The sequence below is a fragment of the Amborella trichopoda genome, chromosome 4 (genome assembly GCF_054954075.1).
Source record: "Amborella trichopoda isolate Santa Cruz 75 chromosome 4, AtrichopodaSantaCruz75HAP2 v2.0, whole genome shotgun sequence".
NCBI lineage: Eukaryota > Viridiplantae > Streptophyta > Magnoliopsida > Amborellales > Amborellaceae > Amborella > Amborella trichopoda.
This window is the reverse complement of record NC_142339.1, coordinates 47123683-47256574: the sequence shown is the minus strand read 5'-3', so window position 1 is coordinate 47256574 and position 132892 is coordinate 47123683. Positions and strand designations below refer to the sequence as shown.

The 132892-nt window shown below is 35.6% G+C and overlaps 1 protein-coding gene across 32 annotated transcripts; it reads left to right on the top strand.

Annotated features, from left to right (window-relative positions):
• Positions 1–19290: 19290 nt before the first annotated feature.
• On the top strand, positions 19291–123538 carry DBE1 (debranching enzyme 1). 32 transcript variants are annotated; one of them, XR_016054578.1, is made up of 27 exons: positions 19291–19367; positions 20747–21061; positions 21203–21301; positions 22120–22205; positions 22420–22569; positions 34956–35124; positions 35397–35498; positions 54089–54185; positions 54291–54372; positions 58591–58740; positions 63214–63350; positions 63469–63538; positions 77442–77544; positions 79335–79441; positions 79791–79851; positions 87292–87492; positions 87609–87730; positions 93290–93385; positions 93614–93640; positions 94855–94918; positions 95068–95137; positions 113461–113566; positions 114411–114490; positions 121121–121261; positions 121365–121552; positions 122739–122819; positions 123214–123538. XR_016054578.1 is itself a non-coding variant. In XM_088865373.1 (27 exons), the coding sequence occupies exons 11-27, from the start codon at positions 58864–58866 to the stop codon at positions 123275–123277; spliced, it is 1599 nt and encodes a 532-aa protein (XP_088721499.1). In that variant the 5' UTR covers positions 19291–19367; positions 20747–21061; positions 21203–21301; positions 22120–22205; positions 22420–22569; positions 34956–35124; positions 35397–35498; positions 54089–54185; positions 54291–54372; positions 58591–58740; positions 58831–58863; the 3' UTR covers positions 123278–123538. The 32 variants fall into 32 exon arrangements, 13 of the variants coding, with proteins under 13 accessions (XP_088721499.1, XP_088721498.1, XP_020524296.1 ...); XR_016054565.1 differs by having other exon boundaries at positions 95031–95137; XM_088865373.1 differs by lacking the exon at positions 121365–121552 and adding an exon at positions 58831–58895 and having other exon boundaries at positions 95031–95137.
• Positions 123539–132892: the final 9354 nt, after the last annotated feature.

The window sequence follows — 132892 nt, the reverse complement described above, 5'->3', positions numbered from 1 at the left end:
CATTTCCCCCGAGGCAGTGTTTGCAAAATTGAATCGAAACGATTAACTAGACATGAGCTAAGAAGCGGTTTGACCGGTCTAACTAGTAAATTGGCCGATTCAACCGTTCTAACTAGGCAAGTCTCTGGCACTCAAAAAAGTGCTTTCAAAAAAAATAAAAAATAAAAAATAAAGAAAAAAAAAAAGATCTACTAAAATATGAAAAATATATAAAGAATGATTAAAACATGACACATTCAAATGGAGTTAAAAATTAATGAAAAAAACAGATTTTAACCCATTAAGTATTTTTCAATGGCTATTTTTTTTTTTTTTTAAAAAGATAGAAAAATATAAAAGTGAGTATTAATGCCCAAAACAATTTTTAATCTTTACCATAATGTAAAGAATATTTTAAAATGCATTACAAATCAAATTTCTTATTTTTGAGAATTTATATATATTTTTTTGAATTTTTTTTTTAAAATACCGGTTGATTACCCTAACCGTCCAATACCGGAACCGGCCACTGACCAGGTTCGATCTAATCGAGCGGTTAGATCGGGTGATTTTGCAAACAATGCTCTAAAGCATTCAATAATTATTTTATTTAAGAAAAGACCCTCATGAATAATGGTCCATTCAAACTGGGCCTTAATTCAAACTACAACAGATGGATTTGATTTTCCAAACTGACGACGGTAGGAAAGTCTGAGTTATTCAACAGGTATCGTTGGAATTTATTTTCTCGTGGGGAGGATTCAACTATAGAGTTAACACCGTGGTATTTTTCTCTAAAGTAATTGGGCCATCCATATCGATGTTCACAAATGGGTCTATTCATAAATAAGGTTAAAACAGGTCTTTCTTGTTTCCGTTCCGTCTTGAAAGGGCACTGGAAAGGGATTCTCCAGTTTTCAAATGAAGGGGGTGGAGGCATAAAGGTGAAGAGACACGAGTTCAATGGAGGAATTGTTGGCTGGCACCAAGAAATGCTTTCTTTGTTGATGAATGACAAAACGTATAGACGGATTTACTTATGAATAACTAGCATGTATAAAACGGGCTTAAGTAATAAGATTTTAGGGTGACAGATTCCACAACATGATGTTTTGAATTTTATATCGTGTTGATATCGGCTCATATTTGGGGCTCGGCCCCTGTGCCAGCCCAGTAACTTAGGTGAGTCTAGATAGACATGGGAGGCATCCCCTAGATGGAACCTCAGTGAGGTCGCCTGTGATATTCTATTAGGTTAAGGTGTGAATAAGAGGCCCGACAGATTTTGGAAATAAAAATATAAGAGAGAGAGGGACCACCTAGAATTGGTTAGAAGAGACACTCCTCAAAGAGAGGCCTTTTACCTTCCATTTATATCTGTTGCCACTCACACAAAGAGAGAGAGAGGGGGGGAGAGAGATGTTTTGGGGAAGGGAGAGAAGTTCAGAGAGGAGCTTTTAATTTTCTTCATTTCACTATTTTTTAGAATTTAAGTATGTATTTTTTTGGGTTTCTAGTTTTTTTAGGGGTATTTGTGTCCTTTCTATTTATAGAAAATTTTGCAGTAAAATTAAAAGTTTAATTTTTTAAAAATAAAAGCTTAAAATTTAATATTAATTAAAGTTTCTTTCCTACAAAGTTTTCCTCAATCTTATATAACTATATTTCTAGCACTACTCTACAACTATCTTTACTCTTTCTCTGGTGCGTTTGAAATCTTCAAACGCAAATCTCTCTCTCTCTCTCTCTCTCTCTCTTATAAGACAATTCTCTAATGTAAAAAAGAGCCAAAGAAAATGATTTTTAGTTGTTTTTATATAAATTTGAATTTGAAATTGGGTTTTGGAAAGATTTTAGAAAGAAAAAAATAGCCTTCTCAAAATACATGAACTATTTATAATCTATAACCATTTTTTAACACATAATGGCATTTTGTGGTCAAATATTTTGGTGTAGTAAATTCTACTATATTAATGGTGAGCTTTGAAATTTTTGACAACAAATTGCTTGATAAATATAAAAATTACATTAATAATAGCTTCTTTGAATATTTTGAGAAGGGCATACTTGTAATTTTAAATTTCTTTTAAGATGCACTTATCATTAAAAAAGTCAAAGAAATCTTTTAAAATTTTAAATTGAGTTTTGGAAGGATTTTAAAAAGACAAAAATACCCTACCTAAAATACATGTACTTCTTATAATTAAAAGTCACTTTTGAACACATAAATACATTTTTATGGTAAAATATTTATAGAAAAAATTAAAATTCAAATAGTGATATGTATTTTGAACCACTTGATGAAAATCTGATGGTTGAGAATACACCTATATTCATTATAGCTGCCAAATGTTTGTTAGCTTTATATATATATATATATATATATATATATATATATGGGAAAGGTTTTTATGCTTTCCCTATAGCATAGAAGTTTTATCCTCCTTCTACTATCCAGCTATCCAATTTTGATCAAGAGAGCCACTCACCATTTGATCTTAGATCTAACGTCTCAAAGTATTTTATTTTTAGTTTTTTTTATACAAATTGTATGAATATTAATTTGATACGTGCCATCTTCTCATCCGGAGGCACCTATAAAAAATATTAAAAATATTTTTCGATAAAATATAATGACCAAAATACCTCTTGAAAATTTTAAGGGTATTTTGGTCATTTTGTTTAATTGAAATATTTTTTTTTTATATTTTTCTCTAGTGCAAGTTTAATAGAGGAATGAACGTCCAAAATTTGGTGTCAAAATAGTTTATAGAAAAAAAATTAAAAATAAAATAGTGTAAAGACTTGACATTGTGATTGGGGCAATCTTAGCGCTCCATTCAGAATGGACGGTTGGATAACGGGGAGAATAGAACTTCTATGTCGCAGGAGAAGCATAGAAGCTTGCCCTACAATTAAATTTGAGCCTACCTCAAAAATTTAACTAGAAGAGGTTGTTTTGATGCTCAAATATCTTCAAATTGATCTTCTCGACATCAAGATGCATAGACATGAGAAACAAATGGATTTCAAGTTTTGTAAATAGTGCATTTTGTAATGCATGTTTGGACTGTCAATTTCAAGTTTTCATAGATTTGTCGATCTAAACTATTTTTGAAGCTTTAAACTTTATAAATAAATATGAAAATATATTTTAAGGCTATCACAAAGATTTTTAATATTGAAACCACATTTCTCGACACTATGTGAAAGTAGGCTCTAATTTGATTGTTTAGAGCCTAGGCTCTATACAAACCGTATATATATATATATATATATATATATATATATATATATATATATATATATATATATATATATATATATAGAAGGGGTTGTGATGGGTGTATTTATCAAAAAGATGATTAATTTTTGTTTAAAAAATTATTTTAATAGATAACTTAACCATGAATCTACATAGTATAGAATATGAAATATCCTCAACAACAATATAATAAATTGAAGGGAAGATATGACTCAAAGAAGAATTATTAGAAATAAGAAATAAAAATAAGAAATTCGGATTAGATCACATTGTATCCAATATGGAATATGAAACTCTTAAATATAAAGAAATTGAAGATTGATTAAACAAGGGTAAATTTGAAATTTTCACAAAAGTACAATGGCATTTTGGAAGCAAGTGTTCTGAAATTTTATTTGTAGATTGCCCTTATCGTTTTGTAAAAATTTCAACTTTACCCTTTATGAAGATGACAAAAGCACCCTTTCTCTTGTAGTAATATTTACAAAATTGCCCTTATTAATGATGAAGATATGACAAAAAAATAACTTTTTTTAAAATATAGACTATAAAATTAGTAAATCCACATTTCACAACTCTCTCTATCTTTAACCTTTGAGGGGTTGTGAAGTTTAAATTATCCTTATATATTTAGGAAAAGTCTTCCCAACGCATATAGGCGAAAATGAGCAGTGATTTCGCCTACCTTCATCACCGTCCAAAGTTCACCGTACGGTCATAACTATTCAATAGTGTTTCATTTTTTTTTTTTTTTACAAATCAGAATGACTTGGCACACCTAATAAAAATATAAAAAACATCATTTGAGAAAAAAAGACCAAAATACCCCAAAAACTTTTTGGAGGTATTTTGGTCAATTGTTTTCATGTAAATTTTTTTTTTTGATATTTTTCATATAATTACCTATTTTTGATGAATCCATGCTCCAAATTTCAAGTTATTCCAATTTGTAGCAAAAAAAAATAAAATAAAACATTACTAGACAATCGTGACTGTGCAATGAACTTTGGATGGTGATGATGTAGGCGAAATCACCGTTCATTTTCGCCTATAGGAATCTTGTAGTATATATATATATAAATGGAAAAAGCTGGGATTAGCCTATTAGCTCATATGAACATATGAGCCCAACTGGCCATATTGAATCTGGGCCGATCTGATGATTACAGATGTCCAGTAGTGTTTGAATTTTAATTGTTATTTACAAATCCAAATCGCTTGAAATTTTAGGAGCGTGTTCATAAAAAATAGTTGATTTTTTGAAAAATATCAAAAAAATATTTTACATGAAAAAAATTTACCAAAATACCCCCAAAACGTTTCAGGGGTTGATCATTTATTTTTCACGAATAAATTTTTTTATATTTTTATTAGGTGCGTCTTGATGAGAAGAACACATACCGAAAATTTCAAGTGATTTGAATTTGTAAAAAAAAAAATTAAAATACGAAACGTGGTCGTGACCGTCAAATCGGCCTAGATTGAATCTGAACAGTTGGGCTCATATGTTCATATGACCTAGTAGGCTAATCCCAGCTTTTTCTTATATGAAAAAAGCTTGGGTGAGCCCACTAGCTCATGAAATAATATAAGCCCAACAGTTCAGATTGAATATGGGCATATAAATATAAATATATATATATATATATATATATATATATATATATATATATATATATATATATATATATATATATATATATATATATATATATATATATATATATATATATGGGAAATTATAGAATGAGACTATTTACCGTTGATACAAGGTGGTCTTATTAATGTTGACCATTGGATGTGACATTGGGTGGCTGCAATTATTCCATTGACCAAGCCCAAACTTCAAAAGCATTTTTCTCAAACTTTGTGATGTATCCAAACAATTTCATATCAAATGGTTGTAAGGAATTGTGACCATCTTGTGTCAAAGGTAAATGACCTCATTGTATACAATATACCCCTTTTTTTAATTGAATAGTATTTCACCCCTCCACGTACATGCTATGTTCGTGGCGATTTTGCTTTGAAAACTGATACGGATATACGAGAGCCATGGTGGTTGCCTGTGTGTTTTTGCATGAAAAAATACTGCCATAGACAAATTATGTCCATTGTCCATCGCAGTCATTTAATCCAAGTTGTTCGAAAAAGTCGAATGGCGGTAAGCCTAAGAGCGAAAATAATAGTCTCTTTCATATATATATATATATATATATATATATATATATATATATATATATATATATATATATATATATATATATATATATATATATATATATATATATATATATCGGAAGATACTGCAAAATGCCTATCGGCGAAAATGAACAGTGATTTCGCCTACCCTCATCAGCATCCAACGTTCATCGCATGATCACGATTGTTTGATAGCATTTTATTTTTAATTTTATTTCTACAAATCAGAATGATCTGAAATTTGGAGTGTGTGTTCATAAAAAATATGCGAATCTACAAAAAATATCAAAAAAATATTTTATATGAAATAAATTGATTAAAATACCCTCGAAAAGTTTCAGGTATTTTAGTTAATTTTGTTTTTGTGAATTAAGTTTTTTGTATTTTTACTAGGTGCGTCTCACTAAGATGTATACACACTCCAAATTTTAGATCTTTCTGATTTGTAAAATAAAAATAAAAATAAACACTACCAGACAATCGTGACTATGCGATGAACTTTGGACGGTAATGAAGGTAAGCGAAATCACTGTTCATTTTCACCTATAGGCATTGGGAAGATTTTTCTATATATATATATATATATATATATATATATATATATATATATAAACTGCTCTTGAGTATCTAGACACGAGAGATAAACTTGAAGTTTCTGGAGAAACAAAAAAAGGGTAAATTAATCATTGAGTCCATCCTTTCATATATTTTATTTATTGCTTGAGTCTTTTCATTCACACAATGGCATAAATAATACTTTCTATAGTCTTTTAAGTCTTTTATTCAGTTAAAGTTTTTTATAATAAAAGAGCCATGATTAGATTAGATGGATGGCCATAATTAATTCTTGTTTAGGGTTTTCCTATATAAAGGATGTAGTCAAGCATAATGGATGATTATGTTATAAAGTATATTCAAAACCTTAGAGTAGCAAGTATGCCTTCATCATCTTAGGTTTTGCATCTTTATCTAATTTTGGATCTTCTCTATCTTTTTATTTGCTAAATCCTAGCTCCAAACTACTAGGTTTACACCGAACACCCACATACATATATATATGGGAGAATTTGAGGTCAGCCCGTTAGTTGACAACTATAGTACAATTCTAATGGTTCATATTGAATCTAGACGGATCTAATAGTCGCGATTGCATTTCATATTTGAATATTAAATTATTGTCTATAAATTAAAATCAATTTAAATTTGAAGTGTCTTTCTTTAAAAATAGAAAAATCTAATAAAAATATCAAAAAAATAATTCACAAATATTAAATAGACAAAAATACCCCTAAAACTTTCAATGGTATTTTGATCAACTTACTTTATGTGAATAATGTTTTTAATATTTTTATTAGGTGCACTTTAGTTAGAAGAGTGGAAAATATCAAATTCCATATAATTTGAATTTGTATAAAAGAAACTTAAAATTTAAATACGAAATGTAGTTGTGACGGTCCGATCGGCCCTTATTCAATCTGGGCCCTTGGATTTACGTAATTCCACCAGCCCATGGGCTAACATGATTTTTTACATATATATATATATATATATATGGATAAGCTTATAAATAATTAAATTTGAGTCTACCCCAAAAATTTCACTAGAAGAGGTTGTTTTGATACCCAAATATCTTCAAATCGACCATCTCAATATCAAGATGCATGGACATGAGAAAAAAATGGATTTCAAGTTTTGGAAATAATGTATTTTGTAACACATTTTTGGATCGTTAATTTTTAAGATTTTCAAGTTTTTGTAGATCAGTCGATCTACACTATTTTTTAAGCTTTAAAATTTATAAATAAATATAAAAATATATTTTAAGGCTATCACAAATATTTCCATTATTAAGACCAAATTTCTCGACACTATGATTTTAATTTTCCAACGCCTATAGGCGAAAATGAACAGTGATTTCGTATATGCTCATAAGTGTCCAAAGTTCATCGCATGGTCACGGTTGTCTGGTAGTATATAAATTTTCATTTTTTTTTCTACAAATCAGAATGATATGAAATTTGGAGAGTTTTTTACATCTTAGTAAGGCTCACCTAATAAAAATATGAAAAAAAATTCGTAAAATGTAAATTGAAAAAAATACTCTCATAAATTTTTGGGGGTATTTTGGTCAATTTTTATGTCATAATTTTTTTTTATATATATTTTTATTAGATTTACCTATTTTTAATAAATATATTCTCCAAATATCATATCATTCTGATTAGTAGAAAAAAAATGAAAATTAAAACACTGGTCTCATCACGGTCTAAACTTCATCGCACGGTCTCAATTGTTCGATTGTATTTCATTTTTTATTTTTTTAAAAAATATAAATGGCCTAAAATTTGGAATGTGTATTCATAAAAAATAGCTGAATCTATGAAAAATATCAAAAAAATATTTTACATGAAATAAATTTACAAAAATACCCCCAAAAGGTTTAAGGGGTATTGTGGTTAATTGTGTTTTAAAAATTATTATTAATTTATTTTATTAGGTGCGTCTCACTAAGATGTACTTATACTCCAAATTTCAGATAATTTTGATTTGTAGAAAGAAAATGAAAAATAAAATACTACCGGACAATCGTGGCCATGCGATGAACTTTAGACGGTGATGAGGGCAGGCGAAATCACTGTTTCCTATACGAAAAAGTCTGCCCAATGCCTATTGACGAAAATGAACAGTGATTTCATCTACCCTCATCACCGTTCAAAGTTCATCGCGCGGTAACAATTATCCGGTAGTGTTTCATTTTTTATTTTTTATTCTACAAATAAGAAAGATATGAAATTTGGAGCGTGTATACATATTAGTGAGGCGCACTTAGTAAAAGTATAAAAAAAATAATTAGCAAAAAAAATAATCCAAAATACCTCCAAACTTTTTGGAGGTACTTTGGTCAATTTATTTTATGTGAAATATTTTTTTGATATTTTTTGTAGATTCGTCGATTTTTTATGAACACACACTCCAAATTTTAGGTCATTCTTGTAAAAAAAAAATGAAAAAATAAAACACTACCAAACAATCGTGACCATGCAATGAACTTTGGACGGTGACGAGGGTAGGTGAAATCACTATTCATTTTCGCTTATAGATGTTGCGTATAAGCGAAATTAAACAGTGATTTCGCCTACCCTCGTCACCGTCTACAGTTCACTGCATGGTCACGATTTTTTTGATAGTATTTTATTTTTCATTTTTTTTATACAAATCAAAATAACCTGAAATTTGGAGTGTGTGTACATCTTAGTGAGGTACACCTAATAAAAATATATAAAAAAATAACTCTCCAAACAAATTACCAAAATATTCCCAAATAGTTTTGGGGGTATTTTCGTCAATTATTTTCATGTAAAATATTGTTTTGATATTTTTAGTAGATTCACCTATTTTTGATGAACACACGCTCCAAATTTCAGGTCATTCTGATTTGTTGAAAAATAAATTATTACTATACAATTGTGACCGTGCGATGAACTTTGGACGGTGATGATGATAAGAAAAATCGCTGTTTATTTTCACCTATACGCGTTTTGTGAAATATATATATATATATATAGGTAAAAAATCATGTCAGCCCATGGGCCGATGGAATAATATAAACCCAAGGGCCCAGATTGGAATAATATATAAGAAAAATCTTCCCAACGGCTATATGCGAAAATGAACAGTGATTTCACTTATACTCATCACCATCCAAAGTTCATCGCACGGTCACATTTGTTTGGTAGTATTTCAATTTTCATTTGGTTTCTACAAATCAAGAATAATATGAAATTTTGAGCGTGTGTACATCTTAGTGAGGCACACCTAAAAAAAAAATTAAAATAATAATTAGAAAAATATAAATTGATCAAAATACCCTTATAAATATTTTGAGGTATTTTGGTTAATTTATATTTTACAAATTTTTTTTTATATATATATTTTTATTAGATTAGCCTATTTTTTATTAATACACGCTCCAAATTTCAGATCATTCAAATTTATAAAAAAAAAAAAATTGAAACATTACCGGACAACTGTGACCGTGTGATGAAGTTTGGATGGTGATGCGGGTAGGACAAATCACTGTTCATTTTTGCCTATAGACGTTTTATAGTATATATATATATATAGTAATGATCTTATAGGACCCTCCCCCAGCCATATGTGTAGGACCCCAAATGATTACCATTAAAGTTGACACGGATCTCTGGAAAAGTTCTCACATGAGTGTGGAACTTGACTTTTCTGTAGATCCATGCCAAATTCATAGTGATTCTTTGGGGTCCTTTACACATGGGTGGGGGAAGGTCCTAAAGGATCATTTCTTATATATATATCTATATATGGAAAAAACTGGAGTTAGTCTACTAGCTGATATGAACATATGAGCTCAATGGCCCAGATTGAATTTGGGCCGATCTGATGATCACAGATGTCCGGTAGTGTTTGAATTTTTTTTCTACAAATTCAAATCACTTAAAATTTTAGACGTGTGTTCATCAAAAATATTTAAATCTTCGAAAAAATATCAAAAATTTTTTTATATGAAATAAATTGACCAAAATACCCCCAAAAAGTTTCGGGAGGTATTTTTTATCATTTTGTTTTGCGCAAATAAAGTTTTTTTTTTATATTTTTTTTAGGTGCGCCTTAATGAGAAGAACACACACCTAAAATTTCAAATGATTTGGATCTGTAGAAAAACAAATAAAATTCAAGCACTACCAGACATCCGTGATCTTCAGATCGGCTCAGATTCAATCTGGGCTGTTGGGCTTGTATGAGCTAGTAGGCTAACCCCAGCTTTTTCTTATATATATATATACCATTACTATTGTGCGCAGTAATAAATAAAAACTTTAATAGTATTATTAACAATAAATAAAAACTTTACTAGTATTATAACAATCCAGTCTATATTAATGACATGCCAAATTCTTATACAGATAATAAACTTAAACTGCATAAGAAAAAGAATAGAAAAGAAACACTTACATACAACACTTGCAAAAACTAGAAAAAAGCTTCCACTCTTCTGGACAATAGCTGGGTACCCTAGTGACAGTCACACATATAGTTCACACAATACTCAAACACTCATAAAACACTATACTATCTGACTCTAGATTCCTCTCCCTCTTTCTTCCAATGCCTCCGCTGAGGAACCCGCTCCTCCTTTTAAGCATATGGTAGACTTCAAATTGTTATTTCAGGTCCGTAAAGCGAAATGCAGTCGTGTTGAGTGACTAAAGATGTCGGTGGCAAATGCTCCATGTGAAGATGTCGGTGAAAAATGTATAAACAGTACCTTGAGCTGACCGAAATGTATGAATAGTAAAAGGCATGAATAGTAAAAGGCATGAATAGTAAAAGGAGGTTACTGTTTTGTCGGTAGACTATTATGAGGACTCGTGTGCTATGTAGACTGCAGTCGATCCGTCCTCTATAATGTGTTGTCCTATTGTGAGATTCCATAGTCCATGTCCTTATTTTCCTGTTCATAAGTTTATTCATTTTGAGTTGATGTTGACATGGCTTTTTCATCCTCATCGAATATTTACAGCAACTTTTTCTTGAGTTCTTCTTTGGTTGCTCTTGGATATTGCTGACGAATTTTATTTAGGTAATCAGCCATATTCATATCTGTATTGGGAGGTGGAGATGATACTTTCTTCATTTTTATCCTATTAGGATTTAAAGAGTCATTCTCATAGACATCCCACTATTTTATATATATTTGCTTTCCTAATTTCGGGAGGTATTCCCAATTATTTGTATAATCATCAGATAAATGATATGACCATTTCATGATTCAAGGGATCTGGTATATGGCCATGAAGTACATATGGAGATCTATTTTTGGGCTGTTATCATTATAGTCCATGAATTTTCTTTGAGAAACTTGTATATTGGGGGGTAGTATATCCGTTTCGGAGCCCCATAATTAAAACCAAAATTTGAACCAGTTTGGGAATTCCCCTGTTACTGGTATTTTAATTTGTAGAAACCATGTATGAGAATTCATATCATTTTGAAAGACAAACACCTCATGCCATGCTTTGATGTATTCAAAATATTGGTAGTATTTATTATTGAAACCTTCAATTTGTAATTTCCTGGGTTTCAAGGGGTCAGAACTCCACTCTTTATATGAAATTATTTTTCATATTTGGAATTTAGAATACGCAATCGTATTAGTATTCTTTTTATAGAAATGGACCAGAGTTATTGATCATGTTTACATAAGAATGACTTCATACCATTCTCTATTCTTTTCTCCATTATTAGGATGTAGATGATTTCTCAAATATATTGCAGCTATTTCACCAGGATCTTTATCCTTGTGGTCATCTTCTATTATGATAATAGTTATAAAGGAAGTTTCTATAAATTTGCTCTTTTCACCAGGTGTATTTACGGCTAACGGTATTGGTTCAGGAGAAAACGTTATTTCCTAAGCTTGTTTTTTGGTTAATTGTTTTGGGGTTATTGGTGATGATGATGATGCCAAGGTTTTACTTGGAATAGGGAATATCTCCATAATTCCCTTTTTTTATAGACTCCTTCTGCCCTCCCTGTAAAAATTCTCCGGTCAAAAAGTCAGGAAGATAATTAGTAGTACCTTTGATATGTTCAATGTCAAATTCAAAAGAGGAGAGAATACCTTGCCATCGAGCAAATATCTATTTTGAAACGAGATTTTTTACATTTTTGTGGAGTATATCTTTTGCAGTTTTACAGTTGGTACAAATTAAGAATTTTTTATTGAGTAGATCACTTTGAAATTTTGTCACACAATGGACATTGGCTAGGATTCCATTTTAATAGTAGAATTATTTTGTTGGGTCGGATTCCAAGCTTTAGAAGTAGAATGAACCAACTGTTCTTTATTTGAATTTTGTTGTTTTAAAATCCCTCCCAATCCTTTTTCTGAAGCATCACATTCAATGATTTTAAAAGCAGTAGGATAGGAGAGTGTAATAAAGAGTAATTCTTTTGCTTTCATTTTTATTTTTCAAATGGCTGAAGTGTGCATATCTTTCCATTCAGGAGGATTCTTTTTTAACCTTTGGAATAATGGCTTAGCATCAATGGCGAAGTCTTTATAGAAATCAGCAATATAGCTGAGACAACCAAAAAATCTTTGAAGTTCAGTTTTATCCTTGATTATATCAGGGAATATATTAGCAAAATCAATGGCTCTATCAATAGGGATTATTCTTCCTTGAAAAATGTTATGTCCCAGAAATCTGATTTTTGTTTGGCAAAGGCTAATCTTTTTTGCAGAAACTACTAAGCCAGCCATTTTAATTGCTTTAATAAAAACATTTAGGTATTTAAAATGTTGTTCTAGATTTTCAGAGAAAACTAGGACATCATCAATATATATAATCATGAATTTAGTATAGGGGTTAAAAATATCATTCATAATATTTTGAAACTTTGAAGGGGCATTTTTTAGGCCAAAGGGTATAACATTCCACTCATATTGCCCAAAGGGAACATTAAAACAGTTTTATAACGATCATTTTCAGCGATCTGGACCTGCCAATATCCAGACTTTAGATCGAATTTTGAGAAAATACAAGCATTAACAAGTCTAACCAAAAGATCTCTTATTAGGAATGTGATAATTTATCTATCTTAGAGCTTTATTGAGGGGCTTATAATTTATAACCAATTTAGGTGCACCCCGTTCTATTTCAAAGGTTTTTTCAACATAAAATGCTGAACAGCTCCAAGAAAAAAAACTTTTCCTAATAAGTCTCTTCTGAAGTAACTCAGCAATCTTTTTTTTACAAATTTTTAAAAGTCTAGGATTCATTTGAATAAGCTTAGCTTTCGTAGGAATTTTATCCTCATGAAAATCAGTCTCATAGGGTAGATCAACAATATGTTTTTGTTTGTTCCAAAAAGCATTTGGGAGTTCAACGCATATCCCCTTTTCAATATTATTTCTAAGACTTTCTATTGTTTTTTTTATTTTCAGGAAGCAAGAGCTTTGTTTCTATTGTTTTATATTTTATTTCTTCCTTGAGGTAATATAAGAATTTTTCTTTATTAGAGATTATCTCTTTTATATTATAAATTTCTCGAATTTTGGGTTTTTTAATAAAATTGAATTTTACATCATGTCCTTCAATATTAGCTTCAATTCCAGTATTATCAATTTATATTGGATAAAGCATATTTAAAAATGAAGTTCCTAGGATTACAGATTGGCTTAATTCTTTAACCATAATAAAAGGGAATTCAAAGCAGTTACCATTATTACAGACTGCGGCATCAGAAAGTTTATAGTTTATAATCATTTTGTTGCCATCTGCCGTATTTAGGACTTGTGTTGTCTTAGTAAAATATTTAGTAGGGACAAGTTTTTCATTTATACAATTTAAATCTGCTCCTGAATCTATTAGAGCAGTAGTTTGAAAACTATATTATTTTTGAACCACTATTTTTATTGTGGCAAACCATTTTTGAGTGATTACTCTATCAAGAAGGCTAACATAATTACAATCTTGTATTGCATTCATATCAGAATTCTACTATCATTGAATTCTATTTCATCATCAGTAGGTTCACTAATAGGGTTATCTTCTAAAGGGTTAAAAACTAATTCTATAATTTGAACTCTATTTTTTAAACTTATTAGTTCATTACAAACCTCATTTATCTCATGCCTTAGTTCAGAGAGAGAAGGATCTTTGTTATCGTCCTTTTTGTTTTCTACTCTTCCAAGGATATCAGCAAAACTATAGTCTTCCCTAGTACGTACGAGGGGAGTAGAAGGTTTTTTATTTGTCTTATTTATATTTATATATTGGACTAAAGCTTCTCGTTTAGTTTCAAGATCAGTTATTTTATCAATTAAGTCTATAATTAGATTCTCTTCCTTAGTGAGGGTATTACAAAAGCATGTAGTATCGGGATTATCATTATTATCATCAGAGTCGGAACTGCTAAAGATTAAATCTTCATCTCTAATTTCTCCTGTTAGCATTTCCATATCAGAATCAGAAGAACTTTCAATAGACTCCTCATCAATTTGTAATATACTAAACAGTTGTTCTTTAATATTATTATCTAGTTGTAGGGAATTTATCTTTTTCTTGACTCTACATTTATTTTTATAATGTCTTACTGTGTCACAGTTATAACAAATTGGAATCCTCATTTTTCTCTTATTTCTAAAAGAGGCATTTTTAGGGGAAATTTTTTTAGAAATTTTTTCTTTGATGGAGGTTTTATTAGGTCTTGTCCTATTGATATATTATTTATTTTTATACCTTTTCTTGCCTGGATCTTTGGAAGAAGGTAGGGTATTATACCCAAATTGTTCACAAAAATCTCCTAATTCTTTTCTTCTAGTCATCCTTTGCTTTTCTAACTGTCTTTTTAATTTCAGGTCTGTACAGAGGGCAAGGCCTTTTGCACATATTTTTGCATATAATTCTCCTAGAGTGTATAAGGAGTATGGAATAATTTCAATATGTTTATTTTTTAGCCGTGTCTTGACTTTTTCTGCAAAATGATGAGGTAGACCGACAATAAATTTTTCTTTCCAATGGTCTGATTTACTATCTTCTCTAGAAAGGAGTTTAGAGAAAAACACATCTTTATACCACTTGTAATGAGATAAAGTTGGGTCTCTCAAATTAGAGAGTAGGTTTTCAGACCTAGCATCAAGCAAAGCAGTACTTCCAACAAAGTGGAGAGTAATCGTATATATAAGAGTATTAACAACGTCACCTTCATTATTTATTATATCTTGACCAAATTCATTTTTGACTGCCCGTTGCGTAGTGGCACCTAATATTTCATTTTTTGTATTTTCATCCATGTAGAAATCTCACCATCCTCTTAACCATCCAGTAAATTCACAGATGATGGCTTTAGCTATTTCTTGATATTGGTTTCTGCTTATTTTGCAGGCAGTTGCATACATGATCATATGTTTCATAAGATCAAGAATTTGATTTTCTGACATTCCATCAATATTCCAATTTACTATAGATCTTCTAGAATAGGATACAGAACTTGTAATTAGATCTTTCTCAAACTGGAGATCTACATGAATAGGCTTGGGATAATACATTCTGGTTTGAGCAACAGGCCTAAATTTTCTCCCATAATCTATTGTATTTATTTCAAGACTTTCTGTTTTGAAAGCTTGTTCCATTTTATGTAGATCATTATAATAAACAGGTTCTTCTTGAAGGACCATAGCTCCTTCGTCAGATTTATTCTTAGAGGCTGCCCCCTTCTCTTTAATATTTAGCTTGGCTAATCTTTTAACTAGTTCATCAACTAACTCTTTAGTGTTATCTTTCTTCTTTATACCTTGGAGATTAAATTGTTCTTTACTAATGGTTGGAGGGGGTTTGAACAACAAAGCTTGTTTCCCTTTATGATCCACGACTCTTTCTTGGGACTTATTAATCATATTTTCAATTCTAGTTGTTTGTTTTCCAATTGTCTGTAGACAAAGATTGGTGTAATTATTTTGTTCAATTATGTGTGGGATATCATCTATTTTATGTGTATGGTGATCAGTTTCTGTTGGGGTAATTTTATAAGGTGAGACCTTAGTTTCTGTTTTTTCTTCAGATTTTCCTTTTATCTGAATATTTGTTTCAGGGGGATGAATGGATTCTAGTTTTTCTCCTTGTGTAGTATGAAAAGTTTGATATGGGCTTTTGGCTATATTAAGACTGAATTATGGGATATTGATATTTTTCTCTGTTAAGATGCATTTAACCATTCAAAGAATGGTACATTTTTTTTATGTTTTAATATGAATTTATTAAATTTGATATGCAGAGCATCAAGTAATTCTTGGGGAAATTCTGTTAGATACCAATCTCGGATTCTCTTATTTTCATTAGACAGAAAGTCCAGTTGTATCAACTTTTTGTTTATTTAAACTTTTCTTCAGCTCGGAGAGTAAAAATATTAAAATCTAAGTCTGAAGGTGTTGGTTATTTATCTGGAGAGCTAGGTTCATAGATTTTATAAACTGGTTGTTGTACTTGACTATTTGTTCTAGTCAGACCCTCAACTATGAGTCTCTTATAATTCCGCTCGTGTTCAGACTGAGGAGCAGCGGAAGTAGAACATCTAGAAGGACAATTAGAAATATTTATTCTGGTTCACCTAGATGAGTTAAATTGTATTTCAACATCCCCATCAGGATATTATATTATTTGTTTTAGTTCTCTGTTTATAAGAGTTCTAGACTGTTGATTTTCACAGTGCAAAGACCATTTTTCAGGGAGCCTGATCTGAGACCAAGATACAGACCTAAGTATAAAAATATTAGATTTCTCTATATTAGTTTGAAATAACACTACTTGTCCCTTAGTATCCATTTGCAGTACATTGGGGCATAAAGTATTCATGACTTTATAACATATTCTATAGACTAAGGCAATATTCTGGGATCCTGAATCCATGTCAAATCCTTGGGTTTTTAAGTTTAAGGTAGGGACTTTTAAGAGATTGGGATCAGTCAAGGCTACTGAAAAATTTGGAAAACAATTAAAGTATATTGGACCATTGCAAAGACTTGATTCTACTATTCCTAAAAGAGAATAAAAAAACTTCTTATGTCGTTCATCTCTTAAACAGAGTAGAATAGAATTATCTAAACCTATTCTAGTAAGTGGTTTTATAGCGACTTGAACAAGTTCTATATGCAAATATTTGTAATATTTATTCTTATGTTCTTGTATCATGCGATTAGAAAGAGGTTGGAAACTATTCTGCGCATCTGTGATAGAAATGTTTTGTTCTACAGTCTTAATAGAAAAACTAGTTTTGAACTCAAATGTCCATTTTCTATAAACATTAGAAGCTGGGACTTTGGGGATGTTCAAGTTTTGGATTTGTTTCTCTATATTGTTTATAATTACTTCTTGTCTATTTCTTACACGCAGTGTACTAGAAGAAGATGCTGTCCTACTGGATAGTGTTCTAAAGAAATTTTCCATTTTGAATAATACTTTGATCACTGAGTCAGTCGGAAACAGTCCATGTACCTTTCACGACACTTCCTGGCGTACTAGTAGTTTGGGTTACGACTTATATATATATATATATATATATATATATATATATATATATATATACACACACACACACACACACACACATACATGGTTATGTTAGGATGCTCACATTAAAGAGCATTTCATAATTGCACTTAACAAATTTTGGACACTTCTATACACTTGTTTTGTAATGGAGCATTTTTATAATAAGGGTGTTTTTGGTCATTAGAAGGGGGTGACATCATCCACATGGGGTATGATATCACTCACATGGAGCATACTTAAAATTCAAATACAAAATCCAATCGTGACCATTAGATCGGCCTTGATTTAATATTTCCTTTTTGTGCAGTTCCAAGTATGAAGTAAGTTTCCGAATCTCATCAGTGAAATAGAATACTTGAAATTCAACATACCCCTTTTTTTCTTTGACTCATATTCCCCAAGAAGTGGATCCTGCTCTAATAGCTCTGAATAAATCAAATACATATATTAAGATACGGTGGCTTCTTATTCCATGACAACGAAAGCACTTTTTCATTCTTTCATATACACTTAGAAAAGAAGATGTTCCATACTAACGGATTCGGGTCCATAACCATGGGTTCCATTACACAAGATCTTGTAGCACTTACCAATGAGGCCATATCAATGAACATTGCCCATAAAAAATCAATTATAGATACCAGATTCAATCTGGGCTGTTGGACTTACACTATTCTATCATGATATTTTCCAGAAAAAATTTATGCAAGATTGACGTCTTAAATTATAGAATTAAGGTGCACCCTAAAAATATATCAAAAAAGGTTGTTTTGACATTGGAAAACATTTAATTGATAATCATCTTGACATTGAGATGTAGTGCATGAAAAAAAAAAAATTTAAGCCCCAAAAGTAGTACATCTTGCAATATGTTATATGGACCGTTCAGTTTCAAGATTTTCATCTATTTATATATTTGCTTGATTTGAACTATTTTAGGATTTTAAAATTTTATAATTAAAGATAAAAATAGATCATCAGGCTATCTTAGAAATTTTGACACCAAAATTGCATTGTATGACAGTTTAGAAGTGCCTTTGATTTTTGGGAAAGATAATGGATACCCTCCAAAATGTAACTTTGTAGACATTCTAACCTCAAATACTTTTAATATCACGCTCTAAACCCACTAGTTTTTTTTGCTTTTACTTTCCAATAAAAAAATAAATCATTTAAAGATTAAACTATCCTTTCCCTCTCTCTCTCTCTTTCTCTCTCTATTTCTACTCTCTCTCTAGACTTAGAGAGGGCGAGTAGAAAAGGAGAGAGAACAAGTAGAGATAGAGAAAAAAAGAGAGAGGGAAAAGGTAATTTAGTTTTTAAATGATTTACTTTTTGACTAGGGTAAAAACAAGAAAAAACAACAGTATGATACTAAAAATATTAGGAGTAGAATGTTTACAAAGTTCATTTTGAGGGATATCCATAATTTTCTTTTGATTTTTAAAGTTGCAACCTCGTGCAAACCACCCCCTTTATTTGAACATTGAACTTAGAACAATGAAAATGATGTGAAAATTTGATTCAAACAAATTCCCAAAATTCTTTTAATGTTGGAGCAATTGTACAATTTGTTACAGCGGTAACACAATATCTTTTCATAATAGAAATGATCTCACTTTGGTAGGCAATTTTAGATGGAGGAGGTTTGGATCCTGAACCGCATCTCGAACAAAGGGTGCACATAGAAAAACGAACAAAGATACAGTGCCACGTGTTTCATTTCCATCTCTCTCTATAAATGTTGAGCAAATGGCAGGATCAGAGGGAGGCAAAAGCTCCTTTCATCCGTTGAAGTGCAAACGGTTCCTGCTCGACCGTCCATGGCCACGGTTAGTAACCCATCCTCAATGTCTGACTCGTAAATTCCCTTCTACATCAGTGCTCTTCCTTTCTCTCTCTGCACCAGTTGAAAGGATTTAGTTTTGATTGATTGAGTAAAACTTTTAAGTAAAGAATTTACTTGCTTCTTTGCTTGTTTTTGCTCTGTGTTCTTATACTTAGGGCTGGATTGCATCGTCAAGTTCTTATAACCAGGAGTCAGTGAATTAAGAGCCTTTGTGCATTCAATGCGTTTTTGAAGGTTAAGAAATCACCACTGGGAATACATTTAGTGAAATGAACTCTTCAAACACATTTGGTGGCATATTTTTAAAGCTTAAAAACAGATCTTATTTTGTTAGTTTCAAAACTGTCATTGTATTCCTTCAAATTTGAAGACCAGAGATCTCTATTGATCAAACCTACACAAAAACCAACATATTTTTTATGGTCTTCTTGAATTGGTGCAAAAAATGAACTTATGCAAGTATAAGGGGGAAGGCAGTAGGAAACCACTCATTGATTTGGGTACCCATGTAAAAGTAGAGCCAAAAATGTAAGGGCTCACTTAATCCTTGGATACAACATAGTTGCTGGTATGAGATCAACTGAAAGGAGTTATGGGACTCTACTTATCTGTATCAAAGAAAAAAAGGCTTGCATGACTGGCACAATTAACTAAAGAGACGACATTTTGAGGCACCCAGTGAGCTTCTCTGGGCACAAAACACTACCTTTCAAATTCATGTGAAGCATTTGGAAAGCTTCAATATGAGCACCTTGACTATAAATCTGGAACCCCACTTTTCAAATTTGGAGTAATACCTCGGTCACTTCTGCTGAGACACACTAATGAAGTTCTGTAATTCATTTGAAGGCCAACGATAGGGATAAGTAAATTATTCATCTTTTCCCTGAAGGAGATTTGGGTAGTGATATATAATTCTAGTTCCTCCAAAAGTTGTTCAAAGAATACTCATATGCTCTAAGGTTCTCCTTTTTGCTAGATAACTAGTGCTATTTAGCCCCAAAAGTATTGGATTTGCGTGCTTTCGTTCTTCATTTTCCAAAATTTTCATTTTTGATTCTTATTAGAGAACTCCACTTTGGATTAGGAACTTTATCTTACTTAACCGGTGTTATTTGGTTGGTAGTTGTTTCAAGATCTTGGGATAGTTTGGCCAGGCTGAATTATAATTCTTATACTTTTTCTATCTACTATTTTTTCAATACCATAGACCTTTTCAATTTTCTCTATGTATGCAAAGTGTAAGCAAAGGTCGAAACAATATTTTCAATTTTTCCATTTTTCTATGTGATAATTTTCGTTACATATGTTGCATTCACTTGAGTAATTCTGCGGCAAAGCTGACATCGACTGCTTATGCAGCTTTCATCAAGGTTTCTTTCTCAATCAATTGGAGTAAAAAGTGAATTCCCCAAGTTTACAGTGGTGACTGATGAAAGGAGCCTTGACTGTAAAAGCAAATGCTCGTGTCACTTCACGAGAAAACAGAAGTTGAATAGAAATGGCCTTAATAGAAAGAAAGCTGGCCAAATGATCAACTATTTCGAGAAGATTAATGATGGAAAGCTTTTTGCAATATCGCCAAATTCCATTGAGATAGCTTTGGATAAAAGAATTCAAACCAATGTGATTGAAGATCGAACCACTTTTATGTTCAGGACAGAAATAGGTGGTCAGGTGTGCTACATAAACTCATCTAAGTAATATTACATTGTACATCTACTTGTATAGGACCTATACTACCTCTTTGTACTCAGTTTTCAAACATGTAGAACTCTCCTTTTGATGCTGATTTTCTTTTTATTTCTTTTTTAACAGGTCAAGGTAGTAGTTTCCCAGAAGAGCATGAATTACGTTATTTCTGTTGAACTCATATCCTTAACAGATGTCTGTTATCAGAATTTGGAATTACATTGGGTAATCTGCCTCATTGTCATTTTTCTTAATCTACCCTTTTTACTCTCCCATTCATTTTGACAGATATGCATGTGGTGGAGTTCTACTTGTATCTTCGACATGGAATCATCAAATGCATAATTTACTTGCTATTATGAGTGAGTGAACATGTCGACTGAAACACAAAAATATTAAGATGGGTATCCTTTTAATTTCATGAAATCAACCCATCATAGGCAATTTGGCACTGACTCAAAGCAGATTCCTTGGCCATGTGTTTGTACTTGTTAAATCACTACTTAAAAGGCTCCCATCTTTTCTGAAGGGAGCTGGAGGAGGAAAATTTACCATTATTTTCTTTTCTAACGTGACAGAATGATATCGTAGTTTCAAGATCTATATCATTCAGCTTGGTTGCACTTAATTCTTTCCTTTTTTTTTTGTAGTAAAACTCTTACTAGGGAGCAATTCGAGTTGAAAACCATGATATTATACTTTCAAGATCTATATCATTCAGCTTGCTGCACTTAATTCTTTCCTTTTTTTTTGTAGTAGGACTCTTACTAGTGAGCAATTTGAGTTGAAAACTGTGATAATATTGTATCAAATATTGTCTCCATTTTGCTTGTTTGTCTTTTATTTAGTTGACAAATATTGTTAATTTTGTGTCTGCAAACCTAGAGACTTCTAGTTGATACTTTTCCATTACATTTGACTTCTAGTTGATACTCTTCATTACATTTGATTAAGTTCAAGGATTACAGATTTTGATTGTATGTGGTTGCATGTTTTTATTAATTGATATACCAAATGCTTATACTGATAGTTGTTATTGGCAGGGTATCTTTCGATCGGATTCTTCATGTTGGGTTCTCTTAGACTCTGAAAACTCACCTTCAGGCACAGATCTTGTTAAATCTGAAAGGTATGCCTGAGAATGGAAATTAGCGTCTTTGATACTTCATTATACTCTTTGATACTTCTCTCATCACTACATAATTGAAACAGAATTTTTATCTATCATTCCATTAAAATGGTTTTTTCATACATCTGCACCTTGAATGGATGCTATGGGTGATATTAAAATATGGAATCTTTGAAGTCTGCGAGTCCTTTGAAAATTGTCTTTTTGATTTTAGCGGAGAGGATTGCATGAAGACACTGTTCAAGAAAACTTGCTCGGGTGAACATTCATTGGAGTTGATGTTTGATTCATGTCAAGCGCCTTTCTATATTTCATTTATCGTCTATTCTCCTTTTGATTCTGCTTGGGGGAATTCGCAGATACGGTAGTGCCTATCTCATATATGTGGTTATCCAACTAAATATTCCTTTGCTCTGAATTATGGTAATACTATTAAGCCTTGCCCACCATCAGGTCCTGCACTTTCCATGAAAGTGCATGGCATTCATCTTATTTGATTGTCAATCCATTTTGTGGATGACCGTTTTGTCCTCTGGTTTGACTGAATTTTATCCCTAATTTTTTTCTGTGAAGTGAATTTCCTCAATTTAATGGAAAAGATGCTTACTGTTGGTCGTTTCAATTAACAGTTGCATTTGGTAGCTATCGTTTTTCTGTTATGAAATTTTCTTGCGGGTAAAATAAAAACAAGGTACAAATGGTGTTATTTTCAAAGTTAACTCCCTCAAGGAGACATAGAATGCCATCAACCTGAATCATCACATTGACAACATCCTGAACCCTCCTTACCCACTCCAACATTTTCTGGCCTGTTTGTCTACTAGCTTCTACGATCTAACAATTAGTAGTTGTCAGAGAAGGGGGAGAGAGAAATGAAAGAAAAGAGGGAGAGGAAGGGAGAGTAATGTGAGAGTCCCAATTGGATCTCACACACCTAAAATAGGACATACAGGTCATTAACTTAAAATAGAAGGATTAGAAAAGGGACTTTTAACAACCTCTCAAACTGGAGTATAGATGTTGCCCATGCCCAGCTTGGAACAAATTGTTTGAAACAGATTACAACCAAGAGCTTTGGTGAAGATGTCTGCCAACTGATCCTTAGATTTCACATACAATGCAGCCACCTGCTTACTAGGCCTTCTCTTGAATAAAATGACAGTTTAATTTGTTATGTTAGTTCCCCCATGAAACACTGGATTCTTGCTAGATAAGTTGCGGCTTTATTATGACAATAAATCTTTAATGGCTCAGCAATAGTAAACCCTGTGTCCTGCATTAGTGTCTTCAGCCGCATTATTTCACATGTAGTATGTGCCATTGCTCTACATTTGGCCTCTGCAGTTGATCCAACAACAATATTTTGTTTCTTACTTCTCCATGTAACTATATTTCCACCAATAAATGTACAATAGCCTGTGGTAGGCCACCTGTAAGATGGAGAACCTGCATAATCTAAGTAACCCTCATTGGTCAAATCATTATTTGACTTTTAAATCTGACCTCTACTTGAGCTACCTTCAGATGCCTCCAAGTTATATGAAAGACATCCTATTGAGGAATCCTTGGAGAGTGCACAAACCAACTCACTATACTTAACAAAAGCAATATTAGGCGTAGTAATGGTCTGATAAATCAGCCTGCCTATCAGTCTTCTGTACCTTCTTGGAACCCCAAACAACTGGCTCTCATCAGCCAATGATTTTGTTACTTGAATCTATAGTAGTATCAACTAGTTTAGTCCCTAACGTGGCAGCCACTGCCAACAAGTCAGTCGCATACTTTCTTTGTGACAAACCAATGCCATGCTTTGATTTGGCTATAGTTCAATTCCTAGAAAATACTGGCCCAAATCCTTTGTTTGAATGTATCTTAATTAGCTGCCTCTTCAAATGACTGATTCCTTCTTGATCATTGCATGTAATGACAATATTATCAACGTAGACAATTGAGACAATTATCCTGGAAGCCTGTTTCCAGATATACATGAAATGATTTGCATAGCTATGTTGAAACGATATGCAAAACCAAGTTCACTAAATTTCTCAAACCATGCACGTGGGACTGTTTTAGACTGTAAATGGCTTTCTACAACTTACATATCTTAGCTGAGTCCCCTGAGCAACAAACCCAGGTGGGTGCTTCATATACACCTCCTCTTGTAAATCACCATAAAGGAAGGCATTCTTCACATTAACCTGCCATAGTGGCTAGCCGTTGTTTGCTGTTACAAATATAAGTGCTCAAACTAAATTAAGTCCATGTACAAAAGTTTCAGACTAATCAATCGTAAAAGGTTTGGGTGGATCCTTTTGGTAACCAACCTGGTGTTTAATCTCGCGATGGTACTGTAGGCTGATATTTTACTGCATAAACCCAATGCGGCCCAACAGTTCTTTTTCCAGCTGGTAACTCTGTGAGCTCCCATGTATCATTCAAGTTGAGTGCATTCATTTCCTCTTCCAATGCTTTCTTCCACCTAGTATGAGAAAGTGCTTTTTGATAAGACTTAGGGATAAAAATAGGTGAAAGAGCTAAAGAAAAACTTTGATAAGATGGGGTCAAATTTGCAAAGGTAACAAAATAAGCAATGAAATGAGTATAAGACCTTTTACTTTTATGGATGCAATAGGTCCATTATCATCACTAGACACAGAATGTGAGTTCGAAGCAAAAAGTAGAACTATAGATGGAGATGAAGGGTTAATTGGTTGGTTGAGTTGGTGGAGGGGGTCCATCCTGCAATTTCCTTCTTGTGTAAACCTTTGTGGGCTGCTCTTGAGGGACATTCTGATGTGTAGATGCAACAGGTTTAGTTGTTCTAGGTAACTGAGGTGAAGAAGAAGTATCAACAGGAGTAGGAAGAGGAACTATTGAAGATGAGGACTGTGAGGCTTCGTCTAGAGTAGGATAAAACAAATTTGCATCAAGCATGTGACTATCTTTTGAAAAATAAGGATTATTTCAAAAAAAGATAACATCTGAAGGAAGTGGCAATGTGGAACTCCAGGGAGTAAAATAAAATGATTTCTTTTTTTTTTGGTTAATATTAGTTGACTTTCACTTACAAGTGCCACAAAACAATGCTGTAAATAAGAAAAAAACGCTCAAAAGACAACCTTAGATCTTCCCTCTTTTACCGCCAAATAAATATGGCTCAATCCGAGATTGAATACAAGCTTTAACTATAAATTCTAATACAAGTAATGTTCCTGGAAATTGCAATAAATTGAACATTTATGACTGAAAGTAAACCAAAACAGCTGGGAAGAATTACATGACTTTGCCTAGGGTTACCTCCTTATGACTTGGTATACCCCACATCCAATACCTAACGATTGCGCATTTTGATCCTGTTGGCCCTGCTGAATTCTCTGAGTTGGGAAGCTCCTTTAGGCAATACCTTTTTTGGATCTAGGGTTTGAGAGTATAAAACAATACTGGGGTTTCTCTAGACCCCTTTTGAACCTTTCTAAGCATGCTGCAAGTGGCACCTCCCTTGGGTCTATAAGGGTGGGGTGCCCCTCTATTTTATTAGTGGTTGGCATGCCAACCCCAATTTCCCTAGGGTGGTGCGTGCCGCCCGTTGGGATGAGAGAGAGAGAGAGAGAAGGGGAAAGAGAGAGACTAGGAATTTTAGATTGTGAGAATGAGGAGGTCTACCATCTATTTATAGCCTCCAAGTGGGTTTAGGTATGCCTATCTTATTTATAATTCATCTTGGCCATGGGAATCTTAGGTAATCTGTGAGGTGCAAGAGAAAAAAACTGAGCCATCCATCCCACGAATTAGCCTTCATGATTTAGGGAGGAATCTAGGAATTTTATCCTTTGAATCTTTGACCTCCACTTCTAGTCAACCTAGGATAAGACCAAACAAAATACGTTTTCTATTTTGACTAGAACTTCCTTTTCTCTCACAAAAGATTGTTTCAAAGTAAAAAATATTGGGTCAATTTGAAAGGTTGAAAGAATATTTTCTTAACATAAAATGTTCTCACATGTTCCTTTTAGCCCCTCCACAATTCCTGATATTCTAGAAACACCATTTTAAGAGTTTTTCAATGCTCAAAAAGATTTTTAAAATTTTGAAAATCTTTAAAAGCAACATAAACATTTCTATGATTGAAAATGAAAATTTTAGAAGTGAATTGGTACCAATGGGTCAAGAAAAGTGATTGTTAGGGCACTCCAATTGATCCAGTAACCATAATCTTTAACTATCTTCTCAAACCAATCCAATGAGATCCATGACCCACAGTCTAATGCAAAGGGTCATGATAGACTTGTCAAAGCTGACCAATAAATTGTGAAACCACGGTCTTGAAATGTGGATTACAGGTTCCCCCCGTTACGAGCAAGTCACATGCACATATAACTATAGTGCAAGGGGGACACTCTCTGCGCACATGTACGCATATCCCTTTACAAGTTTGCTTTCCGGTATATATGTCTGTCATGTGTACATGCTGTGCAGAAGTTTGTTGAGGATTCAGCCTTTGCTTTTATAGGCCTATATTCACACACAAGAGATCACAAAGCTCTCTTGGCCTACAATCCATCCTTGGACATCTCTCCGACCTCAACAAGGGGTGACCCTCTAAAAACCCTCTATGTTAGTGCCATACGCTGATGTGCTCAGGGAAAAGGATTTTAGACATGACCAGGGCCATAAACCACCTAACCCTAGGTCTGTCAACTAACACACACACACACTCCTATTGAAGTGTATAATATGCTACAACTCATAATTTTACATGCTCTCACGGGCTTTAAAGGCCACAAAACCCCAACAACATCAGCACAAATAAAATTTTTTATAAACCAAGATGATAGCATCGATAACCTTTTTGAAATCATGAACACCCAAGAAAAGCACACTTGACAGCTTGAGGATCTAATTTGTCATTGCCAGCACCCAACACATGAACAAAGAAAACACACCCAAACACTCATGGAGGAAGAACAAATAAGAGTATCAGGGAAGATAATAGACCACTGTGTTTTTCCATTCAAAACTAAAGATGGCAACAAGATTAAATAAACTTTTGGAACATGCATATTAATTAGCAAAGTGTGGGTTACTTCAAGTAAATGTTGATTTTTTCTTGCAGCGACACCGTTCTATTGTGGAGTATGTGTAAATTGCATTTTGAACAAAATAATTTTTGAAATTTTCTCGAAAGATACTCTTGAACGTTATCTTAACGTAAAAGAAACACTCATTCTTATTGCATTGAGTTTAGATGTCCTTGTGAAACAATTTAAATCTGGTTAAAATCTCAGATATTTCTTTTATTAAATATAATCATGTCATTCGTGAATAATGATCCACGAAAATTACAAAATATTTTTGGCTTGACAAACTTTGTACTGTAGCAGGATCTCAGATATCATAATGAACAACTGTAAATGGAAACAGGTCTCCATTTATAAGTTTGAGGATGTAATGACACCCTAGGATGCTTGTTTAACTGACAAGCCTCACACTCTAAAGTAGACCCGGACCCTACGGAAGAGGCTAACAATTACACGTTATTGAGAGAAGGAAGACCCAAGGAGAAGCAGTAGAGTGAAAAGCAACATCAATCAGATTATCATCCTAATAGTATAAGCCACATGACTCATACCTGCTAGCAGTCGTCCTCCTCGTGCTTAGATCTTGAAAGACGTAAGAAGAGGGTAAAAAGTTATGGAGCAGTAAAGAGACTTAGTTAATTTGCTCACAGACAACAAACTGAAGGGACATAGAGGATAGAGAAAGGGAAGAAGTAGGCATACCTATATCCTGTCTAGACACACTAGACCGTAATTCATCAGCCAAAGTAAAAGAGGAATTAGAAATACACTTACTTAGAGATAAAAAAAACAACAGACTCACTAGTCATGTGGTCAAAAGCTCCAAAGTCAATAACCCAAGGAGTAGGTTTTTTATAGTACATAAGTACCTGAGTTTGCAAGGGTGGCAATGGAAGTAGAAGAATGGGCATTAGGTTTCTCTACTTGTTTAACAAGTTTATGCTATTCATCTCTTGTAAGCACAATAATTATGGTAGGAGATGATCACTAGGCCCATTCAGATAAACATCATCGTCCTCAAATGTGTACGTAACCTAATTTTCCCAAACATGCTTACCAATCTTATCCCAATACTTACCAATTGTATAAATTTTATGCTCACAATAAGTACACTTTCGAGTTCCACAACCTTCCTCCATCATGTTTACCACAGCCCTTCCTAACTCACGACCACTTCCCCTATCTCTGGCTCCATCACCTCTCCCCACAAATGTATTCAATGCTGATTCATCACTAACACTTGAGTCAGAAGGTGTAGGATATGTAGATATGTTAACACATTCAATGTGCGCATACACATTATTAAGGGATGCTAGCCAAAATTGTGCACGAACAAGATGGTACTTAGGATTAAGACCTGATAAAAATTTGGCAATTATGATTTCTTCACGCTACTTCCTCTATAATTCTACATCATTAGATATAAGCTAATCCAGATTCAACTCTTCTTACATACCTCTAAGAGCACTATAATATTCACTCACACTCTTATTACCTCGTTGCAATCGAAACATTTCTCAAACAGTTCGTATACCTAAGATATGATCTTATCTAAGGATATGTTTTTTCAGAGTATCCCAAAGTTCTTTCGCAATGTCAAGAAATATCACATTTGCACTTATTTGAGGCTCCATACTGCTCCATGACCAAGTCGTAAGTATGTAATTCTCTCACATTCTCTGTTCATATCTACTATCAGACTTTCTGGGCTTGTCCTCGAGTATTTCGATTTCTCCCTAGTACCAAGTGATACGTTAACAGATTGAGCTCATACAACGTAACTGGACTCATTTAATCTTACTGAAGTAATTTGTATCTCCACATGTTCAAGAAGATTGAAGGTTCTTGGATTAATTTCATTCGCCATGAGTGCAGGAAATAAAAGATAAAGTGGCCAACTAGGGTCAACCGAACAATTACTCACACTAAGCGTAGAATTCTAGAAACAACTTTTTCTTTTTTTGAGGATAGAAAAATATCTATCATTCATATCTGAGCATAGCCACTTTCTCACACTTGTACACACTAGGGCAACATTACATTATTGAAATCTGAGCATCACCACACTGCCACTCTTTAAGTAGACTAGGGCAGCACCTATCCAAGAAAAACTTAAGGTTTTTGGGAGAAAGCTTGGGCGGCTCATGCACGGATGCCCACAGACATCCAAATTAGGTAACTTTCCTCTATTGATCTCGATCTTTAAAAAGGAATCACACGAACAGCTCTATCACGACATTACGAAGATCCTCATGGGTACCTGTGCACAAAGAAACGAAAAGAAAAAGAAATCTTGGAAACAACCCTAGGGTTTTGATCGAACAACCCTAGGAAGTAACCCCCTGTTTTTGTTTGTTAGGGTAGAGAAGAAAATGAAGAGGGTGAAATATATATATATATATATATATATATAGAGAGAGAGAGAGAGAGAGAGAGAGAGGGAGGGAGGGAGGGAGGGAGGGAGGGAGGGAGAGAGAGAGAGAGAGATTAAAATGGAAGGAATGTATTTTTTTGTTAGGGAAGAGAAGAAAAATCAAGGGGGAAGAAAATTAAAAGGGAGGAAATATTTAGGATAAAAAAGAAAAGCGAGACGGAAGAAAAGGATCATTAATGTTGAGGGAAGAAAATGATCATTGCTCTGGTACCACGTCAAAGAAGGGGGAGAGAGAGATGAAAGGAAAGAGGGAGAGGAAGGGAGACTAATGTGGGTCCCAATTGGGTCTCATGCACCTCTCATATCCAGTTTATATTACTAAAAATAGTGAAAGGGTAAAACTGCCCATACAGACTAAAATAGGACATATAATAACTTAAAATAAATTAGAAATAAGGATTAGAAAAAAGGACTTTAACCCCCAACTTTATCTCAGGTACCCAATCCTTGATTTCCTTAAATTGATGATTCTTGACTCTCCTTCAGAGAATCTTCTCTGAAATATCTTGAAACTATATATGCTTCCTAAGACAACGTCTTCCTGTAAAATATAAACTGCTTAGGCACTTCGTATGACATGGCAGCTGGAGATCGGGAAACATGGGGTTACAAAGAGGCAAATATGACCTTGATCGTTTGCAAATTGTCTTCTTTCCGCCGAACAATTTACTTCAAAGTTCATGTAATTGGGAATCATCATGAAAACTGCATCGAAAGAAACTTTTGAGGCCTAACTAGATTGTTTTGTGATGAAAAAATCCATGAGTTGTGATGTTTTCCATTGAGTCTGGGAATGTTAATATGAAAGTTTGACATGGATGAAAACTTTTGAAGTATAGATTGTTGGGCATAAAAAGGGATCTTAAACATATAAAAATGAAGGGACTACAAGAACTCTTTCCTGATTATATCTTTGGGAACACTCTAGCAAGATTAAAATTCTATAATGATGAACTCAGCGATACCGTGCAATATGTTCTTGAAAATACTGATGAATGCTGGAAAATTAGAGGATATATGGTTTAAATTTGGTCTCTGCATTTTTCTGTAATCGAAGTGTGTTCGCTAGGGGTTTAGCTGTTTCTTTATTCAGGTTGTAAATGGAGGATGAAAAATGGGTGGGCAAATGCTAAGAGCAAAGTTGGATTAACACATGTCACTTGTGCTCATATCACGTTTGCATAGTAGAACCCCTATAATATAGGAAGAGGACCGGGAAGGAATTTTCTTTGGATCCTTTGAAGTCCTCCAAATACTACAGTGAGGGTTTCATGAATTCGGCAAAACCTTGCCCTGTGGTTCAATTTTCTGTACTGCCTTGTAATCTCCTAAGTCATGTCAAAATTATGGCATTGAAGTTTTAATAATTGAAACAAATTCCTTCGTCTCACTGAGAGACGGTATTACAGGGATGGTTGTATCTTGGGCCCTGAATTGTCTGGAGTTTGCAAGTTTTAGGGCAGTGTATTTGTTGAGTGGCTGGTATCATGTGGCCAGTTCCATGTTGTCTATGCAGAGAAAGGTCATATCATGTCAGAGATCAGTTGAGGGGTACTTCAAACTGAAGTTTGATGGAAGTGCTCAAGGAACCGGGGTTAGCAGTTATTGGTGGTATTCTTAGATATTCACATGAGGACACTATGTTCAAGGCCCCGTTGGGTGTTAGCAATGGGACCGTGGCAGAGGTGTGAGCATCACTCGCCTGGATCCAAATTTTAACTGCTGGCCCTAAATTTCCTTTGGAAATTGAGGTTGATAGCATAACAATATTAGATGGGTCTGAAGGAAGCACTAGCCTGGGAGTGTTGCTCCTTTGAGAGAGAGAGCGATATGGAAATTCTGTATATTCAAGATCATTTCTTTCAGCCATATCCTTCATGAGGCAAATGAGGTTGATGTGCTTGCAAAGAAGGAGCTTAACCTAGAGGATTTAGCTATCTCTTTTGATCATGATGTTTCTATTTTATGATGACACCCCATTTTCTCTTTTCTTGTTTTGTCCTTAAGCATTTAATAATTTATAAAACTGTCACCTCTTTCTAGAAAATAATTGGACTTATGGATTGAACATGAGATTATAAAATAGTAATTTCTCCTCAAATACAAATGCGTGAAGCAAGATATAATCTGATGCACGAAGAAGGGGAAAGAGAATAAATAAATAAGGAAATAAAAGATAAAAATAAAAGATGAGGGATTATACCCTCTCTCAGAGTTTGAAAGGGAGTCCACCCCGAAAAGATCTTTTCACAACATCCAAAATAAACTTTTCTTCTTGTCCCTCTCTTATTTTTTGTTCAGTTACATATTTATATATAAAAAAAAAAACTCTAAACCTTAACTTGCTCCTTAAATTAATATTAAATCTTCCAATTTTGCCCCTCAAATCTTTGCAACAAAAAAAAGACCCAAATACCTTTAAAGAATTTATAAATCCAAAATAACCTCAAACACTATTTTTTATCTCTTAAAAAATAACAAAATAAAAAAAATAAAACCATATTTGTATCATTTTTTCGGGGTTGAGAGAAGCTCGACCTCGAGCTTGTTGAGTCCATCATGTCCTTTTGAGGCCTTTTCAATAATTGGTGATGGATTCGAGTCCCACCATTTACCTTGATACCTAGTCTTCTTATATGAAACAATTGATCAAACACTTTATTGGCAACTTGTAGTTGAACTTTAGGATCCTGGATATTATTTTAATTTCTCTTTCGTTGTTATGAAACTCTAAAAGACCGACCTTGATATCTTGATCACCTGGATGTTCCTAGGTTGTGGTTCTTGTATCAAAATTTGCTCATTACATATGGATTAACATTCGAAATCGATTGTGGAGGTAGATTTATTTCTCATGTGAAAGTTGGCGCCGTATCTATGTGATTGCGAATATCCTCTTCTCCATGAATGGTGCTTTCCACAGTTGCAACTATTGATTCACTACACCGGTCTCTACTCAAATACCCTCCATGTATTGATTTAGGCTCTTTATGCTCTTTGCAAATTGTTGTTTCACAACTTCTATAATTTGTGGCAATAAATGATCTATCATAGGTGAAGGTTTTGGTGGTATTGTGACGGATGGATCTTGTAAAGCTCTGATACCACTTGTTGTAGAGTGAAGCTTTGATACTAATTGATATAGGGAGAAGGGAAAGAGAATAAATAAATGAGAAAATAAATGATAAAAATAAGAAATTAGAGATTATAACCCCTCCCAAGATCTGCAAAGGAGTCCACCCCCAAGAAGATCTCTTCACAAGATCCAAAATAAACTTTTCTTCTCTTCCCTCTCTTCTCCTTTTTGTCTAGTTAATTATTTATAGAAAAAACAACTCTGAACCCTAAATTGCTCCCTAAGAAAGCCTAATTAATATTTAATCTTTCAGTTCTGCATCCAAGCTCTACAATTAAAATAGACACAAATACCCCTAAAGAAAACTAGAAACCCAAAATAACATTAAATCCTTTTTTTATCTCATAATTTTTTTTAAAAAAAATAAAAACCTTGTTTGCATCACAATCACTAACCACAAATGAAATGCAAAAAAAATAAAAACTCTGTTTGCATTGCAATCGCTAACCACAAATGAAGTTATGCAAAACTGGTGATCTTTGGAGGCCTAAAATTCTTACTATTACTAATCCTTAATTTTAAATGGTCATGAACTTGTTCAATTAGTCACAAGCAGCTAAAACTTGGTCATTTACATGACTTATGTTTGATGTGCTAGTTTAAGTGAGGGTGGAACACAAAGCACTGAAGCCTCTTTAGCTATCAAGGAGAGAACTTATAAATCAACTAGGAATACTTGATGTTAATGTGGATTTAGGCTAGTTATGTAGGTGACTGGTTGGTCTAAGAAGGGTGAGGACCTTAAGCTCTACCTTAACTCGTCCCAAGCTTGAGAAAAGGTGGTGAGTTGTTTTAGGTAGGCAGCCAATGTAAAACTATACTAAACCTTCTCATGAATTCTTAAGGCACGATATCTAAAAGATGTCGTGCATAGAATTAGAGCTGAGGGGGCAAAGTGGAGATGTGTAACTGGAGTTTTATGTGATCGCTGCATATCAATGAAGTTGAAGGGTATGTTTTATAGGACAACTAGGAGACCAGCTTTGCTTTATGGGACAGAATGTCAGGCAGCCAAAAAACACCATATCCAAATGATGATTGTAGTTGAGATGAGGATGTTGAGATGGATGGGTGGCAAGACAAGAAGGGATAGAAGTCAAAATGAATACATTTGAGAGAACTTAGGTGTGACACCGATAGGTTATAAGATGAGAGAAAATAGACTTAGGTGGGCTGGCCATGTGCAGTGTACACCCAGTACAACACATGTTAGGAGGTGCGAGTTAGTTCAAGTGGAAGACGCAAAAAGGGGAAGGGGTATGCCCAAAAGGACATGGTGGGAAGTATTAAAAAGGATATGGTGACTTATGGCCTTACTGAGGGTATAACCCTCAATAGAGCAGAATGATGGACCTAGGTTTGTGTAGCCAAAAAGTTGGGAAAAGGATTTTGATGATGATGATGATGATGTGGGGGACTGGTTGTGGGTGATAGAGTCTTCATACACGGGAACTAATGGACTCATATTGTTTGCCATAAAAATAGTCTGATAACTATTGAACATACATTGTAGGTACTATGTGTTGGCTGCAAGCAATAGATAGATCAGCTACTCCTAGAGAGGATTATAAATATGTTACTTAAGAAGAAATGAGTCAGTGTTATTTGTTGCCTTTTTTATCTATATCAACAACATAATGCTTGACTAGCGAGCTCTAGGACAAGGGACATGGGAGTGACCATTGGAGAGAAGATAAGATATTTGGTGTTAGTGAATGGAGATAGATAAGAACTCATGTGTATGCCTGGAGAAGATTATGTTTTTTTATGCCCTTTTAAGTTTCTTCCAGGTTGGGCCCCCTTTATGTTTTCTTTTAACTACATTGATGCCTTGGTTCTTTCTTATTTATACATTTCTTAAGGAAAACCGGGTTAGAGAGGAAGGAGAAGGGATTTTCATGAGAAGAGGAATGCAACTGAAAGGGTAACAGGGAAGAGGTAGATTGGTAACAAATATACACTGTAACTGTTAACACTTGAGCGTACTCCTGCTTGCCATCATCATTTCTCAGTAGTAATTATAATTTTTCTATTTGTAAAGTTATAGGATAAAAGGAGCTTATTCTGTCACCAAATAATTCTCACCTTTTTGCACTGTACAGGACTCACAGGAAAACAAATTTTGTTGTTCCTGTTGGTATTGGAAGGGGCAATCCTCTCCCCTTGGGCGTTTCCTTGAATGATGATGGCTCAACAAACTTTTCTCTCTTTTCACGCAATGCCGAAAATGTGGTCTTGTGTTTATATGATGAGAATACTGCTAAACCTGCTGTAAGATCTTTAAGTTTCTTTATTTTTCTTGTTTTCTAATTTGAGCAGGCATGATGGGCTTGCACACAATTGTAATTCTGAGCTAGATAGTACCACTTGTGTTTACCAAGCCTCACTAGTTCTTTCTTTCATATGCGGTAGTTCTTGTATACACGTGCAGATGTACCTGTGTGCTCTATCCTCTAGTAGTGGTGAATTCCTTACTTTGCTCATGAATTTGTTTAATATGCTTATAGTTGATTCTTGACCTGTGCATTCTTCTTTGAATGCAGTTAGAGATTGAATTGGACCCATATATTAATCGAAGTGGTGATATGTGGCATGTATCTTTATCAAGTGTCCGACAATACTTGAGTTATGGATTTCGGTGCAAGGTATGGAAAACGTGTGATGTAATTCTTTTTCCCTATAAGTCTTTTTATGTTTAAAATCTGCTCTTGGAATTGATCATATTATTTTCGTTGATAGCCTCAATATGATGTTTATTGTCATTTACTTGGCAGTTGATTAGCTAACTTAGCGGAAAGAACCATTTGGGCGCTTATAAAAGTCAAGGCTTCACAAATAGCTATAGAAACGTTTCTTGAAATATAATCTCAATTGGATGATCTAGAAGCAGCGGATAATATTATGTATATTAGTCATGTTTGTGCGACCGTTGCATCCAAAGGCACGTCTGTGTTAGGGAATCCGCCTTGTAATTAGTTTGTTTGAGCGTAAGAAATTACACTTTGTCGCTTCTTCTGAAAGTCTTCTTCACGATATTAACTATTCTCCGGGGATAATCCATCTCACTTTACGGTCTATATTGCTAAGAAAGATAAAATACCTTCCGTATTCAAGGGAACTAAGAAAAGTGAAATATTGAAGTCCTCCCAGAGGGACTCTTGCTATTGTCTCAATAGGATTCTGCACACCAACAGGCCTGCAAAGGTCTTGAAAAAAGGCAGGCCATTTCTAACTAAACCACCCACATAGAAGTTAAAATACAACAGTCTAGTGTATAAGAGATGAAGAAGAGTGAGGAAGATTAAGGCCTAGGAAAAGAAAGAGTTTTAAAGATGAGAGAGAGACCCACGTTGGGGAGAGAATTAGGGAGAGGGGTCATGTTGATTTCATAATAACCCCAACACCTCACTTAAATCTCCTTCTATAATAATAAAACATTTTCAATCCCACATCACAGTGAAACTGACAAGGGACTGATGGCTTTCTTCTTACCTGACTGAAAAAGTAAAACCTATTAAAGTACGATACTGCCCTTGAGTAAGGTAAAAGACAAAGAAATCCCTATGGACTTGAATACAAGAAAAATAAATCTGGACTTTGGTATTCACATCACTTCCATATCGGTCATGCCCAGCTTGCTTAAGATCACTTGTAGTCAAGATTTCCCAATAACCATGGTAAGAATGTCTGCTGGTGAATACAGTGGCTATGTAAGATTCCTGGGATGTAAATGAAAGTATATGGAACCGAGCCTAAGGTACACCACTTGATACTTTCCCTTAAACTTTGTTTTTTTGGGGGGAAGGTCAGTGGGGATGACGAGCTCATGCCCACTTTTGAAATAGTCAATTTTTGAAGCCGTTAGTGAGAATGGAGGTCAAAACCTTTAACTGGGGCTCAGGTGGTAATGCCACCACAATCCCACCCCATTACTGACTTTCACTTAGACTTGACAATACAACTTCAAATTTACAATGAATTGCAAGACACAGCATTTTTCCCTCAATTACAGCCACATAAAACCAAGTTGCAGTCATTTAAAATCCATCCATGCACTCTTAAAACCAAGGATTACAACGCAAATTGGGTCCCTCATCAAAAATCCAACTAAACTATGTTTGGAGATTGAGTATACAACACGAAACTAGTGCTTACAAACTTTCAGCACCATACAAAATTATAAGGCAAACTTATACATGAATTTCAGTTACAAGAATCAATGTTCGCGTAATAAAAAAAACATCATGGGAAGCGTTTTGGAGCTCTTATAACCCGGATTACCACCAAGGTCTTATCAATATACGATATTGACATTATGGCAATTCACAACTTATGGCCAATTTCACTTCATCATCATAAAGGGAAGCATAAAATGTCTTAGATCCACACTCGAGTCGCTCTTTAATGAAGAGGACCTCAAAAAAATGGGATCTAATTGTCGGAAAAATCGTGGGGGAAATGGAGGCTTAATGGGTAGAAAATTAAGAGGCATTGGGTGGGAAAGATTTGACATAGTTTCCCCTTGTAAGGTCTCCAATTTAAGCCATCAATAAGGTTGTTTAATAGACTGTTTTTTATCCTAAAATTCTCTAAACAAGCAGTCAATTAAATCCTAGAAATCTCAATGAAAAAATCCACCAAAATCAACTCAATCAACTATAGATCGTAAGCTTAAACTCATAGATGAAACTTAGCTCAATTTCTCATCAATCAAGGAGCTACGAGATGATAATACCTTGCTGTAATTTGTGATTTACAGCCATGATTGCTTCAAACTTGAATTAATTTGAAGAAGATCTCGCACAATTTGAACATTGTGAAGCTTTATATCACCCTCAAGCTTGGAGTGGAGCTTTAATGGAGCTATTAACTTAATTCTCTCACTAAGATCATCTCACTTTATCTCACTAAATAATACATTTTAAAGCACAAGAGAGAGAAAAGAAACCCTAGGCTAGGGCATGCCACTCTAGTGAGAGAAAAGGGTTGAGCGAAATGGGCAAATGAGGGGGTATTTCTGAGCATGAATGTAGGGATGCTTCTAGTTGAGTTAATCTGAGCCATCCATGTCAATCATCTATCATATAAGAGTGAGGCTTGATCCTAGCCACTTATCACTCATCGTGCCATTTTGATGAGTGGATGAGATTTAACACCCTTATGATAATCATCATCATCATCATTTTAGCCTTTTCCCTATTAATTGGGGTCGGCTACCCTTATCCTCCCATAACAACCTTAATTCACTCCAAATTTCCCTTCATTAAATACAAATTCAAGTTAACATTAAATTCAACTTGCTTCAACAATTGCCCATGTTTAATCAATTTTAATCAAATGAAAAATCATAGATAGGGGCTTGCCCTTATGGTATTTTAGCACAAATTCTAGAAGCAATTTGAATTTGATTTTCCCTTCAATTTTGGCTTACATGTAAATTTAATCACACGATGCCATAGAGGTAGGTTGTTATGGCACAATTACATAAGGCCTTAGGATTTCAATCATAATTGCAAACCCTATGCCCAGCTTTGCTCATGTGTACTCAACCAACAATCCTACACATTAAACAAGTGTTCTAATTTTTTATACCTTAATGAGCACATTATGCACAAATAATTAAATGGCAAATAGGTCCCCTACAGGGTTGATATCACCCCTAAGTCATCCGGATCACACATGGGCCCATATGGCACCCATTGGCCACTTGGGTATTACATGTGGGACCCTTGTTGCTTGTCCTTTGTCATTTCACTAAAACAATGCCAAAAAATGCAATTTTTGGCTCATAAAAATTTAAAAAAATCTCCAAAAATTTCCAAAAATTCACCAAAGCTTACTCCATTAGAATAATACATTTTGGCATCAAGAATATTAATAAAGGAAACTAGGATCCTATAGAGTTGGATTAGTTATTGGAGCACTCCACTAGGCTAGACCCAAAATCCGAAGTCACCTTTTCATAATGATCCAACATGACCCCTAGTGCTAAGTAGGAGCTTGTGCTTTGGCTTACTAAAGTCAAACCAATGTGTGGCTTGGGATTCCCAGGTTGTAGTAGATTACATGCGCACCCTCGAGGACATGCATCCAAACAGATGCGGGTCCTCTCTTGGCACTTGTGCATATCTCGTTACACTGGATCAGCTGGAAGAGTGACTTCGCACATGGTATGAGAAGATCACTAGATCTGGGATTTACGATTATGTTCTCTCAAAGCCTCAACGTCCTCATATAGGGCTAAAATGCACACACATAAGAAAAAGTATACAAAAAAAAACACTTCGAGCTCATATCACAATCAATCATACACACATAATGTCCTAGCGATTTCACAGTCATGGGGAATAAATCATAACTAGACCTTGACTGATCATTACCAACCTTGACTAGAGGTAATCCTCAACCCTCTCGGTGCTTCTCACATATATACCGGCCACATAACTCTCGGGATGCATGATTCTTGGTCCTAGTGTGCCAAGATCCTAGAGTCATCTCGCTCTTTTCCTCTCACTGAAGTCAAAAGCTATGAAATGTCAGGGTTTTAAGATCTTGAAGGCAATAACTCCAACAGCAAATGCAAAACTATGTACTATGTCATATTATACTGCGGAAGCAGTCGGAAAATAACACCTAAATACAACTTATGGATCTTAACTCTTACTGCCTTAAAAGAAAAAAAAAAACTTTATTCATAAATTGAGTTCAAGTACAAGTGGAATTTTAAGTCAAGTAGGAATCCTAATCTAAATAGAAATCCTAATACAAATAGGAATTAAGAACAACGTACTAAGAATTAAAACTGAAAAGAAACATGAAAAGCTAGGAAGACTCATTTGAACTTTGCCTAGGGTCACCACCGTAGGATGTAACACCAATCCATAGCCGATTATTAGACTGATAGCAAACTAATCCTTGGCCCTGCTTGAGTCCTTCAAATCTAGGAAGCACTTAGAGTAATACCCCTCTCACAGAATTGGGGCTGAGTGCATGAGCAAAGTAGGGTTTCTTTTCAACCCTAAAAGCCTGGAACCACCATAGTAAACTGGGCTGGACGTGCCTCCTTCTAGGCTAGTGAGGGTGGCATGCCACCCTCTTATGGCCTTGCCTTACTTTGTGGGCCATCACTTATCCTAAGAGAGAAGAGGCTAGAGAGAGAGAGAGAGAGAGAGAGAGAGAGAGAGAGAGAGAGCAGCAGCAGCATAGAGGAGAGAGAGGCTTTCTGCATGATCATATGGAAGATATGAAGGGGGTTCCCCCCTATCTATAGGGCCTTATGGTCTAGGGTGTGCCAATTTCTAATGGGACTCAAATTTGACCAAAGAGTTTTATGTAATTTGTGAGTTGAAGAGAGAATTAAATCTAAGCCATCCATTCCTTAAATCAACAATGAGATCATTGAGGAATCCTATAACCATTATCCCTCCTATACTGAACCCATATGCACTTCTACTTAGACTAGAACTAGATCTTCCATAATCCCATGAAATATGGACTCTCTCACATAGAAGTAATTTCTAATTACTTTAGAAATCAAGAGTAAACATGGAGATCCAATTCAAAACTAAGTAGGAAAAAAGTAGCCAACAAAATCTTTAAAAAGATCATCTTTATTAATTTTCTCCATAACAAAACATAAAAAGATATGGGCCATCCCTTCAACTAAGCTTGGATGTGTGGTCCTTGTAGGGCTTACATCCTTGCTTGTGTGGTGCTCCCAATGTGTGGAGCTGGGCACTTGGCTCCCTAGGTGAGTCTCGCATTGCCCCTCTCAGTATTGAAAATCTTAGAAATACCCTTTTAAGTTTGTACATAAAATAAATTTATAATTTTTTTTAAAATGATTAAAAAACATAAAATCATAAATAAATTTGGCAAATAATACTTTTGATATTTCAAAAATTTGTGAAACACATATAACACAAAACTAGAAGTGGATTGCTACCGATGAGTTGGGAATAAGTGACATCTCTGAGGCACTCCACTTATGCTAGACTACGTGATCCACGATCATCTTTTGAAACTAATCCAATGGTACCCATGAGCTCATGATTGGTCTATCAAAGCTAGTCAATAAATAGTGGATCCATGAACTTAGTGTTTGGATTACAGGTTCCCCCTTGGAGCAAGTGATATCAACAAGGATGTGTACACACACATATCACTATAGTGCAAGGGGGTCACTTATTTATACACATGTACGGTCACTTATTTATACACATGTACACCATTCTCACGTTATAGGGTTGCTTCTCAGAATGCGGCTATGATGCATACAATGCCGTGTGTTGGTTGTCAAGGATTCGGTCCTAGCTTGGAATCCAGGCGGAGGTACGATGTATACTTCTTCCTATAATTCCCGTGAAGTAATGCAATTTTGACATTAAATTCGTGCAACGTCACTCCAAGTTAGTTGTTAGAGACAAAAGGACCCCGATGGAGTTTAGGGGAAAAGGTTTCTTAGTATCTCTTCCATCAGTTTGAGTGAACCCCTTGGCAAGTAATCATGCCTTGTATCTGTTAACTATACCATCGGCCTTGTGCTTTACGGTATAGATTCAATTGCAAACAACCAACCTCTTTTCTCTAAGAGGGTCTACCAGTGTCGAAGTAGCATTCTTAATTAGTGCTCTCATCTCCTTGCACATAGCTTCTTTCCACTTGGGGTGACCGAAAACTTTTCTAATTTTGGAAGGAATAGAAAGAGAAAACAAAGAGGACACAAGCACAATAGGAGTGGGACACGAACTTCATAAGAAATAAAATTGCTAATTGGGTGAATAATGAAACTATGTCTACCTTTTCGTACAAGAATGGGCAAATCCAAATCATCACATTGAGAATTGATGGGATTACTTGGATTAGAGGCATGTCATTGGCTTGGAGGCATGTCAGTTATGGTGGTCTCCCCTTTTTTTGTTTCTATCTAGTATAGATTTTTAATTCTTTCTTTTCGACATCATAAGATGGACCACCATCCTTTTGCGCTCCTATTTAGAAAAAATAGGGGTAGGAAGAGGAACATGGATTAGATAAGGAAGATGAGACGTCTCTTCTACAATGTGCTCCTTTGAAGAAAGGTAGGAGAAAAAGGTGTAGGCTCAAAGAAGGTTACATCCATTGAAACAAATTTCTTTCCGGACATTGGATCATAGCGTTTATAACCTTTTTGAGAGGACAAATAGTCTAGAAAAATGACATTTAACTGATTCGAGGGTCCAACTTTGTATGATGTGTCTCAAGAACATGAGCGAAGCAAACACAAACAATGACTTTAGAAGGAACTATAAATAGTGGATGATTAGGACAAAGAATTTTATGGGCAGATTTGTAGTCTAAATGATGGAGGGAAAAATTATTCTTATTTTTTATTTTTATTCTACTTTAAAGAATGCATATTATAGTTTAGTTTTAGGGTTTATTTTTAGGGTTTTTTTTAGTTTTTTAGGGATTCTAGGGTTTTTATTTTTTTATTTACTTCACAAGTAGTATTCACGAGTACTATTCACAGGTTTAAAACTGTCATCATGAAATTTAAGTTTAACTTGGGGTAGACAGGCCATTTTAATCATAGTATGGACATGTAATGTCTTTAAATATTGAATTGTAATTTATAAGAGGTGTGTGGGGTCTTGAGAGGGTCAATTCCACATGATTTTTAGAAGTTAAGAAGAGAGAAATGCTTAGGCTTTTGGAGCCCTAGCTTGGAGTATGGAGAAGAAACCCTAGGTTTCTTTAAATTATACTTGTGTTTGGCATTGCTCCTTGTTGTTTTTACTGTTTCCTCAATTTTCCCGGCATCACTAAGTCACTAGAAGGCATCCGATTAATAATATAGGATGCAATAAGCATAGCTTCTGACCTATACGTGTTGTGTATATTTATACAAGAGGAGAGCTTGACTAACTTCCAAGAGCTATGTATTCTTTCTTTCAGCCATCCTATTTTGTTATGGGGTGTATGAGCAAGAATATTTTTGAAACTGTTAACATGTGTATGAGCAAGAATTTTGATGTTCTATTCCATGTTCTTCCAAATAAAATAACAAATAACCATTGCAGTACTCCCCACCTCGATCAGATCTAGGGACCTTAATTTTGGTATCAATCTGAGTATGGATAATCTTTCGGAGACCTATTCGATTTTCATAAGATTAATCCATGTATACCAAGAGTAATCATCTACGAAAGAAAAAAATGCCAAAAGCCAAGGATAGAAGCAATAAGAGATGTACTACACACATCATAATGAATAATAGCAAAAGGAACAATACTTTTATTCTTACTGGGTAAAAAAGAGTTTCTACAATGTTTCAAAAGTTTGTGGGCTTCACATTAAAGCTTTGACCCACTAGTCGAACTAAACAACTTAGGAAATGAAATTTTTGGTGACTGGAAAGGCAAATGACCAAGGCTGGGATGCCATTGCTTAATCCAAACTTTATTAACACTAATGCTTGTGGAATAGTAGTCTAGAATTTGGAGACACCAGATTCATGACCACTGCCAATCCTCTTTCTCGTATCCAGGTCCTAAAAAATGCAGTTGGAAGGAAAGAAAGTTACACTACAATTCAGACTCTTGGTAATGTAATTGGCAAACATTAAGTTTGTAGCAAAGCTAGAAATAGTAAGAATTAATGCCAAAAATAATTGATGGGAAATATTCATAGTTCCTTTTGCAGCAATGGAAGGAAATGATCCATCAGAAATCATAACGTTGTCTCTACCAGAACAAACAGATTAAGAAGAAAACAAGGGAGGCATGACAGTCATATGATTTGAATCTCCAGAGTCAATGATCCAGGAGATGTGATCAGCATAAACATGAATACCTGATTGAGCAAAATATGAAGTAGTAGTGGTTGAGCCATCTAACTGAGCAAACATACAACAAAGGTTCTCAAGTAGGAACCACTATAATGTCCTTTCGGGTGGATGGTGAGGGTTGAGTTGCATTGAATAGCATCTGATCTGTTTAGTAACTTTTGAATCACCAATTGGTGAAGCATTATATTCATTAAACTGCCCAAGACGATTGAATTTTGCTGGCTGACCAACTAAATTCCAACAATGTTCTTCAATATGACCATTTCTACCACAATGATCACATTTCATCGTACTTTTATCTCTTTGGTTTGGACCCCCTTTTCCGAATTTCCAATATCCAGCCCCTTTTTATTCTTTGAGGTAAGAAGGCAGAGGCAAGGACGGGACCATAGTTGCCGGGAGCTTGGTTTAGGGGTGGGATCCTTCCTTGGAATCTCACTTCGACGATGCCGGAGCCGAAGTCCGAGCAGAGCTTAGTCCTCCCATAAGGGGAAGTCGATCCCTATCTTATAAGGATCTCGGTCTCTGACAAAAAAGGGTTCTTGATTGCTTTGAAAGGGGATCACGACCCCACTGGAAATGGGATGTGATCATGGTTTCAGGAGATATTGATTCTAAGGGAAAATTTCAAAAGTTTTTGCATTTGAACTCGACATCTTTGATTTTGTGCTATTTTTTACTTTTTGAAAATTTTAACTAAGAACAACCTGAAGAACAGTTTTTGTTTTCTATTTTCATGGTTTGCTGGTTGAAAACTGGTAAACAAACTCCTAATTGCCATAGTCAATTCGGACTTGGGGGCTTCCCCATCCCCGATAGTCCTAAAGAGGGTTTTTGCCTAGGTTGTCTAGAACCAAAAGGTTCTCACTATAGCAAATCGTAGGGACTTAGGCGATTCCTAACTTCGGTTCTTATCATGATCCTCCAATATTTTTTTTCTTAAATTTTATAGGACTTTCGGGCTATAGAGTTCTCATTGTGCAGGTCAGTTTTAAAAAAACTACCGAGTTGACTCGGAAACGGAGGGTGTTTGGCCAAGTCTCGCATAAAATCAAGCTAGTCAGCATGGGTATCCTTTTTCTTTTACTTTTTAACAAACCAAAACAAAAAAAAATCTCTTTCTTCCTCTATCTTTCACAAAAATCTCTCAAACTTGTTCCAATGTGTCCTTATGTTGATGGTCTACAATAATCTTAAAGAATTTCTCCAATAGTGACCTAAAATTTTTTAAACTTGAATATTAAAATTCAATTTTTTCTTTTTTTATGGCATTTTAATCCTAATCTGTCTTGTTATCCATTTTTCATTGAATAAATATTTGTTTTGAAATAGCTGTTTTTATCCCACTAACAAATCCATATATATTTGTTTTTTGATTGAAGCCCATTTTTTGAAGAGATCTAGAGTAGAAGTTTTAGGACTTTTTTTACCCAATATCAAAAACTTTGATTTCTCTTAATAGTTCACTAAATTTGTTAAAATTTATCGCAAAATGTTCCTGATATATTGATCTACAAAAGCCCAAGAGAACTTCTCAAATTAAACCAAAAAATTTACAATTTACAAATTTGATTTTGATTTTTATTTTCTTCACTATTTTTCCGCTTAGGTAGGGTTTAGATAAATTTTAATAATAATCTGTTTTGATTTAGGGTTAACGAAAAATTTCAAGGAAATCAAATCTTAAGAAATGTTACTCTAATTTTTTTGGTTCTAGGATTTCTTAAATGGGGTTATATAACTTTTATAATATTTGCATTCATTTTATTTCCTGGAAAATTCAAAAAAATCAGAAAATTTTCAATATAGGAAGTCATATTTTTTTATACTCTAGGTTGTGTTGGATGGAGTTTCTGATAGTTTTTTAATAATCCATTTTCTTTTATTTTCAAGATTGAGCATCTTATTGCAGTTGTGGCCTTTCAATGCCTAGTGAACATGAGTGATGTGACTCTTGGATCTTGGCATACTGGGACCAAGAGTAACATAATTTTGAGGGTCATGAGGTCGATGTATATATGAAAGGCACCAAGAGGTTTGATAGTTACCTCTACTCAGGGTTGGTTTTGGTTGATTCCTCATGACCGTGTGATGGCCAGGGTGTTGTGCATGTGATTAGTTGTAATTGGTTGATGGTGGTATGATCTCGAGGCTTTTAGGTCATTTTTAGTCCTACATGAGAAGGTTAAGTCTTTGAGAGGACATAACCCTAAATCTCCGACCTTGTAACTTTCTCATGGCATGTGCATGCTGAATCGCAAATGGGAAGCCACTCTTCTATGTTGATCCGCTGGGAGAGATATGCACATATATTGAGAGAGGACCCCTGCATCCACTAGAATGCATGTCCTTGAGGGTGCACTTGTAATCCACTACAGCGTGAGAGTTTCGAGGCACATATAGGATTGACTTTGATAAACCAAAGTATCAGCCCTTGCTTGATACTGTGATTCATGGGTTTGCTAGGTCATTCTAAGAAGGTGACTTTGGACTCCATGTCTAGCCGAGTGGAGTGCTTTGATGTCCAATGCAAGTCCATAAGATCTTAATTTCCCTCATAATGGTTTTGTATGACGCCAAATTATGTGAATATGATGGAAAATATTTTGGAGGACTTTTGGGGACTTTTGAGGATTTCTTCAGATTTTTTTAGAGTAAAAATTGAGCTTTGAGAAAATTTTTTTTAGAAATGACAAAGAAATATTGTGTTCCCTATGGCCCACACGTGACACACAAATGGCCAATGAGTGCCATGTGTGGCTGACATGGCTCCACATCATTGCCACTTTGGCATGACATATTGATGACATTACCCCTTAGGACGCCTATTTGTCATTTGTGAAATTGTTTAAAATTGGAATGGAGTATCTTTTGTGAAATTGGCAAATTGAATTTGAGAACATGTTTAATGTATAGGATTGTTGGCTGCATGCACATGGGAGAAATCTTCTAGAAGGGGTATAAGGTTTGAAATTACGATTGAAACCGTAAGCCCATGTGATTGCGTATATGACCACCTATCCTATATGGCATCATGTGATTGGGTGCACATGTGCAACAAATTTGGAGGGGAAATTAATTTAAAATTTTTTCTAGAATTTGTGCTAAATTACTTATGGGGTAACCCTCTACCTATGCTTTCTCAATTTGGTTAAGTGAGTTTGCAAAGGCAATTGCCAACCCTAAATAGTTGAGAAAAGGCTCTGATGGTGATGATGAGTTGGCATGGGCAATTGTGGAAGTAAGTTGACTTTGTTGTGAATTTGAGTATGCGATTAATGAAGAAAAATTTGAAGTGAATTAGGGCTTTATGGGAGGATAAGGGTGCTAAATCTCAAGCACTCTTCAAGATGACATAATGAGTGGATAAGTGGCTAGGATTAAGCCTCTTTCATGCTATGGATGATTGATTTCAGTGGCCAAGATTAACTCATCTGGAAGCATCTCTACACTAAACCTACCTTGAGACATAGATCTAATCTCTCCTTATGTGGCATGTTCCACTATTTGGCTCTCTGTCTCTCTCTACATCATCTTTTGAAAAACATTTTAAAGAGAGAAAAACTCCCCTCATAGAGTGGTACGCTCTTCTTTTCTCTCTCTCTCTCTCTCTCTCTCTCTCTCTTATCTCATTGAGTTTTTAGAAATAGATATCCTCTATTGTAGCATGCTATTTCCATAGGATTCTCTCTCTCTCTGTTGTGTCTTAGTGTGAGAAAGTGCATTGTAGAGAATTTTAGAGAAAGAATTAAGCTAGGAGCTCCATTAAAGCTCCATCCTAAAGTTTGAAATTGATCCTAAGTCTTCATGGTGTTCCAAATTGGTGTGATCTTCTTCAAATTCACTCAACCTTGAACCATTTCATGGCTGTAAATCTCAATTTAGAGCAAGGTATATCAATCCCCCTCTCTTGTGTGCAATTGAGTTAAGATTGATTTATGAGTCATAGCCTATGATCTCTAGTTGATTGGAATTGAATATTGGTGGAGTTTTCATTGAGATTTTAGAGATTTTTAATTGAATGATTTCTCTGAGATATTTGGATCCAAAATCAGTCGATAAAATCATCCTTTTGGTAGTTTAATTTAGTGATTTAACATGGAAAATTTTGTCAAAATTTTCCCTGCCACACCTCTTAATTTCCATCAAATTGAGATTAATTTGAGCCCTCTTTCTCCCATGTTTTTTCATGCAATTTTTGGATCCTAATTCTTAAGCCCTCTCATATGTTGAAATATTCCACAAAGTGTAGATTACTTGATGCTTAATTGCTTCCCATATAAATGATGTGAAATTGGCCTCTATCTTGGTGCCATCCTGATAGTCACTCCATGATATATTGCTAAGACCTTCGCTTTAACCCAGCACAAAGAGCTTGCTTATTTTGGCTTCCCATGATCAAATCTAATGTGCACTTGTAGTATTTGTTTTAGTGGATAAGTTGATTGATTTTGATGTGTTTGATGATATTCTGAAGTAATGTATATTTGGCATTGTAATTTGTATAGTGCTGTATTTTTAAGCACTTCTGTATTGTCTTGTATTGATTCAATATCCTTGGTGTATTTGGTGTTGACTTGGTCAAGGGACCTAATAAAATTGTAATTTTTCATTTTAAGTGTATGAGAAGCCAAGTTGGGTGGCTGGAAGTTGCATATAATTCTAAATTTATAAGTAAGACTGCTGTAATTTTGGAGTAGTATATTGTAATGAGAAAATTTTTAGTTGTCACTTGGACTCAGCTTAATACATTATCACATCGTTGAAAATGTTTCAGAAAATTTGAACTTTTTATAAATAATATGATAATTGTTTTCTCTAGATTCTCTTAGGTAAGGTGTCGTTAACCTTTAAGTAATGTTCATATTTATTTATTTTTTATGTGTTTAGCATTTTCTTGAATAATTTAGTGAAGATCCAAAATTTTTGATGAATATTTTCCCCATCTTCTTTATAGGCTGGTATTTATAGTAAGGAATTCAGAGAAACTAATTAAATTCGGCTATCCTTGAAATTGCTTTGAAAGTTGAGCAGGGAACTTCAAACCCAATTTTTTGGCCTTTAGAGGCGTTCTCAACACTATTTCATCATTATCTAAATCCAGGGCTACAAACTGTGGTTTATGAGTTAACCATGCTTCTGTGCTACTCTGATTCCAATGCATTAAAAATCTCTTGAATGCTCCACTTCTTTGATGTCCTTGAAGTCTTCAAAGGCCATGATTTTGATCAGTCACCCCTGCTGTCTTCTTGACATATTCTTTACGAGCAAGATCCTCTTCCGAAACATCTTCATTTTCATCGTGATCCTTCTCATAGATAGGATCTCCTAAGTGATCTTGTTGTTCATCTGAGCATGTATCGAAGAATGGTGGTAAATCCTAATCTACAGCCTTTTGATTTTAGATACAACCGACATTGAAATCAAGAATGTCCTCCACATCAAAGACTCTCGATTGATTGTCTAGGTCTTCTATCACTTTCTTCTTCACTCGACTCTTCACGTGCAGCATGAAAGTGAAAAGGATTAAATTTGGCATCTTTGTAGGTGAAGAGATCACCCTTTTACCCAGGAGTTATGCGAGCTACGTAAGTTGCTGAATGTGCTTTTTGAGGGCTTCAATCACCTCGTCTCTAGAATCTCCAAGTAGGTCTACAAAAATCCCCTTCCACTGTCCCTTCTCCCTGCCATGGATTTTCTGAAATCATAAACCAAAAGCAGGGAATCATGAAAACCTCATTGAAAAAGCAAGATCTAGGCTGAATTCGACAAACCTTGGCTTAAGATCAGCAAACCCTAGACTTGGCTGTAGTTCCCTGGCCTTGGTGAAGAAACCTGAGCTTTGATAGTAAATTCATGTAGGATAATTGATAGAGTACAAAAACAACAATGATTTGGGCAAATCATGAGTAATCTCTTGGGGAAACCTAATGGTTCTCCAATGTAAACCCTAACGGGCGTACATGAAAGCACAAAAGCTTCCTTCTGTTTAAACAAGTCACACGAATAACCACTAAAAGGCGCCACACAACTGTCAAATAATGTTTATTTAATTGTTCAAGCATACTAAATGTCCATATGATGAAATAAAATGACCTAAAAATTTCTAACGTAACCAGAAATTTGTAATGACATTTTCACCTTTGATAAAACGAAATAGTCCATAAACATTGTACTTTTTCTAAAGAACTCTTATAAATTCTAAGAATTAAAAAAAAAAAGAAAAAAAAACCCAAGAATCCATGCAACAACTTAAAACCCTAAAACTAAAATTAAAATATAAATCATTTTAAATTAAATCATCATTCGAGCTTTTTCTCAACTATTTTGGGGTTGACTACATGAATTGTGGTCTGCCATTCTGCTCTATCAAGGGCTATAGCCTTAGTGAGGTCATAATTCCTCATATCGTTTCTCACTGTTTCCAACCATGTCATTTTGGGCCTACCCCTTGCCCTTTCTTAGCCTTCCACTTAACTAACTCGCACCTCTTAACAGGTGTTGTACTGGGTCTGCATTACACATGGCCAGCACACCTGCTTACTTTCCCTCATCTTATCGCCTATTGGAGCCACTCCTAAGGTCCTTTGTATGTATTCCTTTCGAATTCTATGCTTTCTTATCTTGCCACTCATCTGTCTCAACATCCTCATCTCAGCTACACTCATCCTATGGATATGTTGTTTCTTGACCGCTTGACATTCTGTCCCATAAAGTATGACTAGTCTTACAACTGCCCTATAAAACTTCCCCTTTAGTTTTATTGGTATATGGCCACATAAAACTCTAGATGTGTATCTCCACTTCACCCACCCAGCTGTAATTCTACGCGCAACATCTTCCTCAATCTCTCCATTCTCCATTCTTCAGCTAATTTTAAATCTTTAGATTCTAGAGCATCCCTCCAAATTTCTAACTTTTCATTGATGTTGCCTCTAGTCTCATCAATCAAAACTATTTCATCAGCGAATAATATGCACCACGATACATCATCCTGTCGATGCCTAATTAACTTGTCCATAAGCAAAACAAATAGATATGGGCTCAATGTTGACCACTGTTTCAAAAAGCGGACTGCCCAGTGCCTGAGCGGCCGCCTAGGCGAATATTCTTGGGCGCCCGCCTGAACTCGCCTAGGCGGCCGCTCAGGGCTTGTGCCCCACCTAGGGGCAGAAATGCGGCTCCTTGAGGGTATTTTTGGGTCTTTTTTTAACACTATATGGGAATAATTGTGGTTTTAGGTTCATTTGAAACCTAAAACCCATTAGAGGCTATTTTAGAGAGAGAAAACCCAAAAAAAATAGTTTTCTACTGGGCCGTCCAGGTTCTGGGCGCCCGCCTAGGTGCTGGGCGGCCTGGACCCCCCCGACCGCCTAGGTTCTGCTTAGCGCTTTTTGAAACACTGATGTTGACCCCTAAATTAAATAAAAATTGTAAACAATAAATTTTTTATCATGCATCAAAGGGACAAATTAGTCCTAAGGACTTTATATACAAGAAAATTAAATATAAACTTTGGTATTCACAATATTAGATACCCTCAAGTTCCTGTGTTGCAGTCAACATGCAATTTCTATATTCATCTGGTGGCCTTCCCCCCAAACGCCCTTTATATTGGCCTTAGACTAGAACCATAAGTAACCAACTTCCATTGACAAACCGAGTTCTCAGTGCAAGAACACAATGCCGTTCAATGACAACAATCAAGTAGATAAGAGAAGAAGAAGAGTGAGAAAGATTAAGGTCGAGGAAGAAAAAGAGTTCTACTATAGATATGGAGAGAGAGAGAGAGAGAGAGAGAGAGAGAGAGAGAGCCACATCGTGGAGAGAATTAGAGAGGGTTCATGGTGGTGTCATGGTAAACCACAAGTCCCACTTATAATAAAAGGTACAATGATGCCCGTGAGTAAGGGAATAGACAAATAAGTCCTTAGGAACTTGTATACAAGAAAATCAAATGTAAACTATGATATTCACAACACTAGACACCTCCAGGTTCATGTGTTGTAGTCAAAATTGGGTTCGATATTCATGCGGTGGCTTTCCTCTCAAAGCCCTATGTATTGGCCTTAGACTGGAAATCATAAGTAACCAGCTTCCATCGGCAAACCGAGTCCTCAGTGCAAGAATTGAAGACCTTTCAATGACTAAAGGCCCTAATGAACACCAAATCCCTGATGCCTTCCCTGGGTATCCAACAGTCCACATCGCTTCCCTTGAAGATCTTGTTCTTTGTTTCCTTCCATTTGCTGCAGAAGATAGCTAGGGTTTACATCTTCCTCTGTAGTTGGTCCTTTCTAGGCAATGAACACGAGACTCCATACAAATTCAGGTGACTTCAAATGATATTAGGAAAATTCCCAGTTCTCTCTTTAGCGGGGTCACTCAAAAAGAACATAGCTTGTAGTCTCCTTAGATCCCCAAGGTGGACATACTTTATGAGCACGAAAAACAATTTGAGTCGTTTAAATGAAGGCTCCTTATTATGAAGATTTTGTGTTGTTGCCTTCATGAGTTGCTTTGGAGCATAGTTGTTGGGATTGGGTGTGGGAATGGTACTTGTATTGGGATCGGGAGCTAGGGATCGTGAAATGCTAGAAGATCCCTATGGTTGGGAACACCGTTCGTACAATGCTCATGTTAGGGATCGAGATCCCCAAATGTTAGGGATCGAGATTCTAACCTTTGGGGATCTTGATCCCGACCTTTTGGGATCTTGATCCCAACTTTTTAGAGATCTTGTTACCAACCTTAAAATCTATGATAATCAATGATAATATATACTCTTTAAAGTAGGGATCTCATTATTTATGGCAAGCAAGCAATATTTGTGTCGCTAGTTGGCTATAAACAAAGAAAATCATCAATTTGGTTGTTGTCGTAGTCTTTATGGTTGGGATCGAGATCTCTAACAACAAGAATCGGGATCCTTTTCTATGGGGTACGAGATCCCAAAATTTAAAATTCGAGATCCCTTAGAGATCCGTTCCAGGAGCGACAAAATCGAGATTCTAGAAGGGATCGCCTACCAAAGTAGGAGATCCTGGTAACTATGCTTTGGAGTATTATTAGAGGGTCTTGGTCTCATGGACAACCTCCATTTGCAAAAGCCCATATGGTTATCCAGCCCATTGGAATCCATGGCCTTTATCTTGGTCTCATGGCTGATCTCCATTACCGAAAGCCCATACGGCTATCCAGCCCATTTGCATCCATAGCCTTTATAATAGGAGTTTGCTTTGGATAGGATGATATGGGGCTACATAACTCTCGTGAGTCCTGAAGGATTTATCTTATCTTGTCCTAAATGTGATTGAAACTGAAGTGATCCACAAGAGAGGAATATCAGATCTGTATGGGGTAGTATGTGATTGACAAGGGCATAGGAAGATGGGATTTATGGCATTAGGGGCCAAGGCAAGTTTGACTTGAGTTTTAATTTGGCTTACTATGGTTAATTAGGCTGATTTTGCAAGTTTGAATCAAGGGGCATAAATCTGTCCTTAAGTGTCTCCCGGAAGAAGCAATATTTAAGTTTTATGCAAATGCTACTTTCCTTTTTGTAGCAAAATGGAAAGAAAAAAGGAAAAAAGGTTTCCCATTTAGAGTTCTATTTCTCATGGAGTTGTACATCTATGAGGCCTCTAAGGGTGGCAAAAGGTCGGGAACGGAACGACTGGACCCGGGCCTGAATAGTATTCGGGCCCAAAATTTGGACCCGTACTCGGACCTGTCAGGTCCCTGGTCTACTCGTCGGGTCCCAGGTGTGGTCGGATCCATTGCCACTCTATGATTATGAGCTTATTATTATTTTTTTGCCCTTTTTTTCACCATTATATACCTTATTACTACAAACTTCTTTTTTTGCCAATAATACTGTAAATGTTGCGAATTTTGTGACAATATGAACACCTAGCGCATGCCTAAAGATACATGATTGCCATATTATATCCTATGACTACGAGTACAGGTCGGGTCTAGATCGACCCAGACCCAGACCCAAATAGTATTCGGGTCCAAAATTTGGACACATACTTGGACCCAAAGTCGGGTATACTCGTCGGGTCCCGGGTCTAGTCTGGTGTAGTTTGCTAATTCCTTTTATATATTATCACGACAAATTTTCTCTTAAATTCATTCAGAAATATAAATTGATTGGGTGTTGCTATTTGGAAATGTGGGATTTGCATGCCTAAGTTTTCATATAGTTTCCATCATGTTTCCGCTTTTCTATCTGCAAAGTTTTATTTGTAAATATTTGTAAATATTTTCCAGGAGTCAGTTTCACATGTGGCGTATATTATTAGATCCATATGTTACGATCCTTGGTTAACGAGAAGGCCATGTGATATATTTAAAAACTAATGATTCTTCTTTTCTATGGGCTTCAATGCCTTGTTGCAATAGGGAGCTATTCTTTGGGACAAAGGGAATCGGTATCACATGCGGCGTATTCTCTTAGATCCATATGCTAAGATTCTTGGCAATTTCAATTACAATGAAGGTTTGAATGATGAATTGACAAACTAAACTACAATTGTGAAATTCTTCATGAGAAAGCTGTTTGTGTTTGACATGTTTTATAACTCTTTATGCCTTATGGTCATAGGTGGATCTGTCCCATTGGTGAAGTGTCTTGGTCGCTTATATACAGAAACTGCTTTTGATTGGGATGGCGATACCAGTCCATGGTAATATCTTGTGCTCGCACTTAATTATCAGTACCCCTTGTATGAATTTTAATCTTATGCAATAAACATGTTGTTGACATGGATTATCTCTTTGTGGTTGACTTGTGTGCTGATCTTGCTCTTTCTTCTGCCTGCCTCATTATCCCCCAGACAAGTAAATTCGAATTTAAAAAATTAGAAAAAAGGAATTTAGACGAGTGTAAAAGGATGTTCAGCATAGCCACTATCTCTGAATATGAGTAAAAAACAAAAGATATTGAGTCTTGCTAGTTAGATGTTTTTCTTCCATTATTGTTCATTTTTAAGGAATCAAAGACTAACATAGCTTTGGAAACTACAAGGGCGATAACATTCTAAGGATATGGATTATTTTGTGTTTCAAAGCTAAGATGTTGACATTTTCTTTCAACTGGTGAGTATTATTTGACCCCTTAAATGTGTTTCATACAATTTTGTACATTTAAACAACTTTATGCTTTCTGTTTGTTACTTTATTGATGAGAATGAATTTAGGGCCAGTTTGGTTCCCAGGAAATGGGTATCTGGAAATGGCCTGTAAATGCTGTTTAGATGCCCAACCAGGGCGGGAATCCCATTTCTGCATGGAGATCGATTTCCATGATTTTAGCCTTTTTTTGTGGAAATGTTAATTCCACCAATTTTGGTGGAATTAACATTTCCGGGAGATTGAAAGAGAGCCATGTGCGCCAAAAACTTGCAGTAAGTTATATTTTTATAGAGTGGGTTGAGGTCTGCTGAAAAAATAACCTCAAACCCCAGAGCTGTAATAATTATAATAAATTAATAATATAATAATTAACAATGGAATTCTTATAGTGGTTTTATTCCCTGATAAAATGATCTTAACATATAAATTTTATGTAATAACTATATATATAAATAGGAAAAAGCTAGCGTAGGCTTGCTAGTATAAAGCTACATATGAGCCCAACGGCTCATATTCAATCTAGGCCGATCCAATTATCACAATTGTATTTCGTATTTGAATTTTAATTTTTTTTCTCTAAATCCAAATCACTTAAAAATTTGAGCGTGTTTTCTTTAAAAATAGGAGAATTTAATAAAACTATCAAAAAACAATTTGTGAAAATATATTGACCAAAATACCCCCAAAATTTTTGGGGGTATTTTGTCAATTTATATTTTACGAATTATTTTTTAATATTTTTATTAGATGCATCTTGATGAGAAGAATAGACGACTAAAATTTCATGTGATTTGGATTTGTACAAAAAAAATATAATTAAAATACGAAATGAGGTTGTGATCGTCAGATTGGCCCAGATTCAATCTGGGCCATTGGGTTATATGTAGCTGTAGGCTAGTGGGCCGACACCAACTTTTTCTATATATATATTTGTAATAATATATAGTTATACTCATGGTGGTATGTTGTTCATACGCATCAAGGTCTTGGGTTCGAAGCCCAGCTTGACGCCATGGATGTCCCGCCTCTCTCTCTCAAATCATCATCATCATTGCCTTTTCTCAATTACGCTCTCTCAAATACTTATAATAAATATATAATTATATATTATAACTATAATTAATTATATGTGCTATAATATATAATTAATTTATATATTATAATAGAAATATTATACTATAATATTAAATATAGATATATATAATTATTATACTTAATTATATAATAACTATAATTAATTATGTATAATAATATATAATTGTTATACATAATTAATGATAATATATAATAATATATAATTAACATTAATTATGTGTAATAATTATATGTATTATAATTTATAAATAATTATATATTACTATATATAAGTAATTTTTATATTATAATTGATAACTATATTATAATATCTGTATTATTATAACATATATTACTATATAAAAGTAACTTGTATATTACAATAGGTATATAATATTATAATATATAATTGATATATTATTATATGCAATAATTAATATATTATAATATCTGTATTATTATAACATATATAATATTCTAATATTATATTAGAATAGTATAATATACTATAATAGTATCTATTATGACATATATTACTATATAAATGTAATTTTTATATTACAATAGGTATTCTAATATAATATTCTAATATATAATTGATATATTATATACAATATTTAGTGCATATTAATAACATATGTAATATTCTAATATTATATTAGAAGAGTATAATATACTATAGTATTATAATATATAATTGATATATTATATACAATATTTAGTACATATTAATGACATATGTAATATTCTAATATTATATTAGAATAGTATAATATACTTTTATAGTATACATGGTAACATATGTTACTATATAAACATAATTTGTATATTACAATGGGTATATAATATTATAATTTATAATTGATATATTATATACAATATTTAGTACATATTAATAACATATGTAATATTCTAATATTATATTATAATAGTATAATATGTATACAATATTATATAATAATAATATTGTATTATATAAATTTTAGGGAGACACGTTTTCTAGACAATCCAAACAGTGGACATGCATCTTCAAGTACCATATGCTATCCAAACAACAAACATCTATATTCTAGGAGATTACATTCCAGGAGATACCAATTTCAGGAGAGGCATCTCTCGAGGATACCTATTTCTAGGGAACCAAATGGGTGAGATTGATAAGTGGCTATACATCGCAAAGCATAATACAATAATCAAGAACATTGACATTCTATGCAGTAAACTTTTCCTTCAAAATTTCATTTTTTAACTTCTTGATGCTTGCTGAAATAATTCAGAAAATGATGTTTATAGGTCCTGAATTAAGATGCCCATATATTTTGTTTATGCTCAGTGTTCTAGTATATGCATGATGCAATATTGCAACTAATACTGAATACTTTTATGATAGTTAATAGGTGCTGCCCTTTTTTTCTTCTTCTTTTTAGTAGTGCACCTGAAAATGTGCGTGGGAATTCTAGCTTCTGTTTTTATCGCCTACTTTTTGTGGGTGGCAATATCAAAAACTAGCGCCACATTTCTAACATAAAGTATTTTAAAAGTAAAAAATATGTTTATGAACAAAATATATGGTGATGTCTGAGAACATAATGTCTAAAACTAGAATAATGTTAAGGAAAAATATGATATGATATATCAGAATTGAACTATGGACGTAATATTTTTATACTAAGATAAATGATATATCTCTGTACCACATACAATAATTTTGTTCTATATTGTATTGTAAATTATCTTTATGCATTATATATTATGAAAGTAATCTACTCAAATTGTGTTGGACAGGGTACTGGTATCTGTATTATTGTCCTAGATTTTGGTAAATTCTAAGTCATATATTTGTTTCTTATACTGTCTGCATTATTACTTGCGGGCATCTTAGGTTTCAAACTGATCTAAGTTAGTGATGGAGGAAAGAATTATACTTATTTTTAATTTCTATTCAATTTTAAAGGATATTTTGATTTATTTTTAGGATTTTTAGTTTTTAAGGAATTCTAGGGTTTTTATTTTATTTTTTGTTTATTTCATGAGTACTATTCATGAGTACTGTTCATAGGGGTAAAAATGTCATTATGAAATTTACGTTTAAGTTAGGATATATAGGTCATTTTAATCACTGTATAGACATGTAATGTCTTTGTACATTGAATTATAATATATAAGAGGTATGTGAGGCTTGAGTTATTACTAAAAAGAAAAAAATATCTGAAAATGGTATACAATCGATTCATGCCTCTAACTGCAAAGGTTTACCTTGTTCTGAAGTATTGATGTAATTGCTTTGGCTACATCTCTTTTCATAGTGGAAGGTAGAGGCTTTGGTTGTGGCTGCTTTCATCAAATTTTTTTTTTTCCTGGATTGTCTTTGTGTTGCCCATGATCAATGCGTAGGTTAACTATTTTTAATTCTTCCGAGTGATGCTTGGGCTATCTACTTGGTGCCTTTATGGTATGGTCAGATATCCCAATTATAAATTGACTGGCTTAGAGTGATTTTGTGGATGGAAGTGGAGATGAATGATATTCCCCTTGCACTTGGAGGAATAACTGTTGACCATTTAATTACTCCGTCTTAACTTGAAACTTCTAGCAATTTGAATACAGTAATTTGGAAGTAGTTCAGGACTTCTTAGTTTCATGTCTTACTGATGGTTGTTTTTGTGCTTATCTAAAGTGATGCCATCATTGTCTAGGAAGTTTAAATTGCAACCAGGCATCATTTTGTGTGTTCCATGGCTTAAGAATTATCTTCGTCAAATTTTGTCATTTTGGAGCTCAAAACTCAGTCAGAAGTTTAATCACATGCCCCATGAAAAAAAATTCAGAGCTGTTAGTTTCTTGAGGTATTTTTGACTATTTGTCAATCACTACAGCTGTTTGAGGTGTATTCTATTAGGGTTATAATAATTTTGTTCTTTTGTTTGGATGTCTAGGGTTAGATTGAATGGAGAATTACAATTAATGTGATGATGAGGGTTAAGGTTAATTGTGCACAAAGGCAGGTTTAAGTTTATTTTATTTTTTTCCTTTTTTCTTTTTAATAAGTAGTTGTTATGGTACTACTGTAGGCAATATTCAATTATTATTCAGTGCTATTGGGACTTTGAGTTCCTTGAGCTTTTCAGATCATGTTATTGTTGTTATGCTCTCCTCATATTCAGAAATTTTTTGTGCTTTTTAATTCTCAATGCATGATTATGTGTTGGATCATGGCTGAATGTTATCAACATTTCTCTAGTTATGCATCTGGTTCATCCGATGTTTCAAGAGTTTTATAGTTCAAGGCTTGGTGATCCCCCATACTTGTAGCTATGTTATTGTGTATGATGATGGCCATCATATGGAGAGCCAATTCTTAAGACAAATAACTGTTGGGATCGATTGGTAAAAAATCAGCAAGGGTTTAAAACTATTGTGCATTCATATCAATATAAACAAGCAATGAAAACTATACAATATCAAAGCAAGAACATGGAATGAAAAATCCAGCAACATTTAATTCACAGAGCACAAAGATTTAATGTGGTTCGGTCACAAATCATGGCCTACATCCACGGGAAAATGGCGCGAGACTTTACTTAATGATTTGAGAAGATTACAAGGTGAAATCGAGCTCAAAATATCAATTTCCAGCAACCCTTTTTGACTCTAAACTAAGCTAAAAAATAAGGCTCCAAGAACACCAAAAAATGAGTTCTCTTTAACACATTATCTCACTAAAACAGGGCACACAGCAAACCCATAATGGAGTTCAAGCCTTTTGCTCACTTTCTCTTTCTAAAACAGAGCATACCAAGCTCTCAAGAGAAAACCCAATTGCAGCCCAATCTCTCAACCGTTTTCTCACTCTTTCTCTCTCTAAACAAAAGGGTTTTAATCCCTTTAAACGAGTAAAGTTCCTATAACACCACAACCATTAGATTAGACGCAATCCAATGGCCCAAAATAAAAGAGAGAAAGTTAAATAAAACTCCCACATGTGTGATTTGTTTTCACATATGTAACAATAACCTGCTGGATTCAAAGGATTTTGTTTGCTTATCAAAATATTGCTTCTAACCTTTAATTTCTTCTTAAGACAGTTTGAAGGACTTTGATTTTAAGTATGTTTCAAAATTATTATTATTATTTTATTTTTATTTGCTTTTGATTGTTATTAGTTATTAGCGAGGTTACATCAAGTTGCATTATACAAATCAAGGGACAACCTGAAAGTCATATTAAAAACGTCTTTGTCCATGGTGTTTATTCAGAGCTTTTCAGCGTCTTGCATGTGATAAGAGTCATTCGTGGGGTTTCACAAATTGCCAACACAGAGTAGTCATATCTTGATAAATAAAGTGAAGTAGACCATCACTCAGAGGAAGGATTCAAAATTAGGAAATCATCATATATTTATTTTATTCAACAATAGTACAAAATGGTAATTTTGGTGATCCATGGCTTATTCATAAATGAGCTCACAGGTTCCAATGTTGGGATTAATTTAAACTATCTTGATTGATGTTTCCTCTGGCTCATTTTTTTTTCTTTCTATGACCGTGTTGTCAAGCTTGGCCGAGTCCACTAGGCTTTTTCGACATGTATTTCATTACTCTCTGAATCCAGTGTCACAATTTGCAGTTTGAGTCGATAATGCTTTGGTTGTGCTACTTTGATTCCAATGCCCTACATCTCTTGAATAGGACACCTTTGATATCCTTGAGATCTTCATCTTGAAGCTTATCATCGATCAGATCTCCTAAGAGATCTTGTTGTTCATTTGAGAATGTATCAAAGATAGCTGGTGAATCCTAAACTACAACTGGCCGAATTTGGAAACAACTTGATGAAAATAAAGAGTCTCTTTGATTGGCCTCCTCAATATCATGAACCAAGTTGTACTCACAAGCAGTGAGATTACCTCTCCCGTGGTTATAGTCGAGCTATGCTCGTCAAAATCCTGAATGTCCACCTTCAAAAAAAAAAACCCTGGAGTGATTTGTCCTGTACGTCCAGGTCTTCTATTAGTTTCCCCTTTATTTGACTCCTCACATGGAACGTGACGGTGAAAAGGTTGTAAGCGATTTCTTCTTAGGCCGAAAGAATACTATCTTTCCTATAAGTGATGCCTGCGAGTTGTCGTGCAAGCTGCTGAACTTGCTTCCTAAGATCTTCAATTTCTTCATATCTGACATCACGGGGTAGATCCATGAGAGCTCTCCTTCCGGGACCCCTTCTTCTTGGCATAGGTTCACCTAAATCACAAACCCTAGGCATAAAATCTGCATACCTTAGGCTGAATTCAGTAAGATCTGGACTGAATTAAGTAAACCCTGGGTTGAAATTAACAAATTCTTGGTTGAAATCAGCAAATTTCGGTCCAAATTCAGCAAATCCCAGACTTGACCGAAAATTTCCGCCCTTGTTGCTCAAGAATCTTGTGCTCTGATACTAATTGACAGAGAAATTTGATGAAAAAAATTAGAAAATTAGCAAATTCCATGCAAAACACAAGTTCAAATTGAAGGAAACTAGGGTTTCCTCCCCAAAACTCTAACTAGGTTCCAATCTAAAGCTCAATGTTTTTCTTTAAAACTCACATGAATGACCCCAAGCCTCCACGCACCGTTATTTATAGTTTAACTGGAGAACAAAAGTTCAAGAAAACCTTAGCCAAAACAAAAAAATCGACTAAATCCAACTTAAACACAAAATTTGTAAGGACATTTTTATATGTGATAAAATAAAATATTCCATAAGCATTCTAACTACTTTACTAAACAACTCTTAAAATCCTAAAATATAATTGAACCCTAGGATCCTTAAAAACAAATTAAATAGCCTAAAATTAAAATTAAAATATACATCCTTTGAAGTTAAGCAAAAAAGGTTAGAAATGAGAATAATTTTGTCTTGCATCATTTTGTTTATGCTTTTGGGCCTTGTATAGTACTCCACTGGGGCAAGTAACCCAGCTCAAGCCAGGGCCGAGTACTTGGCCTGAGGCAAGTTTGAAAATGTTGGTCTCTAGTTACAAGCAGTTTATTTTTTTGGACTAGGGTAGTGGTGGGATTCAAAACCTGGATGTGATATGTGTACGTCTGCTTGGTTTGGTTCTTGTTTAATTATTTGGAGCCTTGACCTCCCTCACACAAACCAGGTGCCTTCCCATTAGCACTAGACCAGGTGCCTCTCACCAATGAAAACAATATAGTGTAGGCTTTCTCAAAAAATATTTCTTTGAGCAAGTAGTCAGGTATAGTGATGATATGAGAAGATGTCTATGGAGGTTCTTGATGGGCAACTTCTTACATTGGAGGCCTCATCTTAGGAATGAGGTCTCATATTTTACTAAGGAAACCATGGTGAACATGCTTAATTTTGGGAATGCTCATAGGGTGTAAAGCTTTAGGAATTTGTATTGAGGATTTTTCAGGTTACTCATTTCCTTAAAGCTAAAAAATATTAATTTGACTCTCAATACCTTTGCCTTTTACTACAAAAACTATTTGAATGAGGGTACTTTTTGTCATTTGTGAGGGGGATAATAGATACTTTTAGAAGTGGAAAATGACATTTTTTTAGTTGTTAGAAAGCAATTGATGCTCCATGTGGATGATGCCACAGTTCAAGATGATGTCACATCCCATTTGAGTGATGTCATTTCCCACATTGCTTAATAAATATTTTTATTTTTACTAAAATTTCTACTCTACCATTCATTAGTTACCTAAAATATCCCTAGTAAAAAAGTTACTATATTAAGGAGTACGTGTATCAAGTGTCGAAAAATGATTAGTTTTGGGGAATATACCATGGAGTAGCTTAACAGTTACAAAACCCTTATCAGAATATCATCAACTATTTCTGGTTTTACTAACAGAGACTTTTGGAGACAAACATCTAACCTATAAGCTTGAAATGTTAAGCTCTTAGGTGACCTTTTGAATTTAAATTTTTCTTCTTTTAGCTGTGGAACTGGCCTCAAACATGTTCTGCTTACCACTTCCCCTATTTTCTGAGCTTAGGTTTGTTGGGTACGAAGCTTGAGACTTTAGGACATCCCAATTGTGAAAATCTTGTTCATTTTAGTAAAATTCGTGGGGTTCTGAATAACTTTCCATATTCAGTCAGCATAGCATTGTGTTGAAGGTTTCATTATTTTTTTAGGTATATTGAGTTTCTGGAAACAAGTTTATGCATTTTTAGATTATCTTTCTCTTGTTTTGGTTGCAGTTAGCAATATGATTGGGTTACACCTCTGGGTACTTTATTTGTCTGCTTCATTGTTACTTACTGATTTTTGTAATAAATCTGTGCTGATCATTATACAGCATTCCAATGGAGAAACTGATGGTTTATCGACTAAATGTTGGGCGTTTTACTGAAGACATGAGCAGTCTCCTACCAAAGGATATTGCTGGTACCTTTCTTGGTGTGATTCAGAAGTTGCACCATTTAAAAAATCTTGGTAGGTGGACTTTACTTAGTTGAGTTTCTGCTATTTTAGACCACCTTTTGGGAATGTAGTTATTACAGTTGGAATAGAATGTCTCAGGATCAGTTGTTTGACAAAAGCCTCTAAGCAGGGGTCAATGCACTTTTGTTGGAGCCCATATTCCCCTTTGACGAGCTGAAGGGACCCTATTATCCTTACAAGTAAGTTTTTGTGCATTAATATTTCTTCAAATCCTATTATGGATGTCCTGTATGGGGTTGCAACTCATGGTTTCATGAGCGTGTCTAACATAAAATAAATGCTGAGATGGCAACAAGTGGACGCTTTATTTCTAGTGTGTTGCTAAGAATAAACAATTGGCATGTTGTCATTGTTGAGAGTTCTGTCAGAATTTTCGCTGATATCTATACTCCATCTAGTTAAATCGAGGGCCGATTGGGATACTATATAGCATATACGACTATGCTATACAACATCGCTAGACCAGACTATGCTACTTTACTATTATACCATATCATACTGCTATATTATACAACTATACAACATTGCCAGTGAATCTGGATCCTTTGTAGCTCATGATCTTGATCCCTAATAGGAACAATTAAGATTCCAAAGTTTAAACAATACAGAGTGAGATTGTCTTCCCTGGAGTGCAGGGGATAAGATTCCATAGAGGAACCAACCTTTGGTTGTAAGGTCTTAGTAACAATGGTTCCAAGTGATGGTAAAGATTCACCACCTGCAACATTAGATCTGATAATTTCATATTCATGATTAGGGCCCATAGAAGATCAAATATTTATTTTTATTCCACCCTTTCTCTATGTTCTTTTGCACAATGAAAGCAATTTATGGGATGGTAGCAGTCATCCGAAAATCCCTGTAATGTAGCATGATAGTTTCCAATGGATATATATATATAGATATATATATATATATATAGGAAAATTCTTCCCAACACCTATAGGCAAAAATGAATAGTGATTTCGCCTAACCTCATGACCATCCAAATTTCATTTCCTGGTCACGATTATTCGGTAGTATTTTATTTTTCATTGTTTTTTTACAAATCAGAATGACCTGAAATTTGGAGGGGTATGTACATCTTACTGAGGCGCATCTAATAAAAATATAAAAAAAAATTATCCGCAAAAAATGAATTGACCAAAATACCCCCGAAAAGTTTCGGGGGTATTTTAGTCAATTTTTTCATGTAAAATATTTTTTTTTATATATTTCAAAGATTCCCTTATTTTTTATGAATACACCCTCAAATTTCAGGTCATTCCGATTTTAGACAAAAAATGAAAACTGAAACACTACCTGACAATCGTGACTGCGCGATGAATTTTGGACGGTGATGGGGGTAGGCGAAAGCACTATTCATTTTCGCCTATAGGCGTTGCGTAGTGTTTTTGATATATATATATATATATATATATATATATATATATATATATATATATATATTTTTTTTTTTTTTTTTTTTTTTTTTTTTTAAGTTACTGATCTGCTGCTCAAACTAATAGCGTTTCTTCATTCTTGAGTGGGCTTTTGTCACTGCTTCCTGTAACGTATTACAATTTATGCCACTCAAGTTCGGCTGTGTAGAACTTAAAATCCAGTTCATATCAATCATTGCATTAGCTTCCTAATCTCAATCAGATGCTTCCCTTTTATTGGAAATAACAGAATTAAGCTTTATTGTTTGATGGGTTTATAATTCAATTGTCTTATTTCTCTAAGTAAGGACAATATTGTCTATATATTGTAATTATGTTATAACTCAATATAAATAAGGTGCAGTTGGCGTACGGATGCATCCGTAGCTGTAGAGGTAAGGTGCGCCTTCAAATTTTATCATGGTATATAATTTTGATGTAAAATGTTCTCAGGATTATCTCAAAATCTATTTTTATATCTAATTATAAAATTTTAAATTTAAAAAATGGTTAAAATCAAGTAGATCTATAAACATATGAAAATATTGAAAATGGACGATGTAGATAATATGTTGTAAAATGCACTACTTCTGAGACTTAAAATCTTTTTATTTTTCATGGTCATACATTTCGATATCGAGATGATCAATTAAAGGGTTTTTCAACATGAAAACTATCTTTTCCGATGGATTTTTGAGGTGCATCCGTAGCTGTAGAGGTAAGGTTGCAACCTCATATAAACTTTTTCCATGTAAATAAGGGGTGGAGATCACAAGAGACCAACATGCTACTCTTTTTCTCTCTCTATCTCTCACATGCCTCTCTCTCTCTCTTTTCTTCTTCTTCTTTATTTTCTTTCCTCTCTTTTTCTTTCTAAAACCCATCTAATTGTTATTTTCTCTTCTTAATTTCACCTTGGTATCAGAACAAGACAAGGAAAAGGTTTATGCAATTGTTCTCTGTTCTTCTTAATTTCACTTTAATCTTTTTTCTCTAGCAGTAATTGTGTCAATGAAGGTGAGTTTTTATTTATTTATTTATTTTTATGATTCTGGATGCAGATCAAATGTTTATTAGAAAACCTAATTTTTTGATTGATTAGGGTTTGTGTACCCCAATCAAAGAAATACTGTTAGTGCTGTTTTTTGACGTTTCTCTGAGAAAAAGAGGGAGTGTGGTCAAATCTGAGGGTGTAATCATATCTGTAAACTTTTTATTTGAAGAGATCAAAGGGTGTAACTTGATCCCAATTGTTGATTAAGATATGAGGGTGTAACATATCTCAACTATAATAGAAATATTTCTACAGACAACAATGCGCCCTGTGCATACCACTCGGATTCAATCTCAAAGCCACAGGAGGGGGAAGGAGATAGCCAAGCAAGGGAAGTCAATGGCGAAGAAGAGGAAGAGGGTGACGACATCAAGAGAGGATGATGAAGAGGAAGAAGTAGATTCAAAGGTGACGAGGGATGACACTCACTATGTTGAGGAGGGCGATGATTCTGATGATGATGGCATGGCATCATCAAATGTTCCTTTGGATCCACTTGAGTACCCTTTGTGGTGATGCCATAGAGTTGTTTGGTTGACATTAGAGAGTTGGGGTGGTGACATGTCAGTGATGTCACATGTATTTGTTTTTTGTTTTTGCCTTGTTGACTTTGTGTATTATTTTCAAACTTCTAGTTTTCTACAATGACATTTGGGTTTCAAGCGTTTTAATGTCTACAATCTCTTTGAGTCTTTGTATCCGTAAATCTGTTATGTGATTGTAATATTATGTTTTCTCTCTTTCACGAGGCGTTTGGGGCTCTAAAATTGCCCTAAAAACTTCCTAAGGCCTAAAACCCTTCTCTAAGAACTCCTTTGTCTTTTTTGTTTTAGGGAGGGCAGGCGGTTTGTTTTTGGTGAGGGTCCCCAAAATGCCTACGCTTGCGCTTTTTGAATATTGGTGTTTGGATTGCGTTTCTGTTCTAGATTTGTGGATGACTGTTTTGGATTTACAATGTTCTATCTAATGAAACACAAAGATGAAGTCACTAATCTATTCCAGGTTTATCACATAATGATTAAAACTTAATATGATGCACAAATTAGAGTCTTCGGTTTGACTATGAGGGTGAGTATGTGTCAAACAAACATAGAGATTATCTTCTTGATCAAGGGATTGAGTTCCAAACCATGTATCTATACACATCTCAGCAAAATGGTATAATTGGGAGAAAAAACAGACACTTGTTAGAAGTCACCTGAACCTCTTTTATTGAGAATGAAAGTTCCAAAACTTTTGTGATCTGAAGTAGTTCTCACTGCCGCCTTTTTAATAAATAGCATGCCCTATCATGTACTTGAGGGAAAATCTCCCATTGAAATTGTTCATCCTAACTCACTCATGTTTCTTGTACTTTCTAAGGTGTTTGATTCTGTATGTTTTGTCCACATCTTTGGTCCAAAGAGGGACAAACTTGATGCTGAGGTTGTTAAATGTATTTTTTTGGGATATCCATCTCATCAAAAGGGATACAAGTTTTATGATTTGATTACCAAAATCCGCTATGTTTCCATGGATGTTACTTTCTTTAAATCAGTTCCCTACTTATCTTCTACCGGTCATGAGTGCTCTCTTAGGGGAGAACACGATGCCGTTTAGTGAAGACAGCACATCAGTTATTCCTTAACCTATTCCCACACCAGAAAAGGAGTTGAAGAGGGAATGGTGCGCATCCGGAAAGGAGTTGAAGCCATATACCAAGAGGAAGAAAATGGTACAACTCGAAGTTCTAAGCGACTATACCTCAAATGCTAACCCGAAATCGGGAACGGTTCCTGACTTAGATAACTCTTTCACCCTCCTGGAGAATCCTAACTTGGGCGTACCTACTGTTACTCGCAAAGGTACGCGTTCTTGCAGTTAGCATCCAATAGGAAACTTCATATCCTACATTTCTCTGTCTTCCTCTCATCGTTCCTTCATGTTTACTCTGTCTTTTGTTAGAATACCTTCTTGTGTTGTAGAAGCACTTTCTGAACCTCAATGGAAGGCTGCCATGGGTGACAAGATGCGAGCACTTTGAGTGGAATAATACATGAGAAATCACCAACCTTCTTAAAGGGAAGAAGGCTGTAGGATGTCAGTAGATATTCACTGTAAAATACAAAACTGATTGCACCATTGAAATGTATAAAGTAAGATTGGTTGCCAAAGGTTTCACTCAGACTCTCCTAGTATAGACTACCGAGACATGTTTGCTCATGTGGCCAAGTTGAACACTATAAGTATCATTCTTTCATTAGCCATTAATAAATCATGGCCACTCCATCAGCTAGATGTTAGAAATGCATTTTGCATGGAGGCATCTAATAGTAAATCTATATGGCCATGCCTCCTGGTTTCAGATTAAGGGGGAGACGAGAAAGGTATACGAGTTAGAAGGTGATATATGAACTTAAACTGTCTCCTAAAGCATAGTTCAAAAAAATTAGTGAGGCACTACTGAAATTTGGGTTCAGAAGGAGTCAAGCTGATCATACACTCTTTGTGAAAAAGAATACTATTAGAATTACTACCCTAATAGTTTATGTTGATGATATTGTTGTGGCAGGGGATAATGTGAATGGCATTGAGGATGTTAAATTTAATTTAAGCAAGGTGTTCGATATCAAAGATTTAGGACTTTTCGAGTATTTTTTGAGACTTGAAGTGACAAGATCAAAGAAAGGGATAGCCATCTCCCAGGGAAAATATATGTTGGATTTGTTACAACAAACAAGGATGTTGGTATCTATATCTTATAGAATTCAATCATAAACTTCATAGTGAAAGGGGAGAGTTACTCAAAGATCCTAATCGGTTAGCATGATCAACCAATTTATGCATGCACCGCGTAGACCACAACTTGATGCAATGTACAAAATATTAAGGTATTTTAATTTTGCACCACAGAAAGAGATATTTTTCTCCAATCAAAGGCATCCCGATGTTGCAGTTTACACTGATCTTGATTGGGCTGGTTGCCAAATTGATAGAAGATCCACAACTAGCTATTGTACTTTCGGTTTGAGAAACCTGGTTACTAGGAAAAATATGAACCAAAATGTGGTGGCAAGATTCAGTGCTGAAGCAGAATACAAGGCAATAAATCATGGTACATGTGAAGTAATGTAGATTAAAAATGTTCTTTTTAATTTGGGGGGTAGAGTTAAGCTTCCCTTGACTCTGACAATGTAGCAGCCATTGATATCGTGAAAAATCTTGTATTTCATGAAAGGATTAAATACATTGAAATAGATTGTTACTTCATTAAAGAGAAGGTTTGTGAACTCTAAAGATCAACTTGCAAATATCTTCACTAAAGTTGTACAAGACATATTACTTGACTTCAAAAGCAAGCTAGGCATGATTGATATCTACGCACCAGCTTGAGGGAGAGTGTTGGAAGTAAAGAATTAAGCTTTATTGTATTTGATAGGCATAACTGTCTTTTATCTTTGTTTAGGACTTATTTGTCTTATTTCTCTAAGTAAGGGCAGTATTGTCCATAGATTGTAATTACGTTATGACTTAATAGGAATAAGAGGGGTGGAGCTCACAAGAGACCAATACACCTCTTTATTTCTCTATCTCTCACATGCCTCTCTTCTTCTTCTTCTTCTTCTTTATCTTCTTTCCTCTCATTCTCTCTTTAGAACCCATCTAATTGTTCTCTTCTCTTCTTTTATTTCAACTCCTTGTATCCAGTTCGCTGCACGACCATCAATATAACCTAAGTTTTTTGACCCCCAAGGAACAACCTTGCAGATGTGGCCCACTCCAAGTAGTTTGTGCCATCAAATTTAACAATAATGATTTGAAGACCAGAGCACTCCATACCTGATGTTTGTCATGACATTTTTTTTTTAAATAGTAAATTGAAACTTCTTAAAATAAAAAATAATATATATATGGGGTCAGCCGGCTTGCGTATCAGCCCTCGTATGTCAAACAAGTGCAATGAAATGAGGCAAGATAAACGACCAACAACAGATTAGGCCAAAACAAAAGGTCTTTCCTCTCTGTACCGCCATAGCTTTTTCTCTCTACTATTTCCTCCATCCCTACTTCTACCCTTCTTCCTCAATCCCCCCCTGCTACTTGCCTTCAGCCCTCATTCCTGGCCCATCTCCTCTTTCTTTGGCTCCTCTATCTCCACCCTCCTCTTCTCCTCTTCTCTCTAGGCCACCTCTTTAGAATCCCAAAATCAGCCCCTGTCCTCCTCCACCATCCCTCGCTCTCTAGGTCAGCCGGCTACCAAAGTCCCAAGAAAACATCCGCCCTCCTTCTCTATCTCTCTCTAGCTCTTCACCGAAAACCAAGGTGTTTGGTGTCCATCTCTCTCTCTCACACTCTCTCTCTAGCTGACCTCTCCCACAGCCCACCCTTACTTCCAACTAGTGCACCCCATTTCTCTCTCATTTCTCTCTAACACTCATGTCATCATCAACAACATCATTTGGGTGTCCAATTTCCATCTATCTATCTCTGGCTGATCTCGCGCATAACCCACCCCTAACCCACACCAGCAAGCTTCCCCCCCTCTCTCTCTAAGTCACATCACACAACATCACACGCCAAGCTCTTCACTCGCTTTCTCTCACTCTCACTCTCACAGCAAGCTTCCCTATTTCTCTCTCATGTTTGGTTCATGCACTTGATGGTTGTGGCTAAAAGGGAAGACAGCTAGGAAAGAAAGGCCAAAACTAAAAGGTAAAATCCTCTCTCTGTATCTCTCCTCTCCCATGTCTCTCTCACTCCTCTACCATACCTCTTGCTCCCCTACTTCTGTCCCCTCTCTCTTCGTCATCGCTTCGAAGCTTCATTCCTCTCCTTTATCACTTACCAATCCGAGAACTTTACTCGTCTTCCTCCTCTTTCTCTCGCTCTTTCTCTCTCAAGTATTTGGGTGCACTTTGTACATCTTACTTAAGTATTTGGGTGCCTTTGAAGATCAAGCAGATATGTCCTCCAAATGCCACCCAAGGGCGAAGTGGTTTTCATGGTTGCCCTTGCATAATCACCCACTTCATTCTTACTACAGCAGCGAGGCATGCAATTGGACTCTTTATGTCCCTTTTGTAGTAACCATGATGACAATCTTTTTCATCTTTTATTTCAATGTGCTTTTGCGCAGGATGTATGGAGATCACTCGCTTGGAGATGTGGAAAAAGGTTTGTCCTTGGTACCTCTGTCCCTGATCTACTCAGGTGGTGGTTACTCTTTAGATTTAAATCACATGGACTTCCTAATATTTGGCCTTCCATCTTTTTACTCCAGGTTTCTCTAGGAAGAGCGCAACAGAAGAGTTTTTGAGTTAAGACCCACCAGGAGAGAGCTTATTGTTAGAAGGATTACCATGCATGTTCAGGCACTAGCCGAAGTTAAGAAATGGTGTTTTCATTTATCAGAAAACGCAATCATTGGTAACCTTCGAATAACTTGGCATTAGCAGAGAGCTGCGACCTTTACCTCGGTAGCGTGGTCTTTTCCTGAGACTCACAATTACAAACTGAATATTGATGTTGCTTCCTTGAGAAATCCAGGCTTAGCAGGTGGTGGTGGAGTTATCAGGAACAGTGCAGGTGGTTTTATTGTTGCTTTTGCAAAGCATTTTGGTCTTGCTTCCAATAACCATGCAAAATTCTTGGCATTTGAGGAAGGAGTTCAATTGGTTATTCAAAGTAATTGCGCTCCAATTTAAATTGAAAGTGACTCAGCTATGCTTGTGAATGTCATTCAGAATCGATGCAATGCTCCATGGAGGCTAAAGACGATTGTTGACAATTGTTGCACCAGACTGTCTTCTCATCGATGGTCCTTCACACATGTCTTTTGTGAGGCTAACATGGTTGCTGATGCCCTTGCTAAGAGGGCAGTTGCCGGCCCCGGTGCTACTATGTGGCGCCATGGACCACTAGATTTTCTTTCTTCTCTTTTATTACATGATCTGACACAAGTGCCCTTTCATAGGGTTGTACTTTAATTATTTTCCTCTGTTTTTTTATTAATGAAAAACAGTTAGGGGGCCTTCTCCCCCACTGACTTATCCAAAAAAAAAATTTTGGTTTTGGGTGAAGCTGGTGAGAGAGAGAGAGAGAGAGAGAGAGAGAGAGAGAGAGAGAGAGAGAGGACTTTCTTTAGCCTTTGGTAGACCTAGAGAGTGAGGGACGGTGGAGGAGAACGGGGGCTGATTTTGGGGTTCTAAAGGGGTGGTCTAGACAGAGTAGGAGTGTGGAGATGGAGTAGCAAAAGAGAGAGGAGATGGGCTGGGAATGAGAGTTGGAGGTGTTGGGGTTCTTTGGATATTTAAAGGCCTTACGAGAGCATGTAAAACTATGACTATAATACCATGATACAGTCAGAGTACAGTCTAGAGGGATCAAAGGAGTATGGTTTAGAGGGACCAAAGTTTGTAATATTATAGCCGAGACTCATACTAGGCTTGAAGAGATAAGCCAGTTGGGATTAAAACCCTAAGATACCTAGGCGTAGAGCACATCCCAGAAAGGTAGCAGGGTTACCCGTTGATGAGGTCGGAGATGCCTAGGAGGTAAGTGAGCCAAGGGATTGTATGACCCTTGTGTGTGATTGGTAGGCCCAAAGGGACAAGGGACAAAGCCTTATCATAGACCATCACACGACATGTATACATGATAGCTGTATCAGAAAGAAAAGCATCATTGAGGGTGATGTGTGTACATATGCGAGAGATAGCCCCCATGCACCAATTGTGATATGCACAGGTCTGTGTGACAAATGACTTATCCCTAGGGGGAAACCTGTAATCCATAGACTAGAATTGTGCCCCTCACCTATTAGTTGACTGTGGTTGCCATTTTATGAACTCCTTGTCGACCGTGCGTGTTGAGCCCTCCATGTATCCACTGAATCAAATCAATCTGTAATTTCTGTATATATGAGAGAAGGAAAAGCACAACGTTCTCTCCTCCAACTCGAGATGTTAGAAGGTGCTAAATTAATAGGTGTGATGGACTGTGGGTTATGGGAACTACTTGATTAGTTTGAGACAGTGGATGTGGTTCATGGTCTCTAGGGGAAGATGGAGTGCTTCCGTATTTTCGCATTTTTCTTGATATAGTTGGATCCAAATCCCATCCAATTAATTTAGAATTAATTAATTTGACTATAAATTATTTTTAGATTAATAAAATGAATTTTTAGAAGTCTCTAGATATTTTCTTAAAACAAACTTATAAATAGGCTTACTGAATTCTGAATATGTAATTATTCAGAGAAAAAATAAACTAGTAAATGATTTCTAAAAATCATTTTCATAATTTTGAAAGTAATAAAACACATGGGGGTCCATTATAATCCATGGACCGTACTAAAATGTCTTGTGAGGAAGGTGCGTAGGCCCACTTAGGTGCCATAGGGACGCTCCACTGCATAAACCTTCTTATTTTGATGAGGCATGAAATATGCCATCTAAGTAATTGAAATTAAAGAGGCATGCTTTTGATAAAAAAAAGTTATTTGACTTTTCAAAGAGGCATGTGTAGAGAATGAATGGAAATAAAAGAAAAGAAAAATATATTTTCCATGTATTGAATATTTGATGGGATTAGATTAGGAAAGTTGAAGGATAAGGTTTTAGCACCTTCTAATAGATCTTGATGGTTGATCTATAGATCGTAAGGCTAAGATCTCTCACCCCACAAGTCTCCTATGATCAATGGCCAAGATTGAATCTCCATAAGGATGGCTAAACCCTAGACACCCTAACCCCAATCATGAGTCGATATAATGTCTCATTTGGGTGTCCCCATCTCTAAACCAAAAAGGACACATCTCTCTGTCTTCAAAGAAGCCTCACGCCACTCTCTCGCTCTGATCTCTCTCATCTCTCTAGCCTCCCCGAAAGACTTAGAAAATATTCTTGAAAGAAAGAAAAGCAGGCCACACCCCAAGGATGGAGCCTGAAAGGGGCACACCCCATACACAATCTTGTAGGCTCAAGATTGTTCCACCTTGCTCATCTCTGAAGGGTTTCTAGCCAAGGCTTCCCATATTTGTGTTTCCTGTTCCCAAGTGAATCTTATGTAATTTCTATTATTGAAATAAAAGGGCTGTATTAAGTGGCAGCAAGTGAGAATTCATTTTGTAATTCATCTTTGTTTATTTTGAATTTATTTTGTAGTATTTGGACCTTTGTAAGTGTTCTAGCCGATTAAGAAAATAAAATTTTGAAATTGCAAACACTGTGCTAGTTCACCCTGTCCAAATTTCAAGAGGCAGGTAGCATGGAGGGAGAGAGGAAGAGGGCCTAGAGGTAGGGATGAAGGAGGAAAGAGTAGAGAGAGGAAACTATGGGGGTAGAGACGAAGAGGGGCAGGGGTAGGGTTGGAGGACAGAAGAGTAGAGAGATAAAGAGGTGTGTGTGTGTGTGTGTGTGTGTGTGAGAGAGAGAGAGAGAGAGAGAGAGGATGCAGGACCTTTTGTTTTGGCCTAATCTATTGCTGGCCATCTGGCGTATAGGGGGCTAGTACGTGAGCCAGCTGAACTCATCTATTCCAATATATGTATTCTCACTATTATCTTCAAAGGATGAGATCTGTTGAGGTTTCTCCTTCACGTACATTAGCAGTAACCTGGTCCGTACAACTGCCAATGTAAGCAATACAATAAGAGTCAAACAATTGACATTCAATTTGTGCAGATTGGGATTTTACTTTGATACCAAGTTGAAATGATGATCTAGTTCTATATTTGAAACTGTTTGTATGAGATCAGTATGTGTAAGAGAGAAAGAAGAGAAGACGAGAGGAGATAAGGAGGAAGAAAGACAAGAGGGAGAAGGAGAAAGAGAGGTGGCGTGAGATAATTTTAGGCTTAATCCGGGCTTAGTCTCTTAAGTTAGACTAGTCACGCTTGTATATTATGGCGCAGAAATAATTACAAAAATATACCAATGTTTAAACAAAGAACCCACATTATATACTTAATGCATCCCATTTATGCCTCTAACTTTCCATTGCACTTTCAACGACATCAATTTATCTGGTGTTGTTTTCCATGGTTTCATGACATAGTTGTCAAGTTGATAACCATTACAACTACAGAAGTTTTGGGATTATTTGTTGATAACAAGTCAATCTATATCATCTTAGCTGCAGTTCACCTGACCCCCTTATGACAGGAGTATATTGAGATTGTTGTTTATTCATTGGTTACCCGCATCCTTTAGGGGCCGTTTGGATACCTGGAAATATATTGTCTGTGAAATATATTACTGGCGTAATACATTACCTGCAAATTGATTGTTACTGTTTGGGTAGTATTTAAATGCAACCTGGGAAATAAATTGCTATTGTTTGGCTATGTATGGAAGAAATATGGGAAATGCATTACCAATATTTGCCTATAAATTATCATTTTCTTTCTTTTTATGTCACAAAATTTCACTGAAATGTGGAATTAAAAGTCATCATCACACCATTCCAAAATATTTTCTAATAATAACATCATCACCATTCCAAAAAGATTTTCTAATAAATAACTTGTACCATAAACAATAAAAGATTTTTTAATGTCTCTCTATACAATTTCAAATAAATAATAAATTCATGATACCAAGTTTAAAATCTCTATAGTACAAGTTAAAAAATGGGAAGAAGTTTGATTAGTAAACTAGAAAGTTTGGTAATTACAATAGAAAATTTTGAGGCATTGGAAGAGACTAAAGAGGTATCTTATTTCAATTGAGCTTTTACTAATCTCTTATGAGGATTATGTTGTGTGAAATTTTTATTATGATTGTGTAGGGCTTATCAGGACTCTCCTACTTCTCTTTCTTCAGGTTAGAAAGGAAAAAGTAGAGATGAGAGAAAGGGGGCTTAAAGAGAGAGGGAGCACCTTATGCAAACCAGTTGTTAAGGATCAAGAGAGAGAGGGGCAGGCTTAGAGAGGGAGGGAGCACCTATGCAAACCAAAGGTTTCCTAAAGATATTTTTTTAAGCGGGGAATAGGGAAGAAAGAGAGACGCGTGAAAGATTTCCCAAAGATTACCCGTCAAGGCGCGCAATAGATTTTTCACCCCTCACCGCGTGTAATGGGTTTTGTGATTTTTGGAGAAATCTCGGGTAATCTCTTTCCATTTCCTTATTATTAAAGTGTACCCAAATAGTGGAAATGTCATATTTCCTTGTAATCTATTGTAATGTAGTAGAGTTCCAGGTACCCAAACGGTCCCTTAGTGATCTTTCAGAGACTGGGGGATAGGAGGTTAATAATATAGTGCATGTTTTGTGTAGAAATGTGTTGCGGTTTATGTTGTGTTTTGGGGTGTATTTTTATTTTGCTTGATAGCCTCATATGTTATTTTTGTCTCATGACTTTGGGGGACAATTCATTATTCACACCTTTGGTTATGGAAATTTGGTGTTTTCCTTTATCTTTTGAAGTGGTTTGCAAGTGAGAAATAACTGGTCTTATAGGCCAAACGTCGACAGGATGGATTTCTGTGGCATGTTTTTGGTCAGAATTGTTTTTTAGTTCTCATGATGGAGGATGTTAGGATAGAGGCATCAATGGCTCTTTTTCGACATTACCAAAGGCTGTTAAGGCAATGATGGCATCTTTGAGATCATATCTCTATATTGTTAATACACTATCATTGTAGTTCCTTTTTTTGTTTCATGTGTGCCACCAGTATGTGAGGTGCCATAACATTACCTCTATGAATTCATGGGGATACTGACATTCCTTATAATATATTAATATGTTGGATGAGATCTGAATAACATTCCCTGTCACAATACGACCTATTTTTACTACCGCATCATGTGGTAAACAGATGTCAACACTTACAAACATGGGGGACATCTAATTAGAGCACAAGCATGGGGCTAGAATCATAGTTGTTGAATAAGGAGCTTGGGATTGTGAAAGGCTAGAAGATCCTTGTGGTTGGGCCCACCATCTGTACAATGCATATGTTAAGGATTGATATTGCCAAGTTTGAGGAATTTCTATCTAAACCTTTTGGGGATCTTTATCCTAACCTTTCGAGATCTCGATCCTAGCCTTTTTGGAATCTTCCTTCCGACGTTGAAAATTATATGCAGCCAAAGGTTATATATATTATTTAAAGTTGGAATCTCAATATTTATAGCCTGCAAGCAATGCTATTATATTCAAAGTATAATTACATTGCTATAAATGAAGAAAATCATCAGTTTGGCCATTTTCTTAGTCTGGGGATCGAGATCCAAAAGTTTGACAAATGGAGATCCCTTGAAATACTATTTCTCAGAGTGCCGGAGTGAGCACCTAGTTTAGGAGACGCAGAGATCCCAGCAACTATGATTTTAACCTAAGGCGCCTTCTGCCAAGTTCATGTGGTCTAATGCTGTGCCAACCTAATTGAAGTGTAATAAGTATGACCTATTTATTGTGTAGTGTAAATATACTATTGTAAAATGGTAATCGATACAAACATGTCTAGCCGTATTGGCTTTTTAGGCCAAGTACTAGATATTTGCGATGCTATGAGACAAATACTCCATTCAGTGTCAAGATAACATAGATAGGCATATAAAGCTGTTTCCATTCATGACAGTTGCTGTTTCTATTACATCTATTCCACTTTGTTGTTTCTGCAGTTTCTTTGCACCTATGAACAAGTATGGACCTCTACGTGATGGAATATCAGCTTGCACTTCTATGAAAGAGATGGTGAAAGCATTGCATGCAAATGGATTAGAGGTATTTTACATATTTTTCCTTTTTTGAAAATTTCAGATGTCTACTTTGAGTTGGATTTTGTATTGAGCTTTTACTTCACTAAGGGATTTTTTCTTCTGATTAGTGATTAATAATCGATTTAAACTTGGAAAAACTTGCCAAGTTAAGTTGACTAATCCACTTACCTAGTTTTATACCCAAGAATGATTTGTCCCAGTTTTAAACTAGATATTATTTGTGTGTTACTCTATCATATAAATGGTATTTGGTGGGGTGGTAGGAGTGTGGTTTTTCTTCACTCACATTCCAGGTTCAATCCCCCCCCCACCCCCCCCACCCACCACACACACGCACACACACAAAAGTCCTTGTACTTCTTTTCAGGCTTTTCAAGCAATTTGAAAAGCTCAGCTGATTTATTCTGTGTTTACCATTCAACTTGGCGAGTCAACACGCTTTTGGCAGATCCGGGAGTCAGTCACCAAGTTCAAGTTGTAGAATATTGGTATGATCATTGTAGTAAGGTTGAAATAATATCCTTAGTCTTCTAGTTTTTGTGTGGCAATGTATGTTTGAGATTCTTTCTACCATGGATTATTTCTTGATTGCTTTCTCAAAATACCTTGTTCTTGTTCTTGTTTAAATAGGGGCACTTCATTCATGTCCCCTTTTTCATGTGTCTGAATACTTCACATCCTTTTTGTCCATGCTTTAGAGTATTTATGAGTATATTATCTAAACTCGCCATGAATTGTATTTTTTAGTTTCATGCAATTTAGTCCTTATTACTCCTTGTCGATCATTTGGATATCAAACTACAGTTGTCTCTGTTTACCAAAGGTTGTTTTTGTTATTAATTGTATGGACAGTGGACATAGTTGTCATGAATGATTCTCCTACCTAACTATTCATGTTTATAAATAAACATAAATGCTCAGGTATCCATGTGAGAATTCTCAAAGTTACTGGAAGATTTATCAGTGGAGGGGTTGTCAAAGAATTTTGAAAAGGATAATTAAGAACTTAGAACAAAAAAGTTGAAGATTGAGAAACTTGGGAGCAGAACCATATAAATTTGCTTATGTACTTTTGTGAAAACTCAAGTTGTTATCTAAAATAAATATTTATAATTGTTTTCTTGTATTATAAATGTTTTAGATGGATAGCTTACAAATATTTTACGAAACTCAAACACAAATCTTAGAAAGTGGTTTTTCGGTTAAGCAATTTTAAAATTTGACTGTATACTATGATACTGGTAGCATCCTGTTCTGTATGGTCTGGGAAGCAACTGTCTGCTGCCAGCAGTAGGTTGTTGGTCCCAACCAAGCCCCCACTCAAATGGACTTGATGGACTTGACCTTACCAACGGCTCACATCAGTGTCTATTGTGTTTTATAGTGGATGGCTGATGTCATGAATGCCATATGAAGAGTATGCTACTGTTTGGCATTATCATAAACTTATTTGCATTTTATAAAATTTTAACTTTTTGGAAACTTACCTAGTTGGTTTTCATAGTTATGAAAAAATAGCGGCTCTTTCCTTGATGCTATAAAAACTAAACCTTTCTGAAAACTAAAGTTTCCTGTGATGTCTCCCTCTGCCACTTCCTGACTTGCATTTAGGCTCGGTGTATTTTTCGTCTTCAACATGCTACATTTTCATGTGTATCTAGCCTTTGTAACTGGGTGTCTGGTTGTAACTGTAATTCAAAGGTGCCAATGATTAGTATATTGCCATGCATACCCATTGTCCAACAAATACTCTTAAGTCCTCTCTTGAATTGGGACTGTTGACCACTTTAACAGGTTTTATTGGAAATGGTGTTTACTCATACAGCAGAAGGTGGTGATTCTTTGTGCCAAACAATTTCGTTTCGCGGGATTGACAACTCCTCTTACTATATAGTTGATAGGTGAATAGGCTTTGATTAAGTATTTTGGGAAGTTTATGCTCATTCGTTTTCATTCACCATATATGTGTGTGTGTGTGTTGCGTGTGCGTGCATGCATGTATGTGTGTGTGTGCGCATGCGTGCGTGCGTGCATATATATATGTGTGTGCATGCTTGCATGTATGTGCATATATGTGTGTGCGTGCATATATGCGTGTGTGCATGCATACATATATATGTGTGTGTGCGTGCGTGCGTGCGTGCATATGTGTGTGTGTGTGTGTGCGTATGTGCATGCATGCGTGTGTGTGTTCTGATCTCTTCAAAGTGTGTATGCAAATTCTTAAGAGGTTTAATTTCTTTTGGATAGGAACGTGGAATCTGAAGGTGGCAATGTATTGAACTGCAACCATCCTATGGTCCAAACTATGGTATTTCCTGAAAGATCTAAATAATCATATTTATTTTCTGATGTATCATGTGACTGTTTCTTACCTGCATAGACCTTGTTCAATACCTTCTATTGTAGTATAAATGCAGAAATGTATTATAATGTTTGTAGTATAAATGCAGAAATGTACAGTGTTCATGATGTGCTCTATTACCATTGGAAAATGGAATTCCTCACAAAACTTGGACTTCCTGTTGTATCTTTTGGAAGTTATTTTTGATGACGTATGAATTCATCTAGTTTCCTTGAGCATCCCTTCAATAGCATTTGATGATAGTTTTCTAAGAACTTGAGAGTTTAGAAACATAGTGAGTTGAAATGGATTTGATTGATTGATTTGACTGGCGTCTGGTTCGTGTGGAGACTCATGGAGACTCCACTTTTGTTGGGTATTAGGGCCTTCAAAGGCCTTGGGTCCTATTTTTCCCCATATTGAGCACTAATGGTGTTTTCTGAGATAAAGGACACTCCTTGTCAAGTGGGAATGTTGGTCTCTGTAAGTGGGCTCCGTTTAGCGGCTATATGTGATTTAGAGCGATGTGGCGTGAGTGCCATCTATGAGAAGGCTCAATGAGACTTAGAGTGGGCTCTATCACTTCGCCTTGGTTTGCAGTCTAGGCCTTGGCTTGATTGAGTGGCAGAGCCTAGAATCTGAGTTTGACTTTTGATTAATGCTAGAGGCCTTAACCATGGAAGGTTTCAAGGTACCCTTCTTGAGGTCGGTATGAAGAGCCCAGTGGTAGGATTGGTAGCACAGGGGCAAGGATACTCTTGTATGAGTTGGCAGAGCCTGGAGGACCTGAGATGGGTCTCTATGTAAGGGTTGAAGGCTCAACTGCAAAATCCTTGATGGTACCACCTCTGTGGCATGCATGCATGATAGCCGCATTGACCAGGTATTTTGGTCAGGGACTAGCGATAACTCTGCAAGTGCATGTGCTAAGAACCCTTAAATTGGGATGGTACATGTGTTTGGGATGGACATGGTGTTTTAGATGGACATGACTTGTATTTGGGGGAACACCTCTAATCCACAACAACCTCTGTAGGTCATCTATACCTTCGCTTGTTTTGATAAGCTAATCGTGGCCCCTTGCGAAGAGATGTGGGTCTTGGGTTTGTTGGGTCAGTTTTAGGATGGAGAGTGATTGCAAGTTTAGCTTGGGTGGAGTGCCCCACTTAGAAGTTTGTGCTTTATCCCATGTCATGCCTATTCTTTAGAGATCTTCCCAATGTTTTAAAGACCGTTTTTGAAAAGTAGTTATGTGGAATCCAAGGGAGTAAAATAAAAAAAATTTCTCTTTTTTTTTTATCAGTGCATCTGAATTCCACGTACTAGTGCCACAAAATACTGCTGTAAATAAGAAATAAAACCCTAAAGTATAAATACAACCTAAGATCTTTCCTTTTAATCCAGGAACTAAATACAAGCTCAAACTGAGAATTTCAATACAAATAACATACCTGGATATTACAATAAAACTGAAAAATAATGCCTGAAAACTCAAAGAGCTGGGAAGACTTACTTGACTTTGCCTAGGGTCACCCCCTTGGGACTTCGTACACCACAATCAGGTAGATGGCACACTCTGATCCTATTGGCCTTATGAATTTTCTGAGTTGGGAAGCTTCCTTAGGCAATACCTTGCAAATGTAGGGTTTTGAGAGCATAAACTACAATTAAGGTTTCTACATACCCTTTTGGAAAACTAGCTAATAAATAACCTCGACAAGAGATGACCCGCCTTGAAACCCTCAATAGTAGTACCTTTGCACAATGGAAAGGATTTTGGACATGACCAAGGCCGTAGACTGCCCTAGGTCAGTTAACCAACAAACACACTATCCACTATAAATTTTTCATTTACATGCTTCCATGGGCTTTAAAGGCCAGAAAAACCAACAATTCATACTCGAGGGAAGCACGACTTACTTATAAAAGATTAGGATTCTTTCTTTCAGCTACATCATTTTGTTGTGTTGTATAAGTGTAAGAACTTTGTTGTGTTATTCCATGCTCATCCAAATAGGATTGTGGCTCTCTATTAGAATACTCCCTACCTTGATCGATCGAAGTACCATAATTTTAGTATCAAATTTGAGTGAGAAAGAAACAAGATACCATTAGTCAAAACATGATGCAATAGGAGGACCCCAAACATTAGAATGAACAATAGCAAAAAGAACCTTGCTTTTATTACTTGGTCAATAAGCGTTTCGACAATGTTTTGATAGTTTACAGACCTCACATTGAAACTCAAGCACACTAGTAGAGATAAACAACCTAGAAACAAAATTTTTAAGGATTGAAAAGACAAATGACCTAGTCACAAAAGCCATTGCCAAATCCGATCTTTATTAAATCTGGAACTGGACTGTAGGGCTTGAGAGGTAGTTTTTACCAAGTCAAGATTGTAGAGGCCACTAGCTTCATGACCACTGCCGATCATCTTCCTCACATCCAGATTGTGAAAAATACAATGGTAAGGAAGGAATTTTACACAACGATTCACACTTTTGGTAATGCTATTGGTAGACATTAAGTTTTTAGCAAAGCTGGGAACAGTGAAGAACTGATGACAATGACATTTGAGGAGAAATATCTGTAGTTCCTTTTCCTATAATAGAGGAAAAAAATCAACAATCCTAACTTTATCGCTATCAGAACAAAGAGAATAGGAAGAAAACAAGGATGATATACTGGTCATGGATCTGATACTTTCGAATCAATAATCCAGGATTGTTTTGATGGAACAAGGGAAACATGATTTGCAGAAGCATGAGTACCTTAATATGCAAGGATGAAGAAGAGGTTGTGGATGGGCCATCTAACTGTACGAATAATCTTTGTAGACTTTCAATATCTTCGTTAGGGACTGGTATCTTCTCTTTTGAAATAGAAATTGAATATTGGATTGTTTTCTGTATTGGCTTATCTGTACGAGCAGCAGCTGAGCTCCTTGTGGATGATGCCTTGTGAGCATTAAACTGACTTGAACCATTAAAGTTAGTTGGCCTACCAACCACATCTTAGCAAGTTTCTTTAATATGATCATTTTTACCATTACGGTCACACTTAACTTATATCTCCTTGATTATGCCCCCTTTTGTCAAATTTTTGAGTTCCACCTTACCTTATTGTTTTTAGGAGGTCATGAGGCTGAAACGAAGGGCAGATTCATCAGGTACTTGACCAGGCTGTGTGACACTTTTTCACTTTCCTCACTATGGACAAAGGAATATACGCCTAGCTAAGTGATGGAAGAGTATCCCTATTAAGCATTTGGGCCCTAGCTAATTTATCTCTAAATTCAATCCAGCCAAGTACTCAAAAATTCGGGTTTGTTCCACAAACTCTGGTATTTCTCTCAATCTGCCCTACAGGATAGTGGTCTAACTCCTTCAACATACTACGTGGTAAGGAAAATTATACTACAAGAGACCTCTCCCCATGTCAAGGATGGGAAATTTCCTGCCACAATTGGTACATTTGAGCTAAACAAGGAGCTTCTATGGAGTTGTCCTAAGTTGTGTCTCTTTATGGCCTTATTTTCCCAGTTTCTGTGACATTTTGGCGTATCTTTTGAACTTTCTACTGATGCTTGTAATCCCGCTTGTATAGCCTTTTGGTTTTCCACTCTTCTCGGTGGCTTTTGAGCCCTATGCGAGCAGTTTTTGTACCTCTTTTATTCTTACACTTAATACAAGGTTATCGGTTTCAAAAGAAATTGGTACGCTTGAGCCACATTCTTGCTTTGATAGTAAATTTGGTATACAGAGTCGCAAATCTCTTTTGCAGTTTTAAGGAACAAAAAACCCTAGTAATTGATGGTTGCATGAGTGAGATAACCAAGTCATCACTGTCAGATTTTTAGTTTCCCACTTCTCATATGAGGGATCTATTTCTGCAGGTTTAGTAATCTTATCATTTATTACTCCAACTTCCCTCTTCTACGAAAAAACATTTTTGCAGACTGTGATCACTTCAATAATTCTAGTTTGGGAGCAGTAATTTGCAGTCCGGGGTTATCTCCATGGATATGCCTATGGGAGGCTACACCTAGAGTGGTAGTAGAGCTGGAAGAGTGTCCATTACCACTCATACTTGACATATTGACCAAAATACAGCAAAAAAACCGACCAAGGAAAGCAGAAATCAACATAGACAGCCACTCAAAAACTCCTTAAACATGTCATGAGAACATCCATATAAGAGATCTCAAAGAAAATTGAGTTTTACAACTTACAAGCAAGGGTTCAATCCTTTTAAGTGGTCCAACACTAAACTTTACACCATCGAATGAAAACACCAAGATCTAGGTGTTCTGAACTCACATAAAAAAACTCAATGAAATAACTGCAAAAACTAGGGTTCCCACCTCTCGTTATTCCATACTATTTCCAGATCTAGAGTTTCTGACGATGCAGCTTTTGGAGACCTTCGCACAGCTAGATCACAACTTTAAAAGAAACCTCACTTTGATACCAGGTTAAGAATACAACAACAACGGAGTAATAAATGGGAGAAAATAAAAAGAGAGATCAAGGGAAGGAGGTAGAGAGAGGAGAGATACTTTGAGAGAAGGTGTCACGACCCCGCTCCTTGTCCTCCCTATCTAACCCATAGAGGGCTAGGCCCGGGCCCGCCAGAGGAGAGTAGGGCGTGGGGCCACGACCAAAGGTTGCCAGTGCCACTTTGGTTGGAGTGCACTCAACACCTTGAAAAAGAAGAAATTTCCGATATCAAGCCAGCCACAAAAGAAACGAAAAACAAAACACAATATACATAACCAAAGTCTGCTGGACAAACAAGTCCCAAAATACATATAACAGTCCAAAATAGTACATATAGGTCCAAGGCACTAAAGGCCCAATATCAAGGCATAATACCAAATCAAAATGAACTGTATGGCCAGACAACCAACCAAAATATACACTGCAAAATGGAGCTTCAACAGAAGGGGGGTACGGGATCCCAAACACGACCACCAGGACACGCCACTCTAGTCACAATTGGCTATCACTCTACATGGAAGAAAAATTAACATAGCGAGTTGTAAAGCCCAATAAATGAGATCTAGGTGCCATGCTTTCATGCTTACAAATATTTTGTCAAGACAATAGTTAGAGTTTTATGTAAGTCTTACAAAACATGGAATCATGTGTCCAATTCACATTTAAACAAACGTATCGTGCATGATTTATTTCATGGTGGAGTAATAACTAATCAGATGAACCAGATATGATTGTAATAAGAAGTCGATCACATCATTCAGGCATGAGCATCATAACAGATCAAAACATTTAGGCATGCATATAACAAGCATAATCAAGATCAAGAGATACCAAACTAACTCGTGAAGTAGAAGCCCTACCCATCGAGCCAATCAAATTTTGATGTGTAGAGCCTCTCCCATCACAACCAAGAGAGAAGCACCACCAACGGGTCAATCCATTGCGTAGTGCCTCACAAACGCACACAACCCCAGCGCGCTTTGGGGCTTTTGATAAGCACTGGCCTTGCAAGACACGACCCTCTCATGTGCCCTTCTAGCGAGAGAGCGTTACACTACCAACGGGTCCTAATGAGTAGTGCCTCACATAAGTTTTGGGGGAGTGACCACCCAAACACTCACACTGCTAACTTTCATCCTATCATAGTGTAGTAAAAAATCACAGCTGCCGGCACAAATATCTCATCAGATCATAATAAAAACATGTCTCTATGCGCACATATCTTATCAGAAGCATGTTACCATGCATAGATCATATAACATAAGCATATCTCCATTCACACATATCTTATCAGAAGCATGTTACCATGCATAAATCATATAACAGAAGCATGTCTCCATGCACACATGTCATATTAGAAGTATGCTATACATATAATCACAAGAGACATCAACATGTCCAGAGCATGCCATACATGTAATCACAAGATACATCAACATGTCCAGAGCATGCTATACATATAATCACAAGAAACATCACTATGTCTAGAGCATGTTATACATATAATTACAAGAAACATCATTATGTCATATTATCATGCTTATCAATTCAAGAGACATTATCATGTCAATATCATGCTATATATCAATGTAATAGACATCACTATGTCATATTATCATGCTTATCAATTCAAGAGTCATTATCATGTCAATATCATGCTATATACCAATGCAATAGACATCACTATGTCATATTATCTTGCTTATCAATTTAAGAGACATAATCATGTCAATAGCAGGCTACATATCAATGTAATAGACATCACTATGTCGTATTATCATGCTTATTAATTCAAGAGACATTATCATGGCAATAACATGTTACCTGTCAATGTAATAGACAACACTATGTCAATTTCTGGTTTTCTAAGATGAACATTGTCTACCTTTAAGGGCATATTATTAAATTTAAAAATCATTTAAACCTGCAACCAATTTCTTGACAATCTAGACTCATATCCAGACAACTCTCATATGGGAAGTATCCCCAAATATTGGTCCAAAGTTTGTCAAACTATTTGATTTTTCCCAAATTAAATTTTTGTTTTGCGCAGCAGAAAATAAACTATGACACCCTGCTAGAAAAATGACCATAACTTTCAAGCCATAAAGAATTTTATTATGAGTCCAAAACCAATTTTAAACTAGACTCATTTATCTAAAATTTTAAAGTGGTTTCACCTCATTCTAGTAAATTTCGGTCAGTAAAAAGCTTCACACAAAAACGTGTTGAATCCATGGATCTTCATTTCACAGATCTGGTATGCTTCATCAAATAGTTAATAGCTTTCAAATTACATGAGATAGTAACAAGGGGTCTTTTCCATGTGGAAATAAATTCAAAATCCTACTGACCCACCAAAATTCATGGTCTAAGGCAAGGTTTAAGGTACTCTAACAATCTCTCAAACAAGGACCACTAGTTTGAAGAGGGTTTTTGTTGTTGCCTAGCAAAACTTGAGGAATTTTGCTGTTGTGAAATGTTTTACAACACTTCATGTAAAAGCACGAGTCGAAGGGGGCTTTTTGCTGATGCAATGCCCTCTAGAGTGCTTTGATGTGTATGTTCTTTCTATCCTGCCTATCAAATCGCTGCTTGCCATAGTAGAGTGCTTCTATGTGTAGCATATCTACCACATCAAAATACTCATTGAGACTTACCCAAACTCAGCTGATTCTGTTTAGAATCTCAAATTTATAATACTAAAATGCTATTGTATTCTATAATGTTATATGTTTCTTCATAGCCATTCTTGGTCTCCTTGGTGATTTGTTCTTTTGTCAATAATTATATTTGATAGAAATTATAGTTTCTGTAGAAATCATGTTATCATAAATGGATATTGTTTATGTGATCCTTGGACTTACATTTGGACATCATCTAAGCATGATTCTTGATTTACCAGATTTTGGATTGTCTTAGGCATTGGGTGCACGAGTATCATGTTGATGGATTTTGTTTCATTAATTCTTCATCTCTTGCTAAAGGGTCCGATGGAGAGCTCTTAACCCTTTCTCCCCTAATTGAAGCTATAGCATTTGATCCAATTCTCTCTCATGCCAAGATCATTGCTGATTGTTGGTCCCCACTTGACATGCAATGCAAGGTTTTGTTTTTCCTATATGTTTCGAAAATTTATATGATATGGTATATGTCACACTTGATATATTACTAGTGAACTAACATTTGACTAATATTTCCCTGTATTTCACATGTGTTTAGGAAATACATTTTCCTCATTGGAAGAAGTGGGCAGAGATGAATGCAAGGTTTTGTTATGATGTGAGGAACTTTTTAAGGGGTGAAGGCCTTCTAAGTAATCTTGCCACCCGACTATGCGGAAGGTATGGCCCTATAGTGATTGTTTTATGCGTCAACACCCCAACAATGTATGACCTCCTGGAAATTATTTTATAGGTATGGATCTTTTTTTGTAATAAATAGAACATATTAATAATTGGAATAAAGTTCTGAAGAATTAGAGAAATTTCCTATTAATAAACCAGAAAAGAGTGAGTGTAATAAGAATAAGAAAAACTGACTAGATAATTAGAGAGAAATGGGAAGGGATTAAGGAAGGGAAGTTTCTTGATAGCTAAATACGAATCTCAAGGGAAGCATTTGGAAGGTGGAGAGGGGGAAAGGTACTGTTGGGATTTGTGGCCTTTAACGCCTGTGAGAGCATGTAAATATAATAAGCATAGTGGACTGTACAATTAAAGGGGAGTGTATAATTGGGTGACTAACCCAAGGTTAGGCAGTCTGTGGCGTAGGTCTTGTCCGAAAACCCTATTCCTTGATCATAGGCACTGCTATTGATGGTTTGTAGTGGGTCATCCCTTATTGAGGTCGAAAAGATGCCCAAGGATAGTTTGTAGGCCAGGAGAGCTTCGTGGTCTCCTGTGTGCGGTTGTAGGCCTGTGAGTGCAAGGGCTAAATCCTCAACAAAACTTCTGCACGGCATGTACATAGGATAGCCGCTTTTTTTGGGAAGCAACCCTATAGTGGGATACGTGTACATGTATGCAGAGAAAGCCCCCTTGCGCTATAGTCATTGTTCATCTGACTTGCTCTTACAGGGAGATATGTGTACATGTGTGTTGAAAAAGCCCCCTTGTACTATAATATTGTTCATCTGACTTGCTCTTACGGGGGGATCCTATAATCCACATACTGAGACAATGGTTCCATTGTTTATTGACTAACTTTGATTGGCCAATCATGAGCCCTTGCACAGTGGATCATAGATCCTGTTGGGTTGGTTTGACTTTGCTTGTTTAGGCTTTAAAGAGTGAGAAATGATGTGGCAAATCTAGTGACACCCGGTCTCATTATATATCTCTTCTTTGTAAAAGTCCTCATCATGCTAAGGAGTTTGGTACGATTATAAATAAACCCAACAACAAATATAGCTTTTTTAAATCACCCCACTAAATATAGATGTCGTACCTATTTCCTTAAGCATGAGATTAATACAATGAACTACGCAAGGAGTCCAAAACATATGCCTCCTCTTCAAAGTCAAATATGCCCAGCTGCAACATAATGGCACAATTGTCAATGACAATTTGTACCACATGTTGCTCTTCAACAAATTCTACAATCTTATCCATCAAGTCACATAGGTATATAGCATTATGTGACTTGTATGATGCATCAACAGACTTAACAAAAAAGATACTTTTTAGACAGTTAACCAAAAATTAATAAATGCCCTTGACTTTCCTTCGGACCATCCATCGCACACAATAGTTGCCCCATACTTCTCCAACCCTTCTCTTTGAGAAATTAAGATTTTTTTAACATTGGATACAACATCCTTCAATAAGGGCTCCCTAATCTCATGTAATGTAGGAGGAATAAGTCATGGGCCAAATTGCCCAATTGCCTGGACAATACATGCAAAACTATCGAGGGTTATAGTATTAAAAGGAATATTGGCCATGTAAAACCACTTTGCAATGTACTTATATACCTTTTTCCTCTCTTCTTTCTTGTATCGATTTTCAATTGTGGTTTTTTTTTTTTTTTCCTCCTCTCCTAAACCACGATTTCGGGGTTAGGGATGCAAAATGTATCCATTTGCCCCTTAGAGAGGTGTGTTTTTCCAACACTACCACCAATATTTATAATTCTCTCCTTTGGCCTTGGAGTTCCCCTTTGCCTCATACCAACTTCTGATATATCCTCATTATCTTCATCATTATCAAATAATTGAATTTCATCCATTAATTATTTTCGTTTCATTCTCTTATTTTCTTTTTGTTTTTTCAAGCTATCCATGTATTCTCTAATCTCCTTTTTAATCTCTTGGGTAGCTTGTGAGCATGCTCTGATATTCCCTGAAATATCGGCCGAATGTTCTTTTTATCGAAAAATACCTGCCCCATATAAGTATTTTCACAAAGAGTACAAATAACACAATTTTGGTCTTTCAGATTTTTTAGTTTTTCATATTTCCAAGCCAGATCCTTGTTACTAGAAGATTGTGAAGAAGACATTACCCCAAAAAGAAGTATTAGTGTCCTAGGAAATAAAAACTTATCAATTACTTGAAGAAAATATCGATTTATTATCGGCCCTTGAAACGCTCGATTTGTTGTTAAAACTTTACTAAACCTCCCTGAAATTAACACTCAAAATAAACCAATCAACAACCAAAGATCTTCTAAGACAAAAATCCAAGATTTTGGAAAAAAAACCCTTCCCCCCCCCTCTCCTTTTAGGGGTCAAAAAGACACGAATACCCCTTTTCGAGGGGCATTTTTTCATCTTGCACGCAGGGCGCATAGGCGTTGTATGTGGCCATGCCGTCAAGAATGAAATGTTATTGGAGCTATCCATATCTGATTCATCCTTCAGAACCATATCACATCCCTGATCTGATGAAATAGGATGAATTGAGTGCATTTGCGGTGGGATGCGCCCGCATATGATGCAAAGCATATGCGGGCACATCCCACCAAAGTGCATGTACATTGTTTAGTGATGCAGTTGCTAGTGCATCCCGCATGATGCGGCCGCATATGTGACGATGTAGCCGCATTTTAAAAAAATGGATAACATGCATTTACTTAGGTTGGTTTGTTCTGTGGAATCTATATGTCCAAAACCCGAGATTTTAGTAAGGACAGATTTCAGGACCGTGGTTTCACTATTTATTGGTCGGCTTTGGCAGGTCAATTGTGAGCGCCTGGATGAGACTGTGGGTCATGGGCTTCATTGGGTATATTTAAGAAGATAGTTGATCACAGTTATTGGGTCAGGTGGAGTGCCCTGACAGTTTCATGACCCATTGGTACTAATCCATTTTTGGGAATTTTTTTATTTTGTCTTAAAAATGTCTTATAATTTTTAGGAATGTTTTCAGAATTTTTAAAATCATTTTCAGCAGTGAAAAACCCTTAAAAGAGTGTTTTTGTAATTTCCTAGTTCCTAGGGCATTGTGGGACCCACGTGGGGAAGGTAGGGGCAAGGGCCTAGCTGCACACGTTGGGGGCCCACATGGTTGTGGGACGTGGGGCCCACATGGCCCACTTGTCCTAGCGTCTTGAGGATGCCCATGTTTTTTCATTTTTGTTAAGGATTAAGTTATCTCTTGTAATAAAGATATTTTATTAAAGAAGGAAATATTATGAAATCTTTGAAAAAGATTTAGTGTCCATATTTTGTGGGAGTGGAGAATATTATATATTTTAAACGTATTTTTGCAATTTGACCAAATCTCTTTGAGAGAGAAAAGGAAGGTCTTGTCAAAATAGAAGATATGTTCTTCATTGGTCTTATCCTAGGTTGACTAGAAGTGGAGGTGGGTCAAAGATCCAGGGGATAAGGTTCATAGATTCCTTCGTAAATCATGATGGCTGATTCATGGGGTGGATGGCTCAGATTTGTTTCTTTCTCACCTCACAAATTACCTAGGACTTCTGTGGCCAAGATGAATTCTAAACTAGATGGGCATACCTAGACCCACTTAGAGGCTAGAAATGGAGTGTAGCCACCCTCGTTCTTAATCATCTGAAATTTTTTACTCTCTCTCTCTCTCTCTCTCTCTCTACACCTCTATCTCTTTGTCTTTCTCTCTCCTCTCTAGCCCAAAAAGTGTGGCATGCACCAACCTAAGGACCTTGCGATTACATAGAGGGGTACCTAGCCCGTATCGACCCAAGGGAGGTACCACCAATGGCATGCTCTAGAAAGGTCAAAAAGGGGTCTAAGAAACACTAATTTGTTTTATGCTCTTAAACCCTAGATTTGAGAAAGGTATTGCTTAAAAGAGCTTCCCGACACAGAGAATTCACTAGGGCCAATAGGATTAGAGTGTGCCATCGGTTGGGTAACGGGGTCTGGGGTGAACCAATTCTTAAGGGAGTGACCCTAGACAAAGTCAAGTAAGTCTGTTCTAAGTTTATTTTCAGTGATTATTACTCAATTTGTTGCAATTTCGAGGGGCATTATTTATATTAGAATTTATAGTGAATGCTTGTATTCAGTCCTGGATTGAGTTATATTCATTTGCAATAAAATAAAAAGATCCTAGGTTGTATTTTGGCTTTTATTTTTTTCTTTATAGCTTTGTTTGGTGGCACTTTTTAGTGGAATTCAGATATATTAATAAAAGAAAAGATAACTTTTTTTATTTATTCCCTTTGAATTTCTCATTGCGACTTCTTTCAAGAGGCACATCCTAGGGAGAGAGAGTGTGCTCCATGGTAAACACCATGGTCATGCTAGCTTAGACCCTTGCCCCATACTTCCACCATGGTCCTTTGCATTCACCTTGGAGCTCCATGCCAACTTCAGGGCTTCATCATCTTGCTGTAACCTGCTTCTAAACCACCATTTACAGCAAGGCATTGTCTCTTCTATGGTGCTTTTTGGTTCAGTAATTCATGGCTTCTTTATGCATTCATAGGCCCCTACCATGCTTCATTGCTTTGGACCAAAACTAGTCCAAATTTCAACCCTGTACCTGTAAATCAGTCCCGAAAGTGACCCTTTAGTATGTATTTGAAGTTGGTTTTGCAATTCTCACCATTAGAGTGTGATAGGTCTCAGATCCCATGTGCTATCGAAGTGGTAATCTACTCCAGGTGTATTAAGTCCCATGGAGGTGATCCCAGGCATATTGTTTGAGTTTTAGCTCCCCTTAGCTTGTGTCTTTCATGCACACATTTGTGAAAGTCTTTGTAATGTTTGAGATTGCTTTTGAGTCGTAATTGTACAAGAAAGTGTTTGACGTAATTCTATTAGAAATTGTATGTAGCTGAATTTTACTCAGTGTAAATTGTTTTGTATGTATGCAATATCATTGTGTCCAAATGAATGGAAATGATGTTGGGGATGTCATGTGGTGTTTTTGATCCTTGTTTCTTGCTGTAATTGAGTTGTAAGAGTGATTCTATCAGTGAGAGTTTTGCTTTACTTTGAGGAAAAGTGTATGCAATTTCACGTTTACTAGTCTCATTGTAAAATTTAAAAGAGTTGTACACTAAGAGACTGGTATCTTTGTGAACATTTGGATGCATGTATAAGTTTTTCCGATTCAGCAGTCTTGTATGAATCACTTTCTTATATGCTGTTTGATGCCGCACTTTTCGCTGGCAATAGCTAAGTAGCACACTAAAATGGACATATCTGAGATTGATCATTTCTTCAGAAAGGTGTTTTGCTTCTGTCATGGATAGCCAGGTCAGTGTGGCTTTTATCTGTGCAGAACATCAGGTCCTTGATAAATTATGGACCTGCAAAATTATATTCTTGACATTCTTCTCTGCAGCCAACATTTTCGTCCAGTGTTTCTGCTGTTAATGCTTCTTGCTAATTCAAAGTCAGTGTTTAACCTTTTCTACCTCAAACAACTTTCTGAGCAAAGGCTTTGATGTGATGTGGCATAATGGCAGTGGGGATATCTTTTCGGATGGTAGAGGACCCAGCTTTTCTTTTAATTATATTGCAAGGAACTTCGGCTTGCCTCTTGTAGACTTAGTTAGTTTCAGGTATTGAGTCTACTAACTTGAAGTTTGGTATTTTTTTTCTTTTTCTTTCTTGGATATCTACAAAGTTATAAGTTATCTCTAGCTGATTGTTTGAGAAGAATGATTTTGTGTGGATGCTGATTATTTTCTTTCGAAATTTTTTGTGTGGGTACTGCGTTGCATTAGATAGTAGTTCTTTTCTCTTGTTAATTCTAGTTCTGACAACATTTCAATTTATATTTCTGGCAGTGGCAGTGAGCTCAGTGCTGAATTGAGGTAAAGGCATGATCTTGTTAATTTTTATAAGGAAGCTCACTTGCTTTTCATTTCAAGTGCATTTGTGTGTTTCTTCATATACATAACATTGCTGACTTCCAATGGTCAAGAGTATGGATAATGCACTACTAGTAAATGGTCTTAGTGCTCTCTCTGATCATTTGCTTTTTTAGATTGATGAGGAATCTTGCTTCTTTGTAATTATTAAATCAGTAAATGAAATATTTATTGAAGAAAAGAAGAATGTAGAAAAGAGGAGAACAACTGAAAATGTGACAGAATGTGAGGGCAGCATCTGAAGGAACAATGCACTCCAGTTTTTAAAAACTCGATCATTCCGACCCAGTCTTGGCCGAGCCATCCAGAATTGGCAGGATGCCTTTTGCAAATGCCCTTGCCAGTTCAGCGTGACCCATGGCTCTCTGCCCGCTGAAAAAATGCCTGAACTTGCCGAAATTTTGAAGACTTGCCTAATCTAATCCAAGTTGGGACGAGTATGCCTGAGCCTGTCTTAAGTGGTGAAAAAACGAGCAAATATTCTTAATAGTAATACGGGTTTACTAAGAGAAGGATTTCTGTCCAGCCTACTCGAGACGTGGGGAGTGCACTGTTCCTGGGGTCTGGCTATTCCCCAGAGTGAATCTGGGTCTCCATACATCGATATTATCTACTACATCTATCATAAGGGTATTGTGAGAGACACCCAGTTGGTAGATTATCTGCGTGCCTATTGGCACCCGTGAGGATGTGTAGATAAACATCCTTGGAGTTACAGATGTCAAAGAATCTCCTAAGAATCACAACCAAACACCAGGAATAATGGTCCCCTTAGGGCCCTTCTAATAGCATTAGACAATCACCCTTTGCGTATAGCAAGAAGACCTATGATAAGGAACCAGTTTCATTATTAAAATGATTTTGAAATACCATGGTCCAGGCATGTTATGCAATTATAATGCAGATCTTCAGCTGGAATCCTTGTCTGTTTGTGCCAGCTGTGTTAATTTTGATCTTCCTACTTATTTGATCTCCCTTGTAAGTTTCAGGTTGTACCTATTCCGATTAAAATGTGACCCACTGAAGATTAGATTGTTGACACTTTTCTGAATTATTATCCAATATAGACTATCTTGTTAGCTCCTCTGAATGTAGCATTCTTGTTATAATCTATATAGACTTTTTTGAATTATATCATCTGTTAATTTATATCTCAGTTGGAACTGTGGAGAAGAAGGTCCTACAAGTACACCTGTGGTTCTGGAAAGTCGACTGAAACAGGTACAAAAGCTTCATTTACCTATGTTCAGTGAAGCATTTATGTTTGTACAGTGTATGTGGAAGATCAATTTTTTATGTACCTGCTGTTAACCTTGCTAAGAAATTGTGGCAGATTCGCAACTTCCTTTTCATATTGTACATATCTTTAGGTGTACCCGTTCTCAACATGGGGGATGAATATGGCCAGTCAACAGGAGGTTCAACACTCTACAGTAACAGGTTTTTTCTTCACATCATGCACTTTCATTATCAACTTCCTTAATCAACATCACGTGGAATGAGACTTGACATATGTGATGTGTTTCAATTGTATTACTTCTAGCACAAGATAGAGGTGCTTTGAGTATTACACAGTTTGGTGATCTAACTAATCATATACAAGTTGATTTATAAAGAGGTTGTCTTTTTCCGTTATTTTTTCATTGTTCAGCAGTAGGATTTTTATGTTACGGAACCTGAATGCTTAATCACTTCACCATTTCACTTTTTGCTTAATGTTGCTTGCTCACTGGACACATATGGTACAAGAATTTTATCGTTGTCCATGCATGAGCCTCAATAGATGCAGCATTTCTGCTACAAACTCATCTTGGCCTCTCTAATGGATCAAAATTGCATTGGATCTAATTGGGCAATCTCCTAGTTATATTTGGTACAGGTTTTCTTGGAAATGGAAACTGTTGAAGATATTAGGGCTACAGATCCATTCAAAACATCCATAGGAAATAGTAATTTCTAATAATCTAAAAAGAAAATACTCCTTGATAAAATGAAGTAACAAAGGCCTACGACAATAAAGAAAGAATAAAATAAAGAACAAATAGTACTATTGGACAATACTTCCCTTCGGTATAATATGTGCGCATTATGCGCTAACTACCCACTTCAAATTTAAAGCTTGATATTCCATCTGGATGCACAGCATTGACTCTTGTTGGGCTATCCTTGGCCTGAGTGAGGGACATGATAATCCAAGAGCGACTGAAGTTCTTGCAGGCCACTGTGGTTGGTAATTTGATCCTCCATGACTGAACCTGAAGAGAATGGCAACTTGGGCCACAAAACAATGGAATACTTCTAGACAGGTCTCCTGCAAATTTGGGGAACAACTTTGTGCTCTTCTCTCTACCATCCCCCGAGGAAGCTCTAAGAGTGCTCGACCTTTCAAATGGCTTTGGATTTAAAGGAGCTCTCTTATAATTTCAGTCATGCTCCTATCATGGCATGAAGATTTTTAACTGGCTTATACCAGTTACCAAAAATAGTAAAATCATGCAACACTTCCTCAAAATTGGTCAAACTTTGCACCCTTGGATCGCATGATCCGCACGTTTGGTTGAGCTGAAATTTGGATACATCATGCTCCTTGATGAGCACGTTCTTTTGGTATAGGCCTTGCGCGTGACCGTCGGTTGGATGGAAAGAAATTTTAGAGAGAAGTCCGCAAGTTTTGAAGCTCATGCAAAAAACCAGTTTGCATAACCTCATCACATTTTTTCGCCCATAACTTGACTTCAAATAGTCAACTTGAGCTCAAATTTAGTGCATTTTGATTGTGATTCGAATACCTTCGAAATGACGTAAGAAAAATCATGATCAGGGTTCAGATCGATGGCCATCTGAGGCTCGCCAATGGGCACAAGGTTAGGTGTAGCAGAATTTTCGATTTCCGGCAACTTGCCAAAGCCATAACTTTGTCGATCAAAGATTTTTTCTCGCACTTCTTGGTGCAAAATGATATGACAAGGTCCCCTTCGATTTGCCATCCCAATAAACCCGGCATTCCCGGAGCAATTGATTGAAGAGTATTAAAGAATATTTGTATGAAAACCATAAAACCCAAAGCCACCAAAGCTCCACCAAATCCTCATGGTTCCTTGCAAATCATATATACAAATTTGTCGGTGATTGTTTGCCCATTCTGATGCCAGAGAAGCCCAAAACGTGGCCCCACACCATGTAGTTTGGAAGCGGCCCTCTTTGAGGGACTTAATCGTCAATTTTGGACATTGTTCATGTCCCCTCTTTTGTCAATTTTTCATTTACCCGAAATTTTTATATTTTTCATCTTTTTTATTTTTACCCAAATTCTCCAAGGTTTTGAAGAGCCACCCTTGTTTAAGGGGGAGCTTTATATAAACCCCATCACTCATGTAATTAAAGAGGACTCTTTTTGCTTCGCGATTGATGAAATTCTATCACCTTGAAAAAGGAGAGAAATTTTATGTGCAAAAGAGTTCTTGCACTTGCCTTAAAACTAACCCTAGGTTAACCATCCCCTAGTTAGCTTAACCTAACCCTAACCTACCTTGGTTAAGTCTCTACACTTAACCAAGGGTTATCCAAACCCTAACCCTAATCTAACTACACCCTCATAACCCAACTACACTTTCATAACCTAACCAGGCCCTCATAACCTAACGACTCCCCACACCTTACCATACACCCTACTCCACCCCATAGTCTACCATACACCATACTCCACCCCATAGCCTACCATACACCATACCCCATAGCTTATCATACTCCATGCGCTAGCCTAACCCACTTGGCTTAGGTGAAACCCTCAAGGAGGCTCTTTCAAGGCGGTGTCTATTCGGGTCGGACCCATAGATCCCTGCCAACATATTCCTCTGGGGTACTCCAGCTAATCACCGAGCACCTTGACTCTTGTCGTCCATACCCCCTATAGGGGAGGTGCTACTGGAATTCTGTCGGATTCCGGTTAACCCTATTCATCCTTATTCGCCTACACCAAATCATACCATCTAATCTTAGTCGACCCACTTATTCAACCCCCTAATCCACCCTAACCTACTCGACCCCCTCTCAACCCATTTGACCTCTCCCATCTAGCCCAACGCACTTGACTAACCTACACGCCTAAAACCTATCCAACCCACTCGAACCTAGCCAACTTGAACCAACTAGGACCTACCCTAGTCCACATTAACTCATATGACCCCAACCGACAAAACCAACCCAACTGACCAAACCAACCAACGGACTCAAACCAACTCAACCCAGACCTAGCCCATACCTAGGTTTATCATGAGCCAAACCCCAATGACTACATGGGTCCATCAACAATCACAAGTGCATGACCCGTAGACCCCAGTAGGGCAAGACGTGCAAGGGAGTGGAATCAAAACACATCCCAAGCTTACGGGTCACGATGGCAGGTCCCCTCCTGTTGTGGTGCTTGGCTTAAGGCTCGCCCGGGGAGAACTAGGGGTGCTTGGCTCACAAGGCTCACCCCGGGGTGCTTGACTCACAAGGCTCACCCTCTTGGGAGAATCTCTGCGACTCATACACCCCCGTGCCCTGTTGGCTGACAGATGTCAGAAGGCTTTCCACGGCGATAATAAGCTGGGATCTAAGAGGACCACCGCCCGGATGCATCCTGAACTCAACCAATCTTTGAGGTAATTCTTGCCCTGCAACTTTTAATTTGTTGGTTTGCCATCGCACCACACTCACACTGCACGACCTTGGGGTCATATCACACCACACACGGGATCAAGCGCAGGGCTCGGGATAGGATCCGACGTGGGGGCCGGCCGACCAGTGGTGTACCACTTCATGTGTAAGGTGTGGACCCCATGGGCTCCATGCCCCACTCGTGGGTGTGCACACGTGCGAGGTGGATCCCAGGACCCCCACGTGTTCCACTTCACTCCTCAGTTCCAGAATTTTGAAACGCCCTTTTAATTCTGAAAAATTTCTAAAATTCACAAAAATATTTATTAACTGAGAATAAAATATTTAGAAGTGGACTGGTACCAATGGGTCGCGAAAAAGTGACTATTAGGGTACTCCACTCAACCCAATAACCGTGATCCTCGTTTATTTTTTCAAACCAGCCCAATGAGTCCCACAACTCACAGTCTTATGCAGGGGCTCATGATTAGCTTGTTAAAATTGGCAAATAAATAGTGGAACCACAGTCCCAGAATGTAGATTACAGGTTCCCCCCTCAATAGCAAGTAAGACACACATATCATTATAGTGCAAGGAGGACTCTCTCTATGCATATATACATGTATCCCTTTTTAGTGTTGCTTCCCGATAATGCAGTTGTCTTGTGTACATGCCGTGAGAAAGTTTGTTAAGGATTTAGCCCTCACTCCTACAGGCGTACATCTGCACACAAGAGACCACCAAGTTCTTCTAGCCTACAAGCCATCCCTAGGCATCTCTGCAACCTTAACAAGGGATGACCTTTTGAAAAACCTTTTTTTGGTAGTGCCATATGACCAAGGGTAAGGGTTTTGGACGGGATTAGGGCCCTAAATCAATCAATCAACACAAAAAGTTCCACTGAAGTGCGTTCAGTTTTTGTGACCATTTAAAGGCCTTACAAGAGCATGTAAAACTATGACTACAGTGATATGATAAGTCCAGTGGGACTATGGTCCAGAGAGACCAAAGGATTATGGTCCAAAGGGACCGAAGTTAGCAATTACGATGCTGAAACTCAAACTAGGCTTGACGAGCTAGGTCAGTTGAGTTCTAAAACCCTAAGATACCTGGAAATACAGCAAAACCGAGAAGGATTAGCAAGGTTACCCCTTGGTGAGGTTGGAAATGCTCAAGGTAGTTTGCTAAGGTATTGTATGACCCTTGTGTGTCCTCATCAGATACCCTCACGGCATGTACACTTGATAATCGTATCAGAAAGCAAGCACTATTAAGGGTGTTGTATGTACATGTGCGAGAGATAGCCCCCACGCACCAAACTGCGATGTGTGTGCGTAGGTCTGTGTGACCTAGGCTTGCCCCTAGGGAGAACCTATAATCCACAGTTTAGGATTATGTCCCCTCACTTATTGGCTGACTTTGGTAGCCCAATCATGAATCCCTATGATGGACTATGGGTCATGTGAATTACTACGCCAGTTTGAGAAAGTGAGTGTGGTTCATGGTCTCTAGTGGAAGATGGATAATATCGGTATTTTCACATTTTCCCTAATATAGTTGGATCCGAATCCCATCAAATTAATTTAGAAATAATTAATTTGACTATGAATGATTTTTAGATTGATAAAACAAATTTTTCAAAGTCTCTGGATATTTTATTTTCGCTAAACAGATTTATAAATAGACTTAAACTGAATTTTCAGTATCTTATTCAGAGAAAAAATAAATAGTAAATATTTTCTAAAAAACATATTATTATTAAAATAACTAAGGCACATGGGGGCCCATTATTCTCCATGGGCACCACCAATTTAGAACATGTGGGGAAGTGCGTGGGGCCACTAGATGCCCCATGGGTGGCATGCCCCACATAGTGCATTCACCTTCTAAATTGTGTTGGCATGCAAGATGCCCATCCATTTGAGTGAAACAAAATTGAAAGGTTTTGTAATAAGGCTATTTTGGCTTTTCAAAAGAAACATGTGTAGAGATTTGAAGATAATAAAATAAAAGTATATTATATTCTTGCTACACTAAATATTTGATAAGATTAGATTAAGGAAGCTGAGAGATAAGGGTCTAGCATCTTCTATTAGATCATGGTGGCTAATCCATGGATTGTAAGGCTAAGATCTCTTTCCCCACATGTCTCTTTTAATCAATGGTCTAGATCAAATCTCCATAAGGATGGCTAAACCCTAGAAACCCTAACCCTAACCATAAGTCTATAAAAGATCTCTTTTGGGGGTTCAATCTTACTACACCACAAAACTTCTCTCTCTCTTCATCTCTCAAAGTCTTATGCTTAGACAAAGGGAGGGGGGGCACGCCCCAACCACGAAAAAGTCTAAAGGGGGGCACACCCCACACATTGAGATTGTAGAGAAAGCCCATAGTTATTCCACCGGGTCTCATCTTTGAAGGATTTCTAACCAAAGCTTCTCATACTTGTGAGATCTAAGAAATACCTTGATCTCGTGCGCCATCAATGGAGGAGATCCAGTGTGGGGTGTACGAAGTCCTTGGGGGTGACTTGGGGCAAGGTATGCGGTATTGTCTTTTTTCTTGCTCTCTTGATTTTATTGAAAGTGATGTAATTTTCAGATTTATGCATTGTATGAGTCTTTGTTTTGATGACGAGCAAGTGAGAGTCCTTGGGCTTTGTGTTTTTCTTAATTCATATATTGTATTTGGACACTTGTAAGCGATCTGGGTGGTAAAAACAAAGACATAAAAAGAAACGATCTGGGTGGTGAAAACAAAGACATAAAAAGAAAAACTTTACTTTGTATACACTTGCCCGGGTCACATAGTCCTACTATCAAAGTGTGCAATCCAATATAATTATTAATTATTTGCTCTCACGGCCTTTAGAGGCCACAAAACCCCAACATTTTCCAACTTGTAGACCTTCCCTTTAACCCAGGTGGTAATGCCATATAACTCCTCTTGCAAATCTCCATGGAGAAAGGCGTTCTTCAGGTTTAATTGATGGAGTGGCCAATTTTTGTTATCTATGACAGATAAAATTACTTTTACTAATTTCAATTTTGTGGCAAGAGCAAAAGTCTCCTTGCAGTCTAACTATGTAAACATTTCTTAGTCATCTGGCGAGCCTTGTGTCTCTCAATCGAACCATCTGGTTTGTGCTTCAAGGTGTACACCTACCTACATACTACGACATGTCCTTCTGGCCGATCATTTAAATCCCAGGTTTGCTACTTCTCTAAGGCAATCATATCCTCAGTCATGGCCACATTCCATTGTGGATGAGCCAGTACATACTCAACTTTGGTGGGAATAGGAACAAAGGCCACAAAGCAAATATATGCACAAAAAGAGGGTGAAATTGAAGCATAAGAAACAAACGTATTGATTAGAAGAGATGTACAAGTCATTTTTTCTTTTCTTATAGCAATAGGTAAATTGAGTTGAGACGTTACAGGAATAGGAAGAGAAGGGGTACCTGACAAGTCAATGATTTGGTGTTAATCATTTGCATCAGACTTTCTTTTGTTCTTTTTTTCGGTGTACACCTTCAATTGTTTCTTAGTAGATTCCACATATTCCTTGGTTGGATACTGGAACTATATGTGATCATTAAAAGAGGAATATGATTGTCGGTTGGCATAGTGGATATCGAATTTCTCAAGGAAGGAAAATAGGGTATGATCTCAAAGACGTTAATGGCTTCTGAAATATATTTCATTGTAGTCACAAAGCAATAACACTGTATCCTTTCTGAGAGTTAGAGTTTCCTAAGAAGGTGCGTCTAGTAAATTAGGGTCGTAATTTATTTCTCTCTTGCACTGAGTTATGTAACAAATAGACACAACCAGAGGTTTTTGGTGGAAGGGGAAATAAAGGAAGTTCATGGTGGAGAATTTTGAAAGGGTAAGCACCATCGAGAACAAGTGTAGTCATCTTATGAATCATACAACCAACAATAAGAACTGCTTCATCCCAATATGTTTTAGGAACCTCAACCTATTATGATGACTCTTACAACTTCTAAGTGTCGGTTTTTCTATTCTACCACACCATTTTGTTGTGGTGTATAAGAACATGAGGTTTGAGTTTTTATACTGTGTTCAAGAAAATAATTCTTTTATTCATAATGTAGTCGTGCATTATTAGAATGGAAAATTTTGACTTGGATCTCAAACTTGGGTTTGAACAAGTGTTTAAAAAAGCAGATCGGTGACCCGAATCGATCTCACCCATACCCGTGTTGGATCGGTGGATCAGTTCGGAGAATCGGCCGAATCAGCAATTTTTGTTCCAAAAATTTTCAAAAATTAACTATAAATCTCTAAAAATAGGGTTCTTTTAGTTTCTAAAATAAATTAGGAGTGGTGCATTATGTACTTTCATTAGTTTGTAAAAATAGGTGAATACCGAGACGTTTTCTTGAGATGTTCTATATTATAAAATAAATAATAATAATTTCACATCAAACATTTATTAATTCTCTTTACTTATCAAAACCTAACTAACTCTAATATTATACATTGAAATTGAAATTATTGGTTTATATTTTATAATCATTTTACTATACAAATAAGAATAAATTTGAAATTTATAATATCATCTAATTTGAAAATCTAATTTACAACTCTTATTTTATAATAATTTCACATCAAACATTTATTAATTCTCTTTACTTATCCAAAATTATCACAACCTAACTATAATATTATACGTTGAAATTGAAATTATTGGTTAAAATTATGTATATATCCGTTATACTTTCCGTTATTACCAAAATACCAAATACTTTTTGTTATTACTGGAATGTCCGTTTTTTGCACTTTATAACTTTTTTTTAAAAAAAATACGGTTTTACCCTTTTTCGGTTGTTCAACAACCGAAATGGCTGGAATTTCAGTTGTTGAACAACTGAAAATGGCCCCCATAGTTTTACGCTGCTCTCTACGCTTATGCTATGTGAATGCTTAAAAAAGAGAGTTTTACCCATTTTCGATTTTTGAACAACCGAAATGGTTATGATTTCAGTTTTTCAAAAACCAAAAATGACCCCGATAGTTTTAACAGTTTATTCGGTTGAAAATATAACAACAATCAGAGGAAACATATATGAAAAGGAATTTTAAAGATAAATTGACTGTCTTGCAAAGATAATATTATTAAGCAGAAAACACACAAAGAAGTCGATATATTAATGATGATCCAATTCACATAAATGACATGCCAGAATTTTATATAAATAACTATTTTAAACTGCATGAGAGAGGAAGAACAAATAACATGAGAGAAGAAAAACAAATAACTTACATATGACACTCGCAGAAACTGGAAAACAACTTCCACTCGTCCGGATAGTAATTGGGTAACGAGTCCCAGTTACAATCACACATGTAACACTCCCACTCTTTCTATTTTTAATACACAAACACTCTTATCCTTTTATAGAAATTTGATCTGGTTGGCTGGATACACCACCAGATATACAGTAGAGAGAGAGTAGAGTTGTAAAGAGGTTACAGAGAGAGAGTAGAGTTGCAGAGAGATTACAGAGAGAATAGAGTTGCAGAGAGATTACAGAGAGAGAAAACTCCAGATGCCTTGATGAATTGCCTCCTTCCTTCTTTTATAACTTGCGAACGCCAAAATTTTCATTTCAAGTCCATTGGTGCTGGATGGGACTAAAAGCTGTCGGTGATGCTGGATGGGACCTAAAGGTGTCGGTGATGCTGGATGGGACCTAAAGGTGTCGGTGGAGAAAGATGCTGTCGATGTGAACAGGAATAGGTGAAAAGATGTTGTCGGTATGAACAGGAAAAGGTGAAAAGATGTTGTTGGTAACTATTTTGGCTTTTACTATTTTGTCAGCATTTTAGGACTCGTGCGCTTTTGGGTTGCAGTCGCTCCGTCCTGTGTATTGTGATATCATTTACTGTGATATTCCGAAATCCATATCCTCGTTTTCTTGCTCATAGGTTTCTTCATTCTAAGTTGAAGTAGACATGGCTTCTTCTTCCTCATCGAAAATCTATAGCAATTTCTTTTTGAGCTCTTCTCTGGTTGCAGTAGGGTTTTGTTGGCAAAGCTTATTTACATAGTCCGCCATGTTCACTTCTGTATCAAGGGGTGAAAATAGTACCTTTCTCATTTTTATTTTATCAGGGTTTAGGGCTTCATTTTCGTAAACGTCCCACCACTTTATATATATTTGTCTGCCTAGTTCAGGAATATATTCCCAGTTATTTGTATAGTCATCTGATATATGGTAGGACCATTTCATGATCCATGGGATCTGGTATAAAGCCATAAAATACATATGGAGATCTATATTGTGATCTATGAACTTCCTTTGGGAAGCTTGAATATTAGGTGGCAGTATTTCTGTTTCGGATCCCCATAATTGGAACCAGTTTTTTAACCAATTTGGGAAATCTTCTATTACTGGTATTTTTATTTGTATAAACCATGTATGGGAATTTATATTATTTTGAAAAGCAAAGACCTCATGCCATGCTTTAATGTATTCAAAATATTGCTAATATTTATTATTGAAACCTTCATTTTGCAATTTTCTAGGTTTCAAGGGTCGTGCCCCATTCTTTGTATGAAATTATTTTCCTTATTTGGAATTTGGAATATGCTATCATATTTGTATTCTTCTTATAAAAATGGACTAAAGTAATAGATCCCGTTTCAAGGAGAATGGTTTCATACCATTCTCGGCTTTTGTCTCCTTTATTCGGGTGTAGGTGGTTATTTAAATATGTAGCAGCTATTTCCATTGGGTCCTGGGTTTTATGATTATCTTCTATTATAGTAATGGCTATGAAAGAGGTTTCTATGAATCTACTCTTTTCTCCTGTTGTATTTATAGCTATTGGTTTAGGAGAAAATGTCATATCTTGGGCTTGTTTTTTGACTATTTTTTTTGGGGTTATTGATGATGATGATGTTGCCAAAGCTTTACTTGGCACAGGAACTATTTCCATTTTTCCCTTTTTTGCTAAACTCCTCTTGTCCCCCCTGCAAAAACTCACGAGTTAAAAAATCAGGAAGGTAATTAGTGGTGCCTTTAATATGTTCAACTTCAAATTCAAAGGAAGAGATTACACCTTGCCATCGAGCAAAAATTTGTTTGGAGACAAGGTTTTTGACATCTTTAAGAAGTATGTCTTTTGCAGCTTTACAATCCGTGCGAATTAGGAATTTTTGATTGAGTAAATCGCTCTGAAATTTTGTAACACAATGGACAATAGCTAGGATCTCTTTTTTAACAGTAATTTTGCTGGGTCGAATTCCAAGCTCGAGAAGTGAAACGAACCAGTTGTTCAGTATTAGAAATTTTTTGTTTTAAAATCCCTCCTAACCCTTTTTTTGAAGCATCACATTCAATAATTTTGAAAGCAGTAGGGTCGGATAGTGTCAGGCAGGGTAATTCTTTAGCCTTTATTTTTATTTTTCGTACTGCTGAAGTATACACATCCGTCCATTCAGGAGGATTCTTTTTTAATCTTTGAAATAATGGTTTAGCATCAATAGCTAAATCTTTGTAAAAATTAGTAATGTAATTGAAACAACCAAGAATCTCTGAAGCTCAGTTTTGTCTTTAATTATATCTGGGAATTTATTAGCAAAATCAATGGCTCTATCAATGGGGATTATTATTCCTTGGAAGATATTGTGTCCTAGAAATCTTATCTTTGTCTGACAAAGACTAATCTTTTTTGGCAGAAACTACTAAACCAGCCACTTTGATTGCTTTGACAAAAATATTTAAATGTTTAAAATGTTGTTCTAGATTTTCAGAGAATACTAAGACATCATCAATATAAACAATCACAAATTTAGTATAAGGATTAAAGATGTCATTCATAATATTCTGGAACTCTGAAGGGGCATTCTTAGTCCAAAAGGCATAACATTCCATTCATATTGCCCAAAGGAACATTAAAAGCAGTTTTGTATCGATCTTTTTCAGCAATTTGGATCTGTCAATAACCAGACTTTAGATCAAATTTTGAAAAAGTACAAGCATTAACAAGTCTACCCAACACATCTCTTTTATTAGGAATGGGATACCTTATCCATCGTAAGGCCTTATTGAGTGGCTTATAATTTATAACCAATCGAGGAGCCCTTCATTCTATTTCATAAGCTTTTTCTACATAGAATACTGAACAGCTCCAAGGAGAAGAGCTTTTCCTAATAAGTTCTTTTTGAAGCAAATCCGCAATTTCCTTTTTACAAATTTCCAAAAGTCTGGGATTCATCTGAATTGGTCTAGCTTTGGTAGGAATTCTTTCTTCATGGAAATTAATTTCATAAGGTAGGCAAACAATATGTCTTTGCCTATTCCAAAAACATTCGGGAGTTCAGCACATATTTTTTGTTTAATATTTTTTTCTGAGGTTTTCTATCGCCCTTTTATTCTCAGGAAGTAGGAGCTTGGTTTCTATTGTTTTATATTTTACCTCTTCTTTAAGGTAGTATAAGAACTTTTCTTTATTAGAAATTTTTTCTTTTATATTATTGATTTCTCGAATTTTAGGTTTCTCGAAGAACTCAAATTTCACATTATGTCCTTTTATATTGGCTTCAATTCCGGTATTATCAATTTTTATTGGGTAAAGCATATTTAGAAATGGAGTTCCCAGGATTACAGACTGGCTTAATCCTTTTACCATAATAAAGGGGAACTCAAAGCAGTTGCCATTATTGCAAACCGTAGCATTTGAAAGTTTATAGTTTATAACCATTTTACTGCCATCTGCCGTATGTAAGACTTGCGTGGTTTTACTAAAATATTTAGTAGGGACCAGACCTTCATTATACAGTTTAAATCTGCCCCTGAGTCTATTAGAGCAAGAGTTTGAAAACTATATTCTTTATGGACGCTTATTTTTATCATGGTAAACCATTTCTGAGTAATTACTTTGTCAAGAAGACTAACATAATTACAATCTTGGGTTGTATTAGAAGATCATGGCTCATCAATTACCTTAGGGGAAAATTCTTTTGTCTTAAGAGGTAGAGGATTCTTATAATCATTTATAATATTGTTAAATTCTAGTTCGTCATCAATATTGACAAGACTATTTTCAATTGGATTAGAGGCTAACTCTATAATCTGGACTCTATTTTTCAGATTTATTAGTTCATTACGAACCTCATTTATTTCTTGTCTTAGTTCTGAGATGGAAGGTTCTTTATAGGTATTATTTTTATTTTCAACTCTTCTAAGAACATTGGCAAGCTATAATCTTCTTGAGTACATACAAGAGGAGGAGAAGGTTTTTTATTTGTTTTAGCTATATTTATATCCTGGACCAAAGCTTCTCGCTTAGTCTCTGGATAAGTTATTTTATCGATTATATCTATGATTAGGTTTTCTTCTTTTGTAAGAGTATTACAAAAACATGTAGTATCAAATCGCCAATATCGGAGTCTGAACTGCTCAGAATCAATTCTTCGCCCTCTATTAACATTTTTGTATCTGGATCAGAAGAACTTTCAGAAGATTCTTCTTCAATTTGTAATATACTAAACAGTTGCTCTTTGTACTGTCATCTATTTGTAAAGCATCTATTTTCTTCTTGATTCTACATTTATTTTTATAATGACCTACGTTTCCGCAATTATAGCAAACAGGAATTTTCCTCTTTCCTTTGCTTTTAAAAGAGGTATTTCTGGGAGAAAACTTTTTAGAAATCTTTCTTTTATCGAACTTTTATTGGATCTCGCCTTATTGATAGATTTTTTTTTTTTTGTATCTTTTTTTATCAGAATCTCTGGAAGATGGTAGAGTATTAAACCCAAAATGTTCGCAAAAATCTCTTAATTCTTTTCTTCCAGTCATTCTTTGTTTGTCAAGCTGTCTTTTTAATTTTAAATCTGTACAGAGAGCAAGGCCTTCTGCACAAATTTCTGCTGACAATTCTCCTAGTGTATATAAAGAGTATGAGATTATTCCTCCATGTTTATTTTTTAGCCGTGTTTTGACCTTTTCAGCAAAAAGATGAGGTAAGCCAGATATGAATTTTTCTTTCCAGTGGTCGGACTTACTGTCTTCTCTAGAAAGGAGTCTGGAGAAGAATACATCTTTGTATCACTTATAATGGGATAATGTTGGACACCTTAAATTAGAAAGCAGGTCTTCTGATCTAGCATCTAATAACGCGGTACTTCCTACAAAGTGGAGAGTAATTGTATATATTAACGTATTGACTGCATCACTTTCATTATTTATTATATCTTAATTCATTTTTAACCGCCCATTGTTTAGTGGCAGTTAATATTTCATTTTTCGTATTTTCATCCATGTGGAAATCCCACTAACCTCTCAGCCATCCTGTGAATCCACAAATAATGGCTTTGACTATTTCTTGGTCATGGTTTCCACTTATCTTACAGGCAGTAGTATACATGGTCATATGCTTCATAAGATCAAGAATCCGGTTTTCTGACATGCCATCAATATTCTAAGTTACAATGGATCTTCCAGAATAAGATATAGAACTTGTAATTAAATCTTCTTCAAACTGGAGATCTACAGGGGTAGGCCTAGAATAGTACATTCTTGTTTGAGAAGTAGGCCTAAACTTTTTCCCATAGTCTATTCGGTTTATTTCAAGACTTTCTGTTTTAAAAGCTAGTTCTATTTTATCAAGTTCATTATTAGGAAAGGGTTCTTGTTGAAGGACCATAGCTCCTTGGTCAGAGCTTGTCTTAAAAGTTACTCTCTTTTCTTTTATATTTAACTTTGCTAGTTTTCTAACTAGCTCATCCACTAATTCTTTATTATTATCTTTTTTTTATATACCTTGAAGGCTGAACTGACTCTTATTAATGGTTGGGGGGGGTTTAAACAGTAAAGCTTGTTTCCCTTCCGTTTTCTTATGATCCATAGGGTTTTCCCGTGGTCTACTTATTATATTTTCAATCCTAGTTGTCTGCCTTCCAATGGTTTGTAAGCAGAGATTAGTATAATTTTTCTGCTCAATTAGATGTGGAATGGCATCTATTTTATGTGTATGGTGATCCGTTTCTTTAGGAGAAATTTTATAAGGTGAAGCCTTAGCTTCGAGTTTATCTTCACATTTCCCTTTCATCTGAAGACTTCTTTCAGGGGGATAAATGGATTGTAATTCTTCCCCTTGAGTGGTATAAAAGGTTTGATACTGGTTCTCAACAGTCTTAAGACCAAATTCAGAATTGGAATATTCCTAAAGTTCCAGCATCAGATGTTTACAGAAAAGGAACTTTTGAATTTAAAACAAGTTTTTCCATCAAAATTGTAGAATAAAGTATTTCTATCACCAATGAGTAGAATAGTTTCCAACTTCTTTCAAACCGAATGATACAAGACCACAAAAATAAGAGTTACAAATATTTGCATATAGGACTTGTCCAAATTGCTATAAAACCTCTTACTCGAGTTGGTTTAAATAACTCGATCCTTCTTTGCCTAAAGGAGGAGTAACATAATAAATTTTCAGACTCTCTACTAGGAATAGTAGAATCAAGTCTTTGTAACGGTCCTATATCCTTCAATTGTTTCCCCAATTTTTCAATAGCCTTGATAGATCCTAACCTCTTGAAAGTTCTTACCTTAAATATAAAAACCCAAGGGTTCGATATGGATTCAGGATTCCAAAATATTGCTCTAGTTTATAGGATATGCTATAAAGTGATGAACACTTTATGCCCAAATGCACTTCAGATGGATACTAAAGGGCAAACGGTGTTTTTCCAAACTAATATGGAAAAATCTAATACTGTTATACCAAGGTCTATGGCCTGGTCTCAGACTCCTTGAAAAATGGTCTCTGCACTCTGAAAATCAACAATCTAGAACCCCAGTGAATCGAGAACCCGAACAAATAATAGAATACCCAGATGGGGATGTAGAAATACAATTTAATTCAAACTGACGGACTCGAATAAATATTTCTGAAGGCCCTTCTAGAATTCCTTCAAGATGCTCTACTTCTTCTGTTCCATAGTCAAAACAGGAGCAAAATCATAGGAGACCAGTAGTAGAAGGATTGACTAGAAAATATAGTCAAGTCCAACAACCAGTATATAGAATATATGAACCTAGTTCCGCAGATAAAGAACCAACGCCTTCTGACTTAGATTTCAATATCCTTACTCTCCAAGAAGAAAAAATAGAAGAAACAATATTTAAAACAAGACCTCCTGTCTGATGAAAATAAGAACATCCGGGATTGGTACCTGGCTGAATTCCCCCAAAACCTATTAGATGCGTCGCATAAGAAATTCAATAAATTCATATTAAAACATAAGAGAATGTTCAACATCCGAAAATGTCTTATTTTCGGTTCTTGAACAACCGAAAATAGACATGAGGTTAAAAATTTGAATTGTCATTTTCGGTTGTTCAAGAACCAAGAACAAGACATTTTTGGATGTTGAACGACCTAAAATGTCTTAATTTCGGTTGTTCAACAACCGAAAATAGGACATTTTCGATTGTTCAACATACGAAAATGTCCTGTTTTCGGTTCTTGAACAACTGAAAATAGACATGAGGTTAAAAATTTGAATTGTCATTTTTTATTGTTCAAGAACCGAAAACAAGACATTTTCGGATGTTGAACAACCGAAAATGTCTTAATTTTGGTTGTTCAACAACCGAAATGGGTAAAACTCTCTTTTTTAAGAATTCAGATAGCATAGACGTAGTGAGCAGCGTAAAACTATAGGGGCCATTTTCAATTGTTCAAGAACCGAAATTGCAGCATTTCAGTTGTTGAACAACCGAAAAAGGATAAAAATGTCTTTTTAAAAAAAATCGTTATGAGGTGAAAAAAACAGACATTCCAGTGCTAACGGAAAGTATTTGGTATTTTGGTAATAATGAAAAGTATAACAGATATATACATAATTTTCCCTATATTTTATAATCATTTTACCATACAAATAAGAATAAATTTGAAATTTATGATATCATCTAATTTGATAATCTAATTTACAACTATAGCAAAATATAATACATTATATAATTTATAATATAAATATATTAATAAATAATATATGACATCGGGCAATCCGGATCGAGAATCAAACATTTATTAGATGTGATACTAAATTAATACACGTTTGATACTTTGATGTGATACTAATATAAAGAGAGTCTATTGATGAATATAAGGAAGGTTTTTAAATACAATTGAATATGCATCATTAAGAAGGTTTTAAAAATGCGTCGTATAAATGCATGGTACCCTAAACTATATTGGGCGCTCTTTTATAGATTGACTTTTATATATTGGACGCTGTTTTATAAGGCAAAAAATTGAATGCTTTTTTATAAATGCATGGCACGTCTAAATTCATGGCGCCCGAAACTACATTGTCCCACATTGACAAAGTGTGGGAGCGCAAAGCAATATAAATTGAATTCAATCTCCCTGTATGGTACCAGCGTGTGGTGGAGAAGCCAGGCTGCGTGGTTGTTTGACATGTGGCCGGTATGAGAGCACATGGGCAAAAGGTTGTGGTGGGTGGGCTCCCTCAATTTTTTAAAGGAAAAATCATATTTATAGGATTTTCCAAAATACTATTAAAATCGGTGACATGTCCGATATTTATTAAAGAAGCGGTGACATGGCCGAACCATGACGTCATGACACGCGGTTTATTGTAGCGACACAGCCAGATCCTGTTTTATGAGCGGATCCAGGACAGTCTGGATGATACCCGATCCGGATCGCCCAATTTTGGATCGGGGCACCGAATTTTTAAACACTGGTTTGAACCATTCTATGAAATAATTTAACTATTGAGGGTACTTCATCACTACTTTCCATAAGATAGATCCAAGCTTGTATAACAAGACTAGTCATCAATCAATGAGATAAAATACCAACATCCAAATACATAAATAACCTCAACAGGATCCCAAAATTAGAATGAACAAGGTGGAATGATTTAGAACTTATCTGGAAGCAATAATTTTAAGGACCTTAGAGACATGTGGCCTAAGCGGGTGTACCACAAGAGTACTTTCTCTTGACTTCTGGAGTCAGAATTGAGACTAGTAGATGGGCATCCCGTGTTGAAAAGGTATAGCCGGTTGTCATCACGACCACCACTAATCATCTTACTCATTTTTAGGTCCTGAAAAACACATTGTGAGGGTTAGAATGGTACATTGCAGTTTAGTTGTTTTGCCAAGCAGCTAACTGTGAGAAAATTGGAAGGAAAAGAAGGCACATTTATTACAAAGGGTAAGGACAAGGATGATGAAAACTTATATTTTCTGCTCCCAGAAGCAATGATAGATCCATCAGCAAGTATAACTACATTAGAAGTGGGAGAAAGGGACCAAAACCAACTTGTCTTAGCAATCTTATCATCGGTAGCTCCTAAATCCATGACCTAGGATCCAAAAGAAGTGGATTGGGGAAGATGGTTTCCAAATTCGTATGTACCTGACTGCTCTACTAGTGTCCTAGATCTGAATGAAGCATTGAAAGCAGACAAGTGGTTTTGTAAATCATTGAGGACCTGATCTGTTGGATCAGATAAAGTGGGCTATGCTGCTGAAATTACTTCCCCCTCAGTCAATACTATATTGCTACTTGCACTCCTTTGTTTCGGTTTCAAATGCGATTGATTGTTTCGTTCACAAGCTTATCTCAAATGGAGTTGCAGTCGGCTTCTTCATATTTCTTATGTTTATGAAACACCATATTGGTGGTGATTTGAATTGCCCTTATATTATTGCAGTAAAGTCATCTAGGCGAAGCAAAATAAAGTTCATAAATAAGCACCCTGATCCAAAGCCAAACAATCACTTTGATCATGTAGGGTAGAGCACGACACTTCACTTTAATGCTGGAATTAAAGACCTCAGGTTTATTTTAATCTTCCAAGAAAGTGGAGAGTTACCTAAGTGAATGCATATGCCTGTGGAAGAGTGGCTACCAACAGGTAAGCCCACCAATCTTGATTGGATAAATCGTTAAAGGTGGTTGCGATAATGATGGGAGTAACTGTATCTGTGGCAATACAAATTCTACCTTCATCTATTTTAGTATATAGTCAATATATTTCACTTATTTCCTTTAGGATCTTACTGGTCCTTAATTTGTCGTTCCTCATCTTTTCAGAAAATCTTTTGACTGGGGAAGCTTGAGAACTGATTTTGGTGTTCAAACAACACAATATGTTACATTTCTCAGTTCACTACGTACTAAGCGAAGTGATCTACTTCAGGCACGTATCACTCTCAATTTCCTTGTGGTTGTTGTTTATCATCTTTTTCTTTTCCTTGTTTCCTTTTCTGATTCTTATATGCCTTGATTACCGCCCGGAAAACTATGTGATTAACTTTATTTAATTATCATTCGAGCAATGAGACATTGTCTTTATTCTTACTAATGAAAAGAAAATGCACCTATTACTCTCCCTAATTTTTCATCCAACACATAAGAAAGTCACAACTTATGGATTTGTGATCTCTGCTTGCAAATGATTGCATCGGAAATACATTAGGATTGGGAAGACACACTTCTACCTGACTATTTCGACACTACATGGGTTTCCTTTCAAATTAATGGATAATTTAACTTGAAATATGGTGTAGTAGCTAAATTGCATGCCATCGATATACTTGTTATAATAGTTTCATTCTCTTAGTGTTTCTTGAACCCTTCTATGCGTATTCCCTTTTTAATTTTCTTCTTAAATGAAGTATGTGGGATATTTTTATCTTTTGCACCTTGAATCATTATCTCTTTGATATGTGAGTAGAAAAATGATGGGATACCAGGGTTGGCAAGTCTGTACTATCTGAAGTCGTATGTGATGACCGAACCACCCTACATGTAATACCTGCCATACAATTTCCTTAGGAGCTGTTTTTTAACAACTCATTAGAGATGCAAGATATTGTTTTCCTTTACCATTGCATCTCTTATGGCTAGAAAATTCTAAAGAACCAAGTATCCTAACTAGTGATATACTTTATTAGGTTCTTATGAATTTAACACACTGTATATTTTCATAAAATAGTATTGCTATAGTATTGAATGAAATGTATTAAACATGGTTTTCACAGAGAAAGCATTTCATGAAAATAGAACACCTTGATTGGCATGGGGAAGACCAATCTCAACCACAATGGGAAGCACCATCTAGGTAATTTCTTGCCTTTGATTAATGTTTTCTCATCTCCATACCTATGTCCTGATTAAGCATCTTGATAAGAATATGCTCTTACATTCTACAGGTAATTTTATTCTTTCCACCTCAGTCTATATCTTGTACATTTTACCCAAATTGAACTGAGCTGTTTTAGAGCTTGCTGCTGAGCGTGAGAAGGGAAGAAGTGAGATATCACCTCCATCTATATCATGTACATTTTACCCAAATTGAACTGAGCTGTTTTAGAGTTTGCTGCTGAGTGTGAGAAGGGAAGAAGTGAGATAACAGGTCACATGTGGCCAGACTGAAATTTTTAGATTGTATACACAACAGATAGATGAGACTAGAATTCAGATCCACAATTAAGGAGTGCAAGCAACATGTCTAGACTTGGGAGTTAGCATTCTATAGAGATGACTAATCTGGTTATGAATTTGATGCATATAGACACTAGGAATATATATTATACTGTTTGATGCTTCAAATTCATATCATTATAACAAATAACCATATTCAGTTGAGAAAGCTTTATTAGCGACCTCTTTATTTGATTTGTAATAGTCATAATCATTGGAGCCTTTTCTCACCTATTTGTAGTCAGCTACGCAAATCCCGGTCCGCCATTCTGCTCTCTTAAGGGCTATACCCTGGGTGAGGCCCCAAGTCCCTGTATTTTTTCTCACTACTTCCAACCATGTCTTTTTGGGTCTACCCCTAGCCCTTTTTTAGCATTGCACTTGAACTAATTTGTTGGGTTTTTGTGGCCCCATTTAAAGGCCTTATGAGAGCATGTAACCAAATTTATTATAGTGGAACAATAAACTCCAGTGGGAGTATGGACCAGAGGGACTGAGGTTGGCAATATTATTTATCGAGACTCAGACTAAGCATGACGAGCTAGGTCAGTCGAGTACCAAACTCTAAATACCTGGGCATAGAGCACAACCGATAAGGATTAGCGGGGTTAGCCCTTGATGAGGTCAGAGGTACCCAAGGTAGTGAGCCAAGAGACTGTGTGACCTTTGTGTGTGATTAGTGGGCCAAAGGGACAAGGGTCAAGCCTCATCTTATACCATCACACTGCATGTACACATGATAGTTGTATCGAGAAGCAAATCACCATTGAGGGTGATGTGTTCACACGTGCGAGAGATGTAACTGAATTATGGGATGGCCTAAATTCTTCACCTTGGGATAATATTATGAGAAAATTGAAGAATCCTTACATGAACCTTGTTCCTACCAAGAAGCTCTTACCTGTCTAGAGAAGGCACAATGAGAAGAAACCATGATTGATGAGCTTATCTCAATTAAACAAAGTCTTGGAACTTAGTGAACTTACCTCTTGATAGAAGACCCATAGGCTACAAGTGGATCTTTAAGAAGAAACTGAATTCAGAAGGGAAATTAAAAAGCCAGATTAGTAGCCAAAGGGTTATACCTAGAAAAAAGGAATAGATTATGATGAGACCTTGTCCCTTATAAGCTAAGTTCCCATTCGTCACGATCCTTATAGCTATAGTAACCCATTTCGACTTTGAACTCCACTAAATGGATTTAAGACTACATCTTTTAATTAGAGCGTTAGAAGAAGAAATTTAAATGACACAAGCAAGAACCTTCATAGAGGGCAAAGGAAAACCTAGTGTATGAACTTAAAAAATATTTTTATTGCCTTAAGCAATGATCGAGGCAGTGGTATATCAAGTTTCATGAGACCTTGTCAAAAGTTGGTTTCGTGCCTAACCAAGAGGACTATTGTATATATGCCAAGTTCAGTGGGAGTCATCTCCTTACATGGGATGATATGTTGATTGTCAGTATTTCAATGACTCATATCGGAAACAAAAGCTTTCTTGTCACAACACTTCGATATGAAAGTTCTTGGAGAGGTTTCATATGTTTAGGGAATCAAGATCATGAGAAAAGAAGCGAGAGAACCACTAATTATCCAAAAGACACATTGCAAGAACATACTGCAAAGATTTTGAAACGGATAATTGTTGGCCCATATTAACCCTCATTGATAAGAAGACCAAGGTAAGGCTAGCCATGGGCCCCACAAGTTGAAAAGAAAAAGAGGCCATGCAAAGATTTTCATACAACAGTGCAGTTGGGTCACTGATGTATGTAACATTGGGACGAGACCGGAATTATCATTTGCTATTAGCATAATTAGCTAATTCCAGAATAATCCAGGCATGGAGCACTGTAAGTCAATTAAAAGAGTTTGGCAATACTTGAAGGGAACTTTTAATCTCACACTCGCTCATGGAGGAGGCTCGAATACAGTGATATTCAGATGCGGACTATCCGGGCAATCCAGATGAGATGAAATCCATATCTGGGTATATCTTCACACTTGTCATTGGAGCTTTGTCCTTATGCTTAAGGAAACAGTTGCACTCTTGACTATGGAGTCTATGTGGCTTGTTGTCTCGCAGAGGAAGCAGTCGTCTTGTTGAAGAAGTTCCCAAATTAGCTCAAATTTAAATCTGGTAAAGTGCCCATGTGTAAGAATCTATTGTGACAACTAGGCAACGGTTTGTGTGGCCAAAGAGCATGATTTCACTAGAAATCCAGGCACACTAAGAAGGATTACTATCATATTCGCAACAATATCCAAGCAGGAGAGATCGACATTGCTTCTCTCCCAATAGAGGTATGTTAGCAGATCTTTTGACAAAAAGATTTGTAGAAAATCTATTTGGCAAGCATGTATATGAGATGTGCTTGAGAGGGAGTGAGAGGGAGTGATTGTACGATCGTCAAAGGCCAAGTGGGAGATGATGGGGTTTATAGCTTTTAAAGCCCGTGAGAGCATGTAAACAAAGAATTATAGTAGTTGTACACTTCAGTGGGAGTGTGTATGTTCATTGACTAACCTAAGATTAGGCAGTCTGTAGCCCTGGGCATATGACACTACCATAAAGGGATCATCCCTTGTTGAGGTTAGCGGGATGCCTAGGGATGGTTTGTAGGTCAAGAGAGCTTCATTGTCTCACATGCACGAATGTAGGCCTGTGAGAACAAGGGCTAAATCCTCAGCAAGCTTCCGTATGGCATGTATAGATGACAACCACATATCGAGAAGCAGCCCTGCAATGATATATGTGTCCATGTTCATAAAGAGAGTCTCCCTTATACTATAATAAAATGTGCGGTGACTTGCTCCTAAGGCGAAGAACCTGTAATCTACAATCCAAGACCATGGTTTCACTATTTTTTTGCCAACTTTGACGAGCCAATCATGAGCTCCTGCGTAAGACTATGGGTCATGGGTCTCATTGGGTTGGTTTAAGAAGATAGCTGAGGACCACGGTTACTAGGTCTGGTGGAGTGCCCTGACAGTTACTCTTCTTGATCAATTGGTACCAATCCATTTCTAGGAGAGCTTCATGGTCTCCTGTGTGCAGATGTAGGCTTGTGAGAGTGAGGCTAAATGTTCAACGAACTTCCACACGGCATATATAGATAACAGTCACATATTGAGAAGCAACCATGCAAAGAGATATGTATCCTTGTACATAAAGAGAGTCTCCCTTACACTATAGTAGACTTGCTCTTAAGTCGGAGAACCTGTAATCCACATTCCACAACTATGGTTTCACTATTTGTTAGCCAACTTTGATGAGTCAATCTTGAGCCTTTGTATAAAACTATGGGTCATGGGTCTCGTTGGGTTGGTTTAAGAAGATAAGCTTAGGACCACGGTTATTGGGTCGGGTGGAGTGCCCTGACCGTTACTCTTCTTGATCCATTGGTACCGATCCATTTTTAGAACTTTTGGTTTCAGTTTTAGAAATGTTTCTGTGAATTTTATAAATTTTTCAGAATTTTACAGTTATTTTCAGCAATGAAAAATCCTTAAAGGCCATTTCTCAAATTTTTGAAATTGTGGAGGGGCTAGGATGAACACGTGGAGGCTCTTGGATCCAGCCCCATGCCACACCCACATGTGTTGGATGTGTGGCCATAGGGCTCACACGTCACACATGGGTGGTGGGACGCCCCCCTCCCCTCTTCTTGATTTTCTTTTTAAAATAACAGATGTTTTATTAAAGAAGGAAATCTTGTATATTCTTTGAAAAAATTATGTGACATTATTTTTTGGGAATACTGAATATTTTATTTATTTTTTTAAATTATGCTTTCAAGTTTTGATTTTGGCCAAATCCTCGACTTAAAATTCCTACAATCTTTTGTGAGAGAAAAGGAAGCTTTAGTCAAAACAGAAAATGTGTTTGATTGGTCTTGTCCTAAGTTGACTAGAAGTAGATCTGGGTTAGATTCAAGGGATAAGGTTCCTAGATTTCTCCTTAAATCATGATGGGTGATTCATGGGATGGATGACTTAGATTTGTTTCTCTCACCTCGCAGATTGCTTAGGAGTCATATAGACAAGATAAATTCTAAATTAGATAGGCATATACCTAACCCACTTGGAGGCTATAAATAGAGGGTAGATCCCCTATCTGAAATTCCTACCCTCTCTCTCTCTCTCTCTCTCTCTCTCTCTCTCTCTCTCTCTCTCTATATATATATATATATATATATATATATATATATATATATATATATATATACCACCCTAGGGACTTTTGCGGTGGTATGCCACCCATATATTAGATAGAGGGCCTCACCTAGCCCGAGAATAACCAAGGAATGTTCCACTTGCAGCATGCCCAAGATAGGTTCAGAAGGATCTATAAAAACCCTAATTTTTGTTTTATGCTCTCAAACCCTAGATCTGAAAATGATAATGCCTAATGGAGCTTCACAACTTAGAGAATTCAGTTAGGCCAATAGGATTAGAGCATGCCATCAGTTAAGTAATCAGGTGTGGGGTGTTCCAAGCATAGTTACAGGAACCTTGGGGGTAAGGCCATTGTCCCAACTTAGGAACTCGATCTTGCACTTCCTCTAAGGGATCTTAGAGGGAGCTGGGTTTAGAAAAATAGGGATCTCGCTCCCTATAAAATGGAAATCTCGGTCTACATGTTCGTAGGATCCCACCAAGGAGAGGAGCTATATTATTAATTGAAATATTGCTCCTCTCCTTGGTATTATAGATTTATTCCTTTAGAGTATGTTAAATTGTGGTGCATATTATATCGTGGTATACTAGAATTATGGTATTAAAAAAACTATAATTTGATATCATAATAAGCCAATTTATGGTATTATTAAACTGTATTATTGTAGCAAATTAGAGTACTATAACTATGGCATTGGTAATAAGCTAAGCTAAGGTGTATGATAATGGATTGAGCGAGCATTGGCTCGATCTTACTTTTATCATATACTATTAATTGATCTCGTTTTATGTAGAGTGGATATTAAATCCGTCCAGGTCAAAACCTTGATCCTAATGACATGGTATCTCGCTGTACAGACTTCGATTCTAACCCTAGGGATCTTCAACCCTACGGCGGTTTGACGTTCCCTGAAACAATTCCCCTCTCGAACTCACTCCCGCCTCCAACAACTATGGTTCTAAGTCCAAGGGGGTGACCCTAGGAAAAATCAAGGAAGTCTTCTAGCTGTTGTAGTTTTTTTTTCAGTCAATATTGATCAATTTATTTCAGTTTCCAGAAACATTACTTGTATTAGAATTCATAATTAAAGCTTGTATTCAGCCCTTGGATTGAGTCATATTTGTCTGGCAATAAAAAAAAAAAGATCCTATGTTGTATTTAGGATTTAGTTTCTTATTACAGCATTGTTTTGTGGCATTTGTAAGTATAGTTCAGATATATTAATTAAAAAAAAAAAACAAAATGTTTATTTTACTCGGAATTCCGCCACTTCTTTCATCAACCATATTTCAAAACTAAATAATAAACTAAAAATCACAAAGTAATCATCCAAATTCCACCCCCACTCCAAAAATGACATCAATCATCCACCCAAAAATAGCACATTACAAATTTCCAATCGCTACAAAGGCACAAAAACAAAGGTACGTACACATTACAATACAAGTTTATACTTTACATTGTGCAATGTAAATACTATAAAAGAATCAAGCAATGAGAAGAAAGAAAAATCATTATTTTTTTTTAATAAAATCACAAAACCCTTTTCTCCTCTTTCCATTTATTGAATTATGGAAATGTTAGGGTTTCGGGCTAGAGAGACCCAAGCACAAAGCAAATCATCAAAAGCCCTATATCTTTCTAGAATATGGTATTTAAAAGCTTGTAACTGACCAAAATAAAAATCATTACGAGTTTACAAATCTAAAAACTAAATATATAAGCAATCCAAAAAAATAAGAAAGAAGGGTTGACACCAATATTTTTTTCTCCAACTGACAAAAGCCCTTTCTTGTTTCTATGTCTCTATAAATTTACATCAAACAAAGAGAGCAAGAAGTAAAATACTCATTTGGGAGGCTGACAAAATTGTTAAAATATGGCTGGACAGTCCCAGATCATAGTTGTTGGGATCCCCATGAACTCAGATCGTTCTCAATTAATCATGAACAAGCAGGTCCTAACTGAAAAAATAAAGCCTTATCCCTTGTATGTGTTGATTCATTCAAATTGTGATATGGTGTTTTAATTTGGCTGAAACTCATCCTTATCATGTAAATTTGAAATTTATTTTTGTTTCCTGCAGCAAGTTTCTAGCCGTTACCGTGAACACAGGGGATGATGAAACAGAAACAAGATCTAATGGTGGTGACCTGTATTTTGCCATCAATGCTCATGGTTCCTCAGAATGTGCTGTTCTGCCTCAAGTTTCAAATAACATGGCCTGGTAGGATTATCAAATTCTTGGTCTGCTGATAGCTGAACGATAGATCATATATGTGTGGACAAGTTTTTTTTGGTAAATATTTTCATAAATTTGATTACAGCAGAACTCTAGAATCAGCACACATGGAGAATGAGTTAGCTACTTCCGCAAGCATGGGCATGCATGTATGTATAGGTTTCATGTCATAGAAATCTTGGGTGTCAGTTTACTTAACTGGCTTGAAGAACTTGAATCTGGTTTCAGACCAGCTAACTGAAGAACTTCAATCTGGTTCCAGACCCAGTGAAAAAGGTTCTGCCTCATTTCATTCTCCATATTAGTTATATGCATATAGCTGTTCCCAATGGTTCTTAGTAGTAGGGAAGCTCTTCTTCCCAGTTGCCATAGAAATTATGTATAATTTTCACCACTTTAGGTTTTGATCCCTTGAAATCATGGAATGTTTTGCAATCTAGCAAGGGTGGAATGATCTGTCATTTGTGAATCTGTTAAATATCAGTGCATTGCAATCTTTGGGTCCACGGAGATGAAAATGCATAATGTGAGCATTTGATCATTTGTGATCCTAATTTATGCGACAACCGTGGTGCCCATCAATGAGTAGTAGGTGCTTACCAACTTAAGAAGATTTCAATGGCTTTAGCTCAGTGCAATCAAACTTTTTAAGAATATCTTTATTTTTGAAATTTTCAGATGAGACTGAAAGCAGAAATTTGGGATTTGTACTAAAAGAGAAACTTGGGATGTGTATATCCCAATATAGTTTACCATACTATTTCTTAACATAATGAACCTTAGAAACTACCTCAATTTTGATCACGGTCTACTCTTATGATTGAGAAATATCAGTTGAACAATTTATTTGATGAAGGTTATGTCACAGTCTCCCATTCTCCTCATAATGGACCTGGAAAACCTAATGTGAACAAAAATTGTTGCGGACATTAGGAAGGATTGCCCTATAGTATTATCTAAATACTTATTATAGAAAAACAAAAAGAAAATATTTAGATGCTGACATTTAACTTCACTGTTGAATCTCCCCACGGGATTTATGGTAGGATGGTAAACCACATAGCGGAGTCCGCATTAGATGATGGTGTTCATCCACAGAACCACATATCTCCAATGATTCCTTCTCACAATATTTTGAGGCCTCTGATTGAAGAAGTGGACTTTGTAGAGTATAATATGACCCCGATCATTTCAGAATCAGTAAATGTGACTGATGATGTCAATATGCTGCTGAATGTTTCAACAGAACTGACTGCCTTTCCTGCTTAGAATGGCTGTTTCCAGTTGTACTTTGAATTGAATCCACATTATGAATGCTTTTTAGATTTTGATCAATCAACTTTCCATATATATTCACTCAAATGACTTGCTTCTTTGTGGATTCCTATATTCAGAGCTTTGCTCAATTATCTGCTTCATTGTAAAGTGTGTATGTACCGTATCAGTGTCTTCATTCATGCAGGTTTTGCCTAGTGGACACCAGCCTCCCATATCCAGGTTTTTTCTCAATGGAAGGCATTCCTATTGATCAACCAGCAACAAGGTAGACATACTAAGACCATATATTTAGTGGCTTGATATGTTCGTAAGTCTCAGAATGTCACTCAACAAGAAGTGGTTTCAAAGGTAAATTATAATCCACTGGGCTTTGGTACATGATACTTCAAAGGGGGCATCCATTATCCGATCTTGATAACAGACAATGGAGAATATGGATGATTGATGGTTATTTACCATATACCATGTTCCATTGGATTATCGTTTATCCTTCCCAATAAATAAATGTGGCTCTTAAAAGCCATCTGGTTAATTTATTGTTCTTCAGTGCTAAGCTTTTGCATCCATGGTGCTTAGGTAAATTATCTAACTACATTATGAGAACCTATTGTGTTGAAATTTATGCCATTGATTTTTCCCTTGTTTCATTGTCATTGCAGCATTGCCATTTATAGCATGAAGCCTCACAGCTGTACTCTTTTTGAAGCCCGGAAGATTAGCTAACGAACTCCCATTACACGATTCCTCAAGTAGCTAGCTGAAAGAGTGGCCATGAGATGTGGCAGGACGAATGGTTGTTTCCTGCGAACGAATCCGACATGTATTGTAATGTTATCTTTGTCTTTCCTGTATATGTAGTACCTCTTAACTGCCAAAAGTACAATGCAGAGTTGAATAAGCAGTTCTGGTTTTCTTAAGTTAATCAGCTCCATCGTTTGTAATATATTTTGTCTGAATCAAATGCGAGAGAACTGTGCCACTAAATGCATCTTGGAGCTCTTTGATTAACACCTCAGTCCTTAGGGTCAACTCTGTCCATTGGAATGATGGATCTTGTTGGAAGTGGGACCCATCAGAAAACATGACCCACCTGTGGGCCCCATTCTATCATCATGTTCATTTTCTCAAGAGCACTTATATTATGCTCTCGCAGGAGCAATACTAGTCTGTCCTTCTCAACTGACATCAACCTTCGAGAATTTTGAGTTGGCATCGTTTTATTTAATCTATGGGAAATGAGAAATGAATTATTTAATATTTTTCATGTTCCAACTCACGATGCTTGTTTTTAGGATGCGGTTTGTATAAGGCCGAGGCTCTAAACAATCAAAGTAAAGTGGCATTAGTGTCGGAAAAATGTAGTTTTAATACTGAAAATCTTTGTGATGGCCTTAAACTATATTTTCATATTTAATTATAAAATTTAAAGCTTCATAAATAGTGTAGATTGAGCGGATCTATAAAAACTTGAAAATCTTGGTCCAAAAATGTATTACAAGATCTACTATTTCCAAAACTTGAAATTCATTTTTTATCTCATGTTTATGCATCTTGAGCTCGAGATGATCAATTTGAGGATATTTGGGCATCAAAACAACCTCCTCTAGTGAAATTTTGAGGTAGGTGCTAATTTGATTGTTTAGAGCCTCAGCTCTATATAAACTTTTTCTATGGGTCTTTGAAATAATGTCAAAAAATATTGATGTAGTAGTAAATTGTTCATCACTTATGACTAATTTGATATATTGTGCTAAATTGATTGAGTGGTTTGGTGGGTTCAAATAATCCACCCGCAAGTCAGACTTCTACCTACTAGTGTTTTGATTGTTTGATGGAGCCCAAAGCTCTCATATTCACCAAAGAATGAGATTGATCTTTTGACAATTTGATTTGTTGTTCAAAAAGTGCCCCCAATCCAAATCCTCTCCAAGAGAATCTAGTTTATCTTATCAACGCTAGAAGATATTGAAAAAAATATTCTTCTTCCCTTAGTATTTTCGGCATCGACAACATCAAAGGCAAAGGGAAACATTTGTCTTGACCCATCAACTGAGTTGGTAGCAAGTAGAATCTCTAAGTACCTTTAATGATGTCTCATCGATAAAAAGAAGCAAACGATATCCATTTTTTAAGCCATGCATTGAGCCATAAAAGCTGAAGAATAGACGATAGAATCTATCATCTAGCCGTACGTGTCCGGATGCATGGCTTCTAGGATTCCTCTCCAACACACAATTGACATATGCGGGCGATTGGTTGTATGCTCACTGTTGTGAATCATGTATTTCTTTGATGGTTGTTTCCTTTCATCACCATGCATGATACGATACATCTAACTTATAGTCTCAAGTCAAACCATTTACAATTTTTTTTAGCCTTGTAATGCGTAATGTCACTTAATTTATCCTCGAGTAGGGAAAACATATATCTCACATTCACAGCTATCGTGCATTTTGCTCTTATACGATACCCCTCATTTTTAACGAGACAATACGTACAAAGTGGTGTGCTATAGTAAATTTGCTAAGAGATTCTCGCAAGGCAACGAATGATTGAAACTCTTGCCCTATCTTAGTTAGTATGTCCTCCCATGAACTCAGCAACCTTGGTGCATTGCTTTGTTCAATGTGATAGTCTAGAACATTAGAGGATTGTAGGTGTCGGATCTCTTGAATTGCCCTAATATATTTATAAATGTGCAAATGAGAAATTAAATATAACTAAAGTAAATATAAGTTACTGAACAGATCGAATGAAACAAATAATTATTTGTACCTTATGTTAGGATTATGTGAAGTATTTTCATCCCTAAGTTCACTGCATCACATACATAAACGATTACATCACCTTCATGTACATTCAATATCCTTTCAATATCACCATCAATAAATAAGTTCACATTAATTCTCTTACCCTCAAGGACAAAATACCTACATGTTATAGTGTGTGCATCAATTGAGAAACGATCCGCTACGTAATTTTACATATCATCTAGCCTAGTTCTACTATTAGCAAGAGAAGTACAAGCATCACCACCAATATAATATAAAGTACCCTCGCCAGTTGATAGTAATTCTTTATCATAAACAAAATAAATCAATCAATTATCACCCATTTTCTCGCCTCCTACAAAAAATTTGTATTAACTTCTACTCCACACCTTGCATATATAGCATTTTATCACGGGCCTTGAACGTGCTAGAAGCCAAGCTTGAAAGTGCCTAGGCCTCATAGGTTTCGCTGGTATTCAGGCTTTGTGGTTTAAGCTCAAGTCAAACTTAAGCTCGAATTCTGCATTCTTTGAATCCGACCCCTACGAAGTTTTTGAATTGGCTAAAGGCCAAGTCTTCAAGTAAACAAAAAAATAAAATACTTCAATAAAGACATCAAGAATCCTATCTCATTGAAAGATTCATAATTCTAAAAAACTGATTCTTTTTGTATAAACAAAATGTTCCATATATCACCAATTAACAATAACCAAAATATAGATAAGGAATACTTATACTAATAATATATTGTTTAGATATTACTTTTTTCCAACTTTTTTAGGTTTGGGCTGGACCCTGTCTACATAGTATATATATTTTATAACAAAATATTGTAGATATCACCAATTGATAACAATAAAACAATAGAGAAGGAATAATCATACCAATAATACATTGGTATGATTTTTATATTTCTAAAAGCTAGCAAATAATATATAACAGAAAATATGATATAAAATAGTTCATAAAGATAACCAAATTTAAATTTTACCGAGAGAGCTGGGAAGATACTAGATATTAGGGGATCTGGGCTGAAATTGGGGAAATCAATGCATAAATAATTAGGGTTATAAGATAAAGAGTACGATGCACTGCATTCAAATAAATACAAAAAGTGTGTAATGGAATTTGTAGAGAGAGAAATGTTGAAGGGGAGAAGTGAGAGGAATGGGGATGAGGATGGAAAGTATGTAGTGGGTTTTGTAGAGAGAGAGAAGGGCTTTGTCAAACCCATGATTTTGAAGGTTAGAACTTCATCATAGTTGAAAGAAACTGCATCAGGGAAGACACGAGGGAATATCTGGAATCAGTGGCTTCGTTTACTTCTCTTCCGCAAAACTTTAGACTTCTGATTTAGTTTTGTGTTGCAAATCTTTAACCATACATTCTTGCTATTTTCCTTAAAAAAAAAAGAGGTTTATCTCTCTGATCTGGTGTAGAAATGGATATGCATTTTTTACAGAAAATAGAAAAGCGAAACTCTAAATGCGTGAAATTTGGCAAATTGAGGATGGATTTCGCTTAAATTTATTGCAAAATGATTGTCGTTGATTGCTATCAAATTTCATGGATGAGCTAAAATGATGGAAAAGTAGCTTGATTTGATAGGTTTTTGTGGTGAATAAAAAAAGGAGCTTCTTCAAGGGCAAATCATTAGAATTCCATGGTTTAGGCGTCTTTTTTTTTTGTCATTTTCAGGCCTAACCCAAATTTAATCTTGAGAATCTACCCCTTTTGAGCCATGGTTTTGATTTTCTACTAACCAATTTTTAATATTCTGCCCATGTTTTCTCATATCTATAAAAGCTCTCTTTTTATTTTTTACAGTTGGAAAATTTAAATTAAAGTGAAAAAGTATATCCAACTGTCCAAATTATCCATAAGCTTATCCCATACTACTCAAATTACCTTACACCTTTTTAAAAATTTAAAATACCCTTCAAGTCTTAAAAGAATCTAAAACTTCCCAAAAACTTCTTATTCCTAATCCTAACCCCTAAGAAGTCTAAAATCTAAGAAAGCCTAATTCCCAAAAGAACCTAAGACTTCCAAACACCTCAAACTTCATAACTTTCCACTTTTGATTCCTAGCCTCATAGTAGGTGAAGATTAGGCAGGACTTAAAGTACAGTTCGGTTACTGTAGAAAGAGAGGTTATTCGGCTGGCTTCATGGTTGTCCTTGTCAGGTTCAATACCATCGTCCATCCTAAAGAGCAGAGATCCCCGGTATTTTAATAATAGAATAAAGTAATTATAATCATATTAATACTTAATGATGGATAATGCTTTCGATGAATACCAATATATAACTACAACAATAACAATTTTGTTATTGTTACCATATAAACATATAATTAAAGTTATGCAGGTATGATGAACCATGATTCGAATTACATTTGTAATTATCATAATATTCATTACGGTATAATAATTGTATCACTCTTATATTTAAATAATTACAAAGTGTGGTATTTATTAAAATAAATGCATAAATACAAATTACTTTTGGTTGTTTAATAATTATGATTATAATATCTATTAAAATAAAAATAACTAATTATAATGGTACGTGTTCTTATTGATGTATAATAATATATAATGTTATAATTTTGTACTAACGAATATTTTATTATCATAATAATAATATATTTTTATTATATAATAAACATATGAATATTAATTTTCTTATTATCATAATTTATGTTTATTATATAATGGAAATATGGCTATTTATTATCATTTCAATTATAAATAATAGTCTATACTTATTGTAATTAGTCTAACAAAAGTAATTTATTCTTATTATTTTTATATTCCTTTAATTATAATTATATTATAATATTTTTAATTAATTTATTATAATTATATTGTTATGATAATTATCATCATCATTATCATTGTCGGAGCTATTTCCCAACTATTTAGGGTTCGCTAAATGAATCATGATCTACCATTCTGTTTTGTCAGGGATCATACCCTCAATGTGGCCATAAATTCCCATATATTTTTTTCACTTCCAGCCATATCATTTTAAGCCTAACCCTTGCACTTTTCGAACCTTCCTCTTGAACCAACTCGTGCCTCCCAACATTTGTTGTACGGGGTTTATGGTGCATATGGTCAACCCACTAAGTCTACTTCTTTTCATCTTATCACCTTTTGGAACCATACATAAGTTGTCTTTAAATATTTACTTCGAATGCTATCCCTTCTTGTATTGTCACTCATCCATCTCAATATCCTTATCTCAGCTACACTCAACTTATGAGTATGTTGTTTTTTGACAGCCCAACATTCCACCCCATAAAGCAAAGTTGGTGTCACAGCTATCCTATAGAACTTCCTCTTTAGCATATTATAATAATTATGAATATGATAAAATTGATATTTTATTTTACAAATACAAAGAAATATCCTTCTTCCTTAGATAGGCGCATAGAAGCCAGATGGTATGACAAAATCAATGAACAAAAGTATATTGAAATAAATATCCTTCTTTCTTAGATAGGCTCATGAATGCTTAACTTGTTTCCAAAAAAAAAAAGCTTTCACATACTACATAAGAAGGAGAAAGAGGAAGGAAATCCTTAGAGTCTCTCTCATCTCATATTTCTCTCAAAGTCTCTATGAGTTCTCTTCAATGTCTCGATAAGTTCTCTTCTCTTATGTCTTTTTCTCTTTTTATCTGGGTAAATAAAAATTGGAAAAAGTTTATATAGAGCCACGACTCTAAACAATCAAATTCGAACCCACCTCAAAATTTTCACTAGAAGATGTTATTTTGATGCCTAATATCCTCAATTTGATTATCTCGACATCAAGATGCATAGACGTGAAAAAAAATGGATTTCAAGCTTTGGAAATAGTGCATCTTGTAACGTATTTTTGGACAGTCCATTTTAAAGATTTTCCAATTTTCATAGATCTACTTTTAAGCTTTAAATTTTATAACCAAAAAATAAAAATATATTTTAAGGTTATCACAAAGATTTCCAATATTGAAAACATATTTCTCACATTATTTGAAGGTGTGCTTTACTTTGATTGTGTAGAACCTCTGCTCTATACAAACCACACCCATAAAAATGTAGAGTTATTATACTTACGAATCCTAAAATTTTAGGTAAAATACAAAAAGTTTCGTTTATGTGAAAAAATTACAATGAATGTTGGTCAATCGGTTTTTTTTTATTTTTTTCAAAATTACCCCTCTGTCAACCTGAATTTTAATTTTTTTTAGGTTCTTTTAGTTTTTTCATTAGTAGGGCCTGTCTGAAACTTTAAAGTGGAGCATTTTATACTTTACCTACAATTTTAACGTCCATACGTAAATCACTCAAAAATTTATTTAGATAGTGAGGAATTGGATCGGGGTATTCACTGGACGTGAATCGAACACGCAATCTTCTCTTCTATCTTTGAAAAAAAAATAAAAAAATATTAACCTCATCTTAAATAGGATTCCTTAAATTATAAGTAGTTGAAGCTCTATACAAGGGTGATCCTATTTCATTTACTTTGGATAAAATAATAAAATAAATAATCTCTTAATTTATTTACGTATGTTAAAAAACATGAACTAAAATAAACAAAATAAATATTATGAAAAGGGAGACACTACGCATTGATTATAGGCGCAAATGAAGAACGTTTTTGTCTATAAGCTCATCACCGTCCAAAAAAATCGAACGGTATGCGCTATTGAACTATCACAAACATACTAAAAATTCCCTGGCCAAACACATGGTACATAAATTTATAGCGGCGTACATAAAAATTTATAGCGGTGAACACGAGTACACTGTCTTACTTTTTTTTGAAACGTGTGCCAGGTAGTGATATATGAAAGGTCGACGAGCACCATATTTAGTACGATGTACTATTCACACACAAAAAGTCCGTAAAGCAAGGTCACATCCCTACCTGTATACTCAATGACTGTGATATATATATAATATATTATTTGTCAAAAGATATTATATTCCCTAAGGAGTATAATGTTGATTTACTCCATTGGGTAAAACTCCATCTAAACTTTAAAGTGATTTACATACGGCCTCCAAAATAAATATTAAAATACAATTTACTTTTTTTATATTTGAAAATTACAAAGAAAGTCGATCAACTTATATCTTCTTTTTTATCTAAATTTGCCTATCGACTGCTTTTTTATTTTTTTTGTTAGCTATTTCTTTATCAGGGCACTACCCAAGTTTTAGGGGTAGTCAGGTTTAGGAGTAGTGCCACAGGTGGTCCGAGGTTTGAATCATCGGACTGTTCTGGTTTTGCCAAGAAAAATATCAGTTCGAGGATGAGAATATTAGACCGCCCCACTTCATGTTCAAGTCAGTCCGAGAATAGCATTTTCGGACGGATACCAAGTTCGCAGATTAATTTAAAGTGATCCGATGATAGCATTCTCGGACCACGTTGAAGTTCACTAAATTGCAACTAGGTGGACAGCCTGCAATTGGATACAACTCTTGTTTCTTTTTTTTAAAAATTCATTTAGTGGAGGAAAGCATTGATAACGTTTTGCCTGATTTCAGTTTCGTTTTAGAGAGAGAAAGTGGTGGAGAAATAAACATATATTGTATCAAAATAGGTTTGAGAGAGATAAAATGAAAACACAATAGGGTTTTGCCATTTAAATGTGATCAGAGAGTAGTCTGAGGTTAAAATCCGCGGACCTGACTTTTTTTCAAATAATAACAAGGGGCCGGAGGTTACAATTCTCATAGTGCAGTTTTTCCCATAACTAAATAAGAAGATTGGCCTAAGGTTTCAATTTTTGGACCGTAATTTTTTTCTATCTAAAGGAGAATATCGGTCTGAGGATTCAAACCTCTGACCGCTTGGGCAATGCCTCTAAAACTAGGGGCAGCACATACTAAAAAAAAAATTAAATTAAAATCAAAATTGAGTCCAAGGGGCAATTTTGAAGGAAAAAAAAAAAAAAATCGGTTGATCGATCTTATTGGTAATTTTCGGGTATATAAAGAGCATATCATATTTTCGCATTTTATTTAGGGTCCATACATAAATTTCTCTAAAATTAATTTCAGGATTCCAAATTTTTGGGGATGTAACCTCTACAATCCATAAATTACCCTTAATATAAAAAAATAATTCATAATTCTACCCTCTATGCAATTGAAAAATAATAATATCTTGGGATTGAATATAGACCATCCAATTTTTAGATGATGAGTCTAAGTGTTAAAAAAATCAAATTTAATTTTTTAAATAATCATCTAGTAATTCTTAAGTGGTTTCCAAAATTTCATATTGAAAAAATCCTCCCAAATTAAAAATAGAACATGTACTTGAAATAGGCCTTTTGGCCAAGAGAGTAGAAGTAAATTATGCTCCCAATATACATGCTCTATTATTTGATATAGAAATCCAAAAAACACTAAAGAAGTTATGAAAATAATAAAAAGCAAAATATAAGTTATTTCGTATCAAAATTTGGAAATTACAGCCCCAATAATTTTATTTTTCAAAATAGTTGTTCTCTTGGTTCCTAATATTAATAAATTTTGGATAATATACCACGTGTATCATTCATAGTAACATCTAACAAGTATCAATGGAAAAAAGGAAGCTGTCAATGGCCAGACACGAGTATCAGAACGCATCAAGGTGTGTCAACATGTGACACCAACCAAAATCATTGGGTCTAGCTATCTAAGTAACATGGGTGTCAATGTTTCACATAGCTAGGAGGGTAAGATAGACCAATTATAAACTTAGTTTTCCAGACAATACATATAAAAGGGAAAAGTTTATATAGAGCCTACTTCAATTGTTTTGATGCCCAAATATAATCAAATTGATCATCTCGACATCAAGATGCATGGACATGAGAAAAAAAATAGATTTCAAATTTTGGAAATAGTACATTTTATAACACATTTTTGGACCGTCAATTTTCAAGATTTTCAATTTTTCATATATCTGCTCGATCTACATTATTTTTAAGTTTTAAATTTTATAACTAAGGATAAAAATATAATTTAAAGCTATCACAAAACTTTCTAGTATTAAAAACATATTTCTCAACACTATTTGAAGATGGGCTCTAATTTTATTGTTTAGAGCCTCGGCTCTATACAAACCACACCCCATACAAAGACAATGTAGAATTTTAGGTAATATTGTATGGTGTCCTTGGTATGCCAACATATAAATAAATAAATAAATAAATAATAAGAAGAAGAAGAAAGAGACGCACGGTGTCCATCTTACGTAGGACTAAATTCAACTTTGTTTACCTTTTTTTTGAGTGATTTACATACATACCCTATTTTTTTTTCTAAAATAAAATTTTTTTTTATTTATAGGTAGAAATTACAAAAAAGATCAGTCAACTACTTCTTTTTTTTCCAAAATTACCCTTCAATTTGAAGATAGAATACTCTATCCGAATTTAAATTATTATTTTTCATTAGTATGGCAGTGCCCCAAGCTTTAGAGTAGTGCTCTCTACTAACCAAAAACCCTTTAAAAAAAATTAAAGTTCGGTTCGAAGATGTCTTCAGCCTTAGGGATAATTTTCAAAAA

Coding starts and splice junctions, on each gene's coding strand:
- DBE1 (XM_020668637.2), top strand. Junction 58,741..63,213: donor AGAGCTGTTAGTTTCTTGAG/GTATTTTTGACT, acceptor ATCATTATACAG/CATTCCAATGGAGAAACTGA. Junction 63,351..63,468: donor GCACCATTTAAAAAATCTTG/GTAGGTGGACTT, acceptor GCCTCTAAGCAG/GGGTCAATGCACTTTTGTTG.